The following is a 144,179-nucleotide window of genomic DNA, read 5'->3' as shown; positions in this document are numbered from 1 at the left end:
GGAGACTGAACTTTCCTGCAGTCTGGTGACCCTGGAGCCGATGACCTGGCACTGACAGGGTGAAAGTTCAGACCCCTGCAATAAATCTGTGAGCATCAGCAGAGCGGCCACTGATACTATAGGGACCGGCCCCGGACTAATCGGGAGGTGAGCAGCCACGTCCATCTCCTCTCCACACACAGAGCTGAAGGTACTACTGTACTCACTGATATCTGAGCCGCCCACATGCAGATCTCCAGCAGTTACATGCAGCAGTTTTCCCTCTTCCTCAGCAGCCGGCCGCACACACAGGGGGCACGGGGCATGTCTGCTCCACTGTGAGGAAGCTGCCAGGACATAGAGAACACAGCGCCGGCCACCAGCAGCCCGAATCAGCTGCTTGGTGACCGGCCCGGGGGGCACACGCCCCTTTGCCACCCGGCCCAGTCCGCGCCTGGCTGTAATTGTACCAACCTGATGAACAAATCAGTCTTATCATTTTTACCACTCGGCAAACGGTGCAAAAAATAAAAAAACAATAACTGAATTGTGAGTTTTTGTTCATTCTATGTCTGAAAAATCTTTATAAAAAACGATCAAAAAGCATTATGTACCCCAAAATGGTACTAAAACAATCTGTGACTCGTCCTGCAAAAAATAAGCCCTCATACAGCTCTGTTCACCAAAAATGTTACAGCTATCAGAATATGTCGACGAAAAAAAATACTTCTTATAAAAAAGCATTTTTGCTGTGTGACAGCAAAAAGATATAAATCTGATATTGCTGTAATGGCACCAATCCAAAGAATAAAGCTGCGTTATCACTTATACAAAACGTTGAACCACACAAAAATAAGAATAAGAACTATTGTTGTACTGCTGTCTGCTTGTTCATTCTACCTCCCAAAAATCGGAATAAGGTTCGGCTCACATTTATCCTGCACTCTCCGCTGAGCGCTTTCGTCAGGGTTTTCATGTAAATTCCCCAAAACTGTGATTCAGACAAACCCCCAACAGAAGCACTCACTTATGAGCCAGATAGAGTCTCTTTGGACTGGTCTGTGTTCCGGCGGTGTCCCATCATTTTAGGCATCTTTTTAGTGCACAAGTGTGGGCGACCCCATCTCTGTGCATGCCTAAAAAGATGGATACCACCGGAGTAGACGCTAAGCGGAGTACGACGTGTCTCTATCTGCCTCGTTATTGTAAGTAGTTCCGCTGGGGGTTTTGTCTGAATCATATTTTTATGGGATTTACACAGAAACCCAGACGCTAGTACTCAGCGTAGAACACAAGAATGTGATCCCAGCTTTGTTCTGGAAGCAATCAAAAAATGTTATGTACCCAAAAAGGTTACCAATAAAAGCCCTAATTTATCCCACACAAAACCAGCCCCCACTCAGGTCTGTCACTAGAATTATAGGGGTGTTCCCATGTTACTGGTAGAACAAAGTCTCAGGAAAAGCGACTTGGCTCCCGCCCCCTCGTATAAAATCCTGTGAATTCTGTGCTCCCAAATCCAACTGCCCCCTCCTTCTGAGCCCCACTGTAACTAAACCACAGTAAATGGCCACATGTTTGGCATTATTGTAGTGGGGACAGAGAACTTAACAATTTACGATGTGCATATCACCATTATTGGGGCACAATATATGGCCAGTAAACTGGTAGATTTTTAATTCTCCCCCCCCCCCAAAAAAAAAAGAGTGGCTTGGATGTTACAAAATAGTCACTGCAGCCGTAGATTAATTAATTGAGAGGTGCAGTTTCTACAATGGGGTCACTTTTATTTTTTTCGTGCTGTTCTGACACCTTCGGGGCTCCGCAAATATCGCCCATAAACTATTTCAGCAAAATCTGTGCTCCAAAAGCCAAAAAGCTCCTTCCTTCTCAACCCTGATGTGTGGCCTAACAGTAATTTCTGATAATTTATGGGGCAGCACCATATTCGGGAGACATTGTGCAATAAATTGTTAAATTGTGGGGTCTAGTTTCACCTATTAACCCTTGTGTACGTGAAAACATTGCATTAAATACAATAATTACATTTTTACCACTAAAATGTCATATTTCTACTTCTAACTATTATAAAGTTTTGTGAATTACCTGTAGATTAAAAATGCTCAGTACACCCCTAGATGAAATCTTTTAGGGATCTAGTTTCCAAAATGGGGTCACTTGTAGGGAGTTTCTGCTGTTTTCACATGTCAGGGGATCTCCAAATGCGACATGGCATTCACAATATATTCCTGACAAATGGCGCTCTTTCCTTTCCTAGCCCTGCCCTGTTTTGCCCAAACAGAAGTTTTTGACCACATATGTGGTATTTTCGCATTTGGGAGAAATTGCATAACAAATTACGTGGTCTATTTTTACCTATTATCTATTGTGAAAATTATACATTTGGGGCTAAAACAATATTTTCAAGAAAAAAATGAACATTTTTCTTTATGACGCCCTAATGTTATCAAATTCTGTGTAGTACCTGTGGGTTCAAAATGCTTACTATACCCCTGTATAAAATCCTTGATGGGTGTAGTTTCCAAAATGGTGTCACTTGTTGGGGGTTTCCACTGTTTAGGCACATTAGGGCCTCTCCAAAAGTGACATGACGTCCTCAGACCATTCCATAAATGTCTGCATTCCAAAACATCACTCCTTCCTTTCTGCCATGCGCCAAAACAGTAGTATTTCCCCACATATGGGGTATCGGCATACTCAGGAGAAATTGCACAACAAATTTTTGGGTTCTTTTTCTCCTGTTACCTTTGTGAAAATAAAAACAATTGGGGCTAAATGTACATTTTTATGGAAAATGTTTTTATTTTCACGGCTCTACATTATAAACTTCTGTTAAAGGGAATCTGTCACCCCAAAAATCGTATATGATATAAAGCTACCGGCATCAGGGTCTTATCTACAGCATTCTGTAATGCTGTAGATAAGCCCCCGATGTAACCTGAAAGGTAAGAAAAACAGGTTAGATTATACTCACCCAGGGGCGGTCCCGGTTCTGTTCGATGACGTTCTCTTCTTGTCTTCCTGCCGCGGCTCCGGCGCAGGAGTACTTTGTCTGTCCTGTTGAGGGCAGAGCAAAGTACTACAGTGCGCAGGCACTGGGAAAGGTCAGAGAGGCCCGGCGTCATCGTATGAAGATAGGAGGCGCCGGACCCGGACCACGACGCCCATCGGACCCGGACCGCAGCGGGACCGCCCCTGGGTGAGTATATTATAACCGGTGCTCCTTCACCTTGTGAGCCCTGCTGTGCACCCAGTAGTTTCCCCCCACATATGCGGTATTGGTGTACTCAGGAGAAATTGTACAAAACATTTTGCAGTCCATTTTCTCCTGTTACTCTTGGCAATATAACAAATTTCTGGATAAAGTAAAATTTTTGTGAAAAAAAATAAAATGTTAATTTTTTCTTTCCACATTGCTTTAGTTCCTCTAAAGCACTCAAAGGGTTAATAAACTTCTTGAATGAGGATTTGAGATTAAATCCATCCATTTTTAGAATGGTGTCACTTTTGGGTATTTTCTGTCAAGAGCTCATTTATATAAGGTGATAAACGCAGGTTTCTCAACAACAAGGCATCTAATATGAGACACAGGGAGGACTTTTTTCAGCAGTCTATAACCTGTATACCCATATTTATAGGTTACATAGCTCAAAAGTGGTGACAGATTCCCTTTAACATACAAAACTTAAGATAAAAACATGAGCAAATACCCTGTAATAAATAAATGAGCAGTAATAGTACATGGAAGTAACATAGTTAACACTATTTTGATTAAAAAAAAGCGTAAAAGCCATCCCACTGCGACAAGGTCTAAACCAATCGAGATGGTACATAACTCTTGTAGTTCACTTTACTGTGTGTCAGTCCAAATCTGTTTATATAGCTTTCCAAGGCTGTGTAGCTCCATGGTTGGGACCTGGTCCTGCTCTGCCCTTATCTATTTGGACGTCTGTTGACAAATAGTGAGGTGAACTACAAGAGTTTGGGACTTTCCCAATTGGGTACACTTTGTTCCAGTGAGATGACTTTAACTCTTTTTTTAATCAAAATAATGTTAGCCAAGTACTCTATTATATTTACATTATTTACATATACTATTACTATTTATTAACTTATTACAGGTTATTTGCTCATTTTGTTTTTGTCTTGAATTTTGCATAAAAAAGCACAGTGGGCATGAAATTTCTATAAATCGCATCCATGCTGGAACAGTAAGATTCTGTCTTTTTTGTGCAGAGAAAATACACAAAGTCAAAACCTCACCAAAAACTAAAGGGAACCTGTCACATTCGCGGGCAGGGTCCTCTCTCCTCCTGTACCAGTTATGACTTGTATTATTTAAGATTATTGTACTTGTTTTTATTATGTATACCCCTCCTTACATGTAAAGCGCCATGGAATAAATGGCGCTATAACAATAAATAATAATAATAATAACATTCCAAACTACTGTTAACTTGCATATATGTAATTAATCTGGAGGTCTATATGCCTTGATGAGGTCAAAGCAAAGTACTGTAGTGCGCATGTTCCAACTTTGCTTCCAGGTCATCAGCGCGCATTGGCCTCTCCCAGCGCATGCACATCACAGTACTTTGTTTTGCCCTCAGCAGGGCAGAGCCTGCGCACGAGTGTGATTGGGAGACACTGTGTAGATGGCATAGACATCTGTTATGATCCTAATGGCAGAGGATCTCAGGAGTACCAGCTAAGTCTGCAAACACAAAAAGCCAGCTCATAGGGAAGTGGTAACTTGACTGACCGTATACCTGATCCTAACACAACAACTAGCAGCAGCCGGGGAACGTACCTACGTTGGTTCTAGACGTCTCGCGCCAGCCGGAGAACTAACTAACCCTTTCAGAGAAAATAAGACCTCTCTTGCCTCAAGAGAAAGGACCCCAAAGTTATAATACAAGCCCCCAACAAATAATAACGGTGAGGTAAGAAGAAATGACAAACGTAAGAATGAACTAGATTTAGCAAAGAGAGGCCCACTGACTAATAGCAGAAAATAGAAAGATGACTTATACGGTCAGCAAAAAACCCTACAAAATATCCACGCTGAATATCCAAGAACCCCCGCACCGACTAACGGTGTGGGGGGAGGATAACAGCCCCCCTTGAGCTTCCAGCAAAATCAGAAATCACATTTTAAACAAAGCTGGAACAAAATAAGGGAAATTCAAATGCACAAAAATAAGAAAGCAGGACTTAGCTTATCTTGCAAAATCAGGAGACCAGGAGACAGGAGAAAACAGACAAGGTCTGATAACAACGAATCCAGGCACAATACAGAGTATCCAGGAAGTTTATATAGGCACACCCAGACCAAACGAAGCAGGTGAGTGCCAACCAGGGGAAAGACGCTCAAAGTGCCATACCGCTAATGACCACAAGAGGGAGCCAAGAACTATAGTTCACAACAGACATCATTCACATGAAGCAAGAAGGAGGATAGCGATTGTGCCGAGAGAGTAGGCACCAGATTAAGACCAGCGATTCTCATCGTACCGCACATAAATGGCATTTTTGTGCTATGCGGAGGGAATTGGGGACTTACATACAAATTACTATACTGCTGTAAATGAGGCCTTTAAGGTGGTGGTTGTACTTTATATTTGGAAAACCTGGTGAAAGATTCCCATTAAAACACAAATGGCATACAATATTAAATGTACCCTTTTAACCTGATGTGCGTACTGGTGTGCTTGCTGTGTAAATCTATATCATAATGGAGATATAATTCTTTGGAAAGTTTAACTCCAATTACTGCCATATTAGCCCGATTGATAGCACCTCAGGGTTCCTCCTCCCTGCTGCTGGTGAGATCTCACACTGCTCAGTATAGTCTGGGTGGGCAGAGACCAAATATACTTGAAATCATGACCTCTCTAACTAGCGAAAATCCGGATGACACAGTCAATCTGATCTTTATTTGCAAAATAAGTGCACCAGTCTCATCAAGTTCAAAAGATCTACTTAATAGTGTATGCGGTTTGTTTTGTATTTAAATTGATAAATGCAGAGCGTAAACCACAGCATCTAGTTATCAAGAAGTCCAGCAACAAACCCAATTAACTTTTAGGCCTTAGCATATGCGACGTGGGAGTTTGCGTGTGCTGTATGTCATGTCTTCTTTTTTGACTAGTTATGGCAAAGTTTGCCCTCTGTCTCGAGTTCCATGTCTCTGGTTTCTACTCTTTGCTTGCTTAGTTACTCCTGTTCTTTTTTTCTCAGTTTTACGACCTTGTCTTCTCTGCTTTGCAGGTTTAGATCTCTGGCCAGTCTAGACTATACTTTGACAACTACCAGTCCAACTCTTGGCTTGCTCCAACAACATGCTATCTAGGTTAGTCAGTTTACGCCTATCCACTACTAGTTTCACCATCCTAACTATGTTTTAAACTTACTATTATACTTTTTTATTTCACCCTTGGCCCTGCAGAATTTCACGGCTTGTTCTGAAGTGTCCCTCTCTTTGTCGTCACATGACTGTCCTTCTCATTTCAAAAGCTATGCTAATCCATTTCTCTATCTGTCCATCACCTTAGCTATTGAAATGAGACATACCGCCAGGCATCCTCATTAGTCCTCTGAGAGTGGGGAGGTTTTCTTCCTGTAAGCCCAGAAGTGCAGCAGTGCCAGAGCTAATGATGGGCAGCAGAGCTAAAATCCTAACAGAAGCAAGTCAGTTCCTTCAATTAACATTTCACACCCATGTGAGCAATATTTTTCCTGTGTTATCATCCCATAAAAAAGGCAAGCTCCACTAAGATCATAAGGGTACATTTTTATAGTGCATTGTCTAAATACACTCACCGGCCACTTTATTAGGTACACCATGCTAGTAATGGGTTGGACCCCCTTTTGCCTTCAGAACTGCCTCAATTCTTCGTGGCATAGATTCAACAAGGTGCTTGAAGCATTCCTCAGAGATTTTGGTCCATATTGACATGATGGCATCACACAGTTGCCGCAGATTTGTCGGCTGCACATCCCAAAGATGCTCCATACAAGGCAGGATGGATCCATGCTTTCATGTTATTTACGCCAAATTCTGACCCTACCATCCGAATGTCGCAGCAGAAATCGAGACTCATCAGACCAAGCAACGTTTTTCCAATCTTCTACTGTCCAATTTCGATGAGCTTGTACAAATTGTAGCCTCAGTTTCCTGTTCTTAGCTGAAAGGAGTGGTACCCGGTGTGGTCTTCTGCTGCTGTAGCCCATCTGCCTCAAAGTTCGACGCACTGTGCGTTCAGAGATGCTCTTAGGCCTACCTTGGTTGTAACGGGTGGCGATTTGAGTCACTGTTGCCTTTCTATCAGCTCGAACCAGTCTGCCCATTCTCCTCTGACCTCTGGCATCAACAAGGCATTTCCGCCCACAGAACTGCCGCTCACTGGATTTTTTTTCTTTTTCGGACCATTCTCTGTAAACCCTAGAGATGGTTGTGCGTGAAAATCCCAGTAGATCAGCAGTTTCTGAAATACTCAGACCAGCCCTTCTGGCACCAACAACCATGCCACGTTCAAAGGCACTCAAATCACCTTTCTTCCCCATACTGATGCTCGGTTTGAACTGCAGGAGATTGTCTTGACCATGTCTACATGCCTAAATGCACTGAGTTGCCGCCATGTGATTGGCTGATTAGAAATTAAAGGTACCTTCACACGAAACGACTTTACAACGAGAACGACAACGATCCGATCGCTGCAGCGTCGCTGTTTACATCGCTGTAGAGATGTCAAACACAGCAGCTCCAGAACGACGCAGGAGCGATCCTGTGACGTAGCGGTGACGCACTTATCGTTCTCACAGGTCGTTAGCTCCATGTTTAACATTGCTGGCATCGTTGCTTTTGCTGTCAAACACGACGATACACGCCGATCTGACGACCAAATAAAGTTCTGGACTTTAATCAACGACCAGCGATATCACAGCAGGATCCAGATCGCTGCTGCGTGTCAAACACAACGATATCGCTATCCAGGACGCTGCAACGTCACGGATCGTTGTCGTTCTCGTTGTAAAGTCGTTTCGTGTGAAGGTACCTTAAGTGTTAACAAGAAGTTGGACAGGTGTACCTAATAAAGTGGCCAGTGAGTGTATATTAAATTATTTTTTTATTAGTTATCACATACATTTATTTTTATTATAAAACCACATGTATGAACAAAAAAGTTATAAAGAAAATAGGCTCGCCATGATATTAATAAAAGTTAAATCTTTTGGAATTACACATTGCACTCTGCCAGTGATTTACTTCCATCATTTTTCAGTAGGTGTGCTCCTGTGTGTAGCATTTACATCTATTGTGATTTCTCTCCAAAAAATCTTCTTTGAGAAGACTACTCACTTATTTAGGCAATATTTGCTGTGACAGATGTTAGTACGATTATATATTATGCACATAGGCTATTGTCCTTAGGAGGTCCACTCCTCTAGAGTTTAGAAGACCATTCTTTAACGCAATGTTGGGTGGGCATCTCACTACCTCACTACTTTCCTTTGTCTCCCATTGACAAAGGCTTTGTCAGCTGAAACGCGCGTCAGGGAGGGCGCACTTGTGGTATTTCCCAGGCCACCTACCAGGTAAAAATACTTGTTTATGTATTTTGAATATTTGCGCCTACTCTTACATGTGATGCCTGTTACTGATCTTTGCTAGGCCACTTGGGAGTGTGCAATAATGATGGTTTATCCCTTTTCATCATGGCCACCCTGATGCTCGTATGTGCATGTTTTTTCCTTCCCCCCATGCTCCTGTACCTTTATTATATTCAATAAAAAAAATGTGTACTTTAAATATTTTTGGGATAATTGATCATGTTTTTTTTTGTCTTTTGTTATGCTTTAAGGTTAGCGATTTATCCCTTTACTGTCCATGATACAGTATTTTCAGGCTATGCTGTATACTGATACTAATTTATTTTTTTGGTAAATGAGCAATAGTGTGGTTTCCATGAAGATTTTATGGCATTCACTACTTTCCTGCCTAATGTAGCTAGTTATAATACCCAATTACCTATATTTAGTCTGATTTTGATAAGCAGCAGTAGAGCTCTATTAAAACTGTCACTAAGGATCTGCTAAATTATATATTTTTGTGATTAGCAATAATTATAGTTCAACATCCAAGCAGTTACCTGGGTAATGGTGTCATGATTGGAAAAATCATAAAGGCAGTGACTCATGGGCAGGATAGCACGTCTGGTCCCTGCTATCCAGCATATATGACGTTCAGGACGGTGTTTATAGACAATGAATATTAATGCTGCCGAGCCCTGCACAGCTCTGTCCTGTTATCGATCATTACTAATTATCCCTACTGACTGAGAGAATAATTCTGTGTACATGAACTGTAACTGACCTGCCAGATAACTTAGAAGGGGATGTGTCTGTGTTACATTGCAGCACCTTCAGAAAATATATACCTTTTCCACATTTTTGTTATGGTTAATATTCATTCCCACCATTCAGCCCACGATTTCTTATTATATCAAAATTGTTTGTGGAAGTATAGTAACACTTATTAAATGTAAAAAAGAATTGTAAACAGTAAATCTACAAAAGTAAACACTTAGTAAACACTCTACATACATATTACATATACAGCTCTGGCAAAAATTAAGAGACCACCACCACATAAAAACCCTGTCATGAGCAGCCCAATCTCCAGACCTGAACCCCATTGAAAACCTCTGGAATGTAATCAAGAGGATGATGGATAGTCACAAGCCATCAAACAAAGAAGAACTGCTTACATTTTTGCCCCAGGAGCAGTGTGAAAGACTGGTGGAAAGCATGCCAAGACGCATGAAAGCTGTGATTAAAAATCATGGTTATTCCACAAAATATTGATTTCTGAACTCCTCCTGAGTTAAAACATTAGTATTGTTGTTTCTAAATGATTATGAACTTGTTTTCTTTGCATTATTTGAGGTCTGAAAGCAGTTTTTTTTTTTTTAATTTTGACCATTTCTACTTTTCAGAAAAAAAATATAAAATTTATTGCTTGGAAATTCGGAGACAAGTTGTCAGAACTTTACAGACTAAAAGAACAATTTACATTTTACTTAAAAATATACCAATAAAGCGAAAAATCAGACAAACTGAACATTTTGCTGTGGTCTCTTAATTTTTGCCAGAGCTGCATCTAGATAGAGAGCAATTAGACAACGTGTCCTACTGGCCCACTAGTATCAATTTTATAAGAAGCAATATGCGGGAATCTAAAACATAACCTTTATTAGGTCATCTAAAATTGTATAGCCAGGTCCACAACCAAATCAATACCAATAATAAGTATATAATGTGTGTAAAGCGAGCAATACTTCATTAACAAAAAAATGGTGCAGCAAAAAACGAGATGGCAACCCCTGCTATACCATACTCCAGTATGGTAAGTTGAGTTTGTAAATTTTATGTATGTAGAAAAGCAAACATGATCGTGGGGCGCCGATGGGTTGACATGACATCTGGTGGTCTGCAGGAGACTCTTGTGCTTGTCATTGCCAATCTACTATGAGTGCCGCCCCGTAGCTGGGGTTCATAACAGAGGAGCATTTCTGCTATCAGCCCTGCTATGTGTAGCACAAGCAATCAGACTATCGCAGCCTCAAGTCTCCTAAGGAGCCTGTTAAAGCAAATAAAAATGTTTTTAAATCTGAAAATTCAAATCCTTCCCTCTTTTGTGAACATGGTAAAAAAAAATATGAAAGTGCACTTTTTTTTCGGTTTGACTGCACTTGTAATTTCTTGCACGTTTTCCAGTACATTATATGGTAAAATCAATGGTGTAGTTCAGAAGTACAACTCGTCCCGCCAAAGACAATCCTTCACACGGCTATATTGACTGAAAAAGTTATGGATCTGGGAAGAAAGGGAGCTAAAAACGAAAACGCCCAGTGGTGAAGGGGTTAAATTCTTTACATGTCTAGAATTAATTATGGGGATAAAAGTGACAGGTCACTAATACAAATATAATAGCTTCCGTATTATTGTTATTACATCAGGCTTAGTATAGGCTGTGCTTGGACATTGTGTACCATTAATTAAGAAGATATATCTGGCAGTACTAATATGTGATAATTACATCTCAAGGGGATGAGGTTTGAATTACAAGTTATTATTACATCCTTCAGTGATTTCCATTGATGATTATTAATTTTGTAAAGATTATATATAGAAAAACAGAACTTAATATTTAGTACAGAAACCTTTGCTTTAAATTGCAAAGGTCAGACATTTCCGGTAGTTCTTGACAAAGATTGCACACGCTGCAGCAAGGATTTTAGCCCTCTCCTCCATACAGATCTTCTCCAAATCTTTCAGGTTTCGGGGCTGACTCTGGGCAACATTAAGCCTCAGCTCTCTTCAAAGATTTACTATTTGGTTCAGGTCTGGAGACTGGCTAGGCCACTCCAAGACCGTGAAATGCTTCTTATGGAGTCACTCCTTAGTTTACCTGGGTGTGTGTTTCGGGTCATAGTCATGCTGAAAGCCCCAGCTACGACCCATCTTCAATGCTCTTACTGAGGGAAGGAGGTTGTTGGCCAAAATCTTGCAATACATGACTCCATCCATTGTCCCTTAAATACAGTGCAGTCATCCTGTCACCTTTGCAGAAAAGTCCCCACAAAGGATGATATTTTGCCCACTATACTTCATGGTTGGGACAGTGTTGTTGAGGTTACATTCATCCTTCTTGCTCCAAACACAGCGAGTAGAGTTGATACCAAAGGTTCTAGTTTCATCTCATCTGACCACATATGTTATGATCCTAGTGGCAAGGATCGCAGGTCGGACTAGCTAAGTAACTGAACAGACTACTAGCTCTGGGGAAGTGGTAACTAGATTGACCGCAACCTGATCCTATCCACAAACAACTATAGGCAGCCGTGGAACGTTACCTAAAAATCCTAGACGTCTCTTCACGGCCTGAGAAACTGACTATTCCTGGAGGGAAAGAAAGTCCTCTCTTGCCTCAGTGGAATGACCCCAAAGATATAGAATAGCCCCCCACAAATATTAACGGTGAGTTAAGGGGAAAGCACAAACGCAGAGATGAAATCAGATTTAGCAAATGAGGCCCGCTAATACTAGATAGCAGAAAATAGGAAGGGAACTGTGCGGTCAATAAAAAACCCTATTCAAAATATCCACGCAGAGATTGCTCGAGCCCCCGCACCAACTAACAGTGCGGGGGAAGCAACTCCGTACCCCAGAGCTTACCAGCAAAAAGAAATCACATATTAGCAAGCTGGCCTAGACTCATCATACACAGAAATCATATTGCAGGCAGATGAGCAAAAAATATTCAAACAGAACTTAGCTTATCCTGAAGAGGCAGAAAACGAGATAATCAGGAGTAAACAGAATAGCACTGAATACATTGACAGCCGGCAACAAGTGGAAGTGAAGCAGAGCTAAATAAAATAGGAGCCTCCCTGGTGAATAACGAGGCAGCTGATCCAGCCAGACCCGCAGGATAATAAACCAAACCACCAGGGGGAGCCAAAAAACCAAAGTCACACAATACCATCTGTGACCACAAGAGGGAGCCTGAAAACGGAGTTCACAACAGTACCCCCCCCCTTGAGGAGGGGTCACCGAACCCTCATCAAAACCCCCAGGGCGATCAGGGTGAGCCACATGGAAGGCACGAACCAAATCGGCCGCATGAACATCAGAGGCGACAACCCAGGAATTATCCTCCTGACCATAGCCTTTCCACTTAACCAAATACTGAAGCCTCCGTCTAGAAATACGAGAATCCAAGATCTTCTCCACCACGTATTCCAATTCTCCCTCAACCAGCACAGGGGCAGGAGGCTCAACCGAAGGAACCACAGGCACCACATACCTCCGCAACAACGACTGATGGAACACATTATAAATAGCAAACGATGCCGGGAGGTCCAAACGAAATGACACAGGGTTAAGGAGTTCCAAAATCTTATAAGGACCGATAAACCGAGGCTTAAACTTAGGAGAGGAGACCTTCATAGGAACAAAGCGAGAAGACAACCACACCAAATCCCCAACACGAAGTCGGGGACCCACACAGCGACGGCGGTTGGCAATGCGCTGAGCCTTCTCTTGTGACAGCTTCAAATTGTCCACCACATGATTCCAAATCTGATGCAACCTATCCACCACAACATCCACTCCAGGACAGTCAGAAGGCTCCACCTGACCCGAGGAAAAACGAGGATGAAACCCTGAATTACAAAAAAAAGGCGAAACCAAAGTAGCAGAACTAGCCCGATTATTAAGGACAAACTCGGCCAATGGCAAAAAAGTCACCCAGTCGTCCTGATCAGCAGAAACAAAACATCTTAACCCCTTCACCCCCAAGGGTGGTTTGCACGTTAATGACCGGGCCAATTTTTACAATTCTGACCACTGTCCCTTTATGAGGCTATAACTCTGGAACGCTTTGACGGATCTTGGCGATTCTGACATTGTTTTCTCGTGACATATTGTACTTCATGATAGTGGTAAAATTTATTCGATATAACTTGCGTTTATTTGTGAAAAAAATGGAAATTTGGCGAAAATTTTGAAAATTTTGCAATTTTCCAACTTTGAATTTTTATGCCCTTAAATCACAGACATATGTCACGCAAAATACTTAATAAGTAACATTTCCCACATGTCTACTTTACATCAGTACAATTTTGGAACCAAAATTTTTTTTTGTGACGGAGTTATAAGGGTTAAAAGTTGACCAGCAATTTCTCATTTTTACAACACCATTTTTTTTTAGGGACCACATCTCATTTGAAGTCATTTTGAGGGGTCTATATGATAGAAAATACTCAAGTGTGACACCATTCTAAAAACTGCACCCCTCAAGGTGCTCAAAACCACATTCAAGAAGTTTATTAACCCTTCAGGTGTTTCACAGGAATTTTTGGAATGTTTAAATAAAAATGAACATTTAACTTTTTTTCACACACAATTTATTTCAGCTCCAATTTGTTTTATTTTACCAAGGGTAACAGGAGAAAAGTTGTTGTACAATTTGTCCTGAGTACGCTGATACCCCATATGTGAGGGTAAACCACTGTTTGGGCGTATGGCAGAGCTCGGAAGGAAAGGAGCGCCATTTGACTTTTCAATGCAAAATTGACTGGAATTGAGATGGGACGCCATGTTGCGTTTGGAGAGCCCCTGATGTGCCTAAACACTGAAACCCCCTACAAGTGACACCATTTTGGAAAGTAGACCCCCTAAGGAACTTATTTTGATGTGTGGTGAGCACTTTGACCCACCAAGTGCTTCACAGAAGTTTATAATGCAGAGCCGTAAAAATAAAAAATCATATTTTTTCACAAAAATGATCTTTTCGCCCCCAATTTTTTATTTTCCCAAGGGTAAGAGAAGAAATTGGACCCCAAAAAATGTTGTGCAATTTGTCCTGAGTACGCTGATACCCCATATGTGGGTGTAAACCATTGTTTGGGCGCATGGCAGAGCTTGGAAGGGAAGGAGCGCCATTTGACTTTTCAATGCAAAATTGACTGGAATTGAGATGGGACGCCATGTTGCGTTTGGAGAGCCCCTGATGTGCCTAAACATTGAAACTCCCTACAAGTGACACCATTTTGGAAAGTAGACCCCCTAAGGAACTTATCTAGATGTGTGGTGAGCACTTTGACCCACCAAGTGCTTCACAGAAGTTTATAATGCAGAGCCGTAAAAATAAAAAATCATATTTTTTCACAAAAATGATCTTTTTGCCCCCAATTTTTTATTTTCCCAAGGGTAAGAGAAGAAATTGGACCCCAAAAAATGTTGTGCAATTTGTCCTGAGTACGATGATACCCCATATGTGGGTGTAAACCATTGTTTGGGCGCATGGCAGAGCTTGGAAGGGAAGGAGCGCCATTTGACTTTTCAATGCAAAATTGACTGGAATTGAGATGGGACGCCATGTTGCGTTTGGAGAGCCCCTGATGTGCCTAAACATTGAAACTCCCTACAAGTGACAACATTTTGGAAAGTAGACCCCCTAAGGAACTTATCTAGATGTGTGGTGAGCACTTTGACCCACCAAGTGCTTCACAGAAGTTTATAATGCAGAGCCGTAAAAATAAAAAATCATATTTTTTCACAAAAATGATCTTTTTGCCCCCAATTTTTTATTTTCCCAAGGGTAAAAGAAGAAATTGGACCCCAAAAAATGTTGTGCAATTTGTCCTGAGTATGATGATACCCCATATGTGGGTGTAAACCATTGTTTGGGCGCATGGCAGAGCTTGGAAGGGAAGGAGCGCCATTTGACTTTTCAATGCAAAATTGACTGGAATTGAGATGGGACGCCATGTTGCGTTTGGAGAGCCCCTGATGTGCCTAAACATTGAAACTCCCTACAAGTGACACCATTTTGGAAAGTAGACCCCCTAGGGAACTTATCTAGATGTGTTTTGAGAGCTTTGAACCCCCAAGGGTTTCACTACAGATTATAACGCAGAGCCGTGAAAATAATTTTTATTTTTTTTCTCAAAAATGATTTTTTAGCACCCAGCTTTGTATTTTTACAAGGGTAACAGAATAAATTGGACCCCAAAATTTGTTGTCCAATTTGTCCTGAGTACGCTGATACCCCATATGTGGGGGGGAACCACTGTTTGGGTGCATGACAGAGCTCGGAAGGGAAGGAGCGCCATTTGGAATGCAGCCTTAAATGGATTGGTCTGCAGGCGTCACGTTGCATTTGCAGAGCCCCTGATGTACCCAAACAGTACAAACCCCCCACAAGTGACCCCATATTGGAAACTAGACCTCCCAAGGAACTTATCTAGATGTGTTGTGAGAACTTTGAACCCCCAAGTGTTTCACTACAGTTTATAACGCAGAGCCGTGAAAATAAAACATCTTTTTTTTCCCACAAAAATGATTTTTAGCCCCCCAAATTTTTATTTTCCTAAGGATAACAAGAGAACTTGGACCCCAGAAGTTGTTGTTCAATTTGTCCCGAGTACGCTGATAACACATATGTTGGGGTAAACCCCTTTTTGGGCGCACGGGAGAGCTCGGAAGGGAAGGAGCACTGTTTTACTTTTTCAACGCAGAATTGGCTGGAATTGAGATTGGACGCCATTGGAGAGCCCCTGATGTGCCTGGACAGTGGAAACTCCCCAATTCTACCTGAAACCCTAACCCAAACACACCCCTAACCCTAATCCCAACGGTAACCCTAACCACACCCCTAGCCCTGACACACCCATAATTCTAATCCCAACCCTAATCCAAACGTAAATGTAATCCAAACCCTAACCCTAACTTTAGCCCCAACCCTAACTTTAGCCCCAACCCTAACTTTACCTCCAACCCTAGCCCTAACCCTAACCCTACCCCTAACCCTAAACGTGACTGAAATACGTGGCACTGAAATACGTGGCACTGAAATACGTGGCACTGAAATACGTGGCACTGAAATACGTGGCACTGAAATATCGTGGCACTGAAATACGTGACACTGAAACACGTGGCACTGAAATACGTGATATGTGGCACTGAAATACGTGGCACTGAAATACGTGGCACTGAAATACGTGGCACTGAAATACGTGGCACTGAAATACGTGATACGTGGCACTGAAATACGTGATACGTGGCACTGAAATACGTGGCACTGAAACACGTGGCACTGAAATACATGGCACTGAAATACGTGGCACTGAAATACGTGGCACTGAAATACGTGGCACTATGACTGTCAGAAAATGTTCATTAAACGGTTAGGGGTGAGGTTAGGGGTAGAGTTAGGGTTAGGGTTTGGATCCCTTTATCACCTTGATGGTGGTGGGTGGCTTTTCAGTGTTTTTTCTGTTTTTTTCCGATAAAAATGCATGCGTTTTTAACGCAAACAAACGCATGTGCTTAAAAACGCAAGAAAATACTGCAGGTTGTATTTCTGAAAATGAACGCATGCAGAAAAAAACCGCATGCGTTTGAAAACGCGACCAAACGCGTACAAAAAAACCGCATGCGTTTTCAATGTTAAATATAGGGAAAAAACGCATGCGTTTTTTTGTGCAAAAAACGCTGCAGACAAAAACGCAAGTGTGAAACCAGCGACGCTTTTTATAGCAAAAAAGTTTTTGCGTCTCCACATTTTGAGACCTATAATTTTTCCACATTTTGCTCCACAGAGTCATGTGAGGTCTTGTTTTTTGCGGGACGAGTTGACGTTTTTATTGGTAACATTTTCGTGACCGTTTTTGATCGCTTTTTATTCCGATTTTTGTGAGGCAGAATGACCAAAAACCAGCTATTCATGAATTTCTTTTGGGGGAGGCGTTTATACCGTTCCGCGTTTGGTAAAATTGATAAAGCAGTTTTATTCTTCGGGTCAGTACGATTACAGCGATATCTCATTTATATCATTTTTTTATGTTTTGGCGCTTTTATACGATAAAAACTAAAATATAGAAAAAATAATTATTTTGGTATCGCTTTATTCTCAGGACTATAACTTTTTTATTTTTTTGCTGATGATGCTGTATGGTGGCTTGTTTTTTGCGGGACAAGATGACGTTTTCAGCGGTACCATGGATATTTATATCAGTCTTTTTGATCGCGTGTTATTCCACTTTTTGTTCGGCGGTATGGTAATAAAGCGTTGTTTTTTGCCTCGTTTTTTTTTTTTTTTCTTACGGTGTTTACTGAAGGGGTTAACTAGTGGGGCAGTTTTATAGGTTGGGTCGTTACGGACGCGGCGATACTAAATATGTGTACTTTTATTGTTTTTTTTTTTTTATTTAGATAAAGAAATGTATTTATGGGAATAATATATATTTTTTTTTTATTATTTATTTAGGAATTTTTTTTTATTTTTTTTTACACATGTGGAAATTTTTTTTTTTAACTTTTTTACTTTGTCCCAGGGGGGGACATCACAGATCATTGATCTGGCAGTGTGCACAGCACTCTGCCAGATCGACGATCTGCTGTGCAGGGCTGCAGGCTTACCAAGTGTCTGCTCTGAGCAGACACTCGGTAAGCCACCTCCTTCCCTGCAGGACCCGGATGCCGCGGCCATCTTGGATCCGGGACCTGCAGCCAGGAAGGAGGTAGGAGACCCTCAGAGCAACGCGATCACATCGCGTTGCTCCGGGGGTCTCAGGGAAGCCCGCAGGGAGCCCCCTCCCTGCGCGATGCTTCCCTATACCGTCGGTACACTGCGATCATGTTTGATCGCGGTGTGCCGGGGGTTAATGTGCCGGGGGCGGTCCATGACCGCTCCTGGCACATAGTGCAGGATGTCAGCTGCGATATGCAGCTGACACCCGGCCGCGATCGGCAGCGCTCCCCCCGTGAGCGCCGCTGATCGGTGATGACGTAGTATCCCGTCGGCGGTCATACGGGCCCACCCCACCTCGACGGGATAGTACGTCTGATGTCAGGAAGGGGTTAAATAGGTTTCCAAAGTCTGATTAGTGCGCTCGGTTTGGCCATTCGTCTGAGGATGGAAGGCCGACGAAAAAGACAAATTAATGCCCATCTTAACACAAAAGGTCTGCCAAAATCTAGACACAAACTGGGATCCTCTGTCGGAAACAATATTTTCAGGGATCCCGTGCAAACGAACCACATTTTGAAAAAACAGAGGAACCAACTCGGAGGAGGAAGGCAACTTAGGCAAGGGCACCAAATGGACCATTTTAGAAAAACGATCACACACCACCCAAATGACCGACATTCTCTGAGAGACAGGGAGATCTGAAATAAAATCCATGGAAATGTGCGTCCAAGGCCTCTTCGGGACAGGCAAAGGCAACAACAAGCCACTGGCACGAGAACAGCAAGGCTTAGCCCGAGCACAAATTCCACAAGACTGCACAAAGGAACGCACATCCCGCGACAAGGACGGCCACCAGAAGGACCTAGCCACCAAATCTCTGGTACCAAAAATCCCAGGATGGCCTCCCAACACTGAAGAATGAACCTCGGAAATAACTCTGCTGGTCCATCTGTTATGACCCCAATGGCAGAGGGTCTCAGGAATAATGCTAAGTCAGTAAATACAGAAAACCAGCTCATAGGGCAGTGGTAACTGGGCTGACCATATAACTAATCCTAGCACCACAAATACCAGCAGCCGGGGAACGTTCCTACGTTGATCCTAGACGTCTCGCGCCAGCCGGAGAGCTAACTACCCCTAGAAGGGAAAAGAAAGACCTTTCTTGCCTCCAGAGGAAATACCCCAAAAGTTGGATAGAAGCCCCCCACAAATAATAACGGTGAGGTAAGAGGAAAAGACAAACATAAGAATGAGCTAGGTATTTAGCAAAGAGAGGCCCACTAGCTAATAGCAGAATATAGAAAGATAACTTATATGGTCAGCAAAAAATCCTATCAAAAATATCCACACTGGAAATTCAAGAACCCCCGAACCGTCTAACGGCCCGGGGGGAGAACACCAGCCCCCTAGAGCTTCCAGCAAGGTCAGGAATCACATTTAGTACAAGCTGGACAAAAATGATAGCAAACAAATAACCCAAAAAACAAAGAAGCAAGACTTAGCTTAATTTTGCACGAACCAGGACCAGCAAACAGGAGCAAACAGAATGTGTCTGATAACACCGATGCCAGGCACTGGACTAAGGTTCCAGGAGGTTTATATAGCAACACCCCTGAAGTAACAACCCAGCTGGGTGCAAACTGAGGGAAGGAAATCCCAAAGTCATAACACTAGTAACCACAAGAGGGAGCCAAAAAAGTCTAATTCACAACATCCATCTATCCGGGACAAACAGTCTCTCCGGTGGACAACGGTCAGGTTTATCCGCCTGAAACTCCTGCAGCACTCGTCGCAAATCTGGGGAGATGGCAGACAAAATCACCCCTTCTCTGAGGATACCAGCTGGCTCTGAATCACCAGGAGAGTCAGGCACAAAACTCCTAGAAATAATAATAATAATAATAATAATAATCTTTATTTATATAGCGCCAACATATTCCGCAGCGCTTTACAGTTTAACAGTTTCAAACACAACAGTCATAGGTAACAATGTTAACAATACAGCAATAAAGCAAAATAAGACGACCCTGCTCGTGAGAGCTTACAATCTACAATGAGGTGGGGAGATACAAAGTACAGGTGTGTATTTACAATGATGTATTTACAATGATGGTCCAGCCATCTTCAGGGGGTGGGGGGTAGATGAGATAGTGAATGGGCTACACACACACACAAACATAAAATGACTGATTAGGGAACGTGATAGGCCGCTCTGAACAAATGAGTTTTGAGTGAGCGCCTAAAGCTATGCAAGTTGTGGATGGTCCTAATATCTTGGGGTAGAGCATTCCAGAGGATTGGCGCATTGCTAGAAAGAGCATCAGCCTTCACATTCTTCGAACCAGGCAGGTACGAGACCACGAAATCAAAACGAGAGAAAAACAACGACCAACGAGCCTGTCTAGGATTCAGCCGCTTGGCCGACTCGAGATAAATCAAATTCTTGTGATCAGTCAAGACCACCACACGATGCTTAGCTCCCTCGAGCCAATGTCGCCACTCCTCAAATGCCCACTTCATAGCCAACAACTCCCGATTACCAACATCATAATTCTGCTCGGCAGGCGAAAACTTTCTTGAAAAGAAAGCACATGGCTTCATCACAGAGCCATCAGAGCTTCTCTGCGACAAAACAGCCCCCGCTCCAATCTCAGAAGCATCAACCTCGACCTGGAAAGGAAGGGAGACGTCTGGCTGACATAAGACCGGAGCCGAAGAAAACCGGCGCTTCAGCTCCCGAAAGGCCTCCACAGCCGCAGGAGACCAATTAGTAACATCAGAACCCTTCTTGGTCAAATCCGTCAATGGCTTAACAACACCAGGAAAATTAGCGATGAAGCGACGGTAAAAATTAGCAAAACCCAAGAACTTCTGAAGACTCTTAACAGATGTAGGCTGAGTCCAGTCATGAATAGCCTGAACCTTGACTGGGTCCATCTCAATAGCAGAAGGAGAAAAAATGAAACCCAAAAAAGAGACCTTCTGGACTCCAAAAAGACATTTTGAGCCCTTCACAAATAAAGCATTGGCACGCAGGACCTGAAACACCATCCTGACCTGCTTAACATGGGACTCCCAATCATCCGAAAAAAACAGAATATCATCCAGATACACAATCATAAATTTATCCAGATATTCGCGGAAGATGTCGTGCATAAAGGACTGAAAGACAGAAGGAGCGTTAGAAAGTCCAAAAGGCATCACCAAGTACTCAAAATGGCCTTCGGGCGTATTAAATGCAGTTTTCCATTCATCACCCTGCTTAATACGCACAAGGTTATACGCACCACGAAGATCTATCTTGGTGAACCAACTAGACCCCCTAATGTGAGCAAACAGATCAGATAACAATGGCAAAGGATACTGAAATTTGACCGTGATTTTGTTTAGAAGGCGATAATCAATACAAGGTCTCAAGGAACCATCCTTCTTAGCCACAAAAAAGAACCCCGCACCAAGAGGGGAGGAGGAGGGGCGAATAAGTCCTTTCTCCAAAGACTCCTTTATATAACTCTGCATAGCAGCATGCTCCGGCACTGACAAATTGAAAAGTCGTCCTTTAGGAAACTTACTACCAGGAATCAAATTTATAGCACAATCACAATCCCTATGAGGAGGTAGAGAACTGAGTTTGGGCTCATCAAATACATCCTGGTAATCTGACAAAAACGCAGGGACCTCAGAAGGAGTGGATGAAGCAATTGACACCACAGGAGCGTCGCCATGAATTCCCTGACAACCCCAACTTGACACAGACATTGCTTTCCAATCCAGGACTGGATTATGAGTCTGCAACCATGGCAGGCCCAACACGACAACATCATGCAAATTATGCAATACAAGAAAGCGAATCACCTCCTGATGAACAGGAGTCATGCACATGGTCACTTGTGTCCAGTACTGAGGTTTATTCGTAGCCAATGGTGTAGCATCAATTCCCCTTAGTGGAATAGGGAATTTTAAGGGCTCCAAAACAAAACCACAGCGCCTGGCAAATGACAAATCCATCAGACTCAGGGCAGCACCTGAATCCACAAAAGCCATAACCGGGTAAGATGACAGGGAACAAATCAGGGTAACAGACAAAATAAACTTAGGCTGTAAAGTACCGATGGTGACAGATTTATCAATCTTTTTTGTGCGCTTAGAGCATGCTGAGATAACATGAGCTGAGTCACCACAGTAAAAGCACAACCCATTTTGCCGTCTATAATTTTGCCGTTCACTTCTGGTCAGAATTCTATCACATTGCATAGACTCAGGTGTCTGTTCAGAAGACACCGCCAAATGGTGCGCAGGTTTGCGCTCCCGCAAACGCCGATCAATCTGAATGGCCAGAGTCATTGACTCATTCAGCCCTACAGGCGTAGGGAACCCCACCATGACATTCTTAATGGCTTCAGAAAGACCTTTTCTGAAATTTGCAGCCAGGGCACACTCATTCCATTGAGTAAGCACCGACCATTTCCGAAATTTCTGGCAGTACACCTCTGCATCATCTTGCCCCTGAGAGAGGGCCAACAATGCTTTTTCAGCCTGGTTCTCAAGATTAGGTTCCTCATAGAGCAATCCAAGGGCCAGAAAAAATGCATCCACACTGAGCAATGCAGGATCCCCTGGAGCCAATGCGAAAGCCCAATCTTGATGATCGCCACGCAAGAAAGAAATAATAATCTTAACTTGCTGAACAGAATCCCCAGAGGAACGAGGTTTCAAAGAAAGAAACAACTTGCAAGTGTTCTTAAAATTCAGGAACCTAGATCTAGCTCCAGAAAACAACTCCGGAATAGGTATTCTAGGCTCTGACATAGGACTGTGCACAACAAAATCCTGAATACTTTGTACCCTTGCAGCAAGATGATCTACACTGGAGGCTAAACTTTGGATATCCATATCAGCAGCTGAACTCAGAGCCACACCAAGATTAAGAGGAGGAGAGAAGCCAGACACACAGCAGCTAGACACACGGCAGCAAAAAAAAAAAAAAAAATCTCCAAGCTTCTTTTCTCCTGCTCCTGCCATGCAATTAACACTTTACCGGGCCGGCTGTACTGTTATGATCCTAGTGGCAAGGATCGCAGGTCGGACTAGCTAAGTAACTGAACAGACTACTAGCTCTGGGGAAGTGGTAACTAGATTGACCGCAACCTGATCCTATCCACAAACAACTATAGGCAGCCGTGGAACGTTACCTAAAAATCCTAGACGTCTCTTCAAGGCCTGAGAAACTGACTATTCCTGGAGGGAAAGAAAGTCCTCTCTTGCCTCAGTGGAATGACCCCAAAGATATAGAATAGCCCCCCACAAATATTAACGGTGAGTTAAGGGGAAAGCACAAACGCAGAGATGAAATCAGATTTAGCAAATGAGGCCCGCTAATACTAGATAGCAGAAAATAGGAAGGGAACTGTGCGGTCAATAAAAAACCCTATTCAAAATATCCACGCAGAGATTGCTCGAGCCCCCGCACCAACTAACGGTGCGGGGGAAGCAACTCCGTACCCCAGAGCTTACCAGCAAAAAGAAATCACATATTAGCAAGCTGGCCTAGACTCATCATACACAGAAATCATATTGCAGGCAGATGAGCAAAAAATATTCAAACAGAACTTAGCTTATCCTGAAGAGGCAGAAAACGAGATAATCAGGAGTAATCAGAATAGCACTGAATACATTGACAGCCAGCAACAAGTGGAAGTGAAGCAGAGCTAAATAGGAGCCTCCCTGGTGAATAACGAGGCAGCTGATCCAGCCAGACCCGCAGGATAATAAACCAAACCACCAGGGGGAGCCAAAAAACCAAAGTCACACAATACCATCTGTGACCACAAGAGGGAGCCTGAAAACGGAGTTCACAACACACATAGTCTTCTCCTATGCCTCCTCCGAATCATTCAGATGGTCATTGGTGAACTTCAAACAGGCCTGGACATGTGCTGACGTAAGCAGGGGGACCTTGCTTTCCTTGCAGGATATCAACTTCCTCACACAGCAAGCGGTGCCATAAGTGAGGTCACCAGGGTTCATCAGGCTTGAACTCCAGTGAACTTTCTCATGGCAGCTCAACATTAGACACTGCAGGAGTGATTATGCTTCTGTGAGTGTGAGTCGGCTGACGGGGAGAGCAGTCACTGATGTCACTGCTCCCCAAATCATCAGAACGCTGTGGAACAGTATAAAATATTTCACGTCGGACACGTGTGCGATATATTTGTTTATCATTTTCTTTTTTTTCCAGGGGACATCGGCATAGGTAGATTAGGTGTGAAGGTGAGTATTATGGCTGTTTATTATTTTCTATCTTTTACAGGTGACAAAGGCTTCAATGGATTAGGTGTAAGGTGAGTATAACTATGTTTTTTTTTATTTCAAATATAAGAGTCTGTTTTATTATGTAAATTAAAAGATTTTATTTTTGCTTTGTCTTTTTTGCAATTTAAGTATGGGGTTAGTTATGAGGCCGTCTTATAGACGCCTCTACATTACTAACCTGTGGGATTGATGTCAGCAGCCATAAAACAGTTGGCATCAACACCACATCCATTACCCCACTTGCCACCATACTAGGGCAAGTGGGAAGAGCCGGTCAAAGCCCAGAATTGGTGCATCAAATAGATGCACCTTTTTGGGGGCAGCTGTGGGCTGCTATTTTTAAGCTGGGGGCAATATACATAGCTTCTTACCAGTCTGAGAATACCAGCATGCAGCTGTTTGCTTTAGCTTGGCTGGTTTTCAAAAATTTGAGGACCCCATGATTTTTAAAAATAATTATTTAAATAATTTAAAAAAATGGCGTGGGACCTCTCCATTCTTGATAACCAGCCATCATAAAGCTGACAGCTGGGGAATGCAGCCCACAGCAGTCAGTTTTGCCTGCGTTGGTTATCAAAAATAGAGACCCCCACATCATTTTTTTTTATTTATAGCACAGGTGCCGGCTGATGAATACTCCCATGAGCGACGCCTGGTCTCGCTGTTATAAGCGACAACAAGCGTAGGCTGATGGTAGTAGTACACTCTCATCAGCCAAAGCCCATGATTAGAGGTAACCTTTTTACCACCAGTCATAGCTGCTGGCTCACACTGTTATCTGACATAGTGGGAGCCGTAGCTCTCTGACTGTTGGTAATGATCAGAGCCCGTGTTTGCCATGCAGATGACAGCGTGGCAACCAACGGATGTTCAGGCCTCCCATTCATCTGAATGGGGTTCAGGTGTCATTCTGGTACCCGAACTGAAATTTTTTTAGATACTTGGACAAACCCGCTGGACATGAACGTCCATGGGTTTGCCCATCACTGTTTAGGAGTCTAGTGAATGGTCTCATTCAATGACAGCCTTTCTTGTTTCAAGTCTATGGATAACACTTATTAGGGGTCTGGAACACTGGGCCCCCAATTATCACAAGACTTTTATAGTATTTTTTTCCAAAACTATTATTGGGAGTATTTTGCGCTTCCCTGGGCTCTAGGGCCCAGATGCAGTTGCTTACCTTGGACCCACTATAGACACATCCCTGAATATAGATTGCATTTATTCACAGAACTTAAAAGAAACAACTGAAAAAAGAACAAATGGAAAAATTCAAGTTAGGGTTAATTCTGGTTAATTCAGCACTCAAATGGTTTCTTTAGCATGAAAAGGATGGAGAAGAGGTCACATGACTTCTCTTGTATAGTCAATGGTTTCAGAGAGTTCTTATGCTTTGATTGTGTTTCCCATTAAATCAGTAATCAAGCGTTAAACACAATCTCAATCCTGTTATTTCCAAAATCAATCAACCTCTTGCATATTGTATGTATGTATTCCTGCATATTACACCAGACATTGGAATTTTTTGCAATGCTGTCAACTGTGAAAAATACAGATACAATGTTGTGTCTCCACTGAAACTTAACATTCTGAGATTATTGACTAAATTACCCTTATAAACATTCTGTGATTGCTTTTCCTGAGCCTACAGCATCAAATAAAGTCTTTAAGGGAATCTGTCACCCCAAAATTCGCCTATAAACTGCGGCCACCACCATCAGGGGCTTATCTACAGCATTCTGTAATGCTGTAGTTAAGCCCCCGATGTATCCTGCAAGATAAGAAAAACAAGTTATATTATACTCACTCGGGGCGGTCGCGGTTCTGTTCTGGTCCGATGGGAGTCGCGGTTTGGGTCCGGTGCCTCCCATCTTCATACGATGACGTGGGGTGACAGATTCCCTTTAAGACTTCTTAATGTAATGCTGTAGATAAGGCTACTTTCACACGCGTCATTTCGCCTACGTCGCAATGCATCGTTTAGGAGAAAAAACGCATCCTACAAAGTTGTCGGCAGGATGCGTTTTTTCTCCATAGACTTGCGTTAGCGACGCATTGCGACGGATTGCCACACGTTGCATCCGTCGTGTGACGGGTGCGTTGTGTTTTGGCGGACCGTCGGCACAAAAAAAGTTCTATGTAACTTTATTTTGTGCGTCATGTCCGCCATTTTTGACCGTGCATGTGCGTCCGAAACTCCGCCCCCTCCTCCCCGGACATTACAATGGGCAGCGGATGCGTTGAAAAACTGCATCCGCTGCCCCCGTTGCGCTTTTATTTCACAGCATGCGTCGGTACGCGGGCTGATGCATGGCGACGCTAGTGTGAAAGTAGCCTTAGCCCCTGTTGGCGGTGGCCGCAGTTTATAGGCCAATTTCGGTGTGACAGATTCCCTTTAATGGGGAAATCAGGTACAGTGTTATGTATGTCTCATTTCATGAAATCTCGAATGTATATGATCTAATAATCGAGTGTGGGTAAAATAATGGCAAAATTAAGTTAAGAACGTTAAACCTTTTAAATATAAACTAAATCTGTATCTCCGAAATAATAAGTACAGCTAAACATTTTGTGTACTAGTGAATACAATACAGCTCTAACAAAAATTAAGAGACCACTGCAAAATGTTCAGTTTGTCTGATTTTTCTCTTTATAGGTATATTTTTGAGTAAAATGTAAATTGTTCATTTATTCTATAAACTTCTGACAACATTGTCTTCGAATTTCCAAGCAATACATTTTGTATTTTTTTTCTGAAAAGGAGAAATGGTCAAAATTAAAAAAAACAGTGCTTTTAGATCTCAAATAATGCAAAGAAAACAAGTTCATAATCGTTTAGAAACAACAATATTAATGTTTTAACTCAGGAAGAGTTCAGAAATCAATATTTTGTGGAATTTTTAATCACGGCTTTCATGCGTCTTGGCATGCTTTCCACCAGTCTTTCACACTGCTTCTGGCGCAAAAATTTAAGCAGTTCTTCTTTGATGGCTTGTGATTTCTTGATTACATTCCAGAGGTTTTCAATGGGGTTCAGGTCTGGAGATTGGGCTGCCCATGACAGGGTTTTGATGTGGTGGTCTCTTAATTTTTGCCAGAGCTGTAACTCGGATGCATCTCTTATATATTCTTATATATATTCTTCCGACAAGCCTACAACCTGCAGTAACCACCGATCAACCAAACCGCTGCATGACCAGCTCTATCCTCACCTACTGTATTCTCACCCATCCCTTGTAGATTGTGAGCCTTCGCGGACAGGGTCCTCTCTCCTCCTGTACCAGTTATGACTTGTATTGTTTAAGATTATTGTACTTGTTTTTATTATGTATACCCCTCCTCACATGTAAAGCGCCATGGAATAAATGGCGCTGTAACAATAAATAATAATAATAATATAGATACTTTGAATCCTTTGTACATGGATGTGGTATTAGTCCATATTTTGTACTCAATTCCAGATGTTGCACAAGTTATCTTAGTTTAAGTAAATATTTTATGCATTAACAGTTTTTTTTTCAAATGTGTTAGTGATTTAAAATAGTTGTTTTTCCCGCCTATAAAAACACAATTTAGGGATTAAAAAAATGGAAGGTTGGAAAAAGTGACCTGAACTTTGATCCAAATTAAAATACTTTAAGAAACGACCAAAGACGCCTTTACCTCTGTAATTTGTAACTGTGAAAGGCTGGGGGGGGAGGAGGAGGTAAACATTCCGAATGCCTCTCACCAATAGAAGCAAACCGGAGAAAGACGCCTACATTTATTAAAATGTGCATGCCTTTTAGACAATTTGGGACATATTGGACTGGCGTAGATTTTGTCTATAAATTAGAACAATTTCTGGTATAAAATTATAGTAAATCTGACAGATACTGGTTGGCCACGCACCCAGCACCAGTGGAATGAACTTGTCTGTAGTACTGACTCCGACAGTGACCTTAGACCCAGCCATGCCTCCTTCAACCCTGTGCACCTCAGGTTCTGCAACCACTACCTAAAGGCATTTCTTAACCCTAGATGTATCTAATGTATACTCACTTGTTGTGACATCATCACTCACTAGAACATTGTTGATGGTATGCAGATGGTATTCCTAACACTATGGATTACATAACCAATAAATAAAGTGGCACTCTGTAGCGCTATAGCATGCAAACATAATATATTTGAAACTTGAATTGAATTACTGCTCTAGAAAATAGGAAAAAATGAGAATACTTAGCGCATAAATTGGCCAATTCATGTGTACCCGGCAGCCACGATAAGGCGATTCTCATTGCTGGGACCCTAATGTGAATCCTCTCTTAGACTAAAGTCTACATTTATATGGGAAGGTAGGATCCTGCTGTAATTAAAAATGCCTGAGGCTGAGGGGCGGAGTGCACAGTCAGAAAGCCCATGTATACAAATATCAAAAGACTGACCGTCACTTCCAAACAGAAATCAGGTGTGAACAGGTGCTTACTAAGAGTAGCCATCTCCATATATAACAAACAAATAAAGCAGTACTCTGTAGCGCTTAGCATGCAAACATGAAATATATGAAATTTGAATTGCATTACTGGACTAGAAAATATGAAAAATTGAGAATACTTAAATTACATAAATTGGCCAATACATAATTTCGCCAATTTATGTGTACCCTATGACATGCACACTATAGAGTCTGTGATAATCCAGGATAACCAATAAGTAGTATGTAAGTCCTGGACTGTTCAGAACACAACAGTGGGATGGCATCACTCCTTCATTCTGTAAAAGGGTAGAAGACCTCAATTTTCAATTGTCTTACACTAATATATTAAAATTCTTAAAAATGATGGCCATTAACATTATTAGTACTAATGTAAGGCTCTGTTCACAACTGCTGTAATTTCCAATGTTCTGCTTTACGATCAACAGAAATTAAGTGATGATAGTGCAGGATCTTTCAAATGATGCACAACAATGGCGCCCAGTGGAGTCCTTCGAATGTAATGGGATCTGACATGTTTCTGTTACAGCATTCGTCATTTTTCTGGACGAAATACAGCATTTTGTTTGGGATTTTTTTACATACTCATCAAGGTAGAAGTGAACATAGTATTAGTTCTGTATAAAATCCACCTACTATTGAACAGTTCTCCTAGAAAACATTAGATTATGCATGTTCCTTAATTTTCTTTGCTTTACCTAAAAAACGAAAAATAATGAAATGTATAAGTTAAGATAGACAGTGATATCATAATTTTTATTTTTCATACACTACAAGTTCCAGTGATTGAAATGATGTAACATCGAGCAGATGTTTCAGTGAGAATCTGGTTTACAAGATCCTCATCAGGTGCTTCATAACAAGCATTAATGATTTCGATGCAGCAGTCCCTTTGAAACCTCACTCTGCTAATCCATGTAATTTAATTTCTCGCTATTCTTCTTGTGTGACACACCTCCTTCCCTTTGTATCACAGACCAAAGCGGTTAAAGGCAAACAAGCTTGGGATTTGGAACAACATCAGTCAGAAGACTAAACTGTATGAGCCATAGCAGTGGGCATAAGATTTGAAGTCATGGGATGTGGAACATCTGTCAAGACAGAATATCAAGGCAGAAAGTCTGAAAATGGTAAGTGCTTAAAGTAGGTCTAGAAATCAATATTAATTCAATATAAAGTTTTCATATAAAATGCAACTAAGGTCATAAACTTGTATATTTGTCAGTAGTGTGCCATTAGACTATCTGGGTATATTTGTGGTATTTCTTTTCTTTTTGTATTTATACATTACACCTCCTAAAAACTAAAGATAATAAAAAAGAAATTCTATATATAAATTAGAGTTTTCACTACAGGAAATAAAAAAAATAATTTTGTGTTCACTTACACCTAAACACTATTTTGGGACTTAAAAAAATGGATCCTTGTTTTTTGTGTGCATGCATGTGTTTTGATTGCAAATTGAGCATTCCATATTGTACATACACTACAGCCTTCCCACGCTAATGTGCTAGTCTGCTATACATAATATGTATGTATGTATACATGTATACAGTATGAATGCATATATAATATACATAATCTAATGGTATTATTATACACTCCCCTAAATTAAAATTGCAAAGCCAAGAAGAAAAAGTTGTGGACTTATGGAAATAAAATGATTGATAGGCACGCTATTGATATTTATATGCAAATGATGAGGATATGGAAACAAACTTTTCAAAACCTCTAGATTTACTATGTATCAATTATGAGCGCCATGCTCATAAATACATGCACTTACACGTCTTGGCTGCTATCAATATCAATGAGGTTAATAAAGGGAGCCTGTGACTTGATTCATCCTTTATAAACCAAGGTCAAAACATGGCAACATCATTACAACTAAGTGTATTTTTTCTCTGAAATGCCAGAGAAAGATCCACCAAGAAACATAGCTGGTGACAAGACTAGTGGCGCTGCTTCTCCCCCAACTTCTCTATCTAGATGGTTGACATGTATGTTCCATAGCGAGAGACCTGTCTATCACCTGGAACGACGCAGAACCAGACTAGTCAGGCTGGACAGACATCTGTCTGAGATGGTTTAGAAAATCCTGCATTGAGCAGGAGGTTGGACACGACGACCCTGGAGGTCCCTTCCAACTCTACCATTCTATGAGTAGTGTCATCTCTGTCTGTGGTTCCCCGGTTGATCTTCTAACTATATTTTATTTGAAATGCCAGATCAGGCTCGGCTCTGATTCTTGCAGCTCCCATTATACCACTGTACATCATAATCCTGGAGCTAGGATTGGTGTGACATTACCTCATGAAGGCCTTTTTATAGCGTTGCCCACATACTCTCATGTTGAAGACTGGAGTCAGGAATGGAGCAGTGGAGGCTGGAATGTAAGTCTATGCTCTTCAACGATGAGTCCGCTTTAGTTTTCATTCCAGGTACACTAACAGTTCGGCGTTCTATTGATTTGGTTGGGAAACCAGTAATACGGCCATTTTTCCAAAGTGTCAAGGAGTCGCATTTTTAACACAATAAGACCAGACCTGCTACTGTGAGCAGCCTACTTGTCCTAAATGTGCTACCATGTCCTGTAGCATCTTCAGACTTGACTTCCATCAAACACAGCTGAGATGTCATTGGTCAGCAATTGAAAAGGGGCTGACAGCAGCGTACCTTGATGATTTGTGTGTCCAAATGTATTCAGCATGGCAGAACATTCCTTAGATATCAATTAATAACCTCATTGACATCATGCCGACGCTTGTAAGTGCGTGTATTTCTTTATGTGCTGCTCATACGAAATGCTGAATAAATTGAGATATTTAGAAAATTTAGTTTCCATTTTTTCAACAACAGTGGTGCTTGAAGTTATGTGAACCCATGCGAATTTTCAATATTTCTGCATACATTTTTACCTAAAACTGCATCAGATTTTCACACAAGTCCTTAAACTAGGAAAATAGAACCACATAAAACAAATGAGTAAAATATATTAGACTTAGCCATTTTTTAAATGAGAAAAATTATCAAATATCAAATGTCTGTGAGTGGAAAAAGTATAAGAACCGTTAGTATTAGCAGACAATTGGAGCATAAAACTATAGTCTTTTGTTTTCAGTCCATGGGATAGCAAACAGGTGTGGGTAGTTGACCTGATTTACTTAAAGAAGCACTCCTGTCTTCAAAGTTTTTATCCTTGTAATATATTCGTCATATTATATAGCACTGTGTTCTTGCAATTGCTCTTTTTGCCTTTCTACCCAGTTAATTATTATTTTTTCTCTGCTCTATATAGAAATAGGAAGTCTCTTTTTCCTGCATGAGTCATCTCCCTTTTCAGCTCCTGACCCAGCTGCTCCTCTGTTCCTCCCTGCCAGAAACTTTTTCAGTGATGACTCATGCAGGGAAAATAAACTTCCTCTTTCTACACAGAGCTTAGAAGGATTCGGCTAGTCTGTTTTTAATCAGGTGATGTCATAAACCTACTGGAAATGAGAAGAATTAGCTGAGTAGAAAGGCGCAAAATGAGAAATTGTAAGTACACAGTGCGGTATAATATGATGATTGCAATATACAGTATTAAGAGGATAAAAGTTTTGATTGGAGTGCTTCTTTAAATAACAGGGATTTATCAAAGTCTGATCTTCACAACATGTGTTTGTGAAAGTGTATTATAGCGTGAACGAAAGAGATCACTCCAAATTGTATAAAAGTTTGTGAGTTTACAGGTACTGGCGTAGCTAGGGTAACCTACAAGCAACTAAAGTCCTCTCTCACATTAGATAATGCTAATGTTCATGAGTCCAGTATCAGGGGAAAACTGAGCAACAATTGTGTGCTTGGCAGATTGCAAGGAGAAAGCCACTGTTCTCCAAAAATAATATTGATGCTATCTGTATTACCTGGACAAGAGAGTAGACTGTTGGAACAATGTTTTGTGATACATGAGTCTAAAATTGAGCTTTTTGGTTGAAATGAGAAGCGTTATGTTTGAAGAAAAAAAAAGACTTAATTATCATATATAAACCTCATATCATATGTGAAGTGAAAAAAAGTGATGATAAAATGTTTTGGTTCTGTTTTGCTGATCTGGGTCAGAAAGGCTTGCCATCACTGATAGACCGAGGAATTCAGAATTATACCAACAAATTCTAAAGGAAAATATCTGAATAACTGTCCATAAAGAACTACCGTATATACTCGAGTATAAGCCGAGATTTTCAGCCCATTTTTTTAGGCTAAAAGTGCCTCTTTCAGCTTATACTCGAGTCATTGTCCCAGGGGGTTGGTGGGTGAGGGGGAGTGGCGGCTGTCACATCATACTCACCTGCTCCCGGCGCGGTCTCTGCACTTCCCTTCTTCTCCAATAGTCTCTGGCGCCTGCAGCTCTTTTTGTGCTCAACGGTCATGTGGCACCACTCATTAAAGTAATGAATATGGACACAACTCCACTCCCATAGGCGGAGCGCATATTCATTACTTTAATGAGCTGTACCATGTGACCGCTGAAAACAGGAACAAGCTGCCGGCGCGTGCCGGAGACCATCGGAGAAGCAGGGACCGCGTCAGGAGGGGGTGAGTATGACGGGGAGGGTGAGCCATGCAATATTCACCTGTCCCCGTTCCACCGCCGAGCTCTGTCTTCTGCGTCCTCTGGCTATGACGTTCAGGTCAGATGGCTAGATGACGTAGTTAGTGTACGCCCTCTGCCTGAACAATCACTGCAGAGAGGCGGAAGACACAGTGGCACGTGGCGGAGGAACGGGGACAGGTGAATATTGCAAGTGCCGTTATCCTGAGCCAGCGGTGACTCCGGCACTTGGCTCCCATAGCGCGCCAGTGTCCCCACCTGCTCAGGCCCCCGACACCCAGCACCCAGCGATGAGAGGTGAGTATGTCATTCTTTTCTTTTTTTTTTTATCGCAGTTGCAGCAGCTTACGGGGCATATTATTCTATAGATCATCTTATGGGGCCATCAACCTTTGTGCAGCATTATATGGGGCATAATCTATGGAGCATCTTATGGGGCCATCAACCTTTATGGAGCATTATATGGTTCATATTATGCTGTGGAGCATCTTATGGGGCCATCAACCTTTATGGAGCATATTATTCTATGGAGCATCTTATGGGACCATCAACCTTTGTGCAGAATTATGGGGCATAATATTCTATGGAGCATCTTATGGGGCCATCAACCTTTATGGAGCATTATATGGGGTATATTATGCTATGGAGCATCTTATGGGGCCATCAACCTTTATGGAGCATTATATTCTATGGAGCATCTTATGGGCCCATCAACCTTTATGGGGCAGCATATGGGGGATAATATGCTATGGAGCATCTTATGGGGCCATCAACCTTTGTGCAGCATTATATGGGGCATAATATTCTATGGAGCATCTTATGGGCCCATCAACCTTTATGGGGCAGCATATGGGGCATAATATTCTATTGAGCATCTTATGGGGCCATCAACTGTGCAGCATTATATGGGGCATAATATTCTATGGAGCATCTTATGGGGCCATCATTAACCTTTTATGCAGCATTATATGGGGCGTATTTTGTATGGGGCCCATCATGAACTTATGGAGCATTATATGGGGCTCCTGATTCAATATGGATATTCAAAAACACTTAACCTACTGATGTCTCAATTAATTTTACTTTTATTGATATCTATTTTTATTTTTTTAAATTTACCAGTAGCTGCTGCATTTCCTACCCTAGGCTTATACTCGAGTCAATAAGTTTTCCCAGTTTTTTGTGGCAAAATTAGGGGTCTCGACTTATACTCGAGTATATACGGTATTCCCATTTATATTTTTTAATAAATGTGTGTATATGTGCATGTAATGTGAGTGTATTCTGTCCAGACAGCTGTGGGCTAATATTAATTGTCTAAGAAGGGGCTATGGATATTGTCCCCCTCCGAGACGAAGAACATCAGCCGTCAGCCACCGCAGAGATGGCACATCCATAAGATGTGCCAGTTCTGTGGCTTAGCTTCGCTCTTCCCGCGTGCCCTGGTGCGATGGCAAGTGGGGTAATAGTTGTGGGGTTGATGTCAGATGTTTTATGGCCGCTGACATCAAGCTCACAGGTTAGTAATGGAGAGGCTTCTATAAGACCCCTATCCATTAGTAAGCCTATAGTTAAATGTAATAAAGTAATTTAATTGAAATAAACATACAGAGTCCTTTATTTGAAACAAAAACTCCTCAACCCTCTTCTACCCATTTATTATTCCACAAAAATAAAAAAGCAAAGTTATACTCACCTTTCCGCCGATAATACATTAATGGCCATGTCCCACAATGCAGATCTGATCTGGTCAAGAGATGTACAATGATCCCCCTTAACATTAAAACTAATGTTGTGCAAGTCTACTTGATCACTTTCGGCCATTACCCTCTAGTTCAATTCTGATGTTCATGTCACCATTGTAGTTGCTTTCAGTGGTGGACAGAAATCTGCATGGGCACACTGACTTGTCTGCAACTATGCATTACTGTATGCAGCAAGCTGTTATGCACGGCGTTTCTGACACTTTTCTTCTGTAACCAGCATTAACTTTTTCATAAATTTGTTTTGCAGTAGGATTGCTACTGTACTAATGAGGAATCGCACCGGACAGACAAGTCTTCACTCCCCTTATAGATCCTCAAACTTTTGGTGTAAATGACCCTTTCGCTAGCTCACCGATTGTCCTACTTTGGAACACTTTTGATAGGTACTAATTGCCACTTGCTGAGAGAATCATTTTTCATGATCAGAGAACCATTCTGCTATTTTAGAGATGAATTGACCCAGTCATTTTGCCATCACAACTTGACTTACTGTTGAGTTATTGCTTAACGTATCCTACTTTGACAGGTGGGGGCAGATATTAGGCTGTGGTTAAATTTTATGGCTAATTAGTGTGCACACAGCATTTATAATTTGTCATCAATCAGTAGAATTATTTATGCATGTTCATGAAGAAAATATGTGAAATACATGTTGCATAGTTGCAACAATAAATGCAAAACAGATGAATAAAAGAGCACTAAAACATTTGGCAGCGGTCCTCTATATTCACAAACTCCTCTGAAACTTATTGGCCAATTATTCTTATTATTTTCCTAACAAAAAGATGTGTAAGCATAATCTTGTGAAAGCAAAATGAGCAGATCACTGTGAACAATAAAGTCCTCAGAGGTATTAGAGCCTTGGGAATGTGCTCGTTCTAATGTTTTTTTTCTTTGTCCTATAACGACGTCTACTTTGTTTCTTCTTTTTTTACAAAATCAAAAGTTCCAAAATGAAAAAGTAATTTAGTAAAGATTGTTATCATCACACTAAAACTCTAAAAGAGGAAGAAATGATGGCTTATTAATTTCCCAGTATTCTACAAACTCATTGTGGTCATTGTTGCATAAAACCGACAAGACAACTTTTGTGTGGGGCTGCTGACTTCTAAAAAGAGAATCTTTCACCAGTTTTAGCATGTTGAAGTGGCCACATCATGGAGTTGAATAAAATGTGTTTTTTTTTGTCTTTTTTTAATTATTAGATATTAGCTTGTAAAGTTCAGATTCTAATTTATCATCAGCCCACAAGGGCTTTATCAGAGTTTTTTTTTCTGGGGGTGTGTACTTTTTCTCCAGCGTGATTACCGTGTTGACCAGTCATAAGCAAGAGGTGTCGCCAGGAAAAAAAAAGAATATGCCCCTAGACGGTCAGAAGAACATGCTTTCTCCTCTGTGACATTTATGACAGATTGCCCTCATCTCAGCCCTGATTCCTCCAGCAACTGTGTACTGTATAATACTGCAGAGCTAAGTGTCATTACAAACACCTATTGCAGCTACAGCTTTCCTCTCACACTGACTGCCATGAGATGAGGTGTTTGTAAAGAGAGCTGTACTTTACTTTACATGGAGCTGTAGATATCAGGAATGTCTATTATTGTATCTCACAGGAGAAGGCATATTCTTCTCACCTTCTGGGGGTGTGTTCTTTTTTCCTTGTGTGAAGCCTGCTGCTTATGATTGGTCAACGTAATACAGAGGAAAACAGTATATGCCGCAGAAAAGAATCTCTGAGACGCCCACTTGGTTTTATCATAAGTTCTAACATAAACTTTACAGGATAATATCTATGCAATCAGGTTAGAAATGTAAAAATAAAAACAAAAATTGTTCAGCTCTGCAGCCACTATTTTATGATGTGGTCAGTTTTACATGTCAAAATTGGTGAAAGTTCCTTTTTAACTCCATTAATGCTGGAATTCCAAACATCCCCTCTTAGAAGTTATGTATCGCTTCTGACCTAAAGGTTCTCCGATACTAAGGTCCGATTGGAAAAATTAGTCCATGTATGGATACTATTGAGTAGATATGTTTTGTATTTTAGGGGCACCATGGTTGGTTATATTAGTAGGGGCTTTTATTCTATTACCAGTATGTACTCTGTGAGCGCAGCTTTATGATTTTAATTGTTTTATGGGCACTGGCACACTGCTCTGTGGCTTGCACTGCTTTAACAGTGAATCTGTCTAAGAATACAATGTTATTGGATATTTTAACTTTGTATGTTATTACCATGCAGGTCATTCTGTTTTGCCTGCCATACATTATTATTATTCTGTGGCTAATCGAGGTATTGGATTGCTTTTAATTGATTTTATAAAAAATTTTTCTCTTTGTCTTTTTTTGTTTTCTTAGGTTCATACACATATATTGGCAGTCTGGTAGAAGATATAAGTTTTGATGTCTTCCGCGGGTGGATGCTACTCTTTGGACAATGTGCAATATGTATATGATCTTCTTTTTTTGATTTGGCTAAGGTTCTAATATTTGTCTAATTATGCCTACGTAATTATAGCCCTTGAGATATAGGTCCAGATGTGTGTTATGGTTACTTTAATCAGACTTACAGCCTAGGACTCTTGGTGTGATTTGTTTAGATTTGTGGCCCTGTGAAGAGTCAGGAGTCCGGGATACATGCGCAGTGATGTGGCTGTGGGCCGGCATGGCTTACCTCGCAGAGTTGCGTCATCGGTAGTGACGCTGCGGGGGGTGGAGCTATATGAGCCCTAGTATTGACGCACAGGTTGGTCTTATTTGTTTACATCCCATAGATCATATGTGTTAATGACAGCGGTGATCGCTCTAATTGGTTAGGGGGCGCTTTCCATGGGGAGAAGCGTCTCCCTGTAGAGTTATGCTTGGTGAACCTCCTTTAGATGTTTAACTCAGGATGTGTATGTGAGTACGTTTGGAGTCTGGAGCTATTGTTCAGTGGTGCGGCGGTGGGCGTGGTCTGTTCCCCTCACTATGCGGTGTCATTGGTGATGACGCAGATGTGGGTGGGGCCGTGTGGGTCCGCACGCCGGCACGCAAGCATGTAGCACCGCTCTCACATATTGGAGGTGTGTCTGCTGATTGGATGAAGCGAACATGCTGCTGCATTGAATGGCTCATCTATTGGTTCAGAGATGTTTGTAAACATTATTGACTAACGTGATGTGATAGGCCACCTTGGGACATGATGCATTTTGGGTGCTGTGTGGATTGGTGGAGCATAATACTGATGCAGATTGGTGGATCCTACACATGTGACCGAATGGGCTGTACAGTGGAATCTGATAGGCAGGATGATAATGGAACAGATGCTATACATGTTACTATTGGTTCACGGTTACCAAGGTTACAGGGATGGATCCTTAAGCAGGTTGTCTTATGGAGTTTATTGCCAGTTATATGATGATTTCTTGATATTTTGTCTGCAAATTTGCTATGTGTATGAAGTATAATATATGTATTTGTATTGTTATGTAATTTTATAAGGTATTTATGATGTGGGTGGATATCTTGTGGGGATTGGTGGATGGTAATCCATCCCCTATAAGAGTCCACCATTTTCAATGTATTTTATGCTTGACAAAGACCCATGTAGGGTCGAAACGTTGCATCGTGGCTAATAAAGGAAATCGTTTGTGAACACTTTCACCTGGATTGGATGCTGTCCTTCATCTCTATTTGCCTGCCATACAGTCCAGTGTTTCTAGGTATGGCACTTTCTCCTAAAGTAATTACTTTACAATGGGCAAGTATATTTTCTCCATTCTAAGCAGCGCTATACTATTCATGGATAAATTGAAAGAAAATGAAGTCTAGCTGCCACTAAAAATAAATTATTATGCTAGGATAAAAAAAAAACACTTATAAAATGTAGATAATGTTTCTTCACACATTTGTACCTGAAGGGAATGTGAGTCAATCAGGTTACAAGTATGGTATTGGATTATTTATATCACTTTCCACTTATTACATGGCTAAAACAAGTCACATCTTGTTTCTTTTTGTGGTGTTTGTTTGCTTTCCTGCTTTTATCGTAAATGTTTACTTTTTGCCTCCAGGAAAATTATAGACAAAAAACAGCTTAATTGCTGCAGAATAACAAACTACGGTAATCATAGTTGAAAGTCGATTTATGTTTTTTGTTCACTTAAAGAGAACTTGTCACCAGTGGCAGGAGATGTGATTCTGTTTAGTGATCATAACTGATTGCCCCTTGGATATTGATGTTCTTGTACAAATCAATATTCTGGTTATCACTGATAAAGTCCTTCTCTGCCTGATAAAACATTGTGAATAACTTTTATATTTTTTCTCAAATAAAACACAGCTATAAGCCCCATTACATTAGCTACTCTGAACACCTGTAAATTTGTAGAGACCTGAAACCACAATAGAATAAAATAGAGAAACTAGCAAGTTTCAGAATGACGTATCACAGTATATAATGGAGTGCTGTACGTCACCAAACAGATTTCCCACAAACAAACATAAATAATGTAATGTAACGTCTTATGGTCAGCGTGGTCGTCTCTCTCACCTGTAGAGTGTAAGCTCTTAAAGGGCCACTGTCACCCCCCTCCAGCCGTTATAAACTAATAGAGCCACCTTGTGCAGCAGTAATGCTGCAGTGTAACAAGGTGGCTCTTTTAGTTTTTGATTCAGTTATTCCCTCAATAAAGCGTTTTAAAATTTGTACAAAATAATCTGTCCTTAGACCTGGAGGCAGGTCCGAAGCTTCCTCGGTGAATCTCCCAACGGCCGTCACTCTTCTCTTCTGGGGATGTGGTCGCCGCCCCCTTCACGCTGTTTCTTCTTAAATCCAGCGCCTGCGCTGTGCGTGCCTGCCTGGGGCAGGCGCAGTCTTCATTGTCCGTCATAGGTCAGATGCAGGGTGCCTGACTGCGCAGGTGCGGGCAGTGTGGCCACCCTGTTGCTGAATCCCCGCCCCGCACTGTGTTATTCATTATGCACAGTGCGGGGCTGGGGTTCCTGGGCATGCGCACTGCGCTGTTCATACGCTCCCCCAGCTCAGACGCTCCCCCAGCTCATACGCTCCCCCAGCTCCCCCGCCTTCCAGCGTTATTATTTGCGGCTGCTTCATTCCAAACGCTGGCAAGGAAACCTGTATATTACGGCAACGCTGGAAGGCGGGGGACCGGGGGAGCGTCTGAACAGCGCAGTGCGCATGCCCAGGAACCCCAGCCCCGCACTGTGCATAATGAATAACACAGTGCGGGGCGGGGATTCAGCAACAGGGTGGCCACACTGCCCGCACAGGCGCAGTCAGGCACCCTGCATCTGACCTATGACGGACAATGAAGACTGCGCCTGCCCCAGGCAGGCACGCACAGCGCAGGCGCTGGATTTAAGAAGAAACAGCGCGCAGGGGGTGGCGACCACATCCCCAGAAGAGAAGAGTGACGGCCGTTGGGAGATTCACCGAGGAAGCTTCGGACCGCCTCCAGGTCTAAGGACAGGTTATTTTGTACAAATTTTAAAACGCTTTATTGAGGGAATAACTGAATCAAAAACTAAAAGAGCCACCTTGTTAGACTGCAGCATTACTGCTGCACAAGGTGGCTCTTTTAGTTTATAACGGCTGGAGGGGGTGACAGTGGCCCTTTAAGGTACCGTCACATTTAGTGAAGCTGCAGCGATCCAGACAACGATCCCGATCGCTGCAGCGTCGCTGTTTGGTCGCTGGAGAGCTGTCACACAGACAGCTCTCCAGCGACCAACGATGCCGAGGTCCACGGGTAACCAGGGTAAACATCGGGTTACTAAGCGCAGGGCCGCGCTTAGTAACCCGATGTTTACCCTGGTTACCAGCGTAAAAGTAAAAAAAACCAAACACTACATACTTACCTTCCGCTGTCTGTCCCCCGGCGTTCTGCTTCTCTGCACTGTGTAAGCACAGCGGCCGGAAAGCAGAGCGGTGACGTCACCGCTGTGCTGTGCTTTCCAGCTGGCACTTACACAGTGCAGAGAAGCACAGCGCCGGGGGACAGACAGCGGAAGGTATGTATGTAGTGTTTGTTTTTTTTTACTTTTACGCTGGTAGCCAAGGTAAATATCGGGTTACTAAGCGCGGCCCTGCGCTTAGTAACCCGATGTTTATGCAGCGCCCCAGAGTCCTGGTCGTTGCAGTACTGTTGCTCCGCCACTAAGGGGGGGCTATGGTACGTCTGATGGCACTGAAGGAGTTCATCTGACCAGGTATCACAGACACCAATACATTTAACAGTCTGGCCTCCGGGGGGAGCTAAGGGCACTATGCATTAGGCCACTCCTCACAGTCTGGTAAAACTGGGGGTTGAATAGGAAGTTAGATCAGAAAGCTGACTGGGTTGGAACCAGGCAACACCTTGTGGCAGAGGGTGTTGTAGGGGAAGATTCAGAGGGGTCCCTGTCAGGGGTGGGATCCTGACAGAGACCTAGCAACCAGAGAGAATGTTACGGGACCGCGCCTGCACGATATAGCGGCAGTACCCCAAGAAAGGACAAGAAGCGAGGTTTATTGTGCTGAGTGAGAAACGAGATCAACGCAACAAGGAGAATACCAGTAGGAGTCGTGCTGTAAGACGAGGCAACATCCTACTGAGGCGCGTAACCGGTGGCTGGAACGCCGAGGAAGTATAGAGCTCCAGGCCAAACTTCAAACCTACGGCAGGACAGTCAGTTATAGGCGGGCTGTCTCACCCAATTGACCTAGGAAGACACAGGGGGGGGGGGTAACAACAGGAGTGGGGCGACGCTAGAGTCCCGGAAGAGCTCCGAGCCTCCCCGTCATACGGGTGCGTCCTAACCATAAGATCTGGGGGACGTGGAAGAACATCAGAATCGAGTTGTGAGGGAACATGAGAAACAGACACAACAGTTGTGGGGACTATCCCGTAAGCACAGCAGGGGAGGACCACAACACACAAGCGCTAGAAGGTAGGCACAGATTTCCACCTGCAAAGGGAGCCCTGGATGTGCCATCGGACCGGCCAGGCTTGCGCGGCCCGGTTAACCGTATTCCGGATTGAGGACCCTGAAGCCTTCAGTAAAGAGGTAAAGGGACTGCAACCTGGTGTCCTCGTTATTTACCGTGACCGGCACTTCACCGCACCATAACGACATCCCATACCTCCACCTTCATTGTACGCCCCTCAGCAGGGTCACGGACCGGGTCTAGCCACCGTGACAACTCCAGAACAGAGACTCAGGGACCCGGTACCGGGTACCCCTCGGCCCTGCGACCGTGGGGGCGCTGCAAACTTGGCGTCACGAACAGGATCTACTTAAGCCTGAAGAATCAGGTCATGTGTGCCTTGGAACTGTGATTTATTATACTTGGACTGTGACTTATTGCAAAGACTGTGGATTGCCATTTACCGCCAAAACCAGCCGCCATTACAGCGCTAGGGAGAGCGCAGGAGAAGAAGAAGGGCATGGAGTAGGCGTGGACCAGCTGAAGAGAGCGAAAGATAATGGCCGCCCAGTCTAAATATTTCTGCATCCTGAGGACGTGTCCGTCAGCAGCGGAGGTCCGCCTTCTCATCCTCTTTGGAGGGTGGAGACCATGGAGACGGGGCCACCCACGAAAGAGACCGCGGGAAGAAGACACTGGAGAAGAAACAAAGATGGCGACGCCGGGAGCACCGCGTGGGGACGACCCGACCCAGCATGAGGCCGCACCACCCGACACGGCCCCAGATGCCCCATCGTTGCAGGGACTGGCCCTTACGGAGTCACCGACGGGCAGACCCAACTGGCCGCCGTCTGAGGAGTGGGTGGCCGCAGCCGAGGCCCGGCAGATAGCACGCCGCCTTGAGGCCGATGCTCATGTGATCGCTCGGCTGGGTCAGCCTACGGAGGTCCGCCTAACTCCGGTGTCCCCTGCTTCCTCCATCCCGGCAGCGGCAGAGTGTGAGTTGCAGGCGCAGGGCCTGAGGATCCTGCCGGAGGCAGAACACCTGCGGTGCCTGATGACAGCATGGCGGAACAGACCCCAGCCTGCAGCCCAGGTCGATCTGACGAGCGTCGAAGAGACCCCGCCGTCACACTGGGGTGTTGTGGTGTCCTTCAACTCCCGGAAAGGAAGGGGAGTTATTCAAGAGATCGGGGAGCCACTACAGGTCCGTGTTGATCGAGAAGAAGTGGAGCCCTGCGGGGGAAGGTACGATTGCGACCTGGAGCCTGGCGACGCAGTGACCTATACCCGGTGGAGGAGGGAAGCTGGCGAAACTGGCTGGATAGCCCGAGGTGTCCAACGGTGCGTCGCACTCCAGGCTGCTGCCGGAACGTCGGAGGACGGGCCTCCTGCAGGGAAGGTGCCGGAGCCCGTCCCCACGGAACCTCAGGAGGTCTGGGCCCACCGCGTGCCTCTGGGTCGCACTCGCCCACAAGCAAGGAGGGCATCCCGACGAGGGATCCTGTCGTTGCTGGAGCCGGGACCGGTCCTTGTTACGTCAACGCGACCCGTTGGCCGGGTGAGACCCGGAAGGAGACCGCCCCCTGCGCTGCTAGAAACTGAGTAAGCAAGAATGCTTCATCATTTGTATATAGTTAACTGTTTGTCCTTCTGATGTTTTTGCTGCTACAACCCGTACGGGGTTAGTCAGTGAGTCCTCCTAGGAGCCATACAGAGATGGCTCAGTAATCCTGAACTGAAAGATGGATGATAAGTTCTATACCGTGTATAGTAGTAGAATGGCAGTAGGCCCGGGCGGAAAGGGGCGGTCCTGTAACAGAAAGGAGAGGCAGTAGGCCTGGAGCGGATAGGACAGGCGGTCCTGCAGATGTAAAGAAGGAGAATGCAGAAAAGTTGATTAGCCTTATAATGTTTTATAAGAAGGTCTTTAGTGGATTCAGCGAGTACGTCCTTAAAGGCAAAGTTAAATTATTGTTCAAAAATTTGCACTTAGTAGAATACCCGGTTGGGTAAAAGAAGTTATTTATAGTATGTTACTTAAATATTTAACCATGTTTGTAACGTTCAAGTGTCCTCACCTCCCATAAAGGGAAGCTCTGTTAAAGTTTACTTGTTATTGCATTTCAAAAATTGTATGTCTTTTTGCTGACATGTATTGTTGTTTTCTTCCCAGTCCAGGAGTACTGGATTTAACCGGGGGGGAGTGCAGCGCCCCAGAGTCCTGGTCGTTGCAGTACTGTTGCTCCGCCACTAAGGGGGGCTATGGTACGTCTGATGGCACTGAAGGAGTTCATCTGACCAGGTATCACAGACACCAATACATTTCACAGTCTGGCCTCCAGGGGGAGCTAAGGGCACTATGCATTAGGCCACTCCTCACAGTCTGGTAAAACTGGGGGTTGGATAGGAAGTTAGATCAGAAAGCTGACTGGGTTGGAACCAGGCAACACCTTGTGGCAGAGGGTGTTGTAGGGGAAGATTCAGAGGGGTCCCTGTCAGGGGTGGGATCCTGACAGAGACCTAGCAACCAGAGAGAACGTTACGGGACCGCGCCTGCACGATATAGCGGCGGTACCCCAAGAAAGGACAAGAAGCGAGGTTTATTGTGCTGAGTGAGAAACGAGATCAACGCAACAAGGAGAATACCAGTAGGAGTCGTGCTGTAAGACGAGGCAACATCCTACTGAGGCGCGTAACCGGTGGCCGGAACGCCGAGGAAGTATAGAGCTCCAGGCCAAACTTCAAACCTACGGCAGGACAGTCAGTTATAGGTGGGCTGTCTCACCCAATTGACCTAGGAAGACACGGGGGGGGTAACAACAGGAGTGGGGCGACGCTAGAGTCCCGGAAGAGCTCCGAGCCTCCCCGTCATACGGGTGCGTCCTAACCATAAGATCTGGGGGACGTGGAAGAACATCAGAATCGAGTTGTGAGGGAACACGAGAAACAGACACAACAGTTGTGGGGACTATCCCGTAAGCACAGCAGGGGAGGACCACAATACACAAGCGCTAGAAGGTAGGCACAGATTTCCAACTGCAAAGGGAGCTCTGGATGTGCCATTGGACCGGCCAGGCTTGCGCGGCCCGGTTAACCGTATTCTGGATTGAGGATCCTGAAGCCTTCAGTAAAGAGGTAAAGAGACTGCAACCTGGTGTCCTCGTTATTTACCGTGACCGGCACTTCACCGCACCATAACAACATCCCATACCTCCACCTTCATTGTACGCCCCTCAGCAGGGTCACGGACCGGGTCTAGCCACCGTGACAACTCCAGAACAGAGACTCAGGGACCCGGTACAGGGTACCCCTCGGCCCTGCGACCGTGGGGGCGCTGCATTTTCCCTGGTTACCAGTGAAGACATCGCTGGATCGGTGTCACACACACCGATCCAGCGATGTCTGCGGGAGATCCAGCGACGAAATAAGGTGCTGGCCTTCTAGCTCCGACGAACGACATCACAGCAGGATCCTGATCGCTGCTGCGTGTCAAACACAACGATATCGCTATCCAGGACGCTGCAACGTCACGGATCGCTAGCGATATCGTTGTTAAGTTGTTCAGTGTGAAGGTACCTTTATAGTCAGCATGGTCCTCTCTCCTGTAGTGTGTAAGCTTTTATGGTCAGCGCAGTAGCGTAGCTACTGGGGGGCAGAGGGTGCGGGCGCCCCGGGCCCGGTACTCTGAGGGGGCCCACCCGGAGCTACATTCTGCTGCAGATCAGGGAGAATCGATGTCCCTGGTCTGCTGCTATGGGGCCCATGAGCAGGCGGGGGGCCCGGTGCCAGCAGTCATCGGAAGATCAACTGTACCAGCATTTAGCCGATACAGCTGATTGCATTGATGGGAGAAGGAGCGCTGCACTCCTTCTCCCATCATCCCCCTGTCAGTCGACACTGACAGCGGGCGCGATGACGTCACTGCCCTGCGCCCGCTGTCAGGAGATCAGCAGGAGCAGCGCAGGAAACAGGAAGAAGAGAGGTGAGTATTTATTTTTTTAATGGGTGCTGCTGCCTTATTATTACAGGGTCTGCCTATAGGGGTGCTGCCTCATTACAGGGTCTGCCTATGGGGGTGCTGCCTTATTACAGGGTCTCACTAAAGGGGCTGCCTTATATTACAGGGTCTGCCTATGGGGGCTGCCTCATTACAGGGTCTGACTATAGGGGTGCTGCCTCATTACAGGGTCTGACTATGGGGGTGCTGCCTTATTACAGGGTCTGACTATGGGGGTGCTGCCTTATTACAGGGTCTGACTATGGAGGCTGCCTTATTACAGGGTCTGACTATGGGGGCTGCCTCATTACAGGGTCTGACTATGGGGACTGCCTTATTACAGGGTCTGACTATGGGGGTGCTGCCTTATTACAAGGTCTGCCGCCTTATTACAGTGTCTGCCTATGGGGGCTGCTGTATGCTATAGAGTTTGCCTATGGGGAGTGCATTATACTCTATTGTGGACTATTTGGTGCATTATGCTACTGTATATGGAGGCTATCTAGGGGGCCATCATACAGTATGGAGATTACAGTGTGGGGTCATTATACATTATTGGAGCCATCAAACAGTTTTGTGGCTACTAAGGAGTCAGTATACTGTGTGGATGCATTATACTGTGTATAAGAGAGCATCATGCTGTGTATAGGGGAGCTGTACAGGGGGAGACTCGGGACTTTATTAAATGTAAAGTGGGCACTTATTGTTATAGGGGAACTCAGGTTGCTGTGGCTATCAAAGGGGCACACAGGACATTATTACTTTCTAGGGGCAAAATATGGCACTGTTTTCTAGGGCACTTGCACCCGGCATTACCATATTGTAGAGAGTTGCTTTAGAATTTAGAGGGCACAGAGAACCACACATCAGATGGAGTAATAGGGACACATACGGCAGCAGCGGCTCAGTATTGGGGTATCAGGAGCAGTAATAGGGACACATACGGCAGCAGCGGCTCAGTATTGGGGTATCAGGGGCAGTAATAGGGACACATACGGCAGCAGCGGCTCAGTATTGGGGTATCAGGTGCAGTAATAGGGACACATACGACAGCAGCGGCTCAGTATTGGGGTATCAGATGCAGTAATAGGGACACATACTGCAGTAGCGGCTCAGTATTGAGGTATCAGGGGCAGTAGTAGGGACACATATGGCAGCAGCGGCTCAGTATTGGGGTATCAGGTGCAGTAATAGGGACACATATGGCAGCAGCGGCTCAGTATTGGGGTATCAGATGCAGTAATAGGGACACATACTGCAGTAGCGGCTCAGTATTGAGGTATCAGGGGCAGTAGTAGGGACACATATGGCAGCAGCGGCTCAGTATTGGGGTATCAGGTGCAGTAGTAGGGACACAAACGGCAGCAGCGGCTCAGTATTGGGGTATCAGGTGCAGTAATAGGGACACATACGGCAGCAGCTCAGTATTGGGGTATCAGGTGCAGTAATAGGGACACATACGGCAGCAGCGGCTCAGTATTGGGGTTTAAGGGGCAGTAATAGGGTCACATATGGCTGCTGCGGCTCAGTATTGGGGTATCAGGGGCAGTAATGGGGACACATAAGGCAGCAGCGGCTCAGTATTGGGGTATCGGCAGGATGAGGAGTTTGTGCAGGTTGGGAATAGATGGTGATGGGGCTGGAATATGAGAAGTGAAATGTATCTTTGTTGTATTCTCTGCAGACGAGTTGTGGCTGGAAGAAGTTGTCATGTCAGTCTGGGCCAGATGGAAAAGACCGGAAAAGTGACGACTCCATCATAAAGGACGTCAGCGGTAAGTCATTATCTGTAACTGTGCTGTGATCTGTTATATGTTCTGTAGGGCTGGTATCTACCACTGACCATATGGCGGTAATATCCATATTGGTCTTTATATAGAGATTATCTTTAGTAACAGCGCGGTCATCTGCTGAGGTTCTCATCCAGTATTAGGGTGCATCACCGAGTTGTAATCAAGGTTACCTGGTTAGGGGCCCACTCAGAAGTTTCGCCCCCCTGAACCAAAACCCTAGCTACGCCTCAGCGTGGTCCTCTCTCTCACCTGTAGAGTGTAAGCTCTTATGGTCAGTGTGGTCCTCTCTCTCACCTGTAGAGTATAAGCTCTTATGGTCAGCGTGGTCATCTCAGTCTCCTGTAGTATGTAAGCTCTTATGGTCATGATGGTCCTCTCTTCTTCCTGTTGAGTGTAAGCTCTTTTGGTCAGCATGGTCCTCTCTCGCTCCTGTAGAGTATAAGCTCTTATGGTCAGTGTGGTCCTCTCTGTCTCACACCTGTACAGTGTAAGCTCTTATGGTCAGCATGGTCCTATCTCTCTCCTGTAGAGTGGAAGCTCTTATGGTCAGCATGGTCCTCTCTCTCACCTGTAGAGTGGAAGCTCTTATGGTCAGCGTGGTCCTCTCTCTCACTTGTACAGTGTAAGCTCTTATGGTCAGCATGGTCCTCTCTCTCACCAGTAGTGTTTAAGCTCTTCTGGTCAGCATGGTCCTCTCTTGCTCCTGTAGAGTATAAGCTCTTATGGTCAGCGTGGTCCTCTCTGTCTCACACCTGTACAGTGTAAGCTCTTATGGTCAGCATGGTCCTCTCTCTCTCTCCTGTAGAGTGTAAGCTCTTATGGTCAGCATGGTCCTCTCTCTTTCTCACCTGTAGTGTGGAAGCTCTTATGGTCAGCATGGTCCTCTCTCTCACCTGTAGAGTGGAAGCTCTTATGGTCAGCGTGGTCCTCTCTCTCACTTGTAGAGTGTAAGCTCTTATGGTCAGCATGGTCCTCTCGCTCTCTCCTATTGTGTATAAGCTCTTATGGTCAGCGTTGTCCTCTCTCTCACCTGTAGAGTGGAAGCTCTTATGGTCAGCGTGGTCATCTCTCTCTCCTGTAGTGTGTAAGCTCTTATGGTCAGCGTGGTCCTCTCTCTCACCTGTAGAGTGGAAGCTCTTATGGTCAGCGTGGTCCTCTCTCTCTCTCTCCTGTTGTGTATAAGCTCTTATGGTCAGCATGATCCTCTCTCTCTCCTGTAGAGTATAAGCTCTGATGGTCAGTGTGGTCCTCTCTCTCTCACCTGTAGAGTGTAAGCTCTGATGGTCAGCGTGGTCCTCTCTCACCTGTAGAGTATAAGCTCTTATGGTCAGCATGGTCCTCTCACTCTCTCCTATTGTGTATTAGCTCTTATGGTTAGCGTGACCCTCTCTCTCACCTGTAGGGTGTAAGCTTTTATAGTCAGCGGGGTTATTTTTCTTTCTCTCTCTCCTTTCCCCAACATGTATATTCCTAGCCATTACTAGTTTTCCAGTATTGAAATTCTCAAATTTACTGCCTGCAAATCAATTTCTTGGGGAAAATTCATAGAAGTTGGCAATTCGAATTTGAAAAGATCCACTCATCTCCACTGAGCACCTCTGCTTAGTCATAACCTGTTGTGTGTTGCAATGAATTCTGGGGGCCTGGTATGTGCCAGAGTCCACTTTCCTGAATTAATGATGTGGAGAGCATAAGTAAAGATGTGCTGCCATGGAGGAGTGGACTGGACACCTGACCTGCGAATTAAATTACTCATTTTAATAATTACCTCAGTTTTCTCCTTAATAAATCCTCTCTTTTTTTGTTTCAACTAGTAATTAAAGCTGCAGTTTTGATACAGAGATGGTATCGTTTCTACATGGCGAGGTTAGAAATGAGACGGCGTTACACCCTTAATATTTTTCAGTCTATAGAGTATGCGGAAGAACAGACCCAGCTTCAGGTCAGTAACATTTTTATTTATACAAGTGTTATTTTGCATATTAAAGCTGTTGTTTAAGCTAAGTAAAAAAATGCCCACAGCCAGTAATGCTGCTAAAATTATTAAATAATATATATCCACCCTACGTTCCGTTTCTTAGTATTTGATGCTCCCCGTCCCCATTGTTATACTGTTGAATTTATATACCATATGTGACTTCTGCAGCCAATCAATGGCCTCAGTGGCCTTGGAGTTTTGGCTCAGTGTTTGGCTACTTTCACACTTTAGGTTTTTTGCATCAGGCACAATCTGGCGAATTAAAAAAAAAAACGGATCCGTTTTTTTTCCGTCGGATCCGTTTTTTTTCCGTCGGATCCGTTTTTTTTCTCATAGAGTTGTATTAGCGCCGGATTGCGCCTGATGTTCCAACATTTCATCCGTTTTTTGCCTCATCCATAAAAAATTAGTTTTCCGGCGGACGGACAAAAGGTCCAGAGCAACGTTTTTCTGTCCAGCGGAAAACCGCACAATGAATGATCCGGCCAAAAACGTATGAAACGCAGGTAGAAATGGCTGAATCCAACGACCGGATTCAGTTTTTAACAGAAATCATTCATTTTCCATTCTGGAATATCTCTCACTATTTGCCACGGATCCGTTTTTTATAAAATTAGCCGGATTGTGCCTGAAACAAAAAACCTGATGTGTGAAAGTAGCCTTTGGCTGCAGCAGTCGCATGTGTATACAGACTGCGATATCTGCAGCCCATGTAAACAGTATGCTAGTGCAGAGCATTAGGGACAGTGTGCTGAAGCAAAAGGTTAGTATATATTTTTTTAATATGGGCAGAATTTTGATTAATTTGGACAACCTATCTAACTCATCCATAAATGACAAAATAATCACTGCTTTAACAGTTTAGTTTTAACAGTTGCAGGGGTGGCCCCTGATCTTGACACGGAGTGTTGCGCTGCTATTAGTGATGAGCGAGTGTACTCGTTGCTTGGGTTTTCCCGAGCACGCTCAGGTGACCTCCGAGTATTTGTAACTGCTCGGAGATTAAGTTTTCATAGCCTCAGCAGCATGATTTACAGCTATTAGGCAGCTTGATTACATATGGGGATTACCTAGCAACCAGGCAACCCCCACATGTACTCAGCCTCAGCTGCCATGATGAAAACTAAATCTCTGAACACTAACAAATACTCGGAGGTCACCTGAGCGTACTCGGGAAAACCTGAGCAACGAGTATATTCGCTCATCACTAGTTGCTATACAAGGTAGCACTAACGAAATCTTATATTAAGAAGGAGGATGTGAGTGGAGTGTGAGTAGTGGCACAGTAGGTTGTGTTGAGAACTAACAACCATTTGGTGCAGTCTGGCTCGGTAGGGCCTCCTGCAGAGGTTGAGGTCTATGACCATGGTTAAAGGATCACTCAGGAAGGCTAATATACTTTTAAGGAATAATCCATTAATCGGCAACTGCATAATTTGCATCATCCAATGAAATATAGAAGTCAGAGTATGGTTGAAGGAGACCTGCAACTTTACAATGACTTAAGACAGACACTAGGACACATTGTTTAGATTATTTCATATATCTGCCTGAAGTTTGCTTTGCATGAAATGGCTCATAGGGAGGTATAGCATTCAGACATTTACCAAAAATTATTTCTATACAACTTTAGGTATTATTTCACTGTTTTTACCAGTCATCTTAACTTGTTTTCCAGCTTTCCAATTTTTTTACATTCATGATGGATCACTATGCGCAGATGAATGAGCAACAACTAGGCCCAGGTAAGAATTACCAGATAAGTCTTAGGCTGCATTCCTACTATAATTTTTGGTGATTTTTTTATGCTGAATATTTTCTAAAAAAAAAATAACTGATTTTTACTTAAAGTGGACCTGTCAACGGGATTTTGCTAAGTAAACTACAGGCATTGTCATGTTGGCGCTGTTGTACTGATTAAAATGATACCAAGGGTAAAAAAATCTGTCTTGTGTTTCTTGTGTAATCACTGTTAGGAGTTTTCAGTAAATGATATGCTCGTGCTCTGGAGTGGGACTGTAAGCACTTATCATCCTGCTCTAAGCCAGAGAAACCAAGGAAAAACTCTGCCCTCAGGCCGCCCCGAAGCAGAAACATGTTCCTCATCATAGAGACAGAGAGAGACAGACTGTTTGTTCTTCGGGGGCAGCCTGTGGGCAGGTCTTTCCTTGGTTTCTCAGGCTTAAGAAAAAGAAGATAAGACCCCACCTACAGTCTGACCCTGAAGAACGGGCCTATCATTAACTGAAAACTTCTAACACTGATTACACAAGAACCACAAGATGGATTTCTTCACTCCAGGTATCATTTTAATCAGTATAACAGTGGCAACATGAGACTGCCTGTAGTTTACTTATCAAAATCCTGCTGACAGGATCACTTTAATGGGTGCAGAAATCGTGCAGAAAATCTACAATGTGAAAAACTCACCAAAAGATAATTGTGGGAACCTCGTCTTACTCTTAAAGAGGCTGTGATACTATGCTTGCAGCAAAGAGGGACATGCTCACCTTCCTGGTAACATAGGCCTAACTATAGCTAGAAAATAAAACTAGTTTTGTCACGCCCAGAAGCTGAAAGGACCATATATAGAAACATTGATGCATGTTTATCAATCTAAATATAATTTCTACCAAAACAACTGTCTTTCTTTAGTTGCACTTTGGGGCCAATTCATTAAGACTGGCATTGCGCATGACAAAACATGACAAATAAACGCTAAAATTAATGAACATATGCATAGAAGTGTAAAAACGACTGGCTCTGCCTTTCGCCTGAAAAACTTGGCTAGTTCACATGCGTCTAAAAAAACGTCATTCACACATATCCTTTAGAGTTAGACTATGTGAAAGTATCAATGAAATTCTTAAGTGTTAAACAAAAATTAAAGTTAAAAAAAAATGTATGTTCCAGACTTAATATCGGATATATTCAGCAACTCAAAAGAGGGACAAAAAAAGCTTTTGGACTATGAAACAATTGAAGTTCCTGACTCTTATGATGGACCACGACTTTCTTTTCCGTTATCTGAATCTGACACAAATATTCTCCTCAATGCTTTCAAGCAAGAAAAGGTAAGCCCATTAATCAGATCAGCAGGTCCCTAGAAATTGCTAACATTTGATTGGTTAAAACTACTACAGCTTTCTTGATCCATCCGTCCTTAATCCCTTCCTGCAAAATGATGTAACTGTACAACCAAATTGCAAGTGCTTTCCTGCAATCTGCTGCACAGTTACTTCTAATAGGTATAGCAACTGGATAAAAAATAACCTTTATTGGGAATATGTAAAAAAGCCCTGTATGGCCTACGAATAAAAAACACTATACACACAAAAAAAATGAAAAACCCTAGTGTGATTAGTGCCTTATAACCAACACAGAATGGAGAACTACATACAAGACAAACAACATGTAAAATATTGGCCAGCACTGACAGTGTTGGTGTTGCTTACAGTCTATACTCACTTTTTACCTACCTATCGCGGAGGTTGGCACCCTAAAGAGAACCCTGCGCAAGTGGCGCCCCCACTCAACGTAGGCTGTCCCTACATAGCTTTCCCTATTAAATCCTCAAACCTACAAAGGACAGCTAGAAAAAGCCTTATCTACAAAGGCTGGAGTATAGACTTTTGTAAGTAGGGCATCCATAGGGTCACTGTTTCCCACGTTTATGGTGCGATGTGCTGTCCCGCATATTGGAACTCTATTCTTTCATCCAAAAGTACCATCATATTCTTATGTCTCTCTTGTCCCTGTTCGCTCTCCCTGTTCCATTAACACATGTGTAATCTGTCATGTCATGGTAGGGTAACATCTGGTCTTTTTGACACCACACAGGTGTTCTTGATATTGTGCTGAGAAATTGATGAATCATACCAATCGGTGAGCAGGATTATGTTGATATTACATTAACTTTCCTGTTTCCAGGTGGTCTGGTGGTTGTGCAGCACAATAAATAAATTTGGGCTGCAGCAACAACAGACACTTTGGGAGACGTTTATGCATCTACAGATGTATTTGCGCCCCGTTATTTGATGATGTCTGGCAGGAGTTAGCTCATATGTCTAGCATTGCACTGTGTCCCAGTAGTGTGGAGCGCATGCGCCGCGCTGCAGGGAATCCCAGCGCCTGAAAGGTCTGGAGAGCGTCTCCTTGGGACCGGAAGTGGAGTGGAAGCTCACGGTGCGCGTCACATGCCTAGGGGCAGAGTTTATTCAACGCGGCACCGAGCGTAATCTATAAACACCACAGAGGGGTGAGATCCGCGATAGCAGCGGACAGGACTAGCATTCTCTCCTGATGAATCTATGAGGAAGAAACGCGTCGGGAGACGCTTTCCACAGCACTAAGTTTCCACACAAGGGCACGGCTCAGAGGGTATAGAGACAGAGGAATGGCTGACGATGACCATAACGCGGTGAGATCTACCCAAATGCACCAGTGTATATAATATATTTGGTCTTAAATATCGCAGCTTCTAAATGTATTAATCCATTGAGGTCGACCCTTGAACATGATATGCCATTATTGAATCCATGGGGAACATTCATATGGTGTAAATGAGCAAACTGTATCCCATAACTACATGGATGTAAATTTATACGCACATGGCACTGTGGAACGCTAGATAGGTGCTGCGTGCTCGCACTGACAGGGCTCAAACGTACATATTTATGACTTTTTTGTTTGGTCATATGAACAGAAGAGCATTAATAGGCAGGCACCTACACATTTTCTGTCTTTATTAATAAACCAACAAACCTGAGTAGGTACACATGAAGTTGGTGAGACTAGATTGTAGTGTGTGACCATACTCCAATGGGTGAAATACACATTTATATACCCATACTCTCCTAGGGTCTTATATTACCGGGTTACATATACCCATTGGGTCAATATAAGCATTTAGACTGTAAGCAACACCAACACTGTCAGTGCTGGCCAATATTTTACATGTTGTTTGTCTTGTATGTAGTTCTCCATTCTGTGTTGGTTATAGGGCACTAATCACAGTAGGGTTTTTCATTTTTTTTGTGTGTATAGTGTTTTTTATTCGTAGGCCATACAGGGCTTTTTTACATATACCCAATAAAGGTTATTTTTTATCCAGTTGCTATACCTATTTGATTTTTCCATTGGATAAACGCACCACGCTACTGTATATGCATAGTTACTTCACAGGGATGACACAGGAGTAGCACCCATGCCAACTATAGCGTGTGCTTGGTCCAGTCTTGGCTCCAATCTCAGAACCTTATCTCCCCACATGCTCATATCAATACTGACAGCTGATTGTGATGAGTGTGACGGAGGGAGAAAACTCCCTCTGCCAGTCCAACATCACCCCCACATCGTACTTGTGGGATACCGATGGTTGCTATGGCAAGCAATGGCTTTCATGACTGCAAACTCTTCAGCCTATCAGATCCCAGATGGTTTACTTATGAAAAAAAAACAGCAAAGCCAACATATATCTGGTATCACTATGGCTGTAATACACTATGAAACTGTTTCATGGCTTATACTGCATAGTGGTACAATGGAAAAATTACGTTTTGTGTTCATCTTGCCTCACAAAAAGATGAAAAGTTATCTAAAAGCTTCATATATCGCGAAATTAAAACAAAAACAAAAGTAAGCTTTCTGGCAAAGCATAATTAAAAACAATACATGTTGATTATCACCATAAAGGTATTGAATCGCAGAAGAAAGTTACCAAGTCAATTATATTGCATCATGAACCCCATAAAAGTATATATTTAAAAACATTGGCAGAACTGATGTTTTGTTTAAATTCCTCCTAATAAAGAGTTAAAAAGGTTTGCTATTTGCTAAGTTATTCACTCTTATAAATGATTAAAAGCACAACTCATCACGAAAAAAAAGAAAAAGATTAAATGTTGTGAGTTGTGATAACAAAAAAAGTGAATGCCAAGAGTGTGCAGAGCAGTCTTCAAAGCAAAAGGTGGCTACTTTGAAGAACCTAGAATATAAGACATATTTTCAGTTGTGTCACACTTTTTTGTTAAGTATACAATTCCACGTGTTAATTCATAGTTTTGATGACTTCAGTGTGAATTTACAATTTTCATAGTCATGAAAATACAGAAAAATCTTTAAATGAGAAGCTTTTGCTCTGCACTGTAAATATATATATATATATATATATATATATATATATATATATACACTGCTCAAAAATATAAAGGGAACACTTAAGCAACAAAATATAACTCCAAGTAAATCAAACACTTCTGTGAAATCAAACTGTCCACTTAGGAAGCGACACTATTTGACAATCAATTTCACATGCTGTTGTGCAAATGGAATAGACAACAGATGGAAATTATTGGCAATTACCAAGACACACTCAATAAAGGAGTGGTTCTGCAGGTACCAGTACCAATGCTTTCTGGCTGATGTTTTGGTCACTTTTGAATGTTGGTTGTGCTTTCACACTTGTGGTAGCATGAGACGTACTCTACAACCCACAAAAGTGGCTCAGGTAGTGCAGCTCATCCAGGATGGCACATCAATGCGAGCTGTGGCAAGAAGGTTTGCTGCATCTGTCAGTGTAGTGTCCACAGGCTGGAGGTGCTACCAGAAGACAGGCCAGTACACCAGGAGACATGGAGGGGGCTGTAGGAGGGCAGCAACCCAGGAGCAGGACCGCTACCTCAGCCTTTGTGCAAGGAGGAACAGGAGGAGTGCTGCCAGAGCCCTGCAAAATGACCTCAAGCAGTCCACAAATGTGAATGTGTCTGCACAAACGGTTAGAAGCCAACTCCATGAGGATGATCTGAGTGCCCGACATCTACAGATGGGGGTTGTGCTCACAGCCCAACACAGTGCAGGACGATTGACATTTGCCACAGAACACCAGGATTGGCACATTTGCCACTGGTGTCCTGTGCTCTTCACAGATGAAAGCAGGTTCACACTGAGCACATGTGACAGATGTGACAGAGTCTGGAGACACCGTGGAGAGCGATCTGCTGCCTGCAACATCCTTCAACATGACCAGTTTGGCAGTGAGTCAGTAATGGTGTTGGGTGGCATTTCTTTGGAGGGCTGCACAGCCCTCCATGTGCTCGCCAGAGGTAGCCTCACTGCCATTAGGTACCGAGATTAGATCCTCAGACCCCTTGTGAGACCATATGCTGGTGCGGTTGGCCCTGGGTTCCTCCTAATGCCGGACAATGCCAGGCCTCATGTGGCTGGAGTGTGTCAGCAGTTCCTGCCAGATGAAGGCATTGAAGCTATGGACTGGCCTCCCGTTCCCCAGACCTGAATCCGATTAAACACATCTGGGACATCATGTCTCGCACCATCCACCAACGTCACGTTGCACCACAGACTGTCCAGGAGTTGGCGGATGCTTTAGTCCAGGTCTGGGAGGAGATCCCTCAGAAGACCATCCGCCGCCTCATCAGGAGCATGCCCAGGTGTTGTAGGGAGGTCATACAGGCACGTTGAGGCCACACACACTACTGAGCATCATTTCCTTGTCTTGAGGCATTTCCACTGAAGATGGATCAGCCTGTAACTTCATTTTCCACTTTGATTTTGAGCATCATTCCAACTCCAGACCTCCGTGGGATATTAGTTGTGATTTACGTTGATCATTTTTAGGTTTTATTGTTCTCAACACATTCCATTATGTAATGAATAAAGATTTATATATATATATATATATATATATATATATATATATATATATATATATATATACAGTTATATGAAAAAGTTTGGGCACCCCTATTAATCTTAAGCTTAATGTTTTATAAAAATTGTTTTTTTTGCAACAGCTATTTCAGTTTCATATTTCTAATAACTGTTGGACACAGTAATGTTTCTGCCTTGAAATGAGGTTTATTGTACTAACAGAAAATGTGCAATCTGCATTCAAACAAAATTTGACAGGTGCATAAGTATGGGCACCTCACCAGAAAAGTGACATTAATATTTAGTAGATCCTCCTTTTGCAAAAATAACAGCCTCTAGTCGCTTCCTGTAGCTTTAAATGAGTTCCTGGATCCTGGATGAAGGTATTTTTGACCATTCCTCTTTACAAAACAATTCCAGTTCAGTTAAGTTTGATGGTCGCCGAGCATGGACAGCCCTCTTCAAATGATCCCACAGATGTTCAATGATATTCAGGTCTGGGGACTGGGATGGCCATTCCAGAACAGTGCAATTGTTCCTCTGCATGAATGCCTGAGTAGATTTGGAGCGGTGTTTTGGATCATTGTCTTGCTGAAAGATCCATCCCCTGTGTAACTTCAACTTTGTCACTGATTCATGAACATTATTGTCAAGAATCTGCTGATACTGAGAGGAATCCATGCATCCCTCAACTTTAACAAGATTCCCGGTGCCGGCATTGGCCACACAGCCCCAAAGCATGATGGAACCTCCACCAAATTTTACTGTGGGTAGCAAGTGTTTTTCTTGGAATGCTGTGTTTTTTTGCCGCCATACATAACGCCTTTTTGTATGACCAAACAACTCAATCTTGGTTTCATCAGTCCACAGGACCTTCTTCCAAAAAGAAATTGGCTTCTCCAAATGTGCTTTTGCATACCTCAGCCGACTCTGTTTGTGGCGTGCTTGCAGAAACGGCTTCTTTCGCATCACTCTCCCATACAGCTTCTCCTTGTGCAAAGTGTGTTGTATAGTTGACAGATGCACAGTGACACCATCTGCAGCAAGTTGACGCTGCAGCTCTCTGGAGGTGGTCTGAGGATTGTCCTTGACTGATCTCACCATTCTTCCCTGCCTTTCTGATGTTTTTCTTGGCCTGACACTTCTGGCCTTAACAAGAACTGTACCTGTGTTCTTCCATTTCCTTACTATGTTCCTCACAGTGGAAATTGACAGGTTAAATCTCTGAGACAGCTTTTTGTATCCTTCCCCTGAACAACTATGTTGAATAATCTTTGTTTTCAGATCATTTGACGGTTGTTTTGAGGAGCCCATGATGCCACTCGTCAGAGGAGATTCAAACAGGAGAACAACTTGCAAGTGGCCACTTTAAGTAGCTTTTCTCATGATTGCATACACCTGGCTGTGAAGTTGAAAGCTCAATGAGGATACAAAACCAAAAAAAGTGCTTTAGTAAGTCAGTAAAAAGCGGGTAGTATTTAAAACAAGAAAATGATAAGGGTGCCCATACTTATGCACCTGTCAAATTTTGTTTGAATGCAGATTGCACATTTTCTGTTAGTACAATAAACCTCATTTCAAGGCAGAAACATTACTGTGTCCAACAGTTATTAGATATATGAAACTGCAATAGCTGTTGCAAAAAAAACAATTTTTATAAAACATTAAGCTTAAGATTAATAGGGGTGCCCAAACTTTTTCATATAACTGTATATATATATATATATATATATATATATATATATATATATAATGTGTGAGTGTATATATATACCGTAGTTATATTACTCACCCATTAAATTCCCCATTGCTGCTTGCTTCTTGTTGTCATGCCCACCGATATGCATTTATTTTCCTACAGGGTCTGATGAAGCTAATCACTGGCCACAGGATTGATATTAGCATGTACGGCACATGATTGCTGAGGCCAGTGTTTGCTGCAGCATGCTAATCTCAGAACTAAATTAATGTCATTGTATATATATAAATCATTGGCAGTGAACATGTTAATATTATAAATCCCAGATGTTTCCAATGGATGTCAAAACAGTATGCAACACATTATGGTAGCGTTTGTATGAAATTATTACATATACATATAATACAATGATGAACTGTTCATTTTCCAGCTACTTCATGCCCGCTATGTTCTTCAGCTCTTCCACGAAATCAAAAAGTTCCTGAAACAAATGCCAAACGTTGTTCATTTAACGACATCCTACTCTAAACAGATCACCGTATGTGGTGAGTATAGCATGCAGGAGAAAGCATTGTGCAGCTTCATGTGACGACACTTGATAACAGGATTAATATCTGATTAGCATTTTATCAATGTGTCTTACTTCATAGGACAAGATGTAAAATAAAGGGACTGTATTGCAATTATTTCTTAAATGGGTTGTCCACTATTGCAAAACACAAGCTTAATCATTTCAGAGCCCAAATTAAAATAAAAATAGCAGTGGCGCTGTTCCAGTGATGTCTGCGCCGTTGTTCCCGGAGAGTGACGTGACATTGTTGTCTCATGTGCCGGCTGCTACCAATGAATGGCCGCTGTTTGACTGCAGATCATTAATATTCTATCAGAGTGGACATCCACACTGACGATAAAGTAAAGTCGGTGGTGCAGTGAGTACACACTTTTGTTTTTTCATTTTTACTTTGGGCACTGAAATTATTAAGTAGGGGTTGCCTAGTAGTGAACAACCTCTTTAAGTTGCAGTGTGAGATTCAGGCAAGAAAATAGTACATTAATTAGCTTTTCCAACTGCAATTTGTAGATGTGAATGGCTGGAATATTTTAAAGGTCATTAGAACACAACTTCACTAATCAAACCTGAAAACTCACCAATCCTCAGAGAATTGCTGTTTTGTGTGCAAGAGGACTGCTAAAGAAACTGCTAACATAACTTCTGAGGCTTCATTCTTTGTCCCCACCTCTGGGACACCACTGATCATAATGTTATGGCATAGTCTAGTGATATGTCATAACAATAAAGGATAGGAAAATACATTTGAAACTCACCACATTGCATTATAGGAGATGGAGCAACAATAAAAATCGTTCTTTTAGCTTTCAAATCTGCTCCCTCAAAAACAACTTTATTACAGTATGTCAATGAAGGTGCTCAGTGCACCATTGGTGTGGCTAAGTACCTCAGTGCAATGTTCTACGCACTTAAATTGATTATGGCCACGACTTTTATGTTGATTATCAGCACTGTCTGAACTTAAACCTCTGTTTATCTCCTCACTTCTGCCATTGCGCATCTCTTCTGCTATCACCTAAGTGCCGGAGAGAGCGCATAAATCACTCTCTCCTCGCCTCGGCCATTGCACATCTCTGCTATCACATAAGTGCTGGAGAGAGCACCAATCACTCTCTGCTCGCTTCTGACATTGCTTGTCTCCTCTGCTATCACCTAAGTGCCAGAGAGAGCACACAAATCACTCTCTGCTCGCTTCTGACATTGCTTGTCTCCTTTGCTATCACCTAAGTGCCAGAGAGAGCACACAAATCACTCTCTGCTCGCTTCTGACATCGTATTCTATTCAGCTTTCATCTACTGTAAGTGGGTGGAACAGTGTACCAAGGCATTGAGGCACACCAAGTGCACTGAGCAGGCACATTTGTATATTACAATAAAGTTATTTTTTTAGGCAACGATGGGAAAAATTTAAAGTTGAGGTAGTAGAACACGGCATTCATGCACTGAAGGAGGTGAGGTGCTCAAGTAGGGTATCCAGCCCCAAATATCCAGAATTAGAAAAAAACTTGGCACTCAATTGGTAGTGTAGCTTGAAAATAAATCATTTAATGTGCATCCATAGGCAAATGGTTGAACGTTTTCGGTCCACATCCGGTCCTTCATCAGAACAAATTACTGGTACGGTAGATAATGTTAATGTCGGTCACAGATCCAACGAGGGTTTCAAAATGCCTGGATGCCGTGGTGAGTCCTGCGTGCGTCAGCGCAAAGTGGTATGCGACCGAGGTCATGGAGCGCACTGAGCGGGAAAAATTTAAAAACAAAAGTTACAATTTGTATTGTTGTCCATCTCCTACAAGGCTTTATAGATAGTTTATAGTGTAAATTTGGGATAACAAACTCCCTTTATGTAATATTTTGGACTGTAAAAATAACTAATTTAAACATTGTTGTCACTTTTTTATATATCTATCCATTTTTGATTAGGTGACCTTCATGGAAAGTTGGAGGATCTACTTCTTATATTCTATAAGGTATTTGATTTACATGCACTATATCATAGTTCCTCTAAATCGTTGTCCATCCTTTTGCTAAAAATCGCCTAGCAATATTCAAAATTTATTTTAGGACCTAACATGTTTTACCATATGTACAAAGAAGAACTAGTTCACTTATGAACTCTATCTACTGTCCAGTTCATATATCCTTTATCCTTTATCCTTGTCAGCAGGTTTTTGCTATGTAATCTGAAAACCGCATAATATACGGTAAGAGATCCTGACTCCAGCGATGTATCACTTACTGGGCTGCTCAGTGCAATTATAATAGAATCCCTATTTATCTGTTATAGATGTAGCAGTGGTCACAAACCTAAACTGTGTATAACCCACCCCAAGGCGTAACTGGCATCTTCATTTGTGCAGTGTACATTGTCAGCAAGCTGCTAATCAATGATGGGTACTGGCTTACACAGATTAGCCTGACTGCTGTACACATGAGACCTAAGGTACCTTCACACGAAGCGACGCTGCAGCGATAGCGACAACGATGCCGATCGCTGCAGCTTCGCTGTTTGATCGCTGGGGAGCTGTCACACAGACCGCTCTCCAGCGACCAACGATGCCGAGGTCCCCGGGTAACCAGGGTAAACATCGGGTTGCTAAGCGCAGGGCCGCGCTTAGTAACCCGATGTTTACCCTGGTTACCAGCGTAAAAGTAAAATAAACAAACAGTACATACTCACCTGCGCGTCCCCCAGCGTCTGCTTCCTGACACTGACTGAGCTCCGGCCCTAACAGCACAGCGGTGACGTCACCGCTGTGCTTTCACTTTCACTTTAGGGCCGGCGCTCAGTAAGTGTCAGGAAGCAGACGCTGGGGGACGCGCAGGTGAGTATGTACTGTTTGTTTTTTTTACTTTTACGCTGGTAACCAGGGGAAACATCGGGTTACTAAGCGCGGCCCTGCGCTTGGTAACCCGATGTTTACCCTGGTTACCAGTGTAAAACATCGCTGGTAGCGTTGCTTTTGCTTTCAAACACAACGATACACGGCGATCGGACGACCAAATAAAGTTCTGGACTTTATTCAGCGACCAGCGATATCACAGCAGGATCCTGATCGCTGCTGCGTGTCAAACTAAACGATATCGCTAGCGAGGACGCTGCAACGTCACGGATCGCTAGCGATATCGTTACAAAGTCGTTTCGTGTGAAGGTACCTCTAGTCAGGCTGTGATAATCTCCTGCTGATAAAACACTGATTGTATTGAAACTACCATACATGACCTGATAAGTGACACATTTCTAGAATCAGGGTCTCCTGCCCTCTATTATGCTGCTCTCAGATTAAGTTGCAAAAGCCTGGTGACAGATTCCCTTTAAATTAACTGTATTATGATGTAGCAGCCATTTAGCCAACACACTCAAACAGATGTGTCTTTAGGAAAGTTCGGTCATATGAATATGTGCATTGAAGGGGTTATGTATTAAGAAAAAAGGGCCTTCTCTTTTCTCCAAAAATCAGTGCCTCTTTTCTACATTGGATGTGTTTGGGATTGCAGCTTAGTCCCACTCATTTTAACCCCTTCCCGACCTTTGATGCAGCGTATGCGTCATGAAACCTGTGCCAATCCGACCTGTGACGCAGCATATGCGTCATGGTCGGATCGCGCTCCTGCAGGCCGGGTGAAAGGGTTAACTGTTATTTCACCCGACCTGCAGGGACAGGGGGAGTGGTACTTGAGCCCAGGGGGGGTGGCTTCACCCGCCCCCGTGGCTACGATCGCTTTGATTGGCTGTTGAAAGTGACCTTTCACTTTCAATCAGAGCGATAGTAATATTTCACCAATGAAAATTGGTGAAATATTACAATCCAGCCATGGCTGATGCTGCAATAGCATCAGCCATGGCTGGAGATCGCGATCTGCCCCCCTCCACCGCCACCGATCTCCTCCTCTCCGTCCTCCATCCTGTCATTGCTGTACTCCGCTCCCCTCCGTCCTCCTGTCCGCTCCCCCCGCAGTCCGATCCCCCACCCCCGCTGTCCGATCCCCCCTCATACTTAACGACCTCCGGTGTCCCTCCCGTGTCCGTCCGTGTGCTGCATGGGCGCCGCCATCTTCCAAAATGGCGGGCGCATGCGCAGTGCGCCCGCCGAATCTGCCAGCCGGCAGATTCGTTACAGGTACATTTTGATCACTGTGATAGGTTCTATCACAGCAATCAAAATAAAAAAATAATAAATAACCCCCCCCCTTTATCACCCCCATAGGTAGGGACAATAATAAAGTAAAGAAAATATATATATATATTTTTTTTTTACACTAGGGTTAGGGTTAGGGCTAGGGTTAGGGCTAGGGTTAGGGTTAGGGCTAGGGTTAGGGTTAGAACTAGGGTTAGGGTTAGAATTAGGCTATGTGCACACGGTGCGGATTTTGCTGCGGATTCGCCAGGGATTGGCTGCTGCTGATTTCGTAGCAGTTTTCCATCAGGTTTACAGTACCGTGTAAACCTATGGAAAACCAAATCCGCTGTGCCCATGGTGCGGAAAATACCGCGCGGAAACGCTGTGCTGTATTTTCCGCAGCATGTCAATTCTTTGTGCGGATTCCACAGCGCTTTAGACCTGTTCCTCAATAGGAATCCACAGGTGAAATCCACACAAAAAACACTGGAAATCCGCTGTAAATCCGCAGGTAAAACGCAGTGCCTTTTACCTGCAGATTTTTCAAAAATGGTGCGGAAAAATCACACAAAACCTCAACGTGGGCACATAGCCTTAGGGTTAGGGCTGGAATTAGGGCTAGGGTTGGAAATAGGGTTAAGATTAGGCTTTGGTTATGGTTATGGTTAGGGTTAGGGGTGTGTTAGGGTTAGAGTTGTGGTTAGGGTTGGGATTAGGGTTAGGATTAGGGATAGGGTTGGGATTAGGGTTAGGGGTGTGTTGGGGTTAGGGTTGTGGTTAGGGGTGTGTTGGGGTTAGGGTTGTGATTAGGGTTATGGCTAGAGTTGGGATTAGGGTTAGGGGTGTGTTGGGGTTAGTGTTGGCATTAGAATTGAGGGGTTTCCACTGTTTAGGCACATCAGGGGTCTCCAAACGCAACATGGCGCCACCATTGAGTCCAGTCAATCTTGTATTAAAAAAATCAAATGGTGCTCCCTCCCTTCCGAGCACCGACGTGCGCCCAAACAGTGGTTTACCCCCACATATGGGGTACCATCGTACTCAGGACAAACTGGGCAACAACTTTTGGGGTCCAATTTCTCCTGTTACTCTTGTGAAAATAAATAATTGCGGGCTAAAAAATAATTTTTCAGGAAAGAAAAATTATTTTTTATTTTCACGGCTGTGCGTTGTAAACTTCTGTGAAGCACTTGGGGGTTCAAAGTGCTCACCACATATCTAGATAGGTTCCTTGGGGGGTCTAGTTTCCAAAATGGGGTCACTTGTGGGGGGTTTCTACTGTTTAGGCACATCAGGGGCTCTGCAATCGCAACGTGACGCCCGCAGACCATTCCATCAAAGTCTGCATTTCAAAAGTCACTACTTCCCTTCCGAGCCCCGGTGTGTGCCCAAACAGTGGTTTACCCCCACATATGGGGTATCAGTGTCCTCAGAATAAACTGGACAACAACTTTTGGGGTCCAATTTCTCCTGTTACTCTTGTGAAAATAAAAAATTGCGGGCTAAAAAATAATTTTTCAGGAAAGAAAAATTATTTTTTATTTTAACGGCTGTGCGTTATAAACTTCTGTGAAGCACTTGGGGGTTTAAAGTGGTCACCGCACATCTAGATAAGTTCCTTGGGAGGTCTAGTTTCTAAAATGGGGTCACATGTGGGGGAGCTCCAATGTTTAGGCACACAGGGGCTCTCCAAACGCGACATGGTGTCCGCTAACGATTGGAGCTAATTTTTCATTCAAAAAGTCAAATGGCGCTCCTTCCCTTCTGAGCCCTGCCGTGTGCCCAAACAGTAGTTTACCCCCACATGTGAGGTATCAGTGTACTCAGGAGAAATTGCCCAATAAATTTTAGGATCCATTTTATCCTGTTGCCCATGTGAAAATGAAAAAATTGAGGCTAAAAGAAATTTTTTGTGGAAAAAAAAGTACTTTTTAATTTTTATGGATCAATTTGTGAAGCACCTGGGGGTTCAAAGTGCCTACTATGCATCTAGGTAAGCTCCTTGGGGAGTCCAGTTTCCAAAATGGGGTCACATGTGGGGGAGCTCCAATGTTTAGGCACACAGGGGCTCTCCAAACGCGACATGGTGTCCGCTAAAGATTGGATCCAATTTTTCATTGAAAAAGTCGAATGGCGCTCCTTCCCTTCCGAGCCCTGTCGTGCGCCCAAACAGTGGTTCCCCCCCACATATGGGGTACTCAGGACAAATTGTACAATAACTTTTGAGGTCCAGTTTCTCTTTACCTTTGGGAAAATAAAAAAATTGTTGCTAAAACATCATTTTTGTGACTAAAAAGTTAAATGTTCATTTTTTCCTTCCTTGTTGCTTCTGCTGCTGTGAAGCACCTGGAGGGTTAATAAACTTCTTGAATGTGGTTTTGAGCACCTTGAGGGGTGCAGTTTTTAGAATGGTGTCACTTTTGGGTATTTTCAGCCATATAGACCCCTCAAATTGACTTCAAATGTGAGGTGGTCCCTAAAAAAAATGGTTTTGTAAATTTTGTTGTAAAAATGAGAAATCGCTGGTCAAATTTTAACCCTTATAACTTCCTAGCAAAAAAAAAATTTGTTTCCAAAATTGTGCTGATGTAAAGTAGACATGTGGGTAATGTTATTTATTAACTATTTTGTGTCACATAACTCTCTCGTTTAATAGAATAAAAATTCAAAATTTCAAAATTTTCTAAATTTTCCCCAAATTTCCTTTTTTTTTCACAAATAAACGCAAAAATTATCGACCTAAATTTACCACTAACACGAAGCCCAATATGTCATGAAAAAACAATCTCAGAACCGTTAGGATCCGTTGAAGCGTTCCTGAGTTATTACCTCATAAAGGGACACTGGTCAGAATTGCAAAAAACGGCCAGGTCATTAAGGTCAAAATAGGCTGGGTCATGAAGGGGTTAATAATGCTGAGTAGCTACACCAGACATATACTATTACATCCTAATTGTTGTGCCTCAGTAAGGCATAGTGATATGTCCTGTGAATGGCGCAGGAGCATTGCCAGTGCCATTAGCAGTGGTTGCCAGTTGTATACTGCTTAGATCGAGCCACAAAACAGTTTAGATCTTGTAATCAATAACTACGGTGGCATCCAAGGAGTTTGTCAGCCTTTTGGCACCCCACTGCATCTTTGCGGAGCTCTTGATAGGTCTCGAAATTCCATGTAAGCCAACAGTGGCTCTTAGGACTGTTGTAAAGTGTAAGGCCATTATGCCATTGCCTGTTAGTATAAAACATTATTGCTAGTATTATACTAACGATTCAACAATCCTAGATCTTTCTCCATACGTGTCTCTCTTCATTGACTTCAGTGGGTGTTCCGAAGACTACATCGTGCTTGGTAGTATCTAGAACTTCCATAGAAGTCTTTGACTAAGGGGCACATGCGCGGCCCCCTCCCCACTGACAACTGCTGCATCTCCAGGCAGATCATGGATGACAGTAAACCCCTGTTCTTGAGAAAAAAAATAATATAAATGTATGTGCTCATTCTCCTGTAACTGGCAAGCTTGCTAATTGACTTATTAAGGCTGAAGAGTAGGTTTGGGATAGGTGCAGGTCCCATGATATGCTATAGATTAGTTAATCATTTTTTTTCCAACCCCATGAAATAAAGACCTGAAAACACCAAACTGTGGTGTTTAGGTACCATTTTATTATTCTTTTATTATCAGGTCTGTTAATCAACAATATTAAATATGTTTTTATAAATTTACGTACATTAAGCAATCTACTAACTCTAAGATTCATATTGCCTTCTCCTGGCAAGCTTGCTAGCTGAATTACTGAGGTCTCCAGTGACTAACCATTACCAGAATCCACAAGGGTAGGGAAGTGTACAGCTCCATTGGGAGTGCTCTTAGAGAATAACTATGCTTAGTGCAGCCGAGGATACAGAAATCAACTGGTGTCTGGATAATTGCCTCTCACAGGCTTTTAACACTTTATTAGATCCAACGCTGCAGAATTTAATCTATACATATGAAATGCAGAATTCTATGGGGGAATATCATTCAAATATATTGTACATTTAAATTGTTTGGAAGATACAGATTGAGGAAGAGTTAGTAACAGTGGGTGTTATCTGGTATAAATGCATGTATTAAGAGAACAAAAAGTGAAAATCGAGAGCTCGGCAGCAATATGAGACCACCTGCAAGAGGATTAGGCTATGTGCACACGTTGCGGATTTTGCTGCGGGTCCGCAGCAGCTTTCCATGCGTTTACAGTACAATGTAAACCTATGGAAACTGCAATCCACAGTGCCCATGCTGCGGAAAAAAACGTGCGGAAATTCCACAACATGTCAATTCTTTGTGCGGATTCCGCTGCTTTTTACACCTGCTCCACAATAGTAATCCGCAGGGTTAAAACCGCAGGTGGAGTCCGCACAAAATCCGCATAAAAAATGCGGTAAATCCGCAGGTAAAGCGCAGTGCCTTTTACCTGCGGATTTCTTAAATCCGCTGCGGAAAAATCCGCAGAGCTCCAAAATACGTGTGCACATACCCTTACTGTAGTTAACATGCAACATTAAAGGACTTTTCCATCATTGTGGTCTGCTATAGTTTACATACCGAACTTCCTGACAGCTCTCACTCTATGCTCTATGATTACATTTCCCAACAGACAGTGAGGGCAGTATCTGACCTATACTGCTGTCAGTTCAATTAATGCAACGCCAGAGCCCCCATAAGTACATTAATGCAGCACCAGATCTACCCTGAGTACATTAATGTAGTGTCAGAACAACCATCAGCACATGTATATAGCACCAAGGTTAGTGCAGCGATCAATTGTAATGTCGGGTCAGCCCTATATATAATAGTACTGCATGACGCTACAATTCCCAGTATGCCCTTAACAATGGTAATGAGATACTGGGAATTGTTAACAGCCATCATCAGATTGCGAATCATACAGAAACCACAGTACTGATGAGACACAGGCAGGATCACAAATAAACGTTTATATCCACATTCATCTTCTCTGATCTCTGATTGGAGTCAGTTACATCCCTTTTGCCTCCATATAGCACAGACGCCTTCTTCTCTGGTGTTCAGAAGCACATCCCATCATGGTGTCCATAAAAATAAAAGTATCATTATCTTGCCCCATAAATAAAAATATCCTTCACGCTGTGCCCTTGAATACATGATTGCCCTTCAGTGTTCTTCCTATACAAAATATCCCCCCACACAGCCCCTATATTAACTTCCACACTGCCCCTCTCCATAATATTCCCACCACACTGCCCCTCTCCATAATATCCCCCCACACTTCCCCGGTCGATAATATTCCCACCACACTACAGGTCCTTCTCAAAAAATTAGCACATAGTGTTAAATTTCATTATTTACCATAATGTAATGATTACAATTAAACTTTCATATATTATAGATTCATTATCCACCAACTGAAATTTGTCAGGTCTTTTATTGTTTTAATACTGATGATTTTGGCATACAACTCCTGATAACCCAAAAAACCTGTCTCAATAAATTAGCATATCAAGAAAAGGTTCTCTAAACGACCTATTACCCTAATCTTCTGAATCAACTAATTAACTCTAAACACATGCAAAAGATACCTGAGGCTTTTAAAAACTCCCTGCCTGGTTCAATACTCAAAACCCCCATCATGGGTAAGACTAGCGACCTGACAGATGTCAAGAAGGCCATCATTGACACCCTCAAGCAAGAGGGTAAGACCCAGAAAGAAATTTCTCAACAAATAGGCTGTTCCCAGAGTGCTGTATCAAGGCACCTCAATGGTAAGTCTGTTGGAAGGAAACAATGTGGCAGAAAACGCTGTACAACGAGAAGAGGTGACCGGACCCTGAGGAAGATTGTGGGGAAGGACCGATTCCAGACCTTGGGGAACCTGAGGAAGCAGTGGACTGAGTCTGGTGTGCAGGAAATGGGCTACAGGTGCCGCATTCCCCAGGTAAAGCCACTTTTGAACCATAAACAGCGGCAGAAGCGCCTGACCTGGGCTTTGAAGCAGCACTGGACTGTTGCTAAGTGGTCCCAAGTACTTTTTTCTGATGAAAGCAAATTTTGCATGTCATTCGGAAATCAAGGTGCCAGAGTCTGGAGGAAGACTGGGGAGAAGGAAATGCCAAAATGCCTGAAGTCCAGTGTCAAGTACCCACAGTCAGTGATGGTGTGGGGTGCCATGTCAGCTGCTGGTGTTGGTCCACTGTGTTTCATCAAGGGCAGGGTCAATGCAGCTAGCTATCAGGAGATTTTGGAGCACTTCATGCTTCCATCGGCTGAAATGCTTTATGGAGATGAAGATTTCATTTTTCAGCACGACCTGGCACCTGCTCACAGTGCCAAAACCACTGGTAAATGGTTTACTGGCCATGGTATTACTGTGCTCAATTGGCCTGCCAACTCTCCTGACCTGAACCCCATAGAGAATCTGTGGGATATTGTGAAGAGAAAGTTGAGAGACGCAAGACCCAACACTCTGGATGAGCTTAAGGCCGCTATTGAAGCATCCTGGGCCTCCATAACATCTCAGCAGTGTCACAGGCTGATTGCCTCCATGCCACGCCACATTGAAGCAGTCATTTCTGCCAAAGGATTCCCGACCAAGTATTGAGTGCATAACTGAACATTATTATTTGATGGTTTTTTTGTTTGTTATTAAACACTTTTATTTGATTGGACGGGTGAAATATGCTAATTTATTGAGACAGGTTTTTTGGGTTATCAGGAGTTGTATGCCAAAATCATCAGTATTAAAACAATAAAAGACCTGACAAATTTCAGTTGGTGGATAATGAATCTATAATATATGAAAGTTTAATTGTAATCATTACATTATGGTAAATAATGAAATTTAACACTATATGCTAATTTTTTGAGAAGGACCTGTACTCCTCTCCATAATATCAGATGCAAATACATTTGAATACAAGGAGAAGGGAGTGGCGTCTCCCAGGTCCTGCCTGCCACAGCAAACCCTTTGGCGGACCACATGTTGGCCCGAAGGCCGTATGTTTTGCAGGCCTGCCCAACATCATGCTGGTCTCAGACAAGTAGCAAATACCAGACTCTCTGTTGTTGTCTAATCATGGAAAACCTTTTATCTTGCAGGCTACCCTCTCTCACCCATCCTCCATCCCAATTCATGATAACATACTGTTCTCTCACCCCTCTCTCATTCTAATTCTTTATAACATACTGTGTTCTCACCCATCACCATCCCAATTTATTCACTGTAAAGAAAAAAAAATGAATAACTCACTTCTCCTGGTGATCCCCTGCAGTCCTGCTTCCTTCCTCTTCTTGCCAGCGTGTACATGGTAAACAATGCAGTCGCTCAATAACGTCATCACTCCGGCTGTGTCATACAGAAGGTGCCCGACTGCAGGTACTCTCCGTATCTTATTGCTGGCAGCTGAGCAACAGGAACCCTCCCTAGTGGAGATAAGCACAGCCGATGGTGACGCAAAAATATGAGGGCAACCTCATAATCCTCTTATGTCTGCCACCAAATGCTGCTGCAGAAAACGAGCCTAAGGCCCATTCACGCACATGTTTTTTTTCCTTTTTAATGAATAGCGCATTGACTCATTATAGCATACAGTTGCATTTACTCCTCCTTTTATGTTGTAGCAAAACAGGAGCTAGGACAGGAGCTAGTCCGATTCTGGACTACACTCACACATTTCTATTAAAGGGTCTGTATGTAACCCGCGTGCATGCATGTGCTGCCTGTTAAAAAAAAACAACTTGTGAATTAGAACTTCGTGTATGTTTTTTTTAATAACTTTTGCTGATTGTCTTGTTTCCCTTTGTAGTTCATCAACTGGTTAACTTCTGTTGTGATTGTGTTCTGCAGAATGGTCTCCCCTCACCAGAGAATACTTATCTTTTTAATGGTGATTTTGTAGACAGAGGGAAGAATTCAATAGAAATACTGATTATCCTGTTTGCATTCCTCCTCGTCTACCCTAATAATTTACATATGAATAGAGGCAACCATGAGGACCCCATCATGAATCTAAGGTACCTCAGGCATTAGTGTGTTTTTCTAATTCTACCTATTCTCCTTCTCATAGAAATCAACAGCATTAAGATATATTGTGGTAGAAGAGTTCTTCACCTTACTTTGGGTAACGCAAGTAACAACCTTCGCCTCTAGGACTTCTCTTAAATATTTTTATATTGTGATTACCCTATGTGCTGCAGATTTTTTTAGGATATACAGGTGCTTCTCACAAAATTAGAATATCATAAAAAAGTTAATTTATTTAAGTTCTTCAATACAAAAAGTGAAACTCATATATTATATAGCGTCATTACACACAGAGTGATCTATTTCAAGTGTTTAGGTCTGTTAATGTTGATGATTATGTCTTACAGCCAATGAAAATCAAGAGTCATTATCTCAGTAAATTACAATACTTTATATCGCCAGCTCAATAACGCTCAATACTTGGGGCTCCTTTTGCATCAATTACTGCATCAATACCTGGTTTAAAAACAACAGTATCACTGTGCTTGATTAGCCAGCAAACTCGCCTGATCTTAACCCCATAGAGAATCTATGGGGCATTGTCAAGAGGAAGATGAGAGACAACAGACCCAACAATGCAGACGAGCTGAAGGCTGCTAGCAAAGCAACCTGGGCTTCCATAACACCTCAGCAGTGCACAGGCTGATCGCCTCCATACCACGCCACATTGATGCAGTAATTGATGCAAAAGGAGCCCCAACCAAGTATTGAGTGCATTTACTGAACATACATTTCAGTAGGCCAACATTTCAGATTTTAAAATCATTTTTTAAGCTGGTGTTATAAAGTATTCTAATTTACTGAGATGATGACTTTTGGGTTTTCATTGGCTGTAAGCCATAATCATCAACATTAACAGAAATAAACACTTGAAATAGATCACTGTTTGTAATGACTCTATATAATATATATATAATAATATATAATATGTGAGTTTCACTTTTTGTATTGAAGAGCTTGTTAGGATTCTAACTTTGAGAGAAGCACCTGTAGCTCTTTGTAGCTCTCAGATATAATTTCAGTGTCCAATCAGTATGATTTCACATTTATTTGGGTGTCCCCTTCTACACTGTGTAGCAATGGAAGCCGACTTTGTAAATGTGTCAGTAAATAATATAGATTTCCCAATGTACTTTCCAGGTTTGACACAATGACTTAAATAAAGGGTAATTAGAAAACCGAGTCTGATCTTTGAATTTGTAAACCTCAGAAGTATTTTCCATGGGATGCGTCTGATGTTGTAGTACAACCACCTATGGAATTTTCAACTTTATCTTTATCTTAATAAATGCGTTGATGATTTTATGTATTTTGCAATTATATACGCATTACGGGATCGCCTCCTTGGTGAAGTTGCCTGATTCTTAGTTCAGCCTTACTAACAGACTGCACAGTTCTTTTGTTATCAGAATGGCAGCTAATGGAGGATCCTGTGACCAGACCTGTCCACCTGGTTTCCCATGTGAAGTGTTTTTCAATTGGAGGAAGCTGTGGACTGGTCTGGTCACATACTCCTCCATCAGCAGCCATTTTGTGAACAGGAAAGTAGAGTTGGTGCGAATCATTTCACAGGTGTCCTCTTTTTTTGAATAGCCGGCTTGGCGAGATATCACATGTGTCATGCAGCAACTATTACATCGCACTATTCAAAACATAAGCCGGTCATGTAGTCAGTCATGAAGCGATTCTCATTTCATGCAGCGACCATGGCTTAGTGCTGTGGTCAAAGGACCAGGTCATATGAATTGGTTCACAGGAGAACAGTGCAGTAAGAAATCAGCATTGTAACTATAAAATACTTACATAATAGTTCCATAAAATCATGTCCCCTACACATTTCTTTAACGATAATGTGAATATCCCCTTCAACTACAAGTTTATCATAAGCATAGTGGACACCTTTTTGTCCATCCTCACTTACTACTTAACAGACTCTCTAAACCAGGGACTGTCACACATCTGTATCCTTGTACACAGGCTCAGACTGGCCCACAAGGGAACAGGGGAATCTCCTGGTGGGCCCCTTTGCTGGAGTGGGTCCTCCTTATATAAGCATTTGGTGGCAAACAAATCTTAATTTGTTATGTACAGATAAAGGCAACATGTCATCATTAATTTCTCACACTATACAGTTTATTATTATTATATAGAAGCATAAGTTAATTTGTGAATGAGGTTAATATAATATTTGCATGTAGTAGAACAGTAGGCTCCCAAGGTCAATGTTACCTTTGGACCCCAGTCTGACACTGCTTGTACAACGCCTCTGCGCATCCTGCTCCAGCATCTAATAGCTGTTAACCAGTACAGGCAGCGGGACAGATTTACTGAGATGAATGCGCCAGAGTTCTGGCTTTGTTATCACCAAATACTGACTTATATGCCTAGAAAATTATTTGCACTAAGTAAGCCAGCTAAAATCATTAAGGTTAGAAGCGATACATGTCCGCAGCTCATAATTCTGATATGAAGTTATCACTTGAATTCACTGTAACCTGTAAAATGGTGATAGTTAGTCAAAATAATTTGTAGAAGTTTGTTCAGCATCAAAAAAATCACGGATGTCTTACATTTTTTTTAAGAACAGGGTAAAAATGTGGCCTTGTTTACAGACTGTCCTGGAATTTCTGGACATGAATAAATATACAATGGAAAATACTACTTAGTATAATAGTAGTGGTCCCACAGATTCAGTCTTGTACGGAGATGAATCAAATATAAATGAAACAATCTTTTCCATGTGCAACAGCGATGTAAATGTACATATCCCTCCGTAATTAGAAGATAGATAAAGTGACTTAGTGTAAGATATAGAGGAACATGAACTATGTTATAATATGGTGCAAATAAGGTCTATACTGGTAGGACCAAATAAAATACTTCCCAAAATCAATAATAGTGCAGTGCCTCAAGTAGTCATTATATGATAACGATCATATCCAGGTAAAACTGTAGGAGAGATCAGCGCAAAATAGGGTCTTATCCGAGAAATATAGTGAGCCTGACGATCAGATTAAACTCACCTGTTTAATCTGTAAAAACAGCATACAGTGCAATATCAGCTGCAGCAGATCCACGGGTCAGGTAGTGACCATCAGGCATCAGTAAGTTAGAAGGGGTTTGTGGATAGTCTCTGCGCTGCCGACGGGACTTAAAACATACACTCACCGGCCACTTTATTAGGTACACCATGCTAGTAACGGGTTGGACCCCTTTTGCCTTCAGAACTGCCTCAATTCTTCGTGGCATAGATTCAACAAGGTGCTGGAAGCATTCCTCAGAGATTTTGGTCCATATTGACATGATGGCATCACACAGTTGCCGCAGATTTGTCGGCTGCACATCCCAAAGATGCTCCATACAAGGCAGGATGGATCCATGCTTTCATGTTGTTTACGCCAAATTCTGACCCTACCATCCGAATGTCGCAGCAGAAATCGAGACTCATCAGACCAAGCAACATTTTTCCAATCTTCTACTGTCCAATTTCGATGAGCTTGTACAAATTGTAGCCTCAGTTTCCTGTTCTTAGCTGAAAGGAGTGGTACCCGGTGTGGTCTTCTGCTGCTGTAGCCCATCTGCCTCAAAGTTCGACGCACTGTGCGTTCAGAGATGCTCTTAGGCCTACCTTGGTTGTAACGGGTGGCGATTTGAGTCACTGTTGCCTTTCTATCAGCTCGAACCAGTCTGCCCATTCTCCTCTGACCTCTGGCATCAACAAGGCATTTCTGCCCACAGAACTGCCGCTCACTGGATTTTTTTTCTTTTTCGGACCATTCTCTGTAAACCCTAGAGATGGTTGTGCGTGAAAATCCCAGTAGATCAGCAGTTTCTGAAATACTCAGACCAGCCCTTCTGGCACCAACAACCATGCCACGTTCAAAGGCACTCAAATCACCTTTCTTCCCCATACTGATGCTCAGTTTGAACTGCAGGAGATTGTCTTGACCATGTCTACATGCCTAAATGCACTGAGTTGCCGCCATGTGATTGGCTGATTAGAAATTAAGTGTTAACAAGAAGTTGGACAGGTGTACCTAATAAAGTGGCCAGTGAGTGTATATCCCAGTGTAATCAAAATGATTGGTTTATTTCAACATGATGTGGTTTTCCTGAAAAAGAAGTAGATTTGTCCTTCGAAACGCTTCAAAATAAACCAATCATTTTCATTACACTGGGTTATATGTTTTAAATCCTGTCGACAGCGCGGAGACTATCCACAAACCCGTTGGAACTTAATGATAACGATCATGATATATATACGTATCTCTAAAAGGCACTAAAATGCAACACTTATACATTTTCAATAATAAAACACGAGCACAGTCTTAGGATGAACCAGAGGATATTACGGCACAAGTATATAACCCTGTAAGAGTAAGACATGCAAAGTTTCAATAGAAATTCATAGGGGAAAAACAAGTACGACCTGTATGGTGGCCACTGAGCACCCCTAATGCGTGTTTCAGGTTCCGCTTCCTCCGAGGGGTGATATAGGGATGTCAAGGGAGGATATTTATAGTCCTACCAGTCAGCAGCTGTATTTGGAGCTTGCTACCCCCTCGCATTGCCGTCTGAAAGCCATATTTATGTTCATATTTATGTAATAAGGAAATTATTTATGAAATTTTGGCAAAATCAGACATGCTGGATCGTTAACATTCTCAGCAACGTAAAAAAAATTAAGAAAACCATACCATAAGGAAAGAGCCTTGCCAAAACCTGTCAGATGATAAATGCACTAGCAGGATGCAGCAGGCCCCCACTATAAAAGCAGGGGCAGCACAGGTGCAAACTACTGATAAAAACAGCCACCCACACACCTACCAGATTATGGAGGGGTTGGCTGCCTAGTAGAAAAATTGCACACTAATGAGGCTTGAGTAGAACGCCAGTCACACAGGTATGTGTGATGCAACGTGTCCGGCCTACAGCCTATAGATGACGCCCATAATATTATATCAGCACTATATACATGACTTTCGACTAACCTCTGCACTAATCCGTACCTCCCACTCCAAGACATCTCCCGACTTCTCCCGTGCTGCGCCAATCCTCTGGAATGCTCTACCCCAAGAAATTAGGACCATCCACAATTTGCACAGTTTTAGGCGCTTCCTCAAAACACATTTGTTCAGAGCGGCCTATCATGTTCCCTAATCAGTTATTTTATGTTTGTGTGTAGCCCATTCACTACTTCCATCTATCCCCCACCCCCTGAAGATGGCTGGACCATCATTGTAAATACATGATTGTAAATACACACCTGTACTTTGTATCTCCCCACCTCATTGTAGATTGTAAGCTCTCACGAGCAGGGTTGTCTTATTTCGTCTTATTTTGTCTTATTTTGCTTTATTACTGTATTGTTAACATTGTTACCCATGACTGTTGTGTTTGAAGCTGTTAAACTGTAAAGCGCTGCGGAATATGTTGGCGCTATATAAATAAAGATTATTATTATTATTATATACATGCACCCCACAGGGACAGACACCCCAATACACCCAGCCAACAAAAAGGGGGGCACTTTCCTTATGGGATCTTTAACTTTGCCAACATCATGTGGCGGTGGAGAGTCAGGAAGCCCTTATACACATTAGACCGTCACCTCTTTAGACCAACTAATGTTCGTCTAATGTTAGTCATGTGGATTTGGGCTTTAGTTTTACATTTTATTTAACCGCTGGAGTGGTGCCACTAATCTAAGTTCCCTGACCTTGGAGCTTTAGACAGACTGGACCTCCGAATAATAGAAGTGCGTATATATATCTTATTTTACTCCATAGTGACTAGTGAGTTACTTATGATGCAATCCAGATAAAAATGAACAAAGCATCAAATTGGTCCTCTAGCCCGTTACATATAGGATTTCTTCATTTCGAGGACTAGACAGTCAAACCACTAATGATAAAGAATCTAAGGCATATCCAAGCAGTATGCCATTACTTCTAAAGGCAGAAAAAAACCTTAAAGGGATATAGATATGTATGCACTTCCTCCGCCCTTCACACATCTATTCAGTTCTGCTCCAGAACTCTGCACCAACTCTGACAGCAATATCTGCTCCATTCAGGAGTCAGACACCCACTGTAGCCTGAAGACAGCGTTCATACTGGCTGATAATGTAGCAAACTATGGTTTATTGTGCCAAATACATAATCTCAACGTTTCAACCCATTATAATTCTATGTCAAGCTTGACAAAGACCTGTAAGGAGTTGAAACATTTTGGTCATGCATTTGCAGCAATAAACTGTGGTTTAACACATTATAACTAGTGATGAGCGAGTGTGTTTGTTAGGCTGGGTTCATATTACGTTTAAGCAGTCCGTTAGACGGACTGCGTTACACCGCGGCATAACGCGGTGTAACGCAGTCTGTTAACGCTGCCATTAAGCACTATTTCGGGGGCTTTGCTAGCGATGTGCCCTCATTGAGTGATGGACCCTGGGACGCGGGCTGCAGCATTATCTGGGTCCATCACCGCTAGCGCAGATAGAGCATCTGCTAGCTCTATCTGCGCTAGCGCAATGGCATGTCAGCACTTGCGTTAATGCAGCCCGTTTAACGCATGTGTTGAACGGGCTGCTTTAACACAATGTGAACCTAGCCTTACTCGGGTTTTCCGAGCATGCTCGGGTGTTCTTCGAGTATCTTGGGCTTGCTCGTAGATTATGTTCGTGTCCCACAGCTGCAGGATTTGCAGCTGTTAGACAAACCGGAACACATGCAGGGATTGCCTGTTAGGGAATTCCCACATGTATTCAGGCTGTCTATCAGCCACAAATCATGCAGCTGTGGAGACACAAACATAATCTACAAGCACACCCAAAATACTCGGAGAACACCCAAGCATGCTCGGAAAACCCGAGTAACGAGCACACTCGCTCATCACTAGATATAACCCAGTTTAGACGCCGTCTACTATCTTCATATTTGCATCATTACCAAGTGGGTTCCTTGGTTTTTGACCTGACATCCCTCTGATGTAAGAGAGCTGTGGGCTGCACTTTCCATTGTTGTCTATTTGAACCTGCTATAACCTGTGAATGGCTGGCTACAGCAGTTAGGTGACTAGAAGAGCACATCATCGTATGTTTTCTGATGACACATTGCTCAGTCACCTGCCCAACACAGTCTGTAGCAGTCCTGTGGTTTCTGAACGGAGCAGGCGTCTAACCCAGACATACGGAGAGAAGCCTGTGCTGAATCCACATTGACGGAGGAGTATGACACCGTTTTTTTATCATTTTCAATGAATCCATGCCTGAATTTTTTTTTGTATTTCTAAATTGGACAGTCCTTTTAATGACTAAAGCAGTAATGGAAATTAAGACGTGTTTTTCATCTTTTTTTGCCCTTTTATTCAGGTATGGCTTCACAAAAGAAGTAATGTTAAAGTACAAGGTCAGTGTGTACGTCATTATTACATCCTTGAATGTATTCAAAGGGGTTGTCTCAACTGGATTATTCCTTGTTTGATAGCAGACATCTCGCTATGTCTTTTATTCCAGCTTTGACAATTGTTCTGTGAGGCCACTTATTTCCTCAGTACTCAACTGAATTGGCGATCATGTAATACATACATTAGGCAAAGTGGGGCAATGTGGCACTCAAGACCCACACTTTGCATATCTAGCACCTAGATGGGTGTCCTTAGCAGAGAACGTCCTCTATAGAAGTGCTATTGCCCATACGGTAAGGGGCGTAGCTCTGGCGTGACAACCCCTTTAAGGCCACACTCACATATTCATTATTTGGTCAGTATTTGAACGCTAAAATCAGGAGTGGAACAGTCAGATGAAAAGTATCATAGAAACTTGTGCATATTTTTCTCCCACTCCTGGTTTTGGCTGACTAATACTTATGTAAAATACTGACCAAATGCGGGACGCATGAATGTGGCCTATGAGTAGTTTTAGGCTTATTATTATTGCGCTACTAACAGAGAGACAGTAGCTAAAAGTCCTCAGCATGTGAACAATTATATTTGAGCTAACATAACATTAGAACAAATATTATCATAAATCATAGAAATCACTTTTGCTACAGATTCATGCCAAGAACATTCTACGTCTACTTGAAGACATTTACAGTCTGATGCCCCTCGCCACCATTATTGACAGCAAGGTTCTCATTTTACATGGAGGGATATCAGACACAACAGACTTGGATTTCCTTACGTCTATTGAAAGAAGCAAGGTAAGTGAAACACCAAAGATGTCGAAGTGGGAATAATTTTACCAATGAAATCATTAACTGGTAGACAGAGAAATCTTTTTGATAAAATGTTTTTACATTACTGACTCTCCCTCAGCCTTGAAAGCTTCTTTTTTTTTAAATTAAAACATTAACTTTACGTAGGATATGGAGAACAAGAATAAGGCCGGGGTCACACTTGCGTGTGCAATGCGAGAAACTCGCATGAGTCTCTCGCATCAATACCCGACACTGCCGCCAGCACTCGGGACCGGAGCGTGCAGCTGCATGTATTTCTATGCAGCTGAATGCTCCGGTCCGAACAGCTGGAGGCAGTGCCGGGTATTCATGCTAGAAAATCGCTCTAGTTTCTCGCATTGCACTCGCAAATGTGACACAGCCCTAACAATTAATATTCAATAATAAGAATAATCTGTAGATATGATATTGTTAGATATCAAAAAGCGCCATAGAAAACCAATGTTTAAAGTCCATATGCAGAAATTAGGTTGCCATAGGATACACCAAGGCCAAAATCAATGTCTCCTATGTACAAGGTGTTCTAAAGAGAATATAATTTACACATCCTGACCCCGAGAACAAGAGTTGCCTATCCTGGAGAATGTGAAATCAGTATGATAAACCGGATCCTATAGCAGAATGGGGTACCTGCAACCATTTGTCCAAAATTTTGTGAAATTTTCCAGGGTGATGTCAGAGATGGGGCAGCCATTTATTATGTGGTGACATACCATTAATGAGCAAAATCCATCCAGTTATGCTTGGGGATTGAACTGCGTGCCACATATTCAGCATATCAATTCCAGGGTTATTTCTAAAAAATGTAGTTTTTGAATTAAGCAAAATTTAAATGGAATATTTTAAGGTGGATTTGGAAACCAATACACTACACAAATAGTGTCAGAAAAAGGTGCAGTATGAACATACTCTAAAGAAAAACAGAAGAAACATGTCACGTCTTTGAGGAGGATTCCCGTTGTAATCAGCTCCAAACTTGACTCTGCCAAGACGAAAAGCTGCAAAAACACTGTGAGAAAAAAAAATATTCAAAAAAGTTTTCAGAACTGTTTCAAAATCACTTAAAAGATCTCTTTAACTAAAAGAAAGAAAGCAAAGTGGATTCCTCTTGAAAAACTGTTGGATCTTTAGCCTTTAAAAAAAAGGCTATGTGCACATAATGTCTTTAGACCCCAAGGTACCTGCTTAGATTTAAAAAAAAAAACAAAAAACTGCAGTGGTTTTACTGAAGCGTCTTCTTTGATACCTTTAGGCCGTTTTCTCAATGGTATCTTTTTGTTAACTGTCTATATAAACTAGTGAGCAGCTTCCAAACGGAGAAGCCGCCTGAAGAATGCTCTGCTCACTTCTTGACTTTTGAAGCTGGAAGCAGTTAAAAGAAGCTCAAATAGACTGAACATTTGCACAGAAAGTCATTTTTACATTGTTGTGCATATGTTAATTCTTTTTAGCATTTTTCAGCAATTTTTTAGGCAGATTTCATTTCTCAACAGTTACCCTCTTGTTTTGATGACTACGCCATACAAATTTACAAGCTGAAAATGTTATTTACAAGCTGAAAATGTTATTTAGCTTAGGGATTTTTAGAGACGCAGAAAATTCCAGACTGGTATGTTTTAATAAACTTTTGTAGGGTAGCATAAATAGAGGTTTTGTCATTTTTAGCCGGGGATCTGATTCATCAGCAGATACATTTTCAAGCAGTAGAAGTATTTTTGCTGCCGTTATTTCAGTTAGCTGGACTTTACACAGGTGATATTGTCTAAAACCATTTGGTTGTCTCAGTGGTGCTTGAGTAAAGCCCCTTTCATGCCACATTTTAGTGTATATCTCAACATGTACAGTTTATTTTTTAAGCCAAGAAATAATATATGCATTGTATAAAGTATGAAAACATATACTGTAGCATACATTTGCCCCTGTGAATCACCTTCTACTCCTGATTTTGTCCTCACAAGTCTTATCACAAATTTCCTACTATCACAGGCCTAGTACAGGGCACAGTACACTGCCCCATCTTCCCTTCCAATGTAGACAAACCACGATCTTTGTCCCAAGTGCAAACAATATAGGCAGCTATGATGCTACTGAATAGAGGGACCCCAACCCTAGCTGTACTTTTTTTTTCATGGATAGCGAGAACCCTAACAGACAAGAAGGCAGGAAAGTGCCAAGAGGCATGAAGAGGGCAAAGATGCACCTAGTCCTTCTGCTCACGGTGGCTGAACACATAATGGGAGTCTTAATCTGATCTTTATTTTATCTATACGGCAGAACCTTCACTCTTCTGTGTAGGCCAGTGCATGTTTCTTACTGTCTTTTTCGTTTTCTACACTTTTGTCTTGATTTTTTAGTATAAATCCGCTTTGAAACCTCCAAGACCAAATCCAGAAAGAAACAATGTAATACATAAAGGTAACGAGTTGCATGTAGACGAGGTAGTTATAAAGCTTCTAAACATGCATGCACATTTACTGCATCTTCAATCCATGGAGATTAGCCCTGATAAATGCTTCTCTACACAACTGTTCACAGATTCTTATCAGCAGACTGGTGGACTGCAAGAAGGCTTCCGAAATGAGGCCATTGTGGACATACATTTCTTGGATTCCAGTCTTCACTTACCTGATATGACCCCAGAGTTAACAGTCAATGAACAAAATGAGTGGAAACAGGTTTGTTACATTTATTCCTGTAACAGATGACTTATTATAAAACCACTTAGTCTTTATTTTAATATAACATGGGTTTCTTCTGGAAATTATTGAGTCATAGTTTTGCAAATATAAAGGGGCATTTGAGGAGTTGAAGGAACATTCTAGAAAAAAAAGTGATATACTGTGTCCCTCAGAATGTAGGTCCTGTATGGGGCAGTTTACATCTTCCATCTTTGCCATTCTTTGAAGCTAAGTGGTTAACTGCCCTCTCAGGCACTGTACCAGGCATTACATAATTTTATCTGCAGTAGTCTATTAAACAGATTATCCCACAAGAAAAAAAAAAACATTTATTGCCGATCCATGGAATATTTGATAAATATGTGATTATTAGAGCCTAACTCCTGGGACCCCTGCAATCACAAAATCTAGGAATGCCAGTGCACACATTCTGCTCCACTGCATGACCCAACGTACCATGCTTCTCCTTCTAATGTCTATAGAGGTGGTCAAAAACAGCTGAGTACAGCATCTTTCCACTGGCCCCTTAGAAATTAATGGAGCTGCATAGCACATGTGTGACCATTCTTCCATTCAAACTACGGTAACTTGTCCTAGAGATCCATGTGAGTTCCAGCTGTAGGCCATCTTCAAACTTATAATTATCAACTATTCTTTAAATAAGTGATATGTAATGCTGTGTCAGGGTACTCAAGAGGTCCAGGGTCAGATACCAGAAGATCTCATCATAAACGATCAATACACCAAAAAATGTATATACCGTATATATATATATAAGAAATATTCATTAGTTTTTGCACATTTGGTGTTTGCACTTATGCATAATTGATTTGAAGTGCACCTCTTTTTTTCAATTCATGTGTTTTGCTTATGAATTATTTCTAACCAGAATATGATTAATTTAAATTTCAGCACCCTTTTTTTTATTGTTTTGCTCATGAATCATTTTTAATCATATTTATCGGCACCAGCGCTTTGATTATTTTATTATCGGTTTATATTAATGAAATATTCATAGGCACAACTAATAGGGTTGATGATCATCTTGATCACACTAATGAATATACAAAATATTTGGTGCAAAAAAAAGAGAGCACAATACCAACCAGTACTAACACGCCACTGTCCCTGCACACAGCACTCCAACGCACGTTTCGCTTCTGCTTCGTCGGGGAGCGTCAGACACTTTTGAGGATTATATATTTGTAGTAAGGTCACAGTCTGTGGTCAGAATTCCAAGAAGGTAGCGGTTCAAGACAAAGGGGCTAGGCAAACGGAAGGTACAAGGCAAGGTAAAAGGTTGGGCCACAAAGATCAGAATACATGAAAATAGAGCACGGAGAAAAAGCTCACCACTTGAGCAAAGCTACAACTGGAAGTAATCTTCAGCAGAGAGCCAGCTAAAAAGCCAGACAATCACCCGGAATGGTTGACACCTGGAAGACCCTTCAGGCCCGACCTGATTGTGCTGCTGGGCTGTCAATCACAATGCGGACAGCCCAGCACGCCCCTGCGTCACATTGGGCAATTGGGCTATCATTCACAATACTGACAGCTCATCATGCCCCTATTCTATAGAGCAGCTGAGCTGTCACAGCGTGGAGATATCATGGCATGATATATGCATTTTATCAGGTAATCCATTTAATCTTTTTTTCATCTAGGAAGGAGCTGAACTAGAAAATGAGCTAATTTCCAATATCTAGCTTTTACTAATTAGGTTGTACAAAACCAGTGTAAACCATATAGCCCAATATTGCATCCATGGGCTTCTCCTTGTGTCCTGGACTCATACGTATGTATCCAGCAGAAATGTATCTATACATTTACTGTATAGGAAATATAATAAACTAAATCTAAGGAACATGAAGGCAAAATCTTTTTTTTATCAGTTTGATGAAAGCAGATAAATGTACACAGTTTTACAAAGTAGACAATCAGATTTCCTGTTTTGCTAGTTGGTTATTTATTGTATTTTTACTCTTATTTAGGAGGTAAAGACACTTTATGTTATATATTAGCCATTAGCTTGTTGTTATACTGATAGTGAGTGTACTGTACTAACATTTGTTCTTTATTGGCTAAGGTTGTAGACATAATGTGGAGCGATCCGAAGAACCAAAATGGCTGCTTACCGAACAGTTTTAGAGGTGGAGGTTGTTACTTTGGTCCAGATGTAACCAAAAAATTACTTGACCGATACAATTTAAAAATGTTGATTAGGTCACACGAATGCAAACAGGAAGGTTATGAGTTGGGCCACAATGGAAAGGTAAAAAAAAAGTAATTACATTATTTTTCTAAAAGGAGGAAAAAAGGGTCATGCTCTAACCTATGTGTATTTCACATGGACCTTTAGTGAGGCTTAGTGCTGTATTTATGGGGCAGGCAGGATATTATGTGTGTCAACTATATACAGAGCCGAGGTGGGATGAAAAATGGAGACCGCCATTGTGCTAGTTTAATGCACCCTTATTACATATACACAGACATAGATACTAAGCCAAGCAGCAGTATATACAGTGGGGCAAAAAAGTATTTAGTCATTCAGCAATAGTGCAAGTTCCACCACTTAAAAAGATGAGAGGCGTCTGTAATTTACATCATAGGTAGACCTCAACTATGGGAGACAAACTGAGAAATAAAAATCCAGAAAATCACATTGTCTGTTTTTTTAGCATTTTATTTGCATATTATGGTGGAAAATAAGTATTTGGTCAGAAACAAAATTTCATCTCAATACTTTGTAATATATCCTTTGTTGGCAATGACAGAGGTCAAACGTTTTCTGTAAGTCTTCACAAGGTTGCCACACACTGTTGTTGGTATGTTGGCCCATTCCTCCATGCAGATCTCCTCTAGAGCAGTGATGTTTTTGGCTTTTCGCTTGGCAACACAGATTATGTGATTCATAATATTGGATCTAAGTAGACCAATCGGTGTGTGTTACTGAATTGTGTTTTTATATGTTGGCTGTATCCTGAATAATGTGAGATGGTGTATCAGGAATATGTTTTATGTAGTGTTCTATGTCATTTTGAGTCTTTTCAGCAGTATTATAATAAAAGCGAAGTTTTCTGGGAATAACCCTTATTCAGTAAAGGGTTACACGTAGATCTTTGTTGCATCTCCTTTAGGTCATAACCATATTTTCAGCATCTAACTACTATGATGAAGGAAGTAACAGAGGGGCATATCTCAAGTTGTGCCCAGATCTAATTCCACGATTTGTGCAATATCAAGTCAGTAAGTGCACACGAAAGCTTACACTTAATCAACGGTAAGAGTATATTCTTTTTTTTTTACCTATATACTTAGCGGGAAATTGCTCTAATGTATCTTTCCTGACTACCAACATATAGAGCATATGCAAATAACTATTATAGGCACACCTAAGACATGAATATCATCCAAAGAAAAAAAAGGTGTATAGAGTCTAAAAAATGTTTTTCTTAAACTTTATTAAAGATTAAACAATGAAAATTACATATAAAATTCAACAGAGAGATGCAATGGATGACCACCTGCTATGTTATATAGTTACATGCAGACCGACAAAGAATAGTATAGAATATAGTAAAAATACCAATTGTAGATATATGTAAATCCTGCCTCATTAGCTATTTGCAGGTCCTGTGCTGAAATAATAGAGAGGGCTCTGTGCTGTCATGTGATGCTCCAGCCTGCCCCCTTCATTACCTCACCACAGGTCCTCTACGGGAGCCCTCAGCATCACCACAGCCCACGCTATGCTGTCAGGTATGCAACTGCGATCCCTCCTGTGGCACCCTGCCGCCTCCTTCTCCGCCGGACACACATCTCCCCAGCCGCTGCAGGAATCCAGCGCTGGGGAAGCCATGGCCCATGTGGGTCCACTGGTTAAGTGAAGGAGTATTAATTTGCTTTTCCCTGCCCACTGCTCGGCCCTGACAGGTGGGCGGGGAAGTGGCTAATGAATATTCCTTCACTTTAAGCATTGGGACCATGTGGTTTCCCCAGCACCAGTTTCCTGCAGCGGCAACATTTTCCTGCCTCCTGGGAGTGCAATCCCACTCCGCCGCTGCCCCCTCCCCACATATTACATTCAGACCATAAGACGCACTCCACACTTTCCTCCCAAATTTGGAGGAAAAAAAGTGCGTCATATTGTCAGAAAAATACCGTACTTTTTTTTTAAAAACTCTAAGAGATCTTCTCTGTGGGCATTTTCTATTTGCTTTTTCTCCTCTGACGCTGGCCAATCAAAACATAAAGGCGCCCACAAAAGTTCTCTGGTATACGCCCAATTGTTAAAGAGGGGCATAACTTTGGAATGGAGTGGCACAGAAGAAAAAGAAAAACTGATCCAGAATCAGTAGACCAGCACCAGGCGGAGGAGATACTTAGTTTAAATTTAAAAATAATCTAGTGAAAAGTCCTGGTTAATAATTGTTGGTTTCTCGCTGCAGGATGAGTGCTGTCGAAGATTCTGCTCTTAGAGCACTTCAGGAACAATTTTTTGCCCATCGCACTGATCTTATAAAAGCTTTTAAAGAGTATGACCCAGATGATACAGGTAAATAAAATGATCATTTTGCTATATTTGACAGATGCATATACTTGTTACTCTACATGGTGCTATATGGAACAATTTCATATATAATACTATATAATTTGTTTCATCTTATTATTACTGTTGTTATTATTATTATATTCCTATGTTGTACAAATTCACTTTTCGTGTACCACTACGTTAAAAAAAGTAGAAAAACAGGTCATTTTCCAAAATTGGAAAAAAACAGTATATTAACTGGACAATCTGCATGACAAGGCTGCCCTTCTGGCATTTGCTGGAGTGTGCAACAGCTGCAGGCTTGTGCTGGCAGACTATATTGAGCTGACAACACATGATGCTGTGTTGTTAGACTTTGGTCAGACTGTACTGTGTGACCCCTTTGATTTTGTATTGTGTGTCGGTTCCTTCACTGCAGTCTTGTTGTAATTATAAAGATAACACTTCCCGTGTGTCCCCAGTAAAACAGTTCATTCTCCCACAATATCCATGTTCTGATGATTTTGCTGAAAGCTGCAAAAATGATTAGGTGATAAATTGTGTAATCATTAGAAAGCAAATAATTTTACAATTAACAGGAAAAATCTCCATTAGTGATTGGGCATCAGCAATGGAAGCAGTGCTACATCTGGATCTACCCTGGAGGACATTACGCTCAAGACTTGCACGACTGGCTTCAGATGGCAGGGTAGAATATCTTTCATGCTTTGAAGATCTGCACATTGAAAAATCCATCAAAGCAGTGAGTGTATCTTATTTATTCATACTGTATGTATGTAGGATTGTATTATGCTAAATATCTACAGTATACAGTTAGGTCCACAAATATTTGAATAGTGACACAAGTTTACCAAAACATATTCAAGATACCATTATATAATCAATATACGCTCAAAGTGCAGACTGTCTGTCAGCTATAATTGGAGGGTATTCACATCCTACAGTAATTGGAGTAAGGGTTTAGGAATTAGAGCTCTTTAAAGGGAACCTGTCAGCAGTTTTGGCCGATATAAGATATGGCCACTGCCTTTCAGGGATTATCTACAGCATTCTATAATGCTGCAGATAAGCCCCCGGTCCAACCTAAAAGATAAGAAAAATAAGTTTTATTACTCACCTGGGGGGAGGTCGGGTCCGATGGGTGTCGCAGGTCCGGGTCCAGCGCCTCCCATCTTCTTATGATCGCCACCCTCCTGTTGCTTCATCGCTCCCCGGCATTGCTCTGCTGCACAGGCATACTTGTCCGCCCAGTTGAGGGCAGAGTAAAGTGCTGCAGTGCGCACACACTGGGCCTCTCTGACCTTTCCCAGCGCCTGTGCCCCCCGGGTGAGTATAATAAAACTTATTATTTTTATCTTTTAGGTCGGACCGGGGGCTTATCTACAGCATTATGAAATAGCTTTTTAATGGGCTATTCCCTAATTAATCCATCAATTATGCAGATAAAAAGTCTGGAGCTGATTACAGGTGTGGCATTTGCATTTGGAAGCTGTTGCTGTGAACCCACAACATGTGATCAAAAGAGATCTCAATGGAAGAGAAGCAGTCCATCATTAGTCTGAAAATAAAAGAACCCCCATCAGAGAGATAGCAGAAATGTTAGGAGTTACAAAATCAACAGTTTGGCACATTCTGCAAAAAAAGGGCACACTGGTAAGCTTGAAAACTCAAAAAAGCCTGTATGTCCACAGAAGACAACAGTGGTGGATGATCGCAGAATCATTCCAAAAGTGAAGAAAAACCCCTTCACAACATTCACCCAAGTGAAAAACACTCTCCAGAAAGTAGGTGTTTCAATATCTAAGTCTACCATAAACAGAAGACTTTATGAGATCAGATACAGAGGGAAGCATTCTTTGGACAGATTAGACTAAGATCAACCTGTACCAGAATGATTGGAAGAAGAAAGTATGGCGAAGGCCTGGAACCGGGCGGGTCATGATCGAAAGCACACCACATCCTCTGTAGAACATGGTGGAGGCAGTGTGATGTCATGGGCATGCACGGCTTCCAATGTCACTGATTCACTAGTGTTTATTGATGATATGACTGAAGACAGAACAAACAAGAATTCTTAAGTGTACGGGGCTAAACTTTCTGCCCATATTCAATCAAATGCAGCAAAAACATACTGCAAAAGCAACCGTGGAGTTTTTTAAGGCAAAGAAGTGAAATATTCTGCAATGGTCGAGTCAATCACCAGATCTCAACCCTATTGAACATTCACTTCACATGCTTGAGACAAAACTCAAGGCAAAAAGACCCACAAACAAGCAACAACTGAAGTCCGCCTGAAATACTTCACAAAAGAGTAAACCCAGCGATCGGTGACGTCCATGGCTTCCAGACTTCACGCAGTCATTGCCTGCAAAGGATTTTCTACAAGGTATTGAAAATGAACATTTTATTTATGGTAAAATTAATTTATCCAATTACTTTTTAGACCCTGAAATGAGATTTTGTAGGAAAAATGGTTGCAATTCCTAAATGTTTCACAAGATATTTTTGTTCAACACCTTCAATTAAACCTGAAAGTCTACACTTCAGTTGCATTAAATCACGAAGATTCTGTCACTGTCCAAATACTTCTGGACCTAACTGTATATGATCCATAAAATTTGATATAATAACTTGCTATAAACAGATTTTTTTTAATCTAGTATAAATTCTGCTGGTCCCCTGACTCTGGCATTAGTTTTCTTTTGTTCCTGTGCTTCTCCATTCCTGAACTATGGCACCCTGTATATAAATCTTTTTTGCCAAGAGTATGGTGCTATTCAGCTATTCTCTCATCATTGTCTTGAGGACCATGCCCACTTGGGATTAAAAAGAAAGACTAGATTTGTATACAAAGAAGATAGAGGCAAATTTCAGCACTGGAGGGGAGTAAGAACAAACAGAAATGGCCAGATTAAGGAGAACAGCGATATTTATACCAATTTGATCTCAAGTCTTCTTTAACCCCTTTCTGCCATCGGACGGAATGCAGTGAGCCCGCATTAAAGCCGGGACATGTCAGCTGTTTTGAACAGCTGACATGTGCCCGCAATAGGCACGGGTGGAATCGTGTTCCGCCCGCACCTATTAACTAGTTAAATGCTGCTGTCAAACTCTGACAGTGGCATTTAACAAGCGCATCCGGACAGAAATGCGCACACCGGTGACCCCCGTCACATGATTGGGGGTCATCGGTGCTTTGGCATAACAGCCAGAGGTCTCCTGCCGACCTCTATGGTTGTTGATGCCAGATTGCTGTGAGCGCTACCCTGTGGTGGGCACTCATAGCAATGCTGTAATTTAGCTACATAGGGGCGTTCTGAGCATTGCTCCTATGTAGCAGAGCAGATCAGGATATGCCCGGTTCTAGTCTCCCATGGAGGCTACTGAACCATGGCAAAAGTAATAAAAAAAAATGTTTTTAAAAATATGAAAAAAATAAAAAAAATTATAAAAGTTAAAATCACCCCCCTTTCGCCCCATTCAAAACTACACATATTTGGTATCGCTGAGTTCAGAATCGTCCAATCTATCAATAAAAAAAAGAATTGACCTGATCGCTAATCGGCGTAGCGAGAAAAAAATTCAAACCGCCAGAATAAGTTTTTTTGGGCGACGCGACATTGAATTAAAATGCAATAACGGGCGATCAAAAGAACGTATCTGCACCAAAATGGTATCACTAAAAACGTCAGCTTGGCACGCAAAAAAATAAGCTCCCACCCAACCCCAGATCACGAAAAATGGAGACTCTATCGGTAACGGAAAATTATGCAGTTTTCTTTTTTTTTAGAAAATTTGGGAATTTTTTTTCACACTTAGATAAAAAAAGAACCTAGACATGTTAGGTGTCTATGAACTCGTAATGACCTGGAGAATTATAGTGGCTGGTCAGTTTTAGCAGTTAGTGAACCTAGCAAATAAGCCAAACAAAAAACAAGTGTGGGATTGTACTTTTTTTTGCAATTTCACCACACTCGACTTTTGTTCCCGTTTTCTAGTACACTACATGGTAAAACCAATGGTGTCGTTCAAAAGTACAACTCGTCCCGCAAAACATAAGCCCTCACATGGCCATATTGATGGAAAAATAAAAAAGTTATAGATCTGGGAAGGAGGGGAGCGAAAAACAAAAACGCAAAACTGAAAAAAGCTTTGGTCATTAAGGGGTTAAACAGTCCCTATTATATTGTTTGTCTCTCTAGAGAGTATGAATGTAAATGATTGTGGTTTCTCATTGGGCCAGAATCAAGAGAAACTATTCTGTATAAAACGCCAATAAATTTATGAAGGATCCAATGTAAATTGATATAAACAGTCTCATTGTATAGCCTTCTCTAATGCCGGATGATTTTTCTTCCATGCATGTTTAATATGTTCATGTCTTGCAACTTGCAGAATAGAAAGCTTGATTTTTTTCTTCATGCTCATCTTGAGAAACAAAAAGGTTGATGTACTAATATTATCTTTGCACTCCCTGACCTTATGTACTGTGAGGACGTGTAATCTTTATACTGCCTCTTTTATCCTTTATATCTTAATGCAATATTGAACATATATGTTGCTCTTATTAGGTTCAGCCTAGTTTGGTTGAGACATTATACAGATACAAAGCAGACCTTGAGATCATCTTCAACATAATTGACAAGGACCACTCAGGTATTTTTGTTAATTTAGTTGATAACTTGAATGTGTCACATAACATGGCTTTTATTCGATGTTTCTTGACGACAGATATGACTGATAAATAAAATAATCAGACTGTATATCCGGATTATAGTATTTATTATTTTAAAACTAGTTGGATAAGTATAAAATATCCTTTATTTAAAGGGCTTGGCCTATGTTCTTGTACCATCTTTTAATAGTGATAAATATATTATCCCTGGGGGTCCAAGACCATAACCATGAAAATAGGCGTTTGGTGCCCTCTGCTTGAATGTAGCTATGGTCACGTTGATGCTCTACAACTTTATGCAGTATAAATTGGATGGACTAAGTCTATGTTCGCATAATGTTTCAGCCAGATGTCAGTGGCTTTCTCTGGGCTTTTGTCTGAAGCCCTGAAAAACAGGATTTAGGCATATTCACCAACGGGGCCATTGACTTTAACTTCTTTCCGACAGCCACTGTACATGTAAGGTGCAAGTTGGCAGCGAAGTATGGAGTGGACTCTCAGGGTGACACACAGCCAGCCTCTAACATACATGGCTAGAGCGGGTCTATTACAAATTTCCGTTTTTTTTTTACACCACTAAAATAATAATCAAAACTGGACAAGTTTGGTATCAGTGTAATCGTACTGATGAGGAGAATCATGGTGCCAGGTCATTTTTACTATGAAATGTACGCCGTAAAAGCAAGTCCCCATTTTGTTTTGTAATTTCACCGCTTTCAGAATTGATTTCCTGTACAGTATGTGTTAAACTGAATGGAGTTATTCAAAAGTGCAAAAAACAAACCTTACATATCTGTGTAGACAGGAAAATATAAACGTTATGGCTTTTGATAGAAGGGGAGGAAAAAATGAAAATGCAAAAATGGAAATTGGCCATGTTGGAGTAGGGGTTAATAAACCAGACGCAGTCATTTGTGCATTGTCTAACCTCACTTTTGGAAGTATCCAACTTCTTGAGGCGGGGACAACAGTTCAGTCAACCAGGCTTTTTGTACCCACCTCAAAAAGGTAGACACTGCTGAAAAGTAGGTCAGAGCATGAAATCACTCCGTCTGCTTTATGGAAGGCACAGGCCACGTCGGCAGATGTGCCGGAATCCCGTTTTGTAGGACTGCAGTCAGAAGTCCAGACGGAGCCATTGACGTGTTGCTGTAACAGGATGTGAATATAGATAGCCAAGTACAGCGACAGAGAGCCTGAGTAGTAGATCAATATCTGACAGCAAATTAAATGAAAGTACGCTGGTCAGAACTTAGTCTTCAGATGGATGTAATTTAGAAATCTGTCCGACACTGGTATGGTTTACTTTGTAATCTAAGATAGTCCTATAGATATATATATATATATATATTTAATTTCTATATGGAATATGAGTTGCCAACACCTTCTTGGAAAATCTTTTGTTATTTAAGCAGAAGTTTCATAAATCAGCATGGACAGGCTTGACTTTGTGAACAAACTGTAGACACCATCAATGATAGAATACGATAAGTCATTGTATAGTTGAAATCAATCTTCCTATTACATGCAATATTTTTAGGATATGAAGAATATGAGAGCCCTAATTTAATGCCTTTTTTTTAGGTTTGATATCCATTGATGAATTTCGTCAGACATGGAAGCTTTTCACCTCTCACCTTCACATCAGTATAGATGATGCAACTATAGATGACTTGGCCCACAGCATAGATTCTAACAAGGATGGTAGCATTGACTTTAATGAGTTTTTGGAAGCTTTTCAAGTAGTTCACAAATTTGAAAGGAAGGATAGGAACAGAAGATGAAAGTGGTTATACTAACCACGAAGAAGAATTTCCCGGTCGATATTGCCTACAGGCAGCTGATTGTCTCTAAACATTACAGTCAATGGCCTTTCTCAGCATGATGTGTGCCCTGCCAATAGCAAAGGATGGCAATGCTTGAGAGCGGTGATGAATGAGAAGAGAATTATGTACAATCATGGAGCAAGAGTCAATGCTTGAACATCGGAGGCCTTCAAAAAAGACACTAACATGTTCTAGTGTGGACTGCTACGTTGGATTTTTTAAAAAAAACAAACATTTAATACCAGGTTTCTAAAGATTATATAGAAACTAAAGGCTGTCACTTAAAGGGTAACTGTGCTTTCAAGTAACTTTTCAGAATAAGGTGTCCTGTGTGTGTACATGAGGAATTATATAATTTCTAGCCATTACTTGACTAATATTCTGCATTTTCACCAGTTTTCTCCTCTCCTTTTTCTCTAACTTGCAATCAACTGGGAGCTGGGGCAGGAGAATTGCTGCAGTTATCATCAGATCAGCACAGGCTGTCCCAGGGGGTCTTGCTCTTCATTCATTCAGAGATAAGTTGCAGCAATATGGAGGACACAATATTCTGCTGAGCTGAGCAGTCTTGATCTGAATCAAACTCTGAGGTGAGGTAAAACACTTGTTACATAGCTCCCTTCCCCTTCTTCATGGAGGATAATGGGGTGTATCACATGACACCTGTAATTATCTCCTCTAAGCAAGATGGACTTCAGCTATTTCACATTTGATGGCAAGTTAAGGAGGCAGCGAGGAGGGGAAGACGTGTCTGATAAATGGGAAGGAAGCTGATATCTCTGATAAGATACTGCACATTATGAAGTTTTCACCTGTAGTATATATTTGTGCAATAACTGTTGAAAGTACAATTCCTGTTTAAGTATTGCCCAAATTCAAATGATGACAAGTTACAACATATATGAAAACTTTAATACTGAGAAACATTTATAGTCTCCTAACTGGTTTCCACCTTTGAAAGCTATATGCGTGAAGCACAAAATAACTTTTTGAGAATATGGGGGTCTTTCCTCAATTCTGAATCAGTGTAAGAAAATATTTATTCATTTTATTTAGACATAGAAAAACAATTTAATTAAAAGAGATTTAACAATAAGTTTAAACAAGAAGTAAAAAAAAAATTATACTATAGTCATGCCATTTATTAGAGTAGGTGCGAATCAATTCGCAGGACCTGGGTCCATCAACCGCGTCAATAATCTGTGTCCAGTGGATGGGAGGCCTGAGAACCATCTCTTTCCTGACGTCATCCGTGTTTTTTCTTTAGATTAGGTGACGTAGCACAACTTCATGATGTACCCAGGACATCATGCCAGGCTGGCAAATTAAAAGAAAAGCCATGGATGCCATCAGGTAAGAGGCGGCTCTCAGGCTTCCCATCCATTGGCCACAAATTACTGACATGGCCGATAGACCGGGTCATGCAAATCGATTTGAACCATCTTTATTGTTTATCTTAAATCAGAACTGAATGTTTGACAAATGTTTGCATAGATTTTGACATTTAAACGACAAATTGTTCAGTTTGAGAATTTTAACAGAATTTAACAATAAACAAATATTAAACAAGACATAGAAATGTAATCTATAGGATAAGGGATAACTTACTGACTGCTGGGACTCCTAGTACTGCCAAGAACTTGACCCTGGATGCTAAGAATACCGTTCAGCAAAGCCACTTTTATAATAGCGCGGAGGAGCACGTTTGACCACCTCTCCATTCATTGTCATGGCTATTTAGGCCTGCCAAAAATAGCCAAGCACTGTACTCCGACAATCCCATAGACAATGAATGGAGGAGCACTCGGGCATGCACACCTCCACCACATTGAAGATAGGGCAGTTTGAGATTTTTGGGAGAATCCAGCAGATCATCAAGCTATGAATAGATTTAAAATGTTGATTATATGTCAAGTATATTAAGAAAATTAATAAAAAAGTGTATTGTAAATTGTCAGTTTGTGGTGACATTTTTTCTTTTATGAAATTGTGTACATGCTTTTTTTTTCCGAGTCCTGAGTGAAACCCATATCCAAAGTATTATGTATTTTGAAAAAAAATGCCACTGATCCAAAAATGGATAGATGCTAAATGGGGACAGATGCGCATAGAGTGATACCATAAAAACATGAAGAATACAAAAGGGAATGCACTCACTTATAGAGATTGTGACTGGCACAACACCATAAAATGCCAATAAATCCCAGCTGTTGCTGCTCCGAGTGCTGTGCGGTGATGCTCAGCAGATGAGTGACTGGATAAGGAAATATTCACCGTTAGAAAGCTGCTCTGCTGGATATAGAAAATTTCATACGTGGTAACAGTTCCACATAAACATGCAGTTTTATTTGTTGACACACCACAGAGGTGCCCCGGCTCCTTTTTCAGAACAAAACCGTAATCCCAAACCAAATTGTGGTTGTCTTGAAAAATGAGCCGATGCGGCTACGAAACGCGTCGACAAATAACCATGAACATTTCCTTATTCGTGCACCGATCCGAAAATGGCACAGACCAAAGTGAATGTAGTATCTTTGCATTTCTCTTTAATACCCTACAGTGAGTTCTGGTTAAAAACAAAAACAAAACAAAACATAAAAACCGATGTGCCAGCCTTGTAGATAACGTGTGCCTTTGCTTTTAGACACATTTCACAATCTGGTCAATTGTGCCAGAATTTAAAGAGTTGTTTTCCTCATTTTAGAATCTTCGGCCTTTTTTTGTTATTTGCACCGAGATTAAAAAAAACCAAACAAATATTTGATCAAAACAAGTAGTAGAAATAAATGTGTGGATTAAATGACCTCAGAGAAATGTATACTTTGTAACCTCACATTCACATACATCATTTCTGTTGCACAAATATCGGTGCCTGAAAATCAGTTTCACTGATCTGAAATTACTGCAAAAATCTGCCTGTCGTTGAAAAAAGTCAAAGTCCAAAAAGTTCAAGCCATAATCTTACCTGCAGGTTCAGGAAATACCTTTTATTTTTGTAATAACTATTATCCGTTGAAAAATTGTTTTTAATTTTTTTTTTAAAGAACTTGTCGGCTCTCCTGCTGGTTCTGTTTGAGTATATATTCGTATTCCTCAGAATAGCAATTTTCAAGCAGCTTTTTCTACAAAGTCGACAATGTATTTTTCATGTTGTTCATACTTTTGCTTGGTTATTAGTTTTTTTTTTACTAAATTGACAACTAGGTGTCATTATTTTGCTGACTCGCTTGCCAACTTAAATTTTTTTAAGTTTTTTTTTTAGTATTTTTGTAGTAGGAGTGACAGAAAACTGTACAGTGCATTATTTCATGAGGAATACAATTGTATACTAAAGCAGACATGTCAGGAGAAATTACTACATTTCTAATGTTTGACATTGGGTATTATTTTGTCTAAACATTTGTGGCTGATGATTTTAGGGCCACAAGCTTTAGCACTTTGCCTCTTGAGAACATATAAACTGCACAAAGATGTCCTTGGTGTTTTTTTTCTGCTGTAGAAGACAAGCTGAGCTGCAGCAGTTAAAGCAGTGTTTTATTAAAACTACAGCCGGAAGCTTAGTAAGTGACCCAGCTCATGTGCAGATGATCAGGAATTGGCAGCTCTTTGGACACAGTAAGGGTATGTGCACACGCTGCGGATTTTGCTGCGGATCCTCAGTGGATTTGACGCTGCGGATCCGCAGCAGTTTTCCCAAAGTTTACAGTACCATGTAAACCTATGGGAAAAAAAAACGCTGTGCACATGCTGCAGAAAAATCAGCGCGGAAACGCAGCGGATTATTTTCCGCAGCATGTCAATTCTTTGTGCGGATTCCGCAGCGGTTTTCAACCAGCACCAATAGGAAAGTGCAGTTGAAAACCCGCAGAGGAATCCGCAGAAGAAACCGCTAGAAAATCCGCAGTGAAAACCGCAGTGGTTTTGCACTGCGGATTTTCCAAATCCGCTGCGGAAAAATCCGCAGCAGAATCTGCAACGTGGGCACATACCCTAAATGCCGCTCCGTCAAAAGCACTGCTGTCTATTGAACGCAGGTGAGACCTCTGTGATCACTGAGCCGTGCAGAATTACCACGTCCAATACAGTCTTTGGGTGAAATTTCTCTCGTGGAGACACACGTATCTGCAAGAGAAATTGACATGCTGCGGTCTGGAGAGATGCGCAACATGTCCGTCTCTGAGAGTGAGCCGCGAACATCTGTGGACGCATAGTGGATGCAAACTTTTTCCTGTACCACCACTTGAAGAAAGTTTCTTCTAAAAACAGGCAGTAGGTTTGGGAGTTAATTTTGACTCCATTTTCAACCTGTGAAGGTCCAACTTGTACTAGCCCAATAGCAGTACCCCACCTCCACCTTGCTGGCATCTGGATCAAAGGTTCCTGCCTGTACCTGATACAGTCATGGCCCATCTGTCTGGTCCATCAAGGCTCACACTAATTTCATCAGTCCACAAAATCTTTGAAAAATCTCTCTTCAGATATTCCTTGGCCCAGTCTTGACGTTTCAACTTATGTATCTTGTTCAGTGGTGGTTGGGTCTCAGCCTCTCTTGCCTCAGCCATGTTTGTGAGCACTGAGCACCTTGTACTTCTGGGCCTCCAGGGAGGTTGCAGGTCTGAAATATGACAGCAATGGAGAATAATGGGTTCCTTGTCGCTTCACAATTGATGATGTACATCTTTTTCAACACGTTTTTTGTCACCCTGTTGACTATTTGCAACAAAACTTTTGATGGATCTGTGACCATGCCTCAATATCTTAGCAAATTCAAGAATGCTGCATCCCTGTGTAAGGTATAACAATTTTTGACTTTTCAGAGTCAATTAAATCTCCTTTTTGGCCCATTTTGCTGATATGTTTAATTCAATAAGCATTCAAGTTTATACAGCTTGGAATTGGAAAATCTGCATAAACATGGTAAAAATCCTCACTTGCTAATAATTGCACACACAGTGTATTACCTTACCTGTATTTCTGATAATAACATGGGGAGCAGGTACCTTTTTTGCAATGAAAGAAATGTGATGGAATAATAAAATACCAGTATTTCTTGAGGTTACACCCATTAGGGCATTCATTTGCTTATTTAATTTAATGAAAATGTATATATGAATAACATATTTTATAGTAATATAATAAATCATTCTTAAAAAGAACAAACTTATTTTTTTTTTCTTTTTTTTCACTCTCATCCAAAACATTCATTCAACATCATTCTAGCACTAGTTACAGGTATGTATAAAAAGCCAGTGTTAGATGTATGGCCCGAGGCGTTCTCCAGTTTATTACCAGGTGGGGGAAGGTGGTAGCTATTTGTTAGGTGAACTATGTTAGGCCGGTTTCACACGTCAGTGGCTCCGGTACGTGAGGTGACAGTTTCCTCACGTACCGGAGACACTGACACACGTAGACCCATAAAAATCAATGCATCTGTTCAGATGTCATTGATTTTTTGCGGACCGTGTCTCCATGTGCCAAACACGGAGACATGTCAGTGTTCGTGGGAGCGCACGTTTTACACGGACCCAATAGAATCAATGGGTCCGCGTAAAACACGGACCTCACACGGACATTCTCCGTCTGGGGTCCGTGTGGCGTGCCGGAGACAGCGCTACAGTAAGCGCTGTCCCCCCCACATGGTGCCGAAGCCGGTATTCATATCTTCCCTGTAGCAGCGTTTGCTATAGAGAAAATATGAAGAATAGTGTTAAAAATAAAGATCCATGTGTCCGCCGCCCCCCCACCCCCTGTGCGCCCCCCCGCTGGTCAGAAAATACTTACCCGCTCCCTCGCTCCTTCCTGGTCTGGCCGCGCCTCCTACTGTATGCGGTCACGTGGGGCCGATCATTTACAATCATGAATAGTCGGCTCCGCCCCTATGGGGGGTGGAGCCACATATTCATGACTGTAAATGATCGGCCCCACGTGACCGCATGCAGGAGAAGCCGCGGCCAGACCAGGAAGGAGCGACAGCCGACGGGGGACCCGGGTAAGTATTTTCTGACCAGCGGGGGGGCGCACAGGGGGTGGGGGGGCGGCGGACACCTAAATCTTTATTTTTAACACTATTCTTCATATTTTCTCTGCAGCAAACGCTACTGCAGAGAGGATATGAATCGCAGCTTCAGCAGCTTCAGCACCATGCAGAGTGGGTACCACACGCTCCGTGTGGTACCCACTCGCCATACGGGCGGCACACATGTGCCGCACGTATGGCCTCCGTGAGTTCCCAGGCACACGGACACGGATAACTCCGGTACCGATTTATTCCGGTACCGGAATTATCTGGACGTGTGGGACAGCCCTTAGGCAGCACAGCATAGATTATACCTGAGAACAAATACTGCACTTACCAGTCCTAGGATATATCATCAACAAGCCAAACAACCAGAAGCAAAGAATTGTAGCTTTCGCTGTGTAACCATACTCGGGAGATCTACTCAACATATTGTATTGAGATATTGAGAAGTATCCTGAATATAGAGACCTATATGTTCTAGTTTTTATTTACATGAAGACCCCCCATGATGGGATCCTCTTTTTCCCTGAAGACGTCACACATCCTAATAATATTGTATGTATTCAGGATGAAGCATAGTAAGTATTCCCATCAGTTGTGTTGTTTTTTTTTTTACTTACTGAATAATCAGTTTTCCATCTACAGTAAGACTAATGTTACACAATATAATATTACTATTTGGATACTTTCAAATATGTACCGCAATTAGGGCCTGTGTGCGCGTTGGAAATTTGATGCATTTTTTTTTTTCTGCACAAATTTGCCCCAAAACCGGAAGTGTTCCTGATGCCAGAAAGTGAAGAAGAATCCTGAAGTCTCATGCACACAATGCTTATTTTTGACTTGCAGATTTGGTGCAGATTTAAATCAGAAGCATGTTTTTGTTTTAGTGTTTTTGCTGTAGATTTCATTCATACTGAGTAGGGAAAAATTTGCACAAAAAACGCATCAAAAATGTTTTTTTTTTTCTGCCAAGAGATGTAAAAATGGTGCAGATATTTCTGCACCAAATACTTAAAGGGAATCTGTCAGCAGGTTTTTGATACCTCATCTGAGAGCAGCATGATCTAGTCAAAGAAAAGCTGAATCCAACAAGGTATTACTTAGAGAATGGGTACAGCCGTTCTGATACAATCCGACCTTTTGGATTTAGAATGAAGCAGAGCTGAGAAAGCTAACCCCGCCCACACCAGGCTCTGTGTATACAAAGTCCATAGACAGTGAGATGCTTAGTTGCCGGACTAGTCCAGCAATGTTAGTCTCTTAGTAATGAATATTTCACAGTAAGAAAACAGCATGCACTTTGACAAGTGACACATCCCTGAATTCTGTGTTTCAGCCTCTATCTCCTGCTGTCTTCTGATTACACAGCAAAAACCTGCTGACAGATTCCTATTATGGGTATGTGCACAGTTAAGTATTTGGAGCAGAAATTTCTGGACCATTTCTGCATCTCTTGGAAGGGAAAATGAAGCAGCAAAACCAAACGTTTTTGCTGCATTTTTACTTGCGTTTTTGATGCAGATTTTTCCCCACTTATTAGTATGGGTGAAATCTGTAGCAAAATCGCTGAAAGAAATGACATTCTGCAGTTTTGGTTTGTAAGTCACAAATAAGCAACGTGTGCATGAGACTTCAGGATTCTCATTCACTTTGCTGGTATCAGGAAACCCTTCGGGTTTTGCTACAAATCTGCACTGAAAAAACGCAGCATAAAAGCAGCAAAAACGTAACGTATGTGCACAGCCTTACGTAACCACATACTTTTAAAATGTTTAATTTTACTATTCTGTATTAATACTAAATCATAGACAAAAGTTAAGTGTGAGCAGTATGTTCTTTTACATGGGACGTACATATCAGGCAATCTATACTACATTAACGTTAACATGAAAAATAATTACGCAGTTATTAGTATGTCTTTGTAATCGGAGTTAAAACAAGGAGAATGGTTTGAATTGAATTGTCTGACGTTAGTAGAATTATTCCATTATTCTATGGGTGCCTTCTCTAGGACTCATTGTCGATTTAATGGTAGGATGGTAGTAAATGTGCCATACATGTATGTTATATAAAATACAGTTTGTAAGAGATTTTTTTTATGTTTTGTTTTAGACCTAAACTAAAGAAAGTATTTTGATCCTGATTAATTCATTTTTTACAGAATTCTACTTTCTATATTAGTTCATTTTCATGCTCCCTGATATGTACCGTATTTTTCAGATTATAAGACACTTTTTCCCAAAAAATTTTGGGGGGAAATTGGGGTGGGTCTTATAATGTGAATGTACCTTACCGGTACCATTGCTGCAGGCTGGGATGAAGGGGTGTCCGGCGGTGCTGCTAAACAGTGCTCTGCGCGTGTCTCTGGTGGTGCTGTGGGGGTGTCCGTTGGTGCTACTGCGGGTGTCCGGTGCTCTGCTGGTGTCTCCGGTGCTGCGGGTGCATGACCGGCGCTGCCCGTTGCTGCTGCGGCGGTCTCCTATGCGGTCTGGCCCACCAAGGCAGTCCCATGGTTTCCGATGCGGTGGACTCCAGTAAAATGGCCGCTGGGTGGCGCATGAGCAGATGGAGATCTCGGGAGATGAGATTTCAGCATCACCGGAGCGTCTTATAAAGTGAAATATACGGTAATTTGTAGTCTGATTCAAATTTCTGACTTGTCTGCTGTGGGAGTGTCTGAACCAGTAATATAGGCTGGATCTGAGCTATGAGTGCAAGGTGCTGCTGTCAGCACTGCTCATCTATTAGCAGAACTTCTGCCCTGCACTTTTCTCTTGCTTCATTTGTAGCCTGTTTTCTCTGTGAGATACGATCCTCCAAGTTGTGGAGATCTATGAAGAATTCCTGCTCCAGCCTGCGGCAATCTCTAACACTGAACGCCCGTTAGAGAGAGACCTGGCCCTTACTACCATTTTACAGCACCAAAGTTCAGGTCCCCATTGAATTCTATAGGATTCGGGTTTAAGTTTGGGTAGAGTTCTAGGCCCAAACCAAACGTTGGGAAAAAGGTCGGTGAAACCCAAACATCCACGGATCCAAACATTCCTAGAGATTTTAGCAAAGATTACATCAAAACAGAGCAGAATCTTTACCTAATTTGTATTATTTTTGCAGACTATTCAGCTAGATAAAAGATTTACAGAGGCAAAATGGAAGAGCCATTTAATATAGAATATTTAGAAAATTGCTTAACGTTACATTCAGAAAGCAAATGAATAATAAGATTTTCTTTTAGTTTCTGAAAATCTATCTATCAATCACACGTCTTTTATTACTAACAGTTCTCATAAAAAATGAAAGCTACTCTCTGATTCCTATGGGAAACACAAACATGTTCTCATTAAGAGGGTTTACTAAAACTAACTATGGACCCGATTCATCATTTGCGGCATTTTATCTTGTGATATTAGTTGCCATTTTTGGTGCCAAATTTATCAAAAACAGTGCACTTGATTTATGAATTTATCACGAAATCAAAAATGGGCTTTTTTTTCTGTGTTGAACTGTTTTGTGAATTTTTGTTCCACATAAGTTACACTTTGGTGCCAAAAAGTTGCAAAAACATTAGCGGACTCAGAAATGTACTATTGCGGGAATGGAGTGAAATTGTGTCTAATATTGCTTTTTAAAAAGTCGCAATTGATAAATCAGACAAAAAACATCTGGAATTGCTAAACTTTGCCCAAAAAGCAAAAATAAATATAATATAATTAGACTGCAAAAAGGTGCAAATATAATAATGAATTGGTTGCAGAAAAAAAAAAAGCACAAAAGACAAAAAACAGGCGCAAAGTCAATGATGAATCGAGGCCAATATGTATAAAAGCTCGGAGCAGCTCCAATAGATAAGAAAATCTTTTAAGATCCAGATATCTGGTTCCTATTTGACCCCCTGCATCTCACGAAGGCTTCAGGAATAAATGTTACTAGAATATGTGTCTCAGTCTCCTCAGCAGCTTCATGTCCTGGACTTGGACAGCTGGGGAATGGAAGATATTTTTCCGCTATGGAGGAATTTATGCTAGTTTTGCATGTAATCCTGGATTCAGTCTACTGGGACATGTGAGTAGCAGCTGTGTCCAAGGAAGGTGGAGAAAACCATTACCTGTGTGTATAGGTACGTTATGTTCAGGATTACACTAAATAGATTGTTAAGTGGAGAAAATAAGTTAGAAAAAAAATGAAATGCAAACTAGTTTCAGTAGACTGGAGAAGGACTTCAGAAAGTGTGCAGTGGAAAAAAGTTTTCCACTATAAGACATTGATGACCAATCTTATCAGATCGGTCATTAATATCATATCAACCAACACTCGTACCCCTACCGATCAGCTGTTATCACCTCCCATAAATGAAGAGGAGCTGATCTACTGGGTTTGGCCACTAAACATTGTGGCAAAACTGATGTTCCGCTCCATACACCGTTTATATCTGACCTCATCCGACACTAGTAGCAGATTGTTGGTGGGTTAGCCAAGTGGGTGTCACAATCCCACCAGTTTAATTTTGATATTTATCAATATCATAGTGGAAAACTGTTGTGTAAACTTATTCATGAAATGTTAGGTTGGTAAGTTTAGCATTATGTTGGGCATATTGTTTTGTACATTCATTTCATGAGTCTGCTTATCATTGGAAGTGATCCAACCCAGATACAATTTCCAAGTTCCATTGTTTGGAAGAAACCTAAGGTCATTGCTTTTAATTTATGTTGAAGTCAATCTTTTAAATTCAGTTCTGGATCAATGGGACATTGCTAAGCTGATATTTGGAAGGTAATTTTTTATATTCAGACATGCGCTCCATACAATTATAATCCTTAACAGCCTGATTACAGACCAAATATTTGATTATTATTTATTTCTTTTTTGAGCACCATTGATTCCATGGTGCTGTACATGAGAAGGGGTTACATACAAATTAAAATATAGATTACAGAGAACAAACTAACATTGACAGACTGGTATAGAAAGGAGAGAGCCCTGCCCTTGCGGACTTGCGTTCTACAGGATAATGGAAAAGGAGACAGTAGGTTGGGGATTTACAGCAGTTCCAGTGGTGGTGAGGTGGAGCCAGGTCAGTGCAATTTGTAAGCTGTCTTGAAGAGATGAGCTTTCAAGTTCCATCTGAAAGCTCCACATTTCATGGATATTTGTGCGTGTTAGGGAGCAGAATTCCAGAGGATGGGGGATACTTGGGAGAATTCTTAGAGCCGATTGGGTGAGAAGCGTATAAGTGTGGAGAAGAGAAGTAGGTCTTTAGATGATCGGAGGTTACGTCTTGGAAGATATTGGGAGATTAATAGATTGATTCGGAGATCTACAGAGGAGAAAGATTATGGATAGCTTTGTAGGTCAATGTTAGTAGTTTGAACTAGATACATTGGGGAATTGGACAGACTGGAGAGGTGCAAGAGTGTTAGCTGGGAGGCCAAAGAGGAGAATATTACAGTAGCCGAGGTGAGAGATGATGAGGGCATGCACTAACATTTTAGTAGATTGAGGGTTGAGGAAAGGAAGAATTCTGGAAATCTTTTTGAGTTGGCGGTGGCAGGGAGTGGCGAGACCTTGAATGTAAAGTTTGAAGGACAGGGCAGAGTCCAGGGTTACTCCGAGGCAGCGGACTTCCAGTATAGGGGAAAGCATGATGTTATTTATTGTGGTAGAGAGAGATCAGGTAGGGGAGTTAGGTGAGATGGAGGAAAGATGATGAATTCAGTTTTGTCCACAATGAACTTTAGGAAGCAAGAGGAGAAGATGGAGGATATGATAGACACTGTGGGATACTGGACAGCAGAGAGGTGACATCTGGGCTGGAGAGGTAGATCTGAGTATCATCAGCCTATAGGTGGTACTGGTAGCCATGGGACCAAAAGGTATAAAGAACCATTCCCGGTGACTACCTCTTGAAGCTCATCAAGAGAATGTCAAGAGTGTGCAATGTGCAAGTTGCCTCTTCTGAGAAAAAGAGGACTTAACTCTATAGCGCCACCTGTTGGAAGTAGCGATCCTACAAGTCACAGTCAACCCTTTAACGAGTCGTGCAATATGACTTCGGATAAAAGCCAAATCAGTATCTCAATTCGCAGACACGGTGTTTCGGGCTGTTGGCCCTCGTCAGTGCAAAGTATGAGAACTGATTTGGCTAGGTGAGAGGCTCTGGACTGGGGTCTAAGGGGTAACGTTTCTCCTTATGGAGAGTGACATGCCAGCTGGCTTGTCAAGGTAAGGAGGCTTATTTGCCATGAAAATCAGTCATCAAAGCAAAAGGTGGCTACTTTGAAGAACCTAGAATATAAGACATATTTTCAGTTGTTTCACACTTTTTTGCTAAGTCTATAATTCCACATGTGTTAATTCATAGTTTTGATGCCTTCAGTGTGAATGTACAATTTTCATAGTCATGAAAATACAGAAAAATCTTTAAATGAGAAGGTGTGTCCAAACTTTTGGTCTGTACTGTACATCAAATATATAATACGTCTGTGTTTTCCCATACAATATTCATTTGCAATAAGAATAAACACCAAATTTAAAAGGAATATCACTTTATTAAGTGCAGATTGTAAGAAAAAGGAATCCACATACATGCGTTTCTGCAAGTCAAGAGAGATCAAGCTATACATGCTGGCCATATGAACTGTTCAGTAACCAAAATACATTTATGATTCTCGATTTCTTCATACATTCAATATACAGTACCTGTATAACAGCGGTTCAGTATTCTACATTCAGTGTCACTGCAGAGCGCACGGGACGCTCCAATTTATATGTGATGAAGGTACAAGTGCAGATGCCTCACTTTATCATCGTATTATTAGTATTATTATTATTTATTGTTATAGCGCCATTTATTCCATGGCGCTTTACAAGTGAGGAGGGGTATACATAATAAAAACAAGTACAATAATCTTGAACAATACAAGTCATAACTGGTACAGTAGGAGAGAGGACCCTGCCCGCGAGGGCTCACAATCTACAAGGGATGGGTGAGAATACAGTAGGTGAGGATAGAGCTGATCGTGCAGCGGTTGGTTGATCGGTGGTTACTGCAGGTTGTAGGCTTGTCGGAAGAGGTGGGTCTTCAGATTCTTTTTGAAGGTTTCGATGGTGGGCGAGAGTCTGATGTGTTGTGGTAGAGGGTTCCAGAGTAGGGGTGATACGCGAGAGAAATCTTGTATACGATTGTGGGAAGAGGAGATAAGAGGGGAGTAGAGAAGGAGATCTTGTGAGGATCGGAGGTTGCGTGTAGGAAAGTACCGGGAGATGAGGTCACAGATGTAAGGAGGAGACAGGTTGTGGATGGCTTTGTACGTCATGGTTAGGGTTTTGTACTGGAGTCTCTGGGCAATGGGGAGCCAGTGAAGGGATTGACAGAGGGGAGAGGCCGGAGAATAGCGGGGGGACAGGTGGATTAGTCGGGCAGCAGAGTTTAGAATAGATTGGAGGGGTGCGAGAGTGTTTGAGGGGAGGCCACAGAGCAGGAGGTTGCAGTAGTCAAGACGAGAGATGATGAGGGCATGGACTAGGGTTTTTGCAGATTCTTGGTTGAGGAATGAACGGATTCGTGCAATATTTTTGAGTTGAAGTCGGCAGGAAGTGGAAAGGGCTTGGATATGTGGTTTGAAGGAGAGATCAGCGTCAAGGATAACCCCGAGGCCGCGAGCTTGTGGGACTGGGGAGAGTGATGTTTCAGGTCTGTAATAAAAGTATATTAAAGTGGCGTTTCAGGGCGAACAGTATTATTTTGATGACCTTTAGGTCTGTTGTGGTGCCTTACTCCTTGCTTTGGCTTTAGATTCACTTTTTACAGGAGATTCTGATAAAGGGTTAAACTAGGTGAAGTTACAGCTCTCACAATACATCTCCCAGGGGCAGGTTTACCAGTGCTTCAGTATATGTGGTGGGTGGCATCCATCTGGGGGGACCATTGTGACAGAAGGCTATCTGTCAGCAAACAGTACTGTTCCAAGTTCTTAAACTTTTCTTAGCAGTTTTGCTTTGTTTCTTCTATTGCATTAATGAAAACAGTGTGATTCTATATCATTAACCATTTGTCGACATGTGTCACACATGTCCGGTAGAAGGGCACCATCAATATTTGCAGTGGGTTCAACCGAGCCCACGCCATACCTGCATTATACAGATGTCACACGAGATCAGTAGTTTAACCTCTTAAAACAATAAATATAAATGTTTATCCCATACCTTTTACCATAATTCAAGTAGCGAAATTTAAAAAAAAAAAAAAAAAAAAAAAAAAAAAAGAGTACAACACTAAAATGGGGAAAAATGGCAAGATTTGTGTTGTGTTGTTACCTCCCCCAAAAATGTAACAAAAAGATCAAAAAGTCATATACATCTCGAAATATCAATGAGACGTCAATCTAAGGGATGACGACGTCTGTCTGTTCAGAAGAAACATGATCCCAACAAGTGCAGACTCTTCTGACATTACTGAGGGTTGCGGAAACCTCTGAGTGCTTTCAACAATTAGTAACCTACGATCTGTGACTGATGTGGCACAGGTATCAAATCAGGGAAAGTTTCAACCATAGATTACGCTAGTAAAAATATTTGGACAGAACAGATTCAATAATTCTTATTACAGAAGTTACAGAAATAGTTTGGTGGTGGCTTTCATGGGGATTGTTAGTTTGCTTGGATAATTTTGGCTTCCTTGCCAATCCACTAATAGAGGCTGCATGCACATGGTGTGTACTTTTAGAGCCGTTTTTTTGTGCAGAAAACCCGCAGTGTAATATAATACCAGATAATTTAATGAGATTTCAAAACTCTCTTCTACAGGTTGTGGAAATTTCCCGCACATAAAATGACCTGCTGTGCAGATTTTACAATCCGTAGATTGTCAGTTCTTTGTAAGGAATAGCACTGCGGTCTTCACTACTGTAATATATAAAGTGAAATTATTATCATAATCCTAATGTTTTGTGCGGAAATACTGAAAAAAAAAAATCCACACGAAATCCACAACATGTACTTAGCCTAACACTAAATTTGTGAGAAACATTTGCTACCAAATCTAGTTCCACCCAAAGCAGTAGCCTCCTCTAAAAGGCACAGTGCTCAACCACCCAAAATATCTACATTTAGAACCATTAATTCCTCGATAAATTCCCTTTATCAGAAAATCACAGAGCAGTCAATAAATCATCAAGCGTACTAAACGTAAGAGAACACATCACACGAGTATATATTTCAGCTTATACATCTTACAATATTATTAAAACTGATCTTCTAACACTTAATGTTATTCTGTAAGCAGAAATGAATAAATTAATTATAGACAATGCCGCCTACAATCAAATATTGGTACTAGAGATGGATTGGGACAGGACGTGTTGACAGAGGGTACATAAAATTAATTTATAGTATATCAGCTCACTGGAATTAAAACACATTCAAGTTGCAGAAATACCTTTTCTAACGAGATAGCTAGAAAGAAACAGTCATAAGTAACAGTCGTAGTACCTGGCTACATACATGAAGAAGCTCAGGGTGAAACGTGCGTCGGGGTGAGGGGGAACATCTGGACCATCCTGCTCCACTTAGATGAGGTAATATGATCCAGGTACTTTGCTATTCAGCGGTTGTGTTTATATTTTTAGTTATGATACGCATTTATCTGGTATATCGGTTACCATTGGGCCACCCTCTATTTTCTGCACCCTCCATTTCTTGCAGTACCTAAGTCTTTACTATGGGCTCTTTATAGGCGCTCCTGCTTTCTTGGATTTGATGTTACAAAACTAATATTGTGATTTGATAGCAGAGCATGTAACTTTCTGATTTAGAACAGGGTTACAGACAGTATAGCTGTAATATTTGCTATCATTTTATCCATTGATCAGGATAGTACCGTAGTTCCCCGTACAGGGTACATTTTGTGGTCTTTAGCCTTTAGCCTTTTTTATGATTATTATTTTATAAGCAGATATTAAAACATTTTGGTTTTTAGTGTACTTTGGATCTCTTCTTCTGACCGGCTATTTTTACTGGTTTCTGTTGTTGTAGTTTATATATTGTAAATGTTAAGAATTTCAGGATGCTTCATGGACAGTTGATGCTTATAGGGAATATTAGATTACTGGGGCGGAAAAGATGCCCAAACTGATACTAAGGTTAACAAAGAAAATAATTTCAAGCATAAGAACATATGTCTGGAGAAATGTAACAATCATTTTAGCGGTATCTGAACTATAGTCGACCATGTTTGAATATTTTCGGCGGCTATTTGAATGAATGATCTCTCATCCCAAAACAATCTTTTGTTGAAGCATATTCTCAGAAAGATCCTTTGTTCTTTGTCTGCACTGAAAATGTATGCTCAGGTTGGGCAAGTATCAGGTCCAACATAGACTAAAATGTGTATGACTGCACAAATGTTTACCATGATTATTCAACCGTATTTTAATCTAAGGCCACTTTTAGCCGCCATTCAGGAGGACCTCAACTGCACCCTCCACAAACAGGGCCATGCTAGTCTTACTAATATCCTACTTTAGGTGGAAACACAATATATTTCATGTGATGAGAATTGCTAAAATAAATGGCATTAGGTCTATGTTCTTTGAATGTTTTCCTCTATGTTAATGTTTATAAACCCCCTTAATTCTCAAAAAATCTGTCTAAATGACAACATTAAACAGAGAAGAGAGGGGATGCAGCTGCAGTTTCTGTAAGACACTGTAAGAATGTTTTGAGTGGGAGGACACATTTCCATTTCTAAATTAAAGGGTTGTTCTCAATCTTCAAAAGTTATCCATTGAATAGGGAATAACTTTCCAACCACTGAGACCTGACTGATTCCGAGAACCAGGGCACTGGAGAGTCCTGACTGAATGGAGAAGTTGTCGATGAAGCGCACTGCCGCTCCATTCATTCTTAATGGGAGCACTGGAAATTGCCGAGTGCTGTGATCGACTGATCTTTGCTGCTCCTTTTAGAATGAATGAAGCGTTGTTGTGCGTCATCCACTACTGCACCATCCAGCTTGTAGATCTTTAGATTCCAGCTCTTGGGATCAGTGGAACCCACAGTGGTTGGACTACCAGTGATCAGAACGTTATGCCCTAGCCAGTAGATAAGGGATAACCTTCAAACGTGAGAACACCCCATTTAAATGAAATACTCTAATACATTGCCAATGATTTATTCAACAAATCAAAACATTGATCATCAACTTTGATTTTAAATTTTAAGAACTTGAACTGAGAAATGATTGTAGCAGTAAATATGGAGTTAACTCAACTTTAACATGTTTCTATGATATATTGAGAAGTATATCTAAAAAGTAATTCCCAAAAGAAGATTTCCTCTGAGCAGACGGCATCTAACAATATACTCCAAGAGTTTTACATTAGGTCAAATTGTCTCACCACTGGCACCTACGCTGAAGTGTCACAAACAACATAAAGAACATGCCTTGTAGTCATTGGTCTCATTAGCAGGAATGGAGCTGCAGTATTGTGCCCAGCGTGAGGTTATAAACCCTATTAAAAGAAGAGGGATTCAGCAGGAGCAGTGTGCTATTTGATGAATGCAGGGAGAGGGTACAGAGACACTCGCAGATCAATGGCTTGGTACAGTTTTGGGCTAATAAGATTCCAAACCAGATACATTGTCACATTGCATTATCTGGAATCAGAGCAGTGAAAAAAAAGCCCTGGCTGAATCAGCTGTAATTATATTTCATTCCTATTCTGGAAGCTTTATGTGTTAAAAGACATGTTGCAGCGAATGGTGTTAAAAATAGCAAAATGTTCCCCAAAACACAGCAAAACAGTTCTAAAAACAGAAAGAAAAAGTGAAATATTACTGAGTGACCCACTATCATTTCATGGAAGACTGATCTCTTTAAAAGGTCTTGTCCATGACTAATATATATATATATATTTTTTTTACCAAGGGCTTAAAAATTAGAAGGCAAGTAGTTGCCAATAGAGGCAACTACCTGCCTGTTCTACCCAGTACCGGATCATAGTGGTCAACGACTGCTCCTGACAGCGATCCAGCTGCTCCACCTCAACAGAACAGTTCTTCCACTTCTGGGCTGCTCTGCTACCTGCCAACGTCTTGCTGATTGATAGCCGTTCACCGCAGTTAGGTAGTGGGGAGCTGGCTGTCAATCAGCATGACATTGGCAATCGCGCCCCGCCAATAGAGCGGAGTGGAAGAGAAGCCGCTGCTCTGTTATCATATCAGCAGAAGCTGCTAAATCACTGGCAGGAGTGGTCTATGACTATGGGCCTGTTAGTTCTTAGGCCCAGAGTAAAAAAGAAATAAGAGATGTGTGTATGTATAATATATATATATATATATATATATATATATATATATATATATATATATATATATATATATATATATATATATATATATATATATATATGTACACCCTTTAATGCACTGACAGTCCTAACAATTTAGAGATAATGTGTATCTATATGTTATAAGGCTGGATGCACACAAATCCACTACTTCGCATCAAAACCCTTATCACAACATTACTTTTAGAAAAGGTTTATTGCATGATAATGTCCAAAGACAATATCGCTAACCATAGTGAAGGTGTTAGGAACATGATTCCACTTCTATATGAGTATTGCAGGTTAGAGGTCATTCCATCTTCAGATCATAGTGGTTTAGGAGAGGAGGAGCAAGCTGTGACTAAAGAGGAGGAAGAGGAGAGGTGCTTCTAAAGATCAGAGAACAAAGATGTTCAGTTTATTGGGCTCCTTAGCAATTATATGAGCAGTGTGGCACTTTCTGTATTTTTTTTTGTGACATGAGTAACATACTAGTAAATACCACAAATTCATACCTTGTTTAAATAAAGAAAAAATAGCCAACATCTTTAATATCACACTACACTACAGTATGTCAGTCTCCGCTCTCTTACATGGGTTGTCTTCGACGTATACACTGACGGCCTATCCTTAAAATAGGTCATAAATATATGATCTCTGGGGGTGCGACACCCAATTCCCCTGCCGATCAGCTGTCCTTAGAGCTGGCGGTGGGCAGAAGAGTTCAGTTGCGGAGCTACACAACATGATGTATCTATCTGTCAACAGCGGACACTGCACATTTGCCCCTATTGATTCGAATAGGGGTCAGATATGCAATACCCAACCACTGTCACTTTACAATTGACGGAGCTGTGCAGTTCGCCAACTGACCAGTTCCACCTGCCACTGGCACCAGGTACATCTCATCAGCATGAATGCTGGAAGTCACACCTCCACCGATCAGATATTGATGCCCTACCCACTGGATTTGATATCAATGTAAAAGTCCCAGACAACTCCTTGTCTGATATGACACCAAAAAGTGGTGCAAAGGCATGGCTGTAAAATAACAAATAAACACTTACATGCTGAATCCCCTGCGGCTTCAGGGCCGTCTACAAATCATGACCAAGTAAATTGCCTTAGAAGTCTTATTCCGCCTGTCTCGGCATCACTGATGAGCCCAGTGCCTCACTTAACCAGTCACGTGTTGCAGATGGGCCATTACCGCCGCAGCCCAGCAACCAGTGAACAGCAGGGGGTCAGTGAAACGACAAAGGATGCAATAGGGTAAGGAATGATTATTTTGGAATTTACAGCAGTAACCTCCTTTTCCTAAACAAGTACAATGTGTTTAAGTTATTTCCATATTCGGCAGGTTGCTCATACAAGTTAGTTTTTTTGGTATGCAACATGAACCCTCAAGATTTTGTTTTCTACTTAGCACAGATTTTTTTTAAAATTTAATTTCATCAAATATATTAACAATTTAAATAAACTCTAATCATAAAGCATAAATAGAACGTGTATACATTTTTTCTAGTGACATTCTCTTTTCTCGCGGCCCAACGCTGGGCTTAAAATTTACAATAGTTTTCAGTTCAAACTATAATTAAAAAAATTCCATGTCATAAGTTGCCTGTAATTTTCCAGTAACAGCTGCATGTTTCTTGCAATAATAACCGTTTAGACACGTCTACAACAAAGCACTTGCGCAGCTGAAAAACATCTACAACATTTGGTTCAAGACTTCGTGTAACATTTTACTGCATCATACAACTGGAGCTTGGTAAGTAGTCCTGCAAATAAGAGGCCACCGCTTTGGTCAGGTAAGTCATTGTACCAAAGGCCCCGCTAGGAGCGCTGTCATAGAAGAAGTTGCAGATCCCGGTTGCTGGATCCTGATCGAGGTAAAAATCTCCGGCTCCCAGGGCTTTCTGTTAAAAAAAAAGGGGTACCGGATTAGGTTTCAGATGTAACTGAAAAGACTTCTGAGCAGCATGTGCTGTATAACGTCAGATATACAATTTACTGACAATTAGCATCTACTATAATTATATATGTGTTGATGTTTTCCCGCAGCACTGAAAATTAATACAAACCCTCATGAGCTTTTAAAGGGGTTATCCAGGACTGTTTATTTTTTTTATGGGCCTAAGAACAAACAGGCAAGTAGTTGCTAACTACCTGCCTGTTGTGCCTGATACTGATCTCTGCCAGTACTGAGCAGTCACAGACCGCTCCTGCCGGCAATACAGCTTCTGGTGACGTCATGTTAATAGACCACCGGCTTCTCTTCCGCTCTGCTCTGTTGATGGAGTGTGACTGCCTAACTGTGAGGAGATGGCAATTAATCAGTATGATGTCGTCAGTCATGGCCGATAGACAGAGCAGCCCGAAATAAGAAGAGCTGCTCTGCTGATGTGAAGCAGCTGAATCGCCGGCAGGAGCGGTCAGTGACTGCTTTCAGTCAGGTAGAAAAGACAGGTAGTTTCCTCAGTTAGCAACTTCCTGCCTGTTAGCTTTAAGGTCCATAGTAAAAAAAAAAAAAAAAAAAAAAATTATCCGGACTGTTTTCATCAAATATATCTACTGAAGGCAAATACAATAAATACAATAAAACGCAAATTTATTATGTAAATATGATACAATGTGATTTTCTGATTTTTCTTTTTAGATTCTATCTCTCACAGTTGAAGTGGTACCTACGATAAAAATTACAGACCTCTTCACTCTTTGTAGGTGGGAAAACCTGCAAAATTGTCAGTGTATCAAATACTTATTTTCCCCATTATATGTTCCCAGCATACATTTTTATCTTTATAGATTATGGCTACGATTCATAAAGGCTGGCGTTTTGTACATCAGTCTTAATGAAGGGAGTGCTAGAGGAAGAAGTATCAAATTCATTAACAGGTATTATCCTCTTAAAGGGAATCTGTCAGGTGATTTTTGTGTAGTATACGAAGAGCCTCCTGAAATAGGTCTTGAGCAGCCCTTTCAGGATATGTAACTTTTATTTCTTTACGTGGCTCTCTTGCAAGACCCGGACAAATTTATTGTCAGATACCGGCAAGTCAAGGATATGTAAATGATAAATGAATATTCACTCCCATCCCCCACCCAAAATCCCACCCACCCCTCTGCGCTGGCCTCACTGATTCCATCAGACTGCCATATGCCCGAGAATGAAATCACAATCCTTGGACTGGCCGTCTGCTCTCCTGACCGGAGAGTGACAGCTGCATAGGAATACATGCTGTCACACTCATGTCAGGAGAGCTGACGGCCAGTCCAAGGAGTAACACAGCAATCTGACTGAATCAGTGACGCCAGCGCAGAGGGGTGTTCGGGATTATGGGCGGGGAATGGGCGTGAATAATAATTTGTAATTTACATTTGCTTGACTTGCTGTCATAAGACAATACATTTGTCCGGAGCTTACAGGAACACAACAGGGCCACGTACCCTATTCTAGGTAGTAACAAAATTTCACTTCAAGTGTATGTACACACACTTATCACCCATATTCATTTACACACAATTTTTCTTTATGTAAATATATTGGATTACTCTTCAGTTTGCTATTTAAATTCTTTTTAATTTGCCATCTACTATTTTCAGTGGATGGATCCTCTTCATCAGTATTCTGCTTGCCTTATAGGTGCTAGAACTTCATTTCCTGTAATTCCCATCCTGCACTGTCGCTGCCATTGTCCAGTACAGTGCTCCTTCTTTTATGACACGCAGGAAAGCAAGAACAGAGAGACAAGGCCCAGCAACTTCTTCCAGCAATCTATGCAAAAATAGTGCTATTTTAGCCACTTTTTGATGTTCAGATGATAAAAAAAAAAAGGATTGTATGAAACGACCGTCCAACTATGCAGGATTTTTTTAGGCTTGTTTTAAGACTTTGGGTGAATTTTCGATTTTTCTCAGTCTTTAACAAATTCAACATGTTTTAGGTGAGGCTTTTTTACATTGTTCCCATAGGGTTTTTACACAAGTAAATAAAAAAAAAAAAAACTTAAAAAATTATTTAGAACAATGCAGGATAATCACAGGTATTTATTTATTTTTTTAAATAAAAAATAGGAATAAGTGAGTGAAGAAAGTGGACTATGCATGAAATATATTGAAATTAAGGGGCCTTGGTAACATGCTGCATACATTTAAAGGGGTTGTTCATGTCTTGGCCAACCCTTTCTCAGTCACCATATTCCCCCACACAGCGTATCAGCGAAGCTAATGGGCCATTTCACTCTCTTTTTTTTTTTTTTTAAAACATGTATTTTTTATTAAAGCATATGACACGCCATTAACACAGTCCGATACAATTTCCAGACAAATACCGTACATTAGATACATGACCTGATAATATATTTTCATTTGACTAAACAACACCCTTACCACCTAACCAACCCCCCTCTCCCTCCCCCCAATCTCTTGCCCATTATCCAATACAACCATCTGACAGCATCACCTCTTGAGAAAAGATAACAAGCTTTACAAAAACACACCTGTACATGTAGGAATCCCCCCAGAATCAACTACACAACACCCATTCTATTTTGCAGTAAAGGTACCTTCACACGAAGCGACGCTGCAGCGATAGCGACAACGATGCCGATCGCTGCAGCGTCGCTGTTTGATCGCTGGAGAGCTGTCACACAGACCGCTCTCCAGCGACCAACGATGCCCAGGTCCCCGGGTAACCAGGGTAAACATCGGGTTGCTAAGCGCAGGGCCGCGCTTAGTAACCCGATGTTTACCCTGGTTACCAGCGTAAAAGTAAAAAAAACAAACAGCACATACTTACATGCGTCCCCCAGCGTCTGCTTCCTGACACTGACTGAGCTCCAGCCTTAACAGCACAGCGGTTTCACTTTCACTTTAGGGCCGGCGCTCAGTGTCAGGAAGCAGACGCTGGGGGACGCATGTAAGTATGTGCTGTTTGTTTTTTTTACTTTTACGCTGGTAACCAGGGTAAACATCGGGTTACTAAGAGCGGCCCTGCGCTTGGTAACCCGATGTTTACCCTGGTTACCAGTGTAAAACATCGCTGGTATCGTTGCTTTTGCTTTCAAACACGACGATACACGGCGATCGGACGACCAAATAAAGTTCTGGACTTTATTCAGCGACCAGCGACATCACAGCAGGATCCTGATCGCTGCTGCGTGTCAAACGAAACGATATCGCTAGCCAGGACGCTGCAACGTCACGGATCGCTAGCGATGTCGTTTCGTGTGAAGGTACCTTAACTCAGCAGACGCCACACCTGGGTAATCCATCCATCCATCTCACACATTTTCACATTTTGTATTCTGACCTCTCTTACTGTATATGTTTCTTTCCATAAGGACAATAAAATGTATCTTGTTGATGAATTCCTTTTCCCCTGGCGGTTTTTCATCCAACCAGTGCATTGCGATAAGCTTTCTCGCAGCATACAACAATCTTGCGATAGTCAGCCTTCCACATTCATCTGTAGCAATATCATCCATACAGCCCAAAAGGCAAGTCAGCGGGTTACGCACCACATCTACTCCTGTCACCTCCTGGATCAAGTTAAGCACCTTCACCCCAAAGGGTTGGAGGAGAGCACACGACCACATCATATGTAGCAGATCAGCGCCTTCCTCACCACACCTGGGACATTCTGAGTCACCTCTCAGTCCTGCCTTCCTCATCCATGCCGCGCTCCTGGGGCCATTTCACTCTCACTTCTTTCAAACAACACTGACATCCAATTACGGCAGAATGAAGTGCAACTGAAGCAGCCGCCAATTGGCTACAAGGATCACGTAACATAACGTCACACAAGCCCCGAGAGATCAGTTGCCATTGGTGGTTTGTACAGGCCGTTATTTTGAGGGGGAAAATATGGTGATAGTGAAGGGCATGGCCCAGTAGTGAACATCCCCTTTAAAGCATATGTGCGCACTAACCGTATGGAGAAGGCTCAGAAACAGCCCAGTCCATACATCACGGGTGCTGGCAGTGTTATACAGCCGGCTCTAGACAGTAATTGCTGCTATAGAAGCTAGGTTTGATCACAACGACTTAAGATCTTAGATGCTGTTGTCAATTGAGAAAGCAGTATTTAAAGGGATTGAAGCAAAAAGGGGCAACATCCATCAATATCCCCTCCCAATACAATTGCAGGACACATAAGTTGTCTATTGAAAGCCCACATGTCTGCCATTGTTATGACGCCTATGAATCCCACCTACAGTACTGGTGAGCATTGAATAGGTGAACAGTTTCAAGTGACAGCGGTTTTCGTACAGCGGTACGGGTCATACACATACATCCATCGCTTTCAGAGATCACAACAGAGATCACATGGCATCTTAATAAAAGAAGAGAACAGTCCAATGATTTATATCCAAAAAGTTTCCTAAAGAAAGCCATCCATACCTGGTCCTGAAGAAACAGGTCGCTGGCCATGTGCACAATGCGATCCACAAGGATGACACCGCCAATGCTCTCAATGTCCATGTCTGACACCAGTGTGAGCACATGTATGGCCTCCACCAGCAGCTGTCTGTACTCCGGCTGAGGAACATGGTTGAGGACAGACTCCACGTGTACCGCAAACTTGATTTCACCAGCAGTCATCTGATAGGAAGAAAAGTAATTTTAAGTAAATATTTACAAAGACTGAAAACAAAGTATCGTTTCTGAGGAAAATGACAAGCGCGGAGCAAATGCCTTTCTGTTACAGCTGCCATATTTAATGGTATCATCATAAACACTGATGACATATTGATGGCATATAGCAACAACATTTTATTTTATTTTTGTAGGGTTAAAATATAAACCTGCAACATTTTAAAAGATTACGTGACTTTTTGCTCTAAAGAGGCACAAAAAAGGGTACAAGATATAAAAAAATAGCAACTTTAATTTTGTGCAAAATTCACAAAGAGGAAGTATTTGGCACAAAAAATGGCTACCGTTACCACAAGACTAAAAAGAAAGGTCATTTAGCAATTTGTACTACAATGGTAAGATGGGACCAGGTGGGCTAGCCTGCACTTTCCACACACATCAATGACCTGGGGGTTCCCATAATCCTTAAGCTGTTTCACTGATTGTTCTTCTTTGGATCACTTTTGAGAATTGCTAACTACTGACCATATGGAATACTACACCACAAGGAGAAGCTCTAACCCAGTCGTCCAACACACAATTAGGGCACTTGCCAAAGTTATTTCCATTTTACTTTTGCCTGTTTTTCATACTTCCATCCTTGACAGATCACAAGATGATCAAGTTCTTCTCTTCACAGGTCAGTGGCTGATCAGTGTACAATGCACTTGTAATACATTTGATTTTAGTATACTTTATGGCCAATAAATATTTGACATTACCTCTCTTGTGCTTGAAGATGGAAGTACGTAGCCATCAATAGACAAACCATGGCACTGAAAAAAAATAAAAGAAAAAGATAGAACATTTTGTAAATGTAAAAAGGATACACAAACCGATACACATCAATAATAACATTCCTGTATACCTATAGCTAAATATACCCATGTATACCCATCAGCAATCATATCTTAATATACAAAGCACATATGTATAATTGGTACTGGTTTCTGTGTGTAATACTTTGATAAAAAACATTTGTACCTGAGGTGTACGCCTGACTCATACTGGCTCTTGTATTGCTTTTAAACCGATATTGCAATGTTATGAAATGTTTATGGTTAGTTAGGCAGCATGAAAATAAGAAATTGGGAAACTGACTTGTCCTATCTGCTGTCATTCTCCTACTATGAGAGCTTTTGTCTTACAGAGTTTACAGCTTTCTGGCAAGGAAACTGTCATTGAGCTATATTCCAGGCTATGGAGTTAACTCCTGAGATCCCAGTTTCTTCTCTCCAGCCCATTAAAGGTGTTGTCAGGAATACTTGGACAACAACTTCTCAATCACCATGTCCCCCCATGTAAAATAATAACAGCCTGTACCCACCTCCAGTGCCAGTGTTGTTCCAGTGAATTTAGCATTCGGTCTCTCATGACGTTATGTCACGTCAGCCCTGGAGCCAATCAGTGGTCACGCCACTCTCACTTCCTTAGGACGTAACAGACATCTGTATGAAGTCAGAGAGAAGCAGCTCTCTCTTCTTCCGGATGTCAGTTTCTTCTGAAGAACCTGAGAGTAAAGTGGTCTACTTACAGCTATTGACTGGCTGTAGGGCTCATGTGACATAATGTGGAGGTCTGGAAGAACTGCGTCAACACCAGAGGTGAGAACAGGCTGTTATTAGTTTACGTGGGGAAATCTATACAGCTGCTTCCTACCCCTCCCTCTCATCTTCTGACCTGGAGCTGATGTTATCAGTCCTGCAAAAAAACGAAAGCACCCTGCCTCCACTATCAGAAGTTCTCCTAATCACTGATCTCACTTTCCAAAACCATGTATTAGTTCAAAGGCCGTATTATCTCTATGTGCAAAAATAGTGTTTATATACAGGAGCAAAAAAGCGCAATAGAGTCTTACCAGGAATAAAACAGAAATGAATTACCGTATTTTTCAGACTACAAGACGCACTTTTTCCCCCCCAAAAAAGGGGGGAAAATGGGGGGTGCGTCTAATAGTCGCAATGCAGGCTTACCGTGGCGGCAGAGGTGCGGTGGCAGAGGTGTGGCGGCAGAGGTGTGGCGGCAGACGTGCGGGGATGAGGAGGCGCAGTGAGCGGGGTCCCTTTCCCCGGTGAGGTGATGCAGCAGCCCGGTAAGCAGCAGAGCCGGGTGAATCCTGTTGTTAGCGGTGGTGGCGGCCATCTTCCGGAGGCCGCGCGTGCTCAGATGGAGCGCTCTGCTTCCCGGGGCTTCAGGAAAATGGCCGCGGGATGCCGCGTGTGCGCAGATGGGGATCGCGGCGGCCATTTTCCTGAAGTTCTTGGCTTCAGGAAAATGGCCGCCGCGATCTCCATCTGCGCACGCGCGGCCATTTTCCTGAAGCCCCGGGAAGCAGAGCGCTTCATCTGCGCATGCGCGGCCTCCGGAAGATGGCCGCCACCACCGCTAACAACAGGATTCACCCGGCTCTGCTGCTTACCGGGCTGCTGCATCACCTCACTGGGGAAAGGGACCCCTCTGACGCCATACCGCTCACTGCGCCTCCTCATCCCGGCACCTCCTCATCCCGGCACCTCCTCATCCCGGCACCTCCTCATCCCGGCACCTCCTCATCCCGGCACCTCTGCCGGTAACCACTGCTGCAATCCTCCCATGGACACCAGGCCGTGGCGTCGCCCACCTAAGCAGGAAGGGACCCTGCTCAGGTGCACGCCGTACCGCATCACCCCACCTCTGCCGACACCATGCCTCCTGTGACCTTGCTCTGCCACCGCCAGCCCTCAGGTAAGATACTGTAAATTCGGACAATAAGACGGACCCCCATCTTATAAAAAATATTTTTTTCTGCAATTTTCACCCCAAATTTGGGGTGCGCCTTATGGTCCGGTGCGTCTTACAGTCCGAAAAATACGGTAAAAAGTTATGCTAACTTGATAGAGCTGTGATCACACAATATATATAGGTAGAAAAACTCCAGCTGGAGCAAATCCACAGGAAATCTGACCGATACAATGGATTTGGGAGAGAAAACGTGGATATTTCCGAGCTGCTGATGAGTTGAGTGTGGTTGTATCCTGAAGAAGAAATGTGCGTACTTCGAAACGTGTAGATTAAAAAACGCATTTATACTAACTTCTGGCGCTGGATCTTCAATCTACTCATCAGCAGCACAGAAATATCAAGGTTTTCTCTTCAAATCCAAAACCAGTGATAACAGTGTAGACTTCAGAACAAGCACTGATAGACCTGAGTATATCACAGTAGCATGATAAGCTCAGCAAAATGATACTGACCAGCACTGCCACTCAATGATCGCCCACCCCCCAACAGCAAGGAAGTGAAGAGAGTGGAGAGCTGTCTGCGGCTGAAGACACATGTTGAGAATAACTCTTTAATTAAAACATGCAGGATATTTTTGAAGGTGAATGAAACAGCAAAGTGATAAGATAAAGCATATGACGCTAGAGGCATCAGTCATTTATGCATGGGACTAAAAATACAATAGGTTGTGTGCAAGTGGACAATGCTGTCACTATTTAAAAAAAGACTTACTTTCTGGAGAAGATTCCACACTTTTTCATAAAAACCAACAGGCACCCTGTTGATGGCTCCATCTAACCTTCTTCTTCTGAGCCACTGGCCTTGGTGATCATCCCAAACAAGCTGTGGACCAGAGGATGCAATAGGAGACAGAGTTCCCGTAGGAGACGAAGGACTACTGCATCTCTGTAATAAAACATGAAAAGATCAATACGTTTTTTTTTCCTACTCTTCGTTATCATTCTACTTCAAGATTTTAAGCCAAAAAGTGGAAAAGAAAAATTTAATTTATTTGACTATCATTTCATGAGGCTTTGCACAATCCTCAGGAGGCTTCAATACTCAGAAATTCTTAGCTATATATGCATGAATTGTACAATTAATATATAATAATCGATCAACACACAATTAATTCAGGAATAAACTGATAACATAATGCAGCAGTAAATCTCTGGAATCCACAAAGATGATGATTCACCTTCACGGTGAAAACAGACACAATGCAAAAAATACATTCAGAGGCAGCCCACGAATTCAGGGTTTAGGCGAGTACCTGTAAAAACAAGAACATGAAGGCACAGTACATTCTATGCACATCGAATACGGTAATAAAGTACTTAAAAAGGGGAAAATCTAGGCAGCATTTATTCGTGAGCACAGTCATCTCCTCATGTAAACACAGGAGTTTTAAAAAAAAAAAAAATCTCATTCCCAAATTTTGGCATCGTCATATCTGAGTGCTTCACAATTACCTGATTTCACCTTTTTGTATAGGGTCAGGATCTTAGTATGCCTCCCCAGCGTAAACTGGCGAACCACTAAACTGGCGAACCACTAAACTGGCAAACCACTAAACTGGCAAACCACTAAACTGGCAAACCACTAAACTGGCAAACCACTAAACTGGCAAACCACTAAACTGGCAAACCACTAAACTGGCAAACCACTAAACTGGCAAACCACTAAACTGGCAAACCACTAAACTGGCAAACCACTAAACTGGCAAACCACTAAACTGGCAAACCACTAAACTGGCAAACCACTAAACTGGCAAACCACTAAACTGGCAAACCACTAAACTGGCAAACCACTAAACTGGCAAACCATTACTCAACTGCAATATATAATCCCAACTCGGTTGAACATTGAAATTATAAAAAAGGTGGAGACTCTTTTCAATAACTCTGATCACTCACTGAAGGCTGCCACTTATGGAGAATTTATTTTTGCACTTCAACATTGACTCATGTGTATACTTACCTATTTCAGGCAGGTATGGGTCAACACCAGGGATCTATGTATACAGCAATTGTACAATAGTGAGAGTAAGTGAAATCTAAGCAAATAATTGGTGGTTTTACCGTAGATCTGGATGAGTAGATGCTGCTGCTTACAGAATGGCCATACAAGAACTACAGGAGGACACAGAAAATAATGCAGATGAAAAGCTAATCTAACAGACGTGCAATGGATCTTATCGTTAGGAAGCAAATTGACAGATACAGATCCAGAAAGGGGAGAGGCTGTTAGTAACTATTAGTGGAAAGATCCGGTTAGATGGATTCATCCAAAGTATGGTACGGTATATTTTATGTAATTGCCATTTAGAGGGCAAGTGATTGTAAATCATACCAGCGGATATGGCCTGCCTAACTGTTCAACTTCACGCCAGAGAATGAATATACACTAGAGGTGAGCAAATTGGACACTGGTTCAGCAGCCACGTCAGTGTTGTGTGGTCGGTTGACGACATCCCCAACTCTTCTTTTGATTAGCTATTCTTGAAAGAGGTTATGGCTGTGGTATGCCAGGCAGGACAGGGATGTAGGCAGGTAGAAGGCAGTTTGCACGGCTCCTACCCAGCAGCCCCTGAATACTGACCTGGCTGCTGGACCAGGTCCTGCAAATTTATTTCCTCATTCCTAATATACACTTAAAGGGAATTTGTCATCAGTTTTTTGCTATTTAATCTGTGAGCAACATAAGAGACCCTGATTCCATGGATGTGTCACTTATTAGGCTGTGTGCTGCAGTTTCAATACAACCAGAATTTTATCAGTAGATTACCACTGCCGGACTAGGTCTCACATGCATAGCAGTCAGGCTAATCTGTGTAATCCCACCCCCACACCTGACTGGCAGGCTGCTGACAGTATACATTGTACACAGTAAACTGGCAATCAGGGATGAGGGCACTGTTATACCGGGCTCAGCAGTCTGACCACTGCTACATCTACAACAGGGATTCTATCACAACAGCACCAAGCAGTCCAGTAAGATATATCGCTGGAATCAGCCTCTCTTGCCCTACATCATGCTGCTCTCAGATTGCATAACAAAAACCTGCTGACAGATGCAAAGAGGCTGTCTCATCATTGTAAATGGGCAAAATTGCAAAGTGCTTTTAAAAACAACTTTGAAATGTACTTCTTATTAATAATGCTTTTCATTCTCAAGAATCTAAGGATTTGTTATTTTATTATTTATGGCTCATTGTACAGGTGACACCTAGGTCACCGCTGCAGTCCATCAGTGGTGGCCAGTCTCTTAGGCACTGAGTGCTGTGCTTACAAGCTCTCTGCTATGGAGCTGGTTCCGGGGGGCTTCAGTGACCCCAAAGCAAAACTGCCTCTACTTGTAACATCAAAGTGCGCACAGTTCAGGACAGCGGTGCCACAATGCAGCTGGTCTGATCGGTCAATCAATCAAACTGGATAAAAGAAAATCGGCAGAGAATCTGAAATACCAAGAATTTTAAAGAATGGCAAAAATTAATGTGCAGTGTGCAGACTGAGCTCCGCAGTGTGACGCCGTCGGCTCAGTGAGCAGTGCGAGATCCCAGCTAGAGGCACCACGGCTAAAAAAGGTGCATTATATACACTGCTTCTGTGTGACCGAGCTTAACACAAAGCCGAGGACAGATTATATACCATGATATGAGCTTTGTCATTGTGTTACTATGGCCACAATATAAAACAATATATAAACAATCCGATCCGCTATACGATGGCACATTCCTGCTTCTAACTGTGTCATAATAGGAGACAGAGTGGCGACCCTATAGTAATGCTTAGTCTTCATTTCCTAAAGGATGTATAATTTATATATACACACACATAAAATTCCAAACTCAAGTGTGTGTGTGTATATATGTGTATGTGTGTGTGTGTGTGTGTGTGTGTGTGTGTGTGTGTGTGTGTGTGTGTGTGTGTGTGTATGTATATATATATTATATATACACACACACACACATACACATTATATACATGTTATTGTTTTCCTTTACTTTGAATAACGTTTTATTTGTATTTAAGATGATACACAAAGTGATAAAAGAGTCATGTATTTAATGAAGAGTATGAGATAATGATGAGTGCCCTTAAATTTAACCAAATACTCCATGACCTACGCCTGTCTGCTGAAGATTCAGCTTTAGACATTATCTGATACACTGGAAGAGAACTGGACCTTTTCACTCCACTGACCCCTAAAAGTGAAGGCTTCTCTGCCCACCAAGCTCCTATGCTCACTGACCAAGAGATCTGTTATAGAGGGTGTAACAGTACAGGGTCCGTGTTAGGCTACTTTCATACTTCCGTCTTTATTCCTCCATTGCAATCCGTCGTTATGGCAAACAAAGGGATCCTGCAAATGTGCCCGCAGGATCCGTTTTTTTGCCGTTGACTTACTAACGACGGATTGCGACAGATGGACACACGTCGCATCTGTCGTGCGACGGATGCATCGTGTTTTGGCGGTCCGTCTTGACAAAAAAACCTTCAATGTAAAGTTTTTTTGTCCGTCGGCTCCGCCATTTCAGAACGCGCATGCGCAGCCGAAACTCCGCCCCCTCCTCCCCGGAACTCACAATGGGCAGTGGATGCGTCTTAAAACTGCATCCACTGCCCATGTTGTGCACTATTTGCACAACGTCCGTCGGTACGTCAGGCCGACGGTTTTGCGACGGCCCCGTACCGACGGGTGTATGAAAGTAGCCTTAATATGAGTGACAACCATGAATAATGTAACAGTTGTTAATAGAGGTTGTCAGCTAAAATCTACCATGTATACAAGATAACTAGACCAAGATTACTTGGAAACAGTTGACTAGGCTGCAGGGCTATAGAAAAATCCAACTAGGTTCTTCAAAGTAGCCACCTTTTGCTTTGATGACTGCTTTGCACACTCTTGGCATTCTCTTGATTAGCTTCAAGAGGTAGTCACCGGGAATGGTTTTCACTTCACAGGTGTGCCCTGTCAGGTTTAATAAGTGGGATTTCTCGCCTTATAAATAGGGTTGGGACCATCAGTTGTGTTGTGCAGAAGTCTGGTGGATGCACAGCTGATAGTCCTACTGAATAGACTGTTAGAATTTGTATTATGGCAAGAAAAAAGCAGCTAAGTAAATAAAAACAAGTGGCCATCATTACTTTAAGAAATGAAGGTCAGTCAGTCAGAAAAATTGGGAAAACTTTGAAAGTGTCCCCAAGTGCAGTGGCAAAAACCATCAAGCGCTACAAAGAAACTGGCTCACAGGAAAGGAAGACCAAGAGTCACCTCTGCTTCTGACGATAAGTTTATCTGAGTCACCAGCCTCAGAAATCGCAGGTTAACAGCAGCTCAGATTAGAGACCAGGTCAATGCCACACATAGTTCTAGTAGCAGACACATCTCTACAATAACTGTTAAGAGGAGACTTTGTGCAGCAGGCCTTCATGGTAAAATAGCTGCTAGGAAACCACTGCTACGGACAGGTAACAAGCAGAAGAGACTTGTTTGGGCTACAGAACACAAGGAATGGACATTAGACCAGTGGAAATCTATGCTTTGGTCTGGTGAGTCCAAATTTGAGATCTTTGGTTCCAACCACTGTTGTCTTTGTGCGACGCAGAAAAGGTGAACGGATGGACTCTACATGCCTGGTTCCCACCGTGAAGCATGGAGGAGGTGTGATGGTGCTTTGCTGGTGACACTGTTGGGGATTTATTCAAAATTGAAGGCATACTGAACCAGCATGGCTACCACAGCATCTTGCAGCGGCATGCTATTCCATCTGGTTTGTGTTTAGTTGGATCATCATTTATTTTTCAACAGGACAATGACCCCAAATACACCTCCAGGCTGTGTAAGGGCTATTTGACCAAGAAGGAGAATGATGAGGTGCTACTCCAGATGACCTGGCCTCCACAGTCACCAGACCTGAACCCAATCGAGACGATTTGGGGTGAGCTGGACCTCAGAGTGAAGGCAAAAGGGCCAACAAGTGCAAAGCATCTCTGGGAACTCCTTCAAGATTGTTGGAAGACCATTTCCGGTGACTACCTCTTGAAGCTCATGAAGATAATGCCAACAGTGTGCAAAGCAGTCATCAAAGCAAAAGGTGGCTACTTTGAAGAACCTAGAATATAAGACATATTTTCAGATGTTTCACACTTTTTTGTTAAGTATATAATTCCACATGTGTTAATTCATAGTTTTGATGCCTTCAGTGTGAATGTGCAATTTTCATAGTCATGAAAATACAGAAAAATCTTTCAATGAGAAGGTGTGTCCAAAATTTTGGTCTGTACTGTATATATATTTTTTTCAGATTTACCCTAATAATATTAATATCTAATAAATAATATATTAATCATAATATAAAATTAATAATTATTATTCTAAAAAAGCAATGTTAGATAACGAGGCTTTCAACTATTTCAACCAATCTTTTGCTATTTACAACCCTTGTTTGTTACTGGTAAATCCAAAGAGAACACAAGATTACAAAATACAATAAAATTCCTTTAATCTGGTATCTGATAAATCAGAAAGTTTGATAATCTGGCATGTTTCCTGGCACAGAATGAAGGATTTCACAAGACCAAAATCTGAAAACTGAGCAGAGAAACCGGCTAGGGGATTTTATGAAGATGAGCCCTTTTTAGAAGGAGCTGCGATCATTATTCGTGCTTTCTCTAACTCCTGATCAGAGCTAGTTACCCTGGGAAGCCCTTAGGCTTCTCTATACAGCGGGGGCTCCTCACTACAACACCCACATGCCCTAACTGGGTATAATAAGACAATTCTACCAGTTTCATTTGGCTTGTCATTAAAAGTCAGTATTATATGCTTTTATATTACTGCACGAATATCTCATAGTCCAAGACCTTTCAGGTCCCATCAAGAGATTAAAGGAATGTTATTGAACTGATAATTACCATTAAGGAATAAGTAGGTCAAATAATAATATTCAGCAGATCGAGAACTGTAAATAGATATCTTGGGTTAGAATTAGTAAAAATTAGAAAAGTACACTTAAGTAGGTGACATCCACATGATAATTCACCTGATCATCGGCACTAAATCTCCTATCCATCTGAAACCGGAAATAAACCACATTATTTCAATAGAACAAAACACTGCATTTCACAAATTTATGTCACACATTCAGAAATCCGGAATCATTACTGATATCATAGGTGTATGTGCATGTCAAATTGTTCATATTACATACGGTATATATATATATATATATATATATATATATATATATATATATATATATATATATATATAATCACAGCAGCACATGTACATGAATCGGCCATGTGAAAACACAGACAAATATACATTTCTCAAAAAATTCGTGGTTGATGGGCACACATGAATTGGCCAATTTATGCGCTAAGAATCTCCATTTCATCTTTAACTGTAAGTTTTATGGAAAACATTTTTTTAAAAATTTTTTTATGAAAAAATATTTTTGAGAAATGTATATTTGCCTGTGTTTTCACATGGCCGATTCATGTACATATGCTGCTGTGATCTTTTTTATCTATGTGTTGCAGTTTGCACGTGTTCACATTGGGAGTGCTGATTGTTTTTTTTTCTCTCTCTCTCTCTCTATATATATACACACACACACACACATACATACACAAAAATTATATATATATATATATATATATATATATATATATATATATATATATATATATTTATTTTTTTTTTTTTTTCAGCATATTCCTATATACATAGCAATGAGACAAATTTTGTAGGCGTTTAATAAATTTAAAGTTTAAAATAGTTATCGTTGTACTTTCCACGCCAAAAGCCACATAAGAAAGGTCCGTGATGACATCCTACCCGCTCATGTGACCACTGCCACCAGTCACTGGTCTCGGTACACCTCTATGGCCAGTGATTGGTTGCAGTGGTCAGGAGGATAGTTGGGGTCTGCAGCACAGTAAGCAAAGGTTGGTGGCAAGCTGCACTGGAACATAAGGTGAAATATATCAGGTGAGTTAGGAGTCTTTAATTATTTTGTATTTCCTCTTACTTGCCCAGTTCTTCGCTAATGCAATACCCCTTTAATCTCAGGGTCATTTTGGACCATGATCCCACAGGAAACAATTCAAAGTCCTCACTAATGAGGAAAAAATGCTGCCTATTATCAATGATAATGCTAAATGTCACTAGATGAAAATGTCTTTAAATAATGGTTTGGTTTCCTGAATATTATCATAGGGTTAAGGCACCACTCCAGTATTTATTTCCCTGCAGCACTGGAGTGGTGCCACTAATCTATGTTCCCTGCACTTAGTCTCATACTTACCAGCCGCCATCTTATGTTACCGGCACTGCTCCGGTCAGACTCCACAACTCAGTGTAAGTCTATGGGGGCAGAATGAGGCCAGAATGAGGCTCCAATAGACTTACACCGAGAGCTTGTGACCGTTACCTCTGACTTCACCGGTCAGTCAGAAGTTGTGGTCACAAGAAGGCGGCGCGGGACCGGAGTGGCGCTGGGAAGAGCTGAAGACGGCAGCAGGTGAGTAGAATACTAGAGTTGGGGACCTTACGTTATTAGCGGCGCCACTCCAGTGCTGAAAAAAAAAAAAAAAAACCTGGAGTGGTGCTTTAAGTTATAGTCAGTATAGTACATACATTTCACTCACTCCTGCACCTGATGGGTTTCCTCCTAAAAGACCATTGACAATCTGACCTGGAATGACAACAGGGAATTATGGCTTTGGGAAAATGTTGCACCATTGATGAATCAGGTCCATGGCCCTATTGGGTCACTGCTGCCATAAAGTCTGGGAACGAATATGCGGCATCTAAACGAATAGGTAAAGGATCTATACAAGGTGCATGTGACTGTGACACTTAAAGCTCCTTTTTTTTAAAGAATAAGCAGAATCGATGTTGCCATGGCCCTCCTATATATGTTTTTCTGCGGCTGCGGTTTAGCAAGTGAAACCAATGATTTGCTGGGTTACTATGGTAACAAGCACTTAGCAGCAGTTTTACCTATTCCCCACATCTACAGTGTGATGATCAGTAACCCTCATCCATATAGACGGCTATGCACTAAGATATGACTGCTCTATATCTGCGCATAGGACTGATATCAGAAAGTGGGGTAAAATACTGACCGAAAATCAATTCACAGAACTTTTTTTGCTATTTCATTTTTATTTTCTTCATAACCACATTCGGAGAGCCAGAAATCTTTACTTTTTTTTTTTTTTTTTTAGGCCAAATGAGGCTTTGCTTTCTTAAAGGGGTTGTCCACATTTGGGAACTTTTTTTTACCTAGACGCTTGAGCATGGACCTGATAATTTTTGCAATTGTGTTTAAGTAAAAATTTTGCAGCATTTTGCTGTTACAATCTCTTTGTTTCCTTGAACACCAAACTTTGATGTGATCTGTGATTATAAATCAGCTAAGAGGCGCTCAGAAAAATTGAGATAAAAGTTATAATCTTTGATGTTAAGGTACCGTCACATTAAGCGACGCTGCAGCGATATAGACAATGAGCCGATCGCTGCAGCGTCGCTGTTTAGGTCGCTGGAGACGTCAGACACCGGCAACAGCAGAACGATGCAGGAGCGATCCAGTGACGTACTTATCGTTCTCGCTGGTTGTTCGCTCCATGAAGAAACATCGCTGGCATCGTTGCTTTTGCTGTCAAACACGACGATACACGCCGATCTGACGACCAAATAAAGTTCGCTGCTGCGTGTCAAACACAACGAGATCGCTATCCAGGACGCTGCAACGTCACAGATCGTTCTCGTTCTCGTTGGAAAGTTGTTTAGTGTGAAGGTACCTTTAGACTGCCATAAAGAGCTCACTGACAGATTCTCAGATAACTCATTCTGCAGCCAGTTATAAAAGGTAAATAGTGACATTTTCAATGAAAACCGAATGCAAAAATGACTTTTAGCCCCATATACATGGATTTAAGAACAAAATAGTAGTACAATAAAAATCCACCAAGCCCTCAAATTCTAATTTTCACTGGTATCAACTTGGGGTATCTATTATATAACTTATTGATTGCTCATAATTTTTATTTTTTTTTTATTTAGAAGGATAAGTGGAAAAAAAAACCCCGTCTGCCGTTGTTTATTATTTTCCATTAACACATTTTTTATTCTAGTAACACAGCTTTCTAAGGTCTAACGGACTGTCACTAGAGGGATGAGATATTTCTTCCATAATACAAGTTTGGTCAGTATTGGATACATTAACGTCCGATACATCCATATTACTGCTACTTGGAATTTGGATTTTTTGTTAGAATTGACAAGTTGTTGTTTTTTTTTGACAATATAAATCTCACCTGTTTCATTTCACTTCGCAGCCGATTGATCCCAGTCCTCTCAGTCTTGGTGGCTCCAGTGTGTCCCATCTCATGAATGGAGATCGCTGGACTGGTCACACTTGATTCTATTGGTCGCACTGAAGAAACAAGAAGGAAATTTGAATATCTGGACAAACTTCACTTCGCACAGCCATTCGGTACATGCACTCCAGTAATAAAACTGCTTGTCATCCATGTCACACATGGATTCACAGAACCAGTGACATGCACATGATGACTAGTTGAATCCTCTCCGTCAATCGCTCTACCTGCCATTGTAAAACTAACCTGATTTCAAGTTACAAAGGTCCATGTGAGTTGAAAATATTGTAAGCCAAAGCCATAACCCGAGGGACCAATATACAGTAATTTATAATATGTATTCATTATTCTATATATTCACTTACTACTACGTTCCACACCAAACTCTTTCCCGCTCAGAATATGATGGAGTAGATTTTTCATGTCAAAAGGGCTAAGACTCATCAAACTTTCAGAGGCTTCTTCACCTGGAAATAAAGTTCAAAAAGCGGCTTCATGACGATCTGAAGAGCAGTGATGATTCCACACAGGACTGGAAATATAGATGTGATGACAATGGGTTGACAAAATAAACTATAAATGGTAAATGGGTAGAGGCAGATCAGTTGGGACATCTACAGCCGGCCATACACATTGGAAGAACCATTGTTTGGCCGACAGTCATCTCTCTTACATCTCCCATGCCCAGGAACACTCAGCTAGGCCGAACATGCCTGTGTTCTCTAGAAGAGAGCCTCCACCGAAGGAAAGGATCTGGTGACTGAATTCCAACCACCCGTTCCTTATATCCCACTATATAAATGGGCAACCGAAATTTGCGGTTTGGCTGATTTTTCCTAATGTGTATAGGGATCTTTACACTGGAAGGTCATAAGGTCTTCTCAAGCTGAAGTAAATGGACAACTGAGCATGTAGAAAGTATGGTTTGCATTGTGAACATACTAAATCATCAGCTATTATACATGTATACGTCGAGCAGTGGATAAAGAAACTCTTCTAATATAAAGATACAACGAACCTGAGCAGTTCAGGCTGCGTGCGAGCTCGGTGGCCATAACCTGGATGATAAGGCCAATACGGAGTCTGAGCATCTCTGCAAAGAGACTGGGCTGAGATCTGACATACATGGCCAAATACAGCATTATCTCCTAGGAAAGGAAAAGGTCTTCACTTTATTGACAAGTTTATACATAATTCAATTACTATATTCTACACATTAAACACAACTTTTATATGACAATTTTACAGGTTTAACTTAACTTTTAATACAGTCTGAAGAGCAGTTCTCTAATGAAGTCTTACCTGTGTCAGCACAGCAATGCTAATGTCTTGCCCACTGGCTTCATAGATCAGATGAGCCAATTCCTCTGGAGGCAAAGGTCTATGATAAAAACAACCTTAGCTGTATGTATATACATTGTATTCTATTAATTACAATAGTTAAAGGGGTTGTCCACTACTAGGACAACTACTGTATAATACTTCTCGCCTCTCGCTGCTCCTTTGGTTGGGTATTCCGAGGCGCTCCCGTGCCAAAACGTCATATGGGAGTGCCAACCAAAGGAGCAGTGCTTTCTCACATATCCTGCGACTTCCTATTGAAAGGGTTCCCTTTACTCTCTACTAAACAACTACACTATGATGAAGACCCATATAGGGTCAAAACGTTGTGTTCCATTTTGTCGCCACTTACACAAAGTATTTCACTGTTCGCCAATTGCTGAATAAAAACTTGCATCACTATCCATTGAGACGGTGCGGTAAAATTTCCCCTGCCTTGATCTTGGGTTCACACACTCCATTCTACCAGCATCTCACTTAAGGACCAAGTGCACGCCAAAACTCCTTGTCTCTACTAATTGTATCTGTAGGACGGGAGAGTGAAACCAGGGCTGATTAGCCACAGAGATCGCGTGACATAATGTAACGTGATCTCCGGGAGAGCCACTGCCGAACACTGGAACAGCGCTGGCACAGGTGGCGAGTATAGGTGTTATTATTTTACTGTGGGGAAACATAGGAATTGAGAAGGGGTGGTCCGAGTAGTGGACAACCCTCTTAAGGTCTCTTCAGTATTTGAAATCAATTTTAAGATTAAGTAAAAGAACTAAATTAATAGCAATTTTCTGGCAGTGTTTCAATACACTGCAAACATCATGTGTCATTGGCTTATTATTACTAATATTATTACAATCAATTACATTTAATAACCTTAAATAATACAAATAGAGTCCAGCCAAATGATAAGACTTTAAAGGTGTCCATATACTTTGGCCACCAGTCATCTCCCCATAGAGGTTCAGGCTTGGCTCACCCAAGCGTGCCTGTGCTCTTATTGTGGAGAAGGAAATAAGTTACAACCAAACCAATTTTTCACTGATGTTGGGGTGGGGTGTTTTGGGGAAGTTGGGCCACATTAGATAGTGGTCATGTCCTGCCAAAATTAGCAAGTTTGGACAATGTTCATCTAATATGTGTGGACACCTTAATACTCGTAAAAGTCAACTTTCCCTATGATGATCCATGCTGTATTCTAGAACTGTGGTTATAATGCTGTACATACTGTAATGTTACCAAAGTTAATAGATGCTTACGCTGTAATGGTCTTCTCTCGAGGTTCGGGGGGCAATCCTACGGTTAGCTGCTTTTGGTGTGAAAGGATGTCAGTACATGCCTGATGAAATAAGATTTCAAGAATGATATTGAGTTGTTGCGTCTGCTTAGAGTGCCCAGAAAATAGTGACATGAAAAAGTTTGGGTGCTGTACCTCTGCCAGAACTTCCACTCTCTTCCTCAGTAACCCTGAGATGTAGCGGATTAGACCCCATTCTCGATTGTGGCCAGCTTTGCCATACAGTTCACTCAGTAGGCAATGCACGGTTACTCCACACTGCCCATTCAGATTTGTGTCCCAATCAAGACCTCTACACACAGAAATATTGAATGGGTTAGGATACATTTTTCAGATGGAAACATATGTTAATACTAATAAAAATACTTGTAAAACCCTAATAAATACATGTACAGTTTCAGAGTAGTGAATATAGGACCAAATTTTAAGGGGTTTTCCAAGCACTAATTTTTCACACTATGTGAATGCAGGTTGCTAAATCGTGACAATGTGCACGCTGTCAGAATATCCCTCCATTTCCAGAGCAATAAAGCATTGAGAGAAGTGGATGAGAACTTAGTTGGCACATGACTGCAGGTGTGGAAACGGCATACTTCTGGTCATGTGCTCTCCCACTTGTGCTGGAAATGGAGGGGTATCCTGACAGTGTGCACATTGCGAACTCACAATTTGGAAATCTGCACTGATGTAAGTTGACTGCAGAAGTTTCTCTTGAGCCCAGAAAACCATTAAAGCCTGGTCTAAGGACTAGGGAGACGCAGGTCGAGGTATAGTATTATATTAATCGTATTTTTTATGACCTGTCAATTGGACAAGTGATAAGAATTGAATATGTGGAAGTTTGGCCTTTTGAACGGAACTGGTTGTAGAAAAGCAAGAGTTTTTTTTGTAAAAGGGAGTGTCTGAAACAGGAGAATATGGAGCATATTTTTTTAGGAGCAGCACGCAACTCTTATCAGAAGAGAAGACTTCGGGCCCCATGTTCTCGATAAAGGTGCATAGTCCATGTTGTAGACCCTCTTTACAGGGTTTTTGTTCTTAGAAAAACTAAAAACGATGGTTGTTACATAGAAAGACGTCCCCGGCATCTCCGTGTGCTGAACCAGCTCTTTTAATTTTATATAAACAGGCAGTTTCTGTTCAATACGTTTATTAGACGAGGGCTCCCCCGATCTCATATCCCCTTCTATCCATAATTTGATGGCCCTATACATACAGGCAGATGCAGGCAACAGTCAGTGTTAAGAGGGAAGGAATAATTAGGAAAACATAGGATAATGACAGATCCACATTATGCTTTAGACCACTTAAATAAAAAAAAAAAATGTAACTGGCCCTAATTTAATTAAAATAAACTAGCCTACATTTTTTTTAAATTATACAGCACATCATTCGATTTTATTATAAAAATTTACTGAAGTAGTCCAATGACTGAAATAATAGTACAATAATCAATGTATGATCCTGCTAGCTATTAATCCTAGAAAAGAAGTAATATTTTCAGCTATCAATATGGAGATTACAATCCACATGGCACAGATCTATGCTAAATAGTATAGATGAATGGCCCAGAATATTAGCACAGCCCTGGGCCACTGCCTCAAGTAACAAGTGTCGTCTGTAGTCCCACAACCAAAGGATTTCAGTAGGGCAGGACCTGCACATAGCGCGGACTGACACAAACAGCAGGAGACAATCCTTTAAATGCCTGATAATGGATTAACGATAAAATCCCAAACCGATCCCCCAGACGAGTCCGTCCACTACTCACTTTATAACACACAATATGTAGAGTATATCTGCCTGGTCCTGGAGAGTTGGACAGTCTTTAAGTTGTTCCACTAGTTTTTCACAGTCCAGGTTACCATGTGTGTCTTTTGGTAAATTCAATTCAGTCTCTTTTGCCTGGGAAAAGTACAATCATATTTATATGGTCATTGCTGTTCCAACAAACTTTCCACAAATAATAATACAATTATTACACCTATAAACTGCACCTAAATCATTGTTACGCCAGGCAAGTAATCATAAATACACCAAAGAAAAAGCACTAAGCGAAAAAGTAATAAAATATATAAATTTTATTATAACACCAATAAAATCAAATAAATACCATATATAACCAAGGGGAACCAAAAAATACAGAAAAACCACAAGGTATGGCTGGAAAAAGTGGTAACAGTCAATATGGAGTAACCTTCACAATATATCAGCATCATCATAATGACAGCAAAGTAATCACATATTCAAAGGACTTATATATAAAACATTAATAATACACCTGATACCACAGCCGTCAATGACAATGAACCCAAAGCCAGTGCATATATATGATAAAATAATAATTTATATACAAATAAAGTCCAGGGGTCGACGAAGCTTTCCTGAGCGAAACGTGCGTCAGGTGTCGTGGGTCCCTGGCTGGTGGTCTATACTGGGTAAATACAGTTATGACCATACATATTTGGACAGAGACAACATTTTTCTCATTTTGGTTATAGACATTACCACAATGAATTTTAAACAAAACAATTCAGATGCAGTTGAAGTTCAGACTTTCAGCTTTCATTTGAGGGTATCCACATTAAAATTGGATGAAGGGTTTAGGAGTTTCAGCTCCTTAACATGTGCCACCCTGTTTTTAAAGGGACCAAAAGTAATTGGACAGATTCAATAATTTTAAATAAAATGTTCATTTCTAGTACTTGGTTGAAAACCCTTTGTTGGCAATGACTGCCTGAAGTCTTGAACTCCTGGACATCACCAGACGCTGCGTTTCCTCCTTTTTGATGCTCTGCCAGGCCTTCACTGCGGTGGTTTTCAGTTGCTGTTTGTTTGTGGGCCTTTCTGTCTGAAGTTTAGTCTTTAACAAGTGAAATGCATGCTCAATTGGGTTGAGATCAGGTGACTGACTTGGCCATTCAAGAATATTCCACTTCTTTGATTTAATAAACTCCTGGGTTGCTTTGGCTTCATGTTTTGGGTCATTGTCCATCTGTAGTATGAAACGACGACCAATCAGTTTGGCTGCATTTGGCTGGATCTGAGCACACAGTATGGCTCTGAATACCTCAGAATTCATTTGGCTGCTTCTGTCCTGTGTCACATCATCAATAAACACTAGTGACCCAGTGCCACTGGCAGCCATGCATGCCCAAGCCATCACACTGCCTCCGCCGTGTTTTACAGATGATGTGGTATGCTTTGGATCATGAGCTGTACCAAGCCTTCGCCATACTTTTCTCTTTCCATCATTCTGGTAGAGGTTGATATTGGTTTCATCTGTCCAAAGAATGTTCTTCCAGAACTGTGCTGGCTTTTTTAGATGTTTTTTAGCAAAGTCCAGTCTAGCCTTTTTATTCTTGACACTTATGAGTGGCTTGCACCGTGCAGTGAACCCTCTGTATTTACTTTCATGCAGTCTTCTCTTTATGATAGATTTGGATATTGATACGCCGACCTCCTGGAGAGTGTTGGTCACTTGGTTGGCTGTTGTGAAGGGGTTTCTCTTCACCATGGAGATTATTCTGCGATCACCCACCACTGTTGTCTTCCGTGGGCGCCCAGGTCTTTTTGCATTGATGAGTTCACCAGTGCTTTCTTTCCTTCTCAGGATGTACCAAACTGTACATTTTGCCACTCCTAATATTGTAGCAATTTCTCGGATGGGTTTTTTCTGTTTTCAGAGCTTAAGGATGGCTTGTTTCACCTTCATGGAGAGCACTTTTGACCGCATGTTTACTTCATAGGAAAACCTTCCAAATGCAAGCACCACACCTCAAATCAACTCCAGGCCTTTTATCTGCTTAGTTGAGAATGACATAATGAAGGGATTGCCCACACCTGTCCATGAAATAGCCTTGGAGTCAATTGTCCAATTACTTTTGGTCCCTTTAAAAAACAGGGTGGCACAGGTTAAGGAGCTGAAACTCCTAAACTCTTCATCCAATTTTAATATGGATACCCTCAAATGAAAGCTGAAAGTCTGAACTTCAACTGCATCTGAATTGTTTTGTTTAAAATTAAATTGTGGTAATGTCTATAACCAAAATGAGAAAAATGTTGTCACTGTCCAAATATATATGGACCTAACTGTATGTTCCCTTTACTTGCTTTTTTCTAATATTATTATATCCTCTGATGCTTTGGCTTACAATGATTCTGAACCCTTAAAAATGTTACCATTTGTTGATACTTATACTTATTCCTAGCTGGTACTTTGCACTTTATTTGTATATAAATTATTATTTTATCATATATATGCACTGGCTTTGGGTTCATTGTCATTGACGGCTGTGGTATCAGGTGTATTATTAATGTTTTATATATAAGTCCTTTGAATATGTGATTACTTTGCTGTCATTATGATGATGCTGATATTGTGAAGGTTACTCCATATTGACTGTTACCACTTTTTCCAGCCATACCTTGTGGTTTTTCTGTATTTTTTGGTTCCCCTTGGTTATATATGGTATTTATTTGATTTTATTGGTGTTATAATAAAATAATAATACAAGCAAATAAAATACATTTTGTAATTTATATTATCAAGGAAAATCTGCTTCCTTCTCTTGTTATGACCCACTGGTTCCTCTGCTCCCCAACTCCTGAACTCACCACCCACTGATGACAAAGCAGGACAGATTGACAGTGAGGTATCAGGTTACACCTCCTTTTATACCCTATAGAGAGGTGAGGTGAAGTGAGCAGAGTGGGAAAACAGGCAGGGAAGCACAGAACGTACAACAGCTGTCTAACAAATGATGTAGATCCTCCCAGGACTGTATGCACAGGCACACTGCTCAGTACTGCTGCATTATGTCTTCCAGGCTCTTGTGTCTGTCTGTGCGCTATCTTACAAAAGGAGAGCAGGAATCACCTAATTATGTGTGTACAATATATGAGATCACAGCAGCTGGTCTCCTGTGGCTAAGAAACATTTACATTTTCTGCACATTTACCTTAGTTATACAGCTTAATGCTATTCTTAAAGTGGTCATCGGAGTAAAATGCTAAGTAATGCCTTATTCACATGTTAGTGTTAGTTGTCCTTGTGCGATCCGTTTTCTTTTTTACATGGACAGCACACAGACATTATATTTAAAGAGACAATTTACAATTTTTTTGTGGGGGAATATAATCTGCATTAAAAAAAAAAAAACAGCCATCAACTACTCTAGCCCATTTTGCAAGTGAATGGGTGAATTGAAATAACGGAATCTGTGTGCTGTCCAAACCAGTTGGTAGGAGACGCATTGTCTATGTACTGCATGCAGACAGCGAGGATGACAGAGCAGAGCTGGAATTACATATCAATGATTCTTTCTTAGCACTGGAGTATTGCAATGATCACTTGCAGTAAGGTTTCATTTGACAGAAGGCAAAATAGTGAGTGGCATCATACTAATTTTTTTTTTTTTAAATGGACAATCCCTGTAATTCCTGTGTCTTTTGCAGCATGGCCAAAACCCATATTAATGACGGCTAAATAAAATTCATGCTTAATGTACCAGGAACACATTCCTACCTTAGGTTTGTGTGGTTGAGGAACTTCTAGCAGATTTAAAGACTTTCGATGACCACTTAAATTCTTAGCAGGCAGAAACAAAGATGAATCTGAAGTGACAGAATTTCACATGTCAGTATAAATGGCAGCTTCTTATACGGTAGACATCTAAATCAGAGGTGTCAAACTGCATTCCTCGAGGGCCGCCAACAGGTCATGTTTTCAGGATTTCCTTGTATTGCACAGGTGATAATTTAATCACCTGCACAGAATGATCCCAGCACCTTGTGGAATGCTAAGGAAATCCTGAAAACATGACCTGTTGGCGGCCCTCGAGGAATGCAGTTTGACACCTCTGATCTAAATAACCATGATTTCAAGCGTTATGGTCCACCACTAGAATAAGTCAGGACAATATTATAGGTGTCGTCTGACGTATGGGACCCCCACCTATCCACATCTGCCTGGCAGTGCTCATGGCCACCTGCTGTGCAGGGAAATGCAGGACCACGCTTTTCTATTAAATGGAACAGTGTTGTAGGTTCCTGCCCAGTGTGTAGGCAGAAAAGTGGCCATACAGGAAAAACCTCTAAAAGACCACACAGCATATCAAATGCTACATGCTCTGCGTATTGGGCATCTTTTGGCATTTTTCATTATAGGCATTATAATAGAACTTCAAAAATGGCACAAAAATGAATGTACAAAATAATAGATTCTTCAAAAACACATGTAAAAAAGGCCATAAAATTGCTTGAAATGCTTGAATTTTTTAACATGCATTTGAAAAGTAAGCCTAAAATACAGGTGCTTCTCACAAAATTAGAATATCATCAAAAAGTTCATTTTATTTCAGTTCTTCAATACAAAAAGTGAATCTCATATTATATAGAGGTTAATATTCTAATTTTGTGAGAAGCACTTGTATGTGTGTAATGGAGCCCTAAATTATATATCCCAGAAGAACGTATTTAGACAAAAAATACATTTAAAGTGACTCTCCTCTTCTGGACAACCCCTAATGAAGGATCCTGGGAGGTGAAAAAAAAAAAAGAAAAAAAAAAAGATACTTACCCTGGACCAGCGCTGCTACTCCATGTTCAGCCATCAGTCTGCTGGGATCATCACCTGGATGAAGAATCGAATGAGCGCTGCAGCAAATCAGCAGCCAATTAATATGGGTTCTTTGTCTAAGACAAAATGCTAAACTGATTAGCGGCCATTGATTAGCGGCAGCACTAACCTGACGCTCTGCCCAGATGTTGATCAGAGCAGCCTACCCTTAAGGTGGAATCAAATGTACACATTTTCTTGTATTAATTTCGGATAATCCAGTTCAACTGAATGGAACTTGCAAAAATCCATGTACGTGTCCTCAAATCAACCTCATTCAGGTGAACGGTACTGAACCTTCTGTATCCACTGACTCCAGCTAATTTTCTTCTTCACTGCTAGAAAAGCACTGAGTTTTTCAGAGGTTTTCATGACTACAGTTTCACTATGATATGGCCAAGAGAGCACATAGTAAATTAGTGAGTTTAATAAGCATGATGGATGATGCTTGGCAAGATTGTAAGCTTCATTGCAAAAATAAGTACACCTTTTTTATAAGTCTACTTACTGGGTACTTCCAAGCCCTTTGACTTAGCCATTAGGGAAAGTATATCCCGGGTAGAATGGAGAGAACTAAATGTATGGTACTGCGATGAGGTAGTAGAGGTGGGAGGTAAGTGCGTTGTAGAGGCCACGCTTTGCTGCAAGTGGTTTATATACTGATCAAGTTCATCCAGTGCGTCATCTGAAAAAAGGCAGAAAATGACATTATATCTCATACGTATAACTGAACTATTGTATTAGCTCTATAGCTCACAATACAATCCATTATTGTTGTACCTTTTGCTGTGTACGTGTACTACTATACACCATGTCACACCTACAGTTCAACAAAAAGAGTAAGGAGTAATTTTGCAAAAAATACAGAGTAGCACTTCACCTATAGTGTATCAATAAGTCGCTTGTCATAAATATGTAATTTTTTTTCTGGCCTTTGTTCTTTTGAATCTAATTTTTTTTTTGTCTCTTCACTTCTCCATTCCCGGAACAGAACCCTTACTTCGTTGTACGCGAAGAACCTAGCCTGGTCCTCAGCTCTTCTCTGCAGGCATCTTCATGAGCACTAACAAGACTAAATTTATACACCAGGAATGGAGAGCAGCAGGGACAAAAGAAAAAAAAAAACAACAAAAAAACAGATTCTGAAGAACAGTGGCATTTAGAACAGGTATAAAAAAATGACATGTAACTGACCGTGAGAGATCCACTTCAACCACTTAACACATATAGACATACAGTTAGGTCCATATATATTTGGACAGAGACAATATTTTTCTAATTTTGGTTATAGACATTACCAGTACAACAATGAATGTTGAACAAAACAATTCAGATGCAGTTGAAGTTCAGACTTTCAGCTTTCATTTGAGGGTATCCACATTAAAATTGGATGAAGGGTTTAGGAGTTTTAGCTCCTTAACATGTGCCACCCTGTTTTTAAAGGGACCAAAAGTAATTGGACAGATTAAATAATCTTAAATAAAATGTTCATTTCTAGTACTTGGTCGAAAACCCTTTGTTGGCAATGACTGCCTGAAGTCTTGAACTCATGGACATCACCAGACGCTGCGTTTCCTCCTTTTTGATGCTCTGCCAGGCCTTCACTGCGGTGGTTTTCAGTTGCTGTTTGTGGGCCTGTCTGAAGTTTAGTCTTTAACAAGTGAAATGCATGCTCAATTGGGTTGAGATCAGGTGACTGACTTGGCCACTCAAGAATATTCCACTTCTTTGCTTTAATAAACTCCTGTGTTGCTTTGGCTTTATGTTTTGGGTCATTGTCCATCTGTAGTATGAAACGACGACCAATCAGTTTTGCTGCATTTGGCTGGATCTGAGCACACAGTATGTCTCTGAATACCTCAGAATTCATTCGACTGCTTCTGTCCTGTGTCACATCATCAATAAACACTAGTGACCCAGTGCCAAGGGCAGCCATGCATGCCCAAGCCATCACACTGCCTCCGCCGTGTTTTACAGATGATGTGGTATGCTTTGGATCATGAGCTGTACCATGCCTTCGCCATACTTTTCTCTTTCCATCATTCTGGTAGAGGTTGATCTTGGTTTCATCTGTCCAAAGAATGTTCTTCCAGAACTGGCTTTTTTAGATGTTTTTTAGCAAAGTCCAGTCTAGCCTTTTTTATTTAATTTACTCTGCCCTCTGGTAGCGTCAGAAATGATTTGGTCTAGTTTCTCCCCAAATAAACGGCCAGCTTGGTAAGGTAAAGAAGTCAGCCACTTTTTAGAAGCAGAATCTGCTCGCCAATCGCAGAGCCATAAGGCCCTCCTGATGGAAATTGCGTTTGCAGCCGCTTGCGCTGCGCAATTAGCCGCATCTATGGAAACGTTAACTATGAAATCTCCGGCCTGAGCTAACTGGTTAGCTAGTCTGGGTGCCTCTGGGGGAAGATTACTGTCGTGGATGGTAGAGGTTAACAACTCTGCCCAGGCCACCATTGCCTTAGCCACCCAGGTAGCGGCAAAAGATGGAAGGAGAGCTGCTCCTGAGGCCTCAAAGACTGAGCAAGCCAGGTAGTCAATTTGACGGTCAGAAGGATTTTTGACTAATGAACCGTCGGACAGGGATAAGACTGCTTTAGATGTGAGTCGCGATACGGCAGGATCCACAGAAGGAGAGAGAAGCAACAACTCCTTCACCAGATCCTTGGAGACAGGATATTTAGCTTTCGTGGCTTTTTGAACCGTAAAACGCTTCTCCGGGTGTTCCCTGTGTTTTTGGACAATGTCCTGAAACTCAGGGTGATTAGCAAATATCTTTTGAATGCGTTTAGTCTTTTTAAAAGTGACGACGTGTTCCTGAGTGGATACTGCCCAAGG

The 144,179-nt window shown here is 41.8% G+C and overlaps 2 protein-coding genes across 5 annotated transcripts in view; one reads left to right on the top strand and one right to left on the bottom strand.

Moving 5' to 3' along the window:
- The first annotated feature begins 29,907 nt into the window (after positions 1-29,907).
- PPEF1 (protein phosphatase with EF-hand domain 1) lies at positions 29,908-95,840 on the top strand. The gene is made up of 17 exons (XM_077299122.1): positions 29,908-29,962; positions 49,710-49,837; positions 51,552-51,618; positions 52,787-52,947; positions 59,671-59,785; positions 61,738-61,784; positions 71,799-71,965; positions 79,348-79,384; positions 80,030-80,179; positions 82,570-82,630; positions 82,751-82,890; positions 84,980-85,165; positions 86,031-86,173; positions 87,342-87,448; positions 88,024-88,187; positions 92,017-92,101; positions 93,705-95,840. Exons 1-17 carry the CDS (start codon positions 29,908-29,910, stop codon positions 93,902-93,904), a joined length of 2,013 nt encoding a protein of 670 aa, XP_077155237.1. The 3' UTR covers positions 93,905-95,840.
- A 16,666-nt stretch (positions 95,841-112,506) lies between these two features.
- PHKA2 (phosphorylase kinase regulatory subunit alpha 2) overlaps positions 112,507-144,179 on the bottom strand; it is a 111,699-nt gene continuing 80,026 nt past the window's right edge. Inside the window, exons 20-34 of one of the 4 annotated variants that reach the window (XM_077294646.1) lie at positions 141,850-142,026; positions 140,250-140,338; positions 136,494-136,627; positions 134,858-135,014; positions 134,685-134,764; positions 133,393-133,471; positions 133,109-133,238; positions 132,456-132,557; positions 132,028-132,146; positions 128,742-128,771; positions 123,775-123,825; positions 122,426-122,599; positions 119,656-119,709; positions 118,700-118,900; positions 112,507-114,213 (exon numbers count right to left, since the gene is read on the bottom strand). In XM_077294646.1, coding sequence (XP_077150761.1) covers positions 114,040-114,213; positions 118,700-118,900; positions 119,656-119,709; positions 122,426-122,599; positions 123,775-123,825; positions 128,742-128,771; positions 132,028-132,146; positions 132,456-132,557; positions 133,109-133,238; positions 133,393-133,471; positions 134,685-134,764; positions 134,858-135,014; positions 136,494-136,627; positions 140,250-140,338; positions 141,850-142,026 — 1,751 coding nt within the window. In that variant the 3' untranslated portion in view covers positions 112,507-114,039. The remainder of the gene's footprint in view (positions 114,214-118,699; positions 118,901-119,655; positions 119,710-122,425; positions 122,600-123,774; positions 123,826-128,741; positions 128,772-132,027; positions 132,147-132,455; positions 132,558-133,108; positions 133,239-133,392; positions 133,472-134,684; positions 134,765-134,857; positions 135,015-136,493; positions 136,628-140,249; positions 140,339-141,849; positions 142,027-144,179) is intronic. The other 3 variants (XM_077294648.1, XM_077294647.1, XM_077294649.1) reach the window with 3 other exon arrangements.

This window comes from Ranitomeya variabilis, chromosome 3 (genome assembly GCF_051348905.1).
Source record: "Ranitomeya variabilis isolate aRanVar5 chromosome 3, aRanVar5.hap1, whole genome shotgun sequence".
NCBI classification, from domain to species: domain Eukaryota; kingdom Metazoa; phylum Chordata; class Amphibia; order Anura; family Dendrobatidae; genus Ranitomeya; species Ranitomeya variabilis.
The sequence above is the reverse complement of the archived record's forward strand: the minus strand, read 5'-3'. Positions and strand labels throughout refer to the sequence as shown.

Excerpts from the sequence above, each read along its gene's own strand:
- PPEF1 (XM_077299122.1), top strand. The coding sequence starts at position 29,908 with ATGGGATGTGGAACATCTGTCAAGACAGAATATCAAGGCAGAAAGTCT. Across the intron at positions 51,619-52,786 it reads TGAGCAACAACTAGGCCCAG|ACTTAATATCGGATATATTC; the intron begins GTAAGAATTACC and ends TGTATGTTCCAG. Across the intron at positions 85,166-86,030 it reads AGTTGGGCCACAATGGAAAG|GTCATAACCATATTTTCAGC; the intron begins GTAAAAAAAAAG and ends CATCTCCTTTAG.